General features: G+C 33.5%; 1 protein-coding gene across 6 annotated transcripts; it reads left to right on the top strand.

Annotated features, from left to right (window-relative positions):
• Positions 1–55,542: 55,542 nt before the first annotated feature.
• Positions 55,543–143,942, top strand: LOC143257072 (cAMP-dependent protein kinase catalytic subunit 1-like). 6 transcript variants are annotated; one of them, XM_076515228.1, is made up of 12 exons: positions 55,543–56,364; positions 59,904–60,024; positions 97,640–98,035; positions 114,331–114,392; positions 117,428–117,556; positions 123,586–123,684; positions 126,821–126,903; positions 133,380–133,506; positions 134,651–134,746; positions 137,780–137,902; positions 138,535–138,699; positions 141,220–141,483. In XM_076515228.1, the coding sequence occupies exons 2-12, from the start codon at positions 59,967–59,969 to the stop codon at positions 141,295–141,297; spliced, it is 1,416 nt and encodes a 471-aa protein (XP_076371343.1). In that variant the 5' UTR covers positions 55,543–56,364; positions 59,904–59,966; the 3' UTR covers positions 141,298–141,483. The 6 variants fall into 6 exon arrangements, with proteins under 6 accessions (XP_076371343.1, XP_076371342.1, XP_076371344.1 ...); XM_076515227.1 differs by lacking the exon at positions 141,220–141,483 and adding an exon at positions 141,809–143,942 and having other exon boundaries at positions 55,566–56,364; XM_076515229.1 differs by lacking the exons at positions 123,586–123,684; positions 141,220–141,483 and adding an exon at positions 141,809–143,942 and having other exon boundaries at positions 55,567–56,364.
• The last annotated feature ends 237 nt before the right edge of the window (positions 143,943–144,179 follow it).

Here is a 144,179-nt window from a genome sequence, read left to right as displayed (position 1 = left end):
TTTATTGCTTATCAGAAAATGATACCCTTAATATTAACCCGTATTCTCCTTTTCAGGTGTTACCATGGTAACTTGGTCAAGTAGCCATATTTTGTCGCTTCGGATGAACGAATTAATTTGTCTTCTGAGAACTAGTTTTCTAAAACTCACACTAGAGTTAGCTTTTAATTCTGTTTGTTATCGGTCTTCATACTTTCTAAATGGCAAGTTCTTACTCTGTTTGCCATTTATTAAAATCCAACGTTCACGTTTATCTTCCATTGTCTTGGGGTTTTTATACTTAAATCACGTTGCTATTGAAGTATTCACCATCTGTTTAATGCTTGCTGCCCCAGTAATTTAGATAAATCATTAATTGTCTTTGACTTAGATGGAAAAAGTGAGAGTCACTTTGCATCCAGATGGCGCCACATGAACAGCCCTTAAGAGATCCTTACGGGATCTGCGTATAAAATGGAGCTGGCTTCTAAATCAACTATCCGTTATGCAAACGAATTATCACTAATGTGGGGCAATAAATTTCCAAATATAGTGAATTATGAATCAGATTGGCTTGATTTATATCCCAATGTGTCTAAGAAAGATCATACGAAAACGAAAACCATTAGATAAATCATTTTTAGGGATTTAGAAAACTCATTTGTTGAACATGAGGCAGTTTTAAAAAAATAAACTTCTTTTACTGTAATAAAATAATTTTTAAGTTAAATAGAATTTTCGAACCGTTTAACGTTTTATAAATCACATTTCTTTGGGTACACGACCTAGTCAAGCGTAAGATATTCTAAAGAAATTAATTCAAATATAAGTATAACCATTGAGCCAATCATTAGATTTTACGTTAAAGTTAGAAAAAAAATTAAATTAGAATCTCCTGTCTTTTTGATCTACCACTTTCCTAGCTTGCAGTTTTGAAATAGGACTGTAAACTATTAGATAATTTTAGTATTAGTGAATCTTTTGATGACGTAATTCATACTTCGCATGATGCACCGATTTCATCACTGTTAACCTGAATTTCTATGATGGTGATGTCAAACATATCAACCAATCATATTAAAAGAATCGGAAAGAAGTTTAGTTATACAAAACATATTTGTCAGTAACACATATGAAGTTTAATTTTTCTACAAAGCTTTAAAAGTTACATTTTCTGAAGGTGACCTAGGAAGGTCGAAACGTTGTTCTCTGCTTATCAATAAAAGTGTTAATACCCATACCAGCCGTTCTGTTTGTTTGTTTTGGAATTTCGCACAAAGCTACTCGAGGGCTATCTGTGTTAGCCGTCCCTAATTTAGCAGTGTAAGACTAGAGGGAAGGCAGCTAGTCATCACCACCCACCGCCAACGCTTGGGATACTCTTTTACCAACGAATAGTGGGATTGACCGTCACATTATACGCCTCCACGGCGGGGAGGGCGAGCATGTTTAGCGCGACGCGGGCGCGAACCCGCGACCCTCGTATTACGAGTCGCACGCCTTACGCGCTCGGCCATGACATGCAGCCGTTCTCAGCTACATTTTTATTTCAAGTGGGTTTCTTGTCATCAAGAATTACATTTTTTGTTCTCTTTGTCTTTTAAAAATTGTCATGGTTCAGAGCCACCAGGTGTTGTCTGTATAGCTTAAAATATTGTCGTTGCTACAGTAGCTTTGTACGATCACAAGTCATTCTAGGAATGATTCTCTTAGTTGTTACGTTTGTGTAGCTTGTTCACTGTATTCAAACTATTTATGTATGAAGCTTGTACTATCAAAAGTTACAACTATTCGTTTTAAACAAAGAACTGTCAAAGCTGACACTGTTAAATGAAGTTTAACTCGATACGTATTTACAGCTTTAATTTACCATTCACGTTAGAAATCTTTTCTCGGCTGCTAGAATCATAAGTTTAAGTAAAGCGAGTTCCTTGTTCAGAGACGTTAATACACAGTTCACGTCTGGCCGGATACCATCTTCTTTTCACAAAGCGAATATAAAACTTACACAATGATCCATGTCGGGCTATCTCCTTCTTTAGCTTGTACAGCACGCCAAGGATTTGTTCTACTTCAAAGTATTCTACGTGGAAAAACGACCCAATCTTCTAAGTGAAGTTGTTCGAGGTAAAGAAGATACACCAAATGACAAAAAAAAGATTGTATTAAGTCAGTAAAATATGATGTTCAGTAACTTTCCTTACTTGCTTTACTCCCGTTCTAAAGAACTTTGGTCAAAGTTAAACTAAATGGAATTGTTTTATAAACAACTGGAGATGTATGAACAGTTTTGTAGAAGTCCTTCAATATCTCATATAAGATACAATAGAATTATCATAGTGCTTAATATAAGGTACTATAGAATTATCATAGTGCTTAACATAACGTGCTATAGAATTATCATAGTGCTTAACATAAGGTGCTATAGAATTATCATAGTACCTAATATAAGGTGTTATAGAATTATCATAGCGTTATGATATAAGGCACTATAGAATTATCATAGTACTTAAAATAAGGTACTATAGAATTATCATAGTACTTAATATAAGGTACTATAGAAATATCATAATGCTTAACATAAAGTGCTATAGAATTATCATAGTGCCTAATACAAGGTACTATAGAATTATCATAGTGCTTAATATAAGGTACTATAGATTTATCATAGTGCTTAACATAAGGTACTATAGAATTATCATAGTGCTTAACATAACGTGCTATAGAATTATCATAGTACCTAATATAAGGTACTATAGAATTATCATGTGTGTTTGTGTGTTTTTCTTATATCAAAGCCACATCGGGCTATCTGCTCAGCCCACCGAGGAGAATCGAACCCCTGATTTTAGCGTTGTAAATCCGGAAACATACGACCGTACTAGCGGGGAGCAGAATTATCATAGTGCTTAACATAAGGTGCTATAGAATTATCATAGTGCTTAATATAAGGTGCTATAGAATTATCATATTACTTAATATAAGGTACTATAGAACTATCATAATGCTTAACATAAAGTGCTATAGAATTATCATAGTGCCTAATACAAGGTACTATAGAATTATCATAGTGCTTAATATAAGGTGTTATAGAATTATCATAGCGTTATGATATAAGGCACTATAGAATTATCATAGTACTTAAAATAAGGTACTATAGAATTATCATAGTACTTAATATAAGGTACTATAGAACTATCATAATGCTTAACATAAAGTGCTATAGAATTATCATAGTGCCTAATACAAGGTACTATAGAATTATCATAGTGCTTAATATAAGTTACTATAGATTTATCATAGTGCTTAACATAAGGTACTATAGAATTATCATAGTGCTTAACATAACGTGCTATAGAATTATCATAGTACCTAATATAAGGTACTATAGAATTATCATGTGTGTTTGTGTGTTTGTGTGTTTGTGTGGTTTTCTTATAGCAAAGCCACATCGGGCTATCTGCTCAGCCCACCGAGGAGAATCGAACCCCTGATTTTAGCGTTGTAAATCCGGAAACATACCACTGTACTAGCGGGGAGCAGAATTATCATAGTGCTTAACATAAGGTGCTATAGAATTATCATAGTGCTTAATATAAGGTGCTATAGAATTATCATATTACTTAATATAAGGTACTATAGAACTATCATAATGCTTAACATAAAGTGCTATAGAATTATCATAGTGCCTAATACAAGGTACTATAGAATTATCATAGTGCTTAATATAAGGTGTTATAGAATTATCATAGCGTTTGATATAAGGTACTATAGAATTATCATAGTGCTTAAAATAGGGTACCATAGAATTATCATAGTGCTTAAAATAGGGTACTATAGAATTATCATAGTACTTAATATAAGGTACTATAGAACTATCATAATGCTTAACATAAAGTGCTATAGAATTATCATAGTGCGTAATACAAGGTACTATAGAATTATCATGTGTGTTTGTGTGTTTTTCTTATAGCAAAGCCACATCGGGCTATCTGCTCAGCCCACCGAGGAGAATCGAACCCCTGATTTTAGCGTTGTAAATCCGGAAACATACCGCTGTATTAGCGGGGAGCAGAATTATCATAGTGCTTAACATAAGGTGCTATAGAATTATCATAGTGCTTAATATAAGGTGCTATAGAATTATCATAGTTCTTGATATAAAGGTACTATAAACTTACAATAATGCTTGATAAGAGGTGACATAAAAGTGATTTAATATGTGACAGAACGTACTATAACAGAACAATAAAGCTTGATATAAGGTACTATAGAAGTACTCTATAGTGTTTAATATACGGTACTATAGAAATACCACAGTACTTGATATAAAGACACTATACTAGTACCATAAATCTTGACATAAGGTACTGTACAATTACTTTACTACTTGACATAAGGTAGTACAGAAGTACCATAGTGCTTGATATAAGCTACTATAGCATTCATTACCATTGTGCTTGGTAGAAGGTATTGTAAAAGTATCATGAAGCTTGATATAAGGTACTGTAAAATCATTTTAATATTTGATATCAGGTGCCACAGAAGTACTATGGTGCTTGATATAAAGTCACTATAGAAGTACTTTAATACTTGATATAAGGTTTTGTAGAAGTACCATAGATCTTGATATGAGGTACTATAAAATTATTTTAATTATTGATAAAATGTACTGTGTACCATAGTGCTTGATATAAGGTATTACAAAAGTACCATTGTGCTGGATATAAAGGTATTACAAAAGTACCATTGTGCTGGATATAAAGGTATTACAAAAGTACCATTGTGCTGGATATAAAGGTATTACAGAAGTACTTTAACACTTAGTATAAGGTTGGTTGGTATTTGTGTAAAGAAACTCGATTGTCTACGCCAAACTTCTGCATCTTCTTTATTTGTTTTCTTACTTTAACCCCCTCCCAGTGGCACAGTGAAATGTCTGTATACTTACACTGAAGGTGGGCAGAGCAGAGATAGCCCTTCTTTTTACAAAAACGTTGCTCTGTATTTATTCCTTTCTGAGATAATATTAGCGAGTGTTTTTTTTTTCTTTTGGAGATCCTTATATATCGCTGATTCATGTATATTTATTTCTGTTTAAAAGAACGGTTATTTTAACCTTCTCTTCAATTTTACATCACAGATAACTATATATAACTATAACCATATATAATCTTCTAGAAACACCTGCCGATTTTTTGTATCCTCAAAGTAAAAGTATGTAACAACCAAATTTCATTAAACTCGATCCAAACCTTCTAAATAATGTCTATTTGCTATATTAAAATAATTCATAGAATGTGGTTTAGTATTGATATCAATGTTTGTTGGGGAACAGATTAAAATGATTTCTTTCACCCTAGACACTCTGTTTAAGTCTTCGGAATTGCAACGCTAAATTCAGAGGTTCGATTCACCTCGGTGGACACAGTAGATAGCTCGATGTGGCTTTGCAATAAGAAAAACACTCATACACTGTTTTACTCGTTGGCCAGAAAATTAATTTTATATATCATACGAACATGGTACAACTGATAGAGATTTAACGGGAAATAGTTATCGTGTTTCCTTCACGGTGGCTACCCTTGTCAAATGTCGTTATGTTTGATTTCAATGTATTCAACAGCATGGTCAATAAAGAAAATAAAATGTAATCCAGTAACTGGCCTTACATCCTAAGTTAAACACCCTTACCTCAGGCTTTGTCATAGAAAAGGATAGTTTCTCCGGATGTATCAACGGATAGTTAGTAGACTCATGACACTAAATACCCGCACGCTATTTGTACTTTTGCAGTTGAAAAAAACACACACACACAAACGAATATCTCTCGATCTTTCAAATTGTCATAAAGTAACATAGAAACACAATCAGAAATGAAACGAAGTGTAAACTAATCGTTGAATTACTAATGTAATTCTCTCCCGTTTCACCTGATCCAAGAGCACAAAGATTAACTGATTCTCTAGTTATAAATAATAATATTCATTGATATAAAAATGGATAAATAGATAAATAATTGGTGTTGATATTAAGATAAATAATCTTGTGTTTGTAATTCTTTCTGTGAAAATCTAACTGGTAAATGATTTTACATGAAATTCGTAATTACAATTTAATTTATTAATCTGGCTTATACCATAAAATAGTGATGATGTATCTAGCGCCACGACCACCAATATTTCTGGAGTTTCCAGGCGACTTGATAAGCAATGGTATTTAGTGAAAGGCCTTTTCAACAGTGAATATGGCAGATATAATGTGGTTTACGAATTTTAAATATAACAAAACTTTTGACAAAGGAAATAAATGTAATGAAGGCTGATATAAATCCTTCAAAAACAATGTAAAGAAACAAAATAGTAAGGCTGGTATATGCATCATTACTTGATTTTTTTTAATGTAATGTTTCAGTAGCCTTAGAAAGGTTGTATTTATAACTAAATATTAAATACAGTGATGTCCCAACTGTAATATTTATTGTTTATCTATCACTGGCTGGTAATTTATGTTTCACCCTCAGCTTACAGGAACACCAGAGTCATGTACAAAAGCTGTCTACACGGGGTAATGATAACATGTTTTAAACTAGAATTATGATTTTCAAAATTACTACTAGTTATTACTAATACTTATAACATGGATACTCCATTTTAAACTCAGTTAACTTTGGTAACACTATTGTTTTGGTTTTTCAGTTACCATGTAATAAAAGAGAAGCAGAAGAAAGAAGAACAAGAAATTCATAGTTTTTGTTATAATATTTACAGACATTACTATAACTTGTGACTCAGTTATATAATAGATATTATTATAAAAGGAAACACTGTATAGTATTGTACAAAGTTCTGATGACCTATTGGGGAGATACTTAAAATACCATTTGATGGACAATCCAAGCCATACCTACACAGTCAATGCTGCCACCTAACTAATAACATATTCTCCTTTTAATAAAAATTAATAATAAGGCGATTTGTGTTCATTTTTTCTGTGAAAAGTTCGAAAATATGTTTTTCGAGTTGCTGGGACTTTAAATTAATAATTATTGAAACAGTAATTTTGGATGGTAGTGTTAGGATTATGATTTTGGATGGTAGTGTTACAGGATTATAATTTTGGATGGCATGGTTGCCATGATTATGATTTTGGATGGTAGGGTTACAGCATTATGATTTTGGTTGGTAGGGTTACAGGATTATAATTTTGGTTGGTAGGGTTACAAGATTATGATTTTGGATGGTACGGTTACAGGATTATGATTTTGGATGGTAGGGTTACAGGATTATGATTTTGGATGGCATGGTTACATGATTATGATTTTGGATGGTAGAATTACAGGATTATGATTTTGGATGGCAGGGTTACAGGATTATAATTTTGGATGGCATGGTTACAGGATTATGATTTTGGATGGTAGGGTTACAGGATTATGATTTTGGATGGCATGGTTACAGGATTATAATTTTAGATGGTAGGGTTACAGGATTATGATTTTGGATGGTAGGGTTACAGGATTATGATTTTGGATGACATGGTTACACGATTATGATTTTGGATGGTAGGATTACAGGATTATGATTTTGGATAGCATGGTTACAAGATTATGATTTTGGATGGCAGGGTTACAGGTTTATGATTTTGGATGGCAGGGTTACAGGTTTATGATTTTGGATGGTAGGGTTACAGGTTTATGATTTTGGATGGTAGGGTCACAAAATTATGATTTTGGATGGCATGGTCGCCAGGATTTGAAAATGGAGTATCCGGACACTCTCGTGTGCTCCTGCAGGAAGATGACAATCTAGGTGACCTTGCCATAACTCAAAGTATATTTGTATGTAACTCTAAAACTCGTATGTATTGGAAAATAGTCTTTTTTTTTAAACAGTTGCCTTATACGGAAAGAAGGATTCTAAATAAATCTCAGTTGGACTTGAGGGTAAATGCCTTTTAATTTAATCTTTAAGTAGGAATTCTTGTCTACTATGATAAAGGGTAAATGGGAAGTAATCGCAATATCAGTTTAAGCAAGTTTAAAATATTACCACTGGTAATTCAGGTGTCATATTTTTGACCAAAGAAAGTGCCTTGATCGATAAAAATCAATCCACTCTTCAGTTACTGGAACTTCCTACATTACAATTGTTGCTACCTACAAGTTTTGCACACTTACTATTTTGAGTTAAACAAAACAATTTTTCCCTCTTCTTATAAGATTTATGTTTTAACTTGTATTTTCTCAATTTGGTATTACGTTATAAAACTTATTGTACACATATGTATTTATTCTCATGTTACACGCATATTAATTCTGTAGCAAAATCGCTGGACAATTTAAACGTTTAAATAAACGTTTGGGCGAATACACGATATTTTCGCATTTTTTCATCTTCTTCTTTTCAACAGAATACTCTGACATCTTTTTGTACATAGAAAAACAACTTTCTGTATTTTATTGAGGTTACCAGGTGTAATATTTTCCTTTATGCGTGTATTTAGTTTATCAGTTGGTATTGATAGCATGTGTTATTCATTTTTCTTGCTGAGGCTAACACAAAAAACATTATATACCAATGTTTATATTCAGGTATAAAACCCTAAGAGACGATTGATGACTACGAATCATATAGACTAAATACATGAGATGGACTTACAACAGCAACGAAGCTTACGTGTCGGTAACGGAAATTAAACGCGGGAAATACGTGACTGCTGGATGAAACCGGTAAAGGAAATACCCAGTTTCGTTCACAAAAGTTGTGTCATTTAAACACACGACGTAATTCATGGAAGTATACCGTGTGATTCCCACATTTTGGTGCAAATTGTTGCGCATTTACACAGTTAATCTAGAAACACAATCTTCCCCATTTTCCCAGTTTGTAGATTAACGCATTGGCTTCGCTTGTTTACGAGTAGAGCTTCGTCATTGTTGAACGCATCGTTTTTTGAGAGCTTAGGTGATCAAGTGGGTTTACAGCCTTTAGATAAATGAAGCAGCCCGAATAACCAAAGAGTTAAACATTAGTACTAAATTAAGTCATTTCTCTGACGTTTATCGTGTGCTACACAACCGTGATTTCGGATCCATTATCAACTTCTTTTACTCTACGTCATTTAATTTCATCAAGGAATTCTGTTTAGTGTAACCTGGGCTGAAAAGTAGGAAGTGTTTATTAAATATTTCCGGAATCAAAATCTTCCTTAAACTAGTTTTTAATCGGAAACTGTAACAATATTGTTTATGAGAAAGTTTAAGAAGGGAATTGAGCTTCATTTAAAACTCAGTCCAATCTATCTAGATAAACCATTCTGGACGTTTTCAACCCATTCTGACGCTTGCAGATGGAGGCCCTGAACTCAAAGAAGGTGATTAAAGTCTGTTCAAACATTCCAAGTGAATTATTATTACGTAAGAAGTCGTAACACCCTCATATTCAGAAACTTACCATGGTAAAGTTAAATCAGTAGATGATTTTAAAGGTTTGTAGTAATGCTAATTATATTTATTGATAAATTGGTATATTCCGTGAGGTCATTATATGAAGTTGCAGTAAGAAAATTTTCAATATAGAATGCAAACCACTTTTATACTGAGATGTGTTTTCGTGTCAAGAAATTACGAGAAAAATATCCATGAGAAACAATAGAAGACGCCAATATTTTATATTTGATAATCAATATTCCTGCAGTCAACAACTTAAAACTCTGTTTCGCCTATCTTGAGAATAAAAACATAAGTTTACTAAACATGTCTTTAGGATACTTTCCACGGAAATAGAAATGTTTCGTTGTTCTGTAACCGTAATAACACCAATAAACGGTGTTTGATGTTAATTTTTGTTTGCTTTTCTAAGCACAGATATACACAAAGGACTACCTATACTGTTTCTACCACGAGGATCGAATCTCGAATCTTTGCGTTATATGCCGTTAAGCTTGAGTTTACTACAGGGATCGAACCCTGGGTGTGTTTACTGTTGATACCAAACTGCTCATGATTGTTATCCTACCCATTCTTCTATCACTACATTTAGCTCTCACTATTACTATGTTTAACTCTCACTATACCCATTTACCTACATACTGTTCATTACCGATGGATATCAACAGACTGCATCATACTGAATAGTTTTCTGTTCTTGCCTTACAACAGTTCGTCATAACAACAACACAAATAGGTGGAATAATTTGTTTTCTATTTAACATACATATGCAGTGATAGCTGATGGGTTTACTGACGATATTTACTTGGTTACACATTTTTACTGATGTAAACGCTATTATGAACTTTGCATCCAACCAACTCAAGTTGTGGATTCACATAAGAGTTTGGTGAATAAATAGTTCAACAATTGCTTCTTCAAAATTAAAATTTAATATTTAAACGGAGCTTATAAAGTGACCACTGAGCAGGAATCATGTACTGTGCCTTCGGATCTAATTACATTCATATGTGTAAGTACTGACTATTAAGTAACCTATGACGTCTAGAAGATCTGGGGTCTAAACGTAAGTACTGAATACTAAGTAATCTATGACGTCTAGAAGATCTGGGGTCTAAACGTAAGTACTGAATACTAAGTAATCTGTGACGTTTAGAAGATCTGAGGGCCATGCGTATGAACTGGCCATTAAGTAATCAACGACGTTTGAAAACTTGAGAGCCAAATATAAGAACTGACCACTATGACGTTTAGAAGATTTGAGGGCCAAGCGATATTGACAGAGAGACAAGTTTCTCCGAGAACCGAAAGTCAGAAAGACGAGCTCGAAAATCGGCCGAAAATCGAAAGTTACAGAAAGATGATATTTAAACGATAGTGTTATGTAGATCTAATCACATCACTTCGTTATACGTGAAATGATTACAACACAAGTACATTAAAACAAAAAAATAACTTCTTTGTACTTACCACTTAGAGAGAAAAGCAACTGTGTCAAAAGTATAACGTTAACAGACTGAATAGTTTTCGCATATTTAAAAAACTTTTCGTGAATTTTTTGATTGGTCATTCTGCTCGCGGAACTTTTGTGGTCCGGAATATGTTTTAAATTAATAATATTTTCAGTTGATGTAGGTCGTTCCTTCAAACTTGAGCTTGAAGTCACATGAAAATAATCAATATGAAGTTTAAACGACGTAATAAACTGACGTTATTTTGCTTCTGTCTTCTCCCAGGGAAAATGTAGAATTCGCAATTTATTCTGTCACAGTTAAGTTTGTTTTTAAGCTATATTAACGCATCATACATTCTCGCTCAAATACACACGCTTTGCAATAACGAATCAGCAGACCAGCTGTTTATTTAAGTTTTGGCTTCGAACAGCGCGACATCTAGCGACCTAGAAAGAAACTCTAGTCTCTCGAGTAGTCGAGTGTCCTCCAGCGTCACTCATGTAAACTATAAATTTCTAATTTTCATTTGATGTCAATATTTGTTACTAATCGAGTATTGAATAACTCAAGATTTTTAATAAACAAAATAATAGGTACTTATGTCTTGGCCTATAAATTATTCTATTTTCACCTAATGAACTTACTTTTCTCGAAGCAGTTTACTTCAATCCAAAGATATTGAGTATGTATATACATAAATACACAGATAAAATCCAGAGGTATACAGTCAAGCTATGTAGATATATGAAACAGATAGTCTTTAAACACATACATTTTAGGTATGTACATATATAAACATATAGACTCTTATAAATATACATTTGAGGTAAGTACTTGTGTATATTTATTATCTTAAAATGTTTAAATTAACTAATTTTTTGCTATGTAAAGCTCATTTATATTTCTAATAATATTGTTTATTTAATTACTAGCTCTATTATAATGTGTTTACTGGAATGTTTAATTCTCACCTCCAGTGGCACAGCAATACATCTGCGAACTTAGAACTCCAGAAACCGGGTTTCGATACCTCTGATGTGCAAAGCACAGAGAGACCTTTGTGTAGCTTTGAGCTTAACTTCAAATAAACAAATATTGTTTCATTCTCGCTATTCTCTCTCGCGTTAAGTTCTCTTTTTGCGTATTCTTTCGTTTCGAAACGTTCCTGTGATTGTTATTAACCGACAGGATTGTTTCGGTTTCTTTATGCTGAAAATGTCGCCAATTAAATAAATTATTACCATAGTTTTTAAAGGTGAATGTTCTCTGAAATCAAAATTCTTTATTTTATGACCATCACATTTTTCTACTTATGTACATATATATATATTTTATATGGGCCCCAGAGACATGTGTGCACTTATATACAATTCGATTGGTTGCACGGATAGATGTGGGTTTATATAAACTTGCATTCAGAAAAAAATAGTAAGTTCTTCTACCGAAGCCTTATAAAATAATTACAGTATTCGGTTCTGGTGAAACGTTCATAGACACTGCTTCGGAGTAGCAGTTACTGCACTGATACTGTGGTATAATATTCTTAATGGTAGCGCTTGACAACTGTAACAATAAGTACACTTTCGTAGCACACTAGGCAACATATTGTTACTTCACTCTTGAGTTAGTAGTATTAGTGTCAAAAATTGTTGTATTGAATCAAACTTGTCAGGTGAGTTAACATATTGTGCTATCGAGACAAATAGTTTCTAACAATATGGTTACTTAGGATGTTCCACTCTCAATATTCGACACTCATAGTAGAGGGAGTCCAGCTAGTCGCCAATTCTTCACCAAAGAATACTGAGATTGACTGTCACACTGTAACGCCTCTACAAATAAAATAGCAAGCATGATCGGTGATGGGGCTCAAATGGCTCACAGCTTGCGAGTCGAGCACTCTAACCAATTAGTCAAAGGAAGCGCGTAAACAGTTTATTTCTTTTAATGAAACGTCAGAGAAAAATATATGAATATTCAGATTTAAAAATATAAAAATATATAAATACTCAGATTTAAAGATATAAAATATATGAATACTCAGACTTAAAGATATAAAAATATATGCATACTCAGATTTAAAGATATAAAAATAAATACTGTAACAATAAGCTAGAAAGTTTACAAAGAAATAAAAAATTCAAAAGCTAACTTTTGCTTCACAATGATTATTACCAGCATCATTCCCGCTGATTCAGTTGTAAATATTGGGTTTTGACACCCACTGTTGGCAGAGTAAAGGTGGTGTATTGTGTAGCTTCTAAGGATGACACATTGACACACGTCGAAACATGTAGAGTGCATAAGACTGTTTTCCAGCATCATTCGGTTTTTTACTGACTTTAATCTTTTATTGTTTTTTTTAAATTTTGAACAAAGCTACTCTAGGGCTATCTGTGCTAGCCGTCCCTACTTTAGCAGTGTAAGACTAGAGGGAAGGCAGCTAGTCATCACCACTCACCGCCAACTCTTGGACTACTCTTTTACCAACGAATAGTGGGATTGACCGTCACATTATAACGCCCCCACGGCTGAAAGGGCGAGCATGTTTGGCGCGACGGGGATGCGAACTCGTGACCCTCAGATTAACACGCCTTAACACGCTTGGCCACGTTGTTTTTAAAATAATCCTCAGATTTTTAACAGCGTATTGTGGAGTTTTGTGCGTAAACAACAAACAGCAGACATACATTACTTGTAAGTTTCTACAGAACGTTTATTAAACACTCTGACAGTATAAATTTAGACGCCAGTGTTTCGGACAGTGTCCAGATTGGCGCATATCTGCTTTTGAATTTTTATCAAGAATTTTAAAATAACGTGCTATGTCTGCTTGTGAATCCTCTTGAAATTTTTCGTAGCAAAAACAAAAAAAAATTTATTTTTATTTGAAATAACCCCAGCACTGTTAGATCTATCGCAAATTTGACGGGAGAGTCACTTTTGATTACAAGTCGGTAACCATATTTTTAAGTTAATTTATATATGTTGAAATCCAGTTATCTAGATTACCAAGTTTCCTTTTTTTCAGAAAGTTTTCAAAATAGAGAAACAAAATTTGACAGTCGTTTTCCTGCCATAGATATATAGAGATTGAGTATGTGTGTGTGTGTTTCTTTTAACAAAGCTAAATTGGGCTATCTGCTGAGTTCACCGAGGGAAATCGAACCCCTGATTTTAGCGTTGTAACTCCGAAGACTTACCAATTTGGTACCTTATAATTGTCTGCGTTGTGCCCACAACAAGGATCAAATTTTAGCTCTAAAGATCACCGCTGTGAAATGTGGGTATATAAGCATAAGAAAATACAAAATTGGACTGGAGAATTTATAGACTATTATCTTTCTTGAAGATATTGTAACAAACACTATTAACGACTTCTTGATTATTAGTCTAGATGAAGAATTAAAATGTTGCAACTGGTAAACTGAAGCAGTTTTAAATCACCAGAGTTCAGTGATGTCACTTCCCCTACACTGTGAGCTCAGTGTGTGCATTATAAAATATTCCTTACTAATTCCATGTTATACCACTTTTGTCGAAACGTTCGCTATAATAATAAAGAAAATACTGATAAATGCTTGCCATTAACAGAGTATTGTACTATTACCTCGAGGCCAGGTGGTTAGGGCGCATGACTCGTAATCTGAGGGTCGCTGGTTCGAATCTCTATCGCATCAAATATGTTCGCCCTCTCAGCAGTGGAAGAGTTATAATGTGATGGTCAATCCTACTATTCGTTCGTAAAAGAGTAGCCCAGGAATTGGCGGTGGATGGTGATGACTTGTCTTACACTGCTAAATTAGGGACGTCAGCGCAGATAACCCTCGTGAAGCTTTGCCCGAAATTCAACAAACATTCTATTACCCCGACAACAAACTGTACTGTATTTTACGTTCTATCGCAATAAGAAAATGCTCAGACTACAGAGGCAATAATAGGTATACATCAAAGTCTTTACATAGGCATGTTGCAAGTAAGCACCGTGCGCCTGTAGTACTGTAAGAAAGTCTTTTATAAAGCCTTCTTAAAAATTAAGCTGCATCTCTGAAAAGCAAACACTAAAAATCACAAACTTGAAAACAGTTATGAACCCTATACTGATGTCTAGTTGAAACCGACCAGACTTCTGATGAAGGTGCATAATTTATTTCTTTAAGTTGAATCGGGGAGTATTTTATCATTATAAGAAACGAGCTTGTCATACAAATCTTATTTTCTCATTTTTCTACTAGCTCAGGATTGTAGTATTAACTTGTGCCAGCAAGATCGACACTGAAAAATATGTCAAAACTTATTTTATTTGATTATCACGTTTAGGGGAAAACTGATGTGGTCTTTATGTTTAGGGTTATAGGATGTGGACTTGACATTTAAGTGATAACTGATGTGGACTTTACATTTAGGTGTTAACTGACGTAGACTTTACGTTTAGGTAATAACTGATGTGGAATTTGTGTTTAGGATATAATTGATTTGAACATTATTTATCCACATTTAACCGTACTACTTTCTGGCGAAAAGTAACTGAATATGTCTATTTCTTTTCTCCATACTTCTAGAGATTCGATTTATAACTTTTTTTAAAATATGTTTGCATTTTTTTTCACAAAATGTGGAAAATAACTGATTTTGCTAATTATCTGGCTGGTGTTTTGACATTTCTAACGTGTAATCAGGTTTTGTACATGAAATTATATTTTGTGGGAGTAACGATAGATAATGGAAAATTTGACTCTTTGTTAGTTTAATTTGAGTTTGCTCTGATCTCTCTAAAATCAGAAACTTATGCGTATTTAGGAAATTATCAAGTAATATTTTCTGACAAACCACAAAATGAGAAATTTATATCGGTTGTGTAAAAGTTGAAAACTCGACTGTATACAAGGGCTTCCAAAGTGGTATTTGTTCATAAAATAGAACTCTTATAATGTTATGTTTCTTTTATATATAGTAGTTATTTAAAAGAAACTCCTATAACTTAGTTTACTTACTTTATTGGAAAATAATGTAAATATTTCTTTTGTTTCAATAGAATATAACCAGTGATGTTTCCTTGGTTAAACAAATGATAAGAACTGATGTTGTTTCTGTTTATTAATATATAGCTGTCAGTGTATTTCTTGTTTAAGTAGAAGATAACAGCTGATGTTGTAATATGATTATATTAAAATAAGTTCGTGTTATGATTTTGTCGTATAGTGTAAGCCACAATTGAAACTTTTCACGAAACACAATATCCACAGTCCTCACACGTTTTCTATTTACATTTATTTATTATATGGGTAACGTCAGTAATCAGACGATAAGACGTGAGGGATATTATATGTATTCATGTTTAACGTTTCGTATAAGAAACTGTGATGTGTGGCCAGATGTTTGCATAGTGAAATGTACGATTTCTTAGATAGGAGAGTATTTAATGTTTTAAAGCAGAAAGAGTAACAAATATCACGTTTTTAAGTCATATAATTTTGTATCCCTTTCATATCACTTGATATCACACTGAAACTCTTTCTTTGATGTTTATTTTATTACAAGGCTCGGGAGATTTTACTCTCCACTGTTTTTTTACTATGTACAAACCACGGCAAGCAGAGTTAAGATACGAAATAATCATTAGTTTTGTATTCCGTTCTGTGTTACAAAAATATTAAGAATTCTTAGCTTCTTTTAACAGAATACTTCAAATGTTGATAAAATTTACTATAGATGTAAATACACTTTACTGTGGATGTTAGCACAATTTACTGCAGATGCTAATACAATGTACTGTGAATGTCATATAATTTATTATGGACATTAATACAGTTTATTACATATGCTAATGCAGTTTATTACAGATGTTAATACAGTTTTTTTTTACTTTAATACTATTTACTGTGGATGTTACTACAGCTAAGAGATGGTGTTATTAAGATATACTGCGAATTAGACTGCTATGTACGTTTTGGTTGTGTGGCATTTGTTTCTTGTGCTGTTTTAGATATGCAGAAGAAAGAAATATGAACGTAACATACAGGGTGTCCCAAAAACATGTATAAACACTTTGAATGATTATAACTCACTCAAACTTTCTTTCTTTACAGATACAACTGATTTGAAGTAACAGCAGAAGCGAGACTAAGCTTTGAGAAAAGGAAATTTATCTTAAAGTGTTACTGGAAGTGTGAGAACATAGCTGAAGTGTGAAGACGGTTTAGAAGGTAGTTTCAAACAGATCCATCAACGCGATTCACCATCACTCGTATCAGAAATAAGTTTAAAACAAATAGAACTGTTCAAGACGCCCATAAAGGGCGTTCTGGAAGATTGCGGTCGTCCAGTGGTCCCACACGAGAAGCAGAGCTGTTGGAAAGTCTCTACCAATCTCTAAGAAAAACTTTTCGGCAAACAGCCCGTGAGACAGGAATCCCAAAATCGAGCGTCCCTCGTGTGTTGAAGCGCGTTCATTGGAAAAAGTTTTATCCTGGTATAAGTCCACGTCCTTAAGGAAGATGATATTGACCGGAGATTTGAACTTTGTGAGTGGTACCTGGTAAAATCTGCAGAGGATGCACAGTTTCCAAACAAGAATGTCTGTAGTGATGAGGCCACAATTAAGTTAAATGCCTCAGTTAATCGCCACAATTGCACCTTGTGGGCACCTCAGAACCCGCATGTTACGGTTGAACACCACGTAAACTTACCAGGATTTACAGTTTGAGGTGTAGATTATCAGCGTTTGGCGTAACTGGACCATTCTTTTTCGAAAACACAGTCACTGGTCTCGTTTATCTGAACCTGCTGCAAGAATCTGTCGTGCCACGCATTGAGAATAATTTAGAGATGAGGAGTTTTATTTTCAGCAAGATAGAGTATCTCCCCTCTACCATCGTAATGTGAGTGTTTATCTTGACGAGAATTTGCTGAACAGACGGATTGGACGAAGAGGTAGCTCTGAATTTCCCCCACGTTCACCAGACCTCGCACCTCTGGACTTTTTTTTATGGGGATACGTTAAAGATAACGTTTATAGCACTAAACCTGCAACAATCAATGAGCTGAGATTTCAGCAATTGAAAGAGAATACACCCAAATACCGAATGAAATGATTCGTGAAGTCTGAAATTCCATCTATCCGCGTTATCAGCAGTGCCTGGATCAGAACGGTCATCAGTTCGAACACCTGCGATAACTCAAAAGATTCTACACTTGTCTTCTTAAACTTATATTATAAAACCTAGATATATCTTAATAAACATTATATTTATAATCATTCAAAATGTGTATACATTTTTTGGGACACCCTGCATAAGGTAACCAGCTCTCTTTGTTGGGAAATGATAATTGCAAAGATAATTAGATAATCTTTTAGTGTTATAGTAAATGGGGATTCTTTGACAACAATAAATCAAAGGCCAACTTCAGGCACAATTTTTCAATTATTGGATTCAAATATTGATGAATGTTTCTAAGAATAGTTAAACCTTTTAATTTACTTTTTTGTTTCCTTTTGTTTTTATGTTTTTGTTTCCTTTTGTTTTTATGTTTTTGTTTTCTTTCAGACGTTCTACATTGTTCTTCATAACAGATAGTGCTGCCATCTTCAAGTTTAATTACCTTCTAATCTTCACTGCAAATATATTGTCTAGTTCTGTTGGTTCTAATCTATACGAGTGTGTATTTTTCTTACAAGGATATCAAGTGTCCTAAATTTCTTAGTGCGTACTATGATTATTTAAATGGCCGATTTTTTATTTAATTTTCTAGATTAACCTGTTCAGTGCCGTAGACGAGAAAATTCGTCCAAGCCGATCGGTAACACAGTGCCACGGACGAGTTAATTCGTTCTCAATAATACCTAACTTCAGCGCTAGATATCAGCACCATACATGCATTTGATCTACTTACAAATTGTTTCACTTTCAATCCAAAATGGCGTCACGAAAAAGTTACAAAATGAAGAAGCATTAGAGTTGTATTGTAGCAACTGAAATACTTGGCAGTCAACAGGTTAAAGAAAAATACAATATTTGGGAAAATAAACAATCGAGTAAATATATACGTGTATATATTTTATTTAAATATCTTGTCTTTAATAAACTCCGTGAGAGCGACATTGAAAATCAACCTTACCACCAGTATAGTTAATTAAATTATTTTTCTTACTTATCTGCTTATACGGAGTGAAATACCTCGTATCGTCAGCTTGGTACCCTCACTGTTAACGACATTTTCGACAGTAATCCTAATAACATCATAGGAGCTTTTGTCAGATTTAGACTAATACTAAATGTACATGTCGTAGTAATAAACAATATTACAAACAATATGATGAATGCTGTGAATGAAAGTAACTATAAACAAATAACTAATATAGCTTTACTTTAGGTAGAAATATATCATTCTGTATCTTAAAACGTTTGACGTTTTTTTCAGTTTGGTTGAACCTCTTTACTGGCTGCGCCCCAGAACTCCTACATTAATCAACTATTGTTTTTCATGGTATACTGAGTGAAGCTTGAATGTGAAAAACGTTAGAAACGAGGCTACTTTTAAACCAACTATCTCCTCTGATCGAATGGTGATAATGGCTTGAATGTATATCACTTCAGCGACAAAGCTACTACGTAACTTTAGAAACGAGAATACTTTCTGGCCAGCTGTTTTGTCTGAGAAACTATACCAAACGCAGTCGAGTAAACATTACTGCTTCAGCGCTTGTGACGTCAGGTTTTCTGTTCCATTTTACGTACTGGAGACAAAACACTTTAAAAAAAAAAGCCAATCTGACTCTAACGAAACATAACATTCCGTACGAGGTTGATCAGACGCTTAAGGAAACAAAGCATTCTGTAATTTCAAAGGTGAAACACTAAACAATGTAGTAACCCATTTTATTCAGCGTGCTCACGAATTCCCCATCTCATGTAGCAGACATAGATTTGACTGTTGGTATTTTATCAATAGTCAGCAAGATGGAAGACGAGTAGCTAGAAAAACAAAACAATGACTATACGAACAGCTTGATAATTAACTGTATTTATCTGCGTGGCAAGAAAAGAAAGATCGAGTGCTATATATCAAAGATTATATTTTTATCTACTAATTCACCTACCCATACGTAGTTCCACTTATATCCATCTAAATAAACGGAACAGAAACACGTGTGCATATGTTCAGATGGATGCGTAAATTTCTTATTATTTATCAGACAATGCACAAGTCGGCATTATGTGTGTGTTCTACTATTATTTTCTTCATGACGTGTGTATTTTACTACCATTTTCTTCATTATCTGTATGTTCTACTACTATCTTCTTCATGAGGTGTGTGTTCTTGATGACGTCAAACTCTCTCTTTGTTAACCTGAAGATGACCTAGAAAGATCGAAACGTTGTTCTCTGCTTATCAATAAAAGTGTTAATACCCATACCAGCCATTCTGAGATGCATGTGTGTGTTCTACTACCAACGATAATAGTTTAGGACTCAGACATAAAGAAGACAGGTTACTTGGCTTAACTCTAGTGGCAACTTTTCTTTCAGTGTTTCAATCCTCAGGAGTTACTCCCTGACTTGCATCTGAAATTAAGTATTTTTCTCTCGTGTGAATTTATAGATGTTTTATTTATTTGGACTTCTGAAATGCTTATGCTCGAATGGTGACTGATGGACTTTCCTTGCAGGATTTTATTTTCATGCAAATGATGCGTCTGTTTTTCGTCCATTTTCCTGTCCTGATTTTATATGACTTCAATATGGATTTTATATAGGTGATCCTAAGTTGCAAAGAAACATTCACAGAGTCTCTCTTGTTGACAGGTTAGATTCCGACTCCATTTTGTATTTTTTTTTAGCTTACCCAAAATAAAAATAATAATTTATTTTCTGCTAGAGTATTCATGATAGGTAAAAGAAATGGGGTATAAGGGTATATATTTGAGGTGATTTTTTACTAAAGAGAGACGCTTTAAGGGATTTATTTTCTCGGGAACAGCAGTCGTCATCACGGAAATCTAAGGCGTCGGTCACAACAAGTTAATGGGTTTTTGAACAGTAAAAGCAGTATTCTGAGACTAACAAATGTTTTATCTCATCATTCGGTTGCTAACGGTGACAGGTTTTTGAATCCATGATCCTGTTTCAGGGATAACAAACCTTTGGTAACATCCAGTTGGTAAGGTAGTAAGTAGATGTATGAGTCAATAATTCAGTTTTAAGGGTAACACGCCTGTGGAACTGAAGTTGTGTTTCAAAAATATGTAGATAGACAATGGAAGAAAAAATAGAAACTCCAGCGGATTTATCAGCCCATATAACATAATTCTATACGAACACTTTGTCTTTCAACGAATGATAATTTGCATGTAAACTCTGCAGTTTCAGTCAAATAAAAGATCAAAAATCTGCAGAACAAAAACCTATACATCACTGAAGTTTAAAAACACGGCTGTTGTTGTAGATTAAACCAGATCATAGTTTTTCACTTTAAAAGACTTCGAAGGAAATTGCAATAAATACTGTTGTTTACTTGACTTGTGCTTTAAGCGAACGTAGGTTAGAAGTTGTAATGAGTTTTTGTATTTATGGATAATTAATTTGATCCGTGTCTTCTATTGACGTTATATGTAAGCTATACTTAGGAGGCACAACGACTAAAAAATTCCACAATCATGAATACCCGTAACAAGCTTATGGTATCTAGATGTACCGTCATGGGAAACTTTAACTAACTTGTAATATCCGGAGACAGAGTCATGACAACCTGTAACAATCTTCTGGCATCTAGAAGTACCGTCATGGAAACATCTAGTTAGTAATATCTAGAGACACAGTCATGGCAACCCGTAACAGACTTATGGTACCTACAATCGTTTTCAGGGAAATTTTACCACCCTTGTGGTATCCATGACTTTTGACACTTATTGTGTGTATTCTACTACCATCACATTCATTATATGTTTGTTCTATTACCATCTTCCTCATTACTGAGTCACGTGCTACTGAAACGTGCAACGTATCTGTAGTTTCTTTAACTACTGTTACAATATTCGTAAAGATCTCTGAAATAGTTCTAATTTTTAGAACGTGCAACATATCCGCAGTTTCTTTGACCAGTGTTACAGTATTCGTAAATATCGCGGAGACACGTGCTACTGCAACGTGCAATATATCTGTAGCTTCCTTAATTTATGTTTTCATTAACTTTTTTGTATTTGAAAACATAATAAGAAGCAGTATTTACCTCCTGTTAAAAAATAAATAAGACAGAATACTCCAAGAGAAATGTAATTGATATCTCAGGTGAACTACTTCTATAATTTATATATATCCGTTCTTTTGTTTTGGATTTTCATTTATCTCATTTGCACAATTTATATTGGTTATACTTTGTGAGGTAACCTCCAGAAAGCAGGTTGAAGTTGTAGGTTTTAATTAACGCAGTGTATCTTAAAGGAAACAATTGAACTTGGACTATATACAACGGATAAAGATTCTAAATGTTAGATTTCATTAAAACTTGCCGCGAGTTAGGAACATAAATCTGACAGGAATCTACAGTAATAATTGAAGGAGAAAATACATTAAGGATCCGGACAATTTAACTGCCAATAACTGTGATGAGTTTCTCGTGGAGTCACAGATGTTAGATAATTCGGTAGTCACCTGTGCCATTTTATTAAATTGGAAAACAGCGGTAGAAAAACAAAAAAAGACTTATTCGTAATGAGAACATAACATGGCATATTGAGTAAGGGAACACACTCTATGGGGATATCACGTACATCTGCATGTTTTAAAATGCCTGTTTTTTTTTTGTTTTTTTTAATAACTCTAATAAACGAGTGGTTTAGTATTGCATGCAACAAAAATATACATTCTTTCTTATCGTTACCCATAACATCTAAACCTAATTGATTTTAGTTTATTTTTATCTTCTGGATTATTGCCGCTTTGCTTTTCTACTGAGCACTTGGAGATGATAGCTATCTCTCTGTTTATTTGTGTGTATTTGTCAAGCTTTCAGCTTGCCTAGCTATATAGCTGCCTTATCTCCCTATTTGTCTGTCTGTCTGTCTGTATAGCAATATATATTTTTGCTTGCCTGATGTTATATCTGTCCATCTTCCTGCTCAGCTGTTTGTAAAATGTTTTCACTGTCTATCTTTCTGTTTATCTGTCTGTCTAACTTTTTACCTAAGCACTTTCCTGTCTATCTATCTCTCTTTTAACTGTCTGCGATATTTCTCTATGTCTATAGGCCTAGATGTAAGCATATCGACGTGCTTGTCCACTGTATTTAAAGAAACGATTACTTATTGTATTTATCATTTGAATAAAATGTGTAATAGTTACCATTTCTCTCATTACATTAGTTTTAAGTATAAGAAACCCAAAGAGAGTAATTCTGAAATAATTGGAAAGGGTTTTATAGATTAACAGAACAGCTCTACAGTAAAATGTTTGTGGATATTACTTTATGTACTGTTACTCCTGAATGACTAAACCTTCCACGTACTTCAAAACTCTCAGAGTCGTTTGTTTACATTAAAGATTGTAACCACAGAAGTACATTAAATCAAATGCATAGCATATGTTGCTGCAGATTTTATGTTGTTTAAAGAGAGCTCTCTCGAAACATTTTGTACTGATGAAAAACAAGTTCAATTTTCCTGAAACAGTTTGAGAGAGTTGAAATTATATTAACTGGATATGAAAGCTTTCTCACTTTTCCAAAAATTTATTATTATTATTTTGTTAGTGAAATAGAAGTGGTGATAGATCCAGTCAACGGCCTGGTGGTTAGGGCACCCGATTCGAAACCTACGGGTTGCGGGATCGAATCCCGTCACCGAAAATATTATCACCTTTTCAGTTGTGAAGCTGTTATAATGTTACAGTCAATCCTTGTTGGTAAATAGTATCCCAAGAGTTGGCTGCAGGTGGTGTTTAGTAACTATCTTCTCTGCACCAAATTCTACAAACAAAGACGAACTGGTCCATTCTTGAATACCGTACTGTGTTACGTTAAGTTTGAAAGTTCCTATTTTAGTAACTGAATACTAAGATACCATTTATTAATAACTAGAATCTTAAGATATCCTGCATTGGAGAAGTTCTCGAAAATTATGCATATTTAAGTGGCTGCATTGGATTTATGGACTTGTTGAAAACTCAATGGATAATTCACATATTGTTATAGGTATAAAAGGCTTCTGATGAGAAAATATAAATGACTCTGTGAAAATAGTGCTGCAAGGATATTGGTGTTCCCAGTCTTACTGTGTGTATGGATGTCTACTACTTTAAGATAAATCCGTTCTGGTAACATAGGTGATGTCACCACCTGAGGACACAAGAGAGTGGAACATTACATTTAAGTAACAATAACAGTAATTATATTATAATTGTAAATTAAAGAAATAACAGATAATGACAAGACGTTATGCCAATTACTGAGAGTAACTGGAGCTAATTATAGTTTTAGATGATAGTTATTAACAATAATTATAAACTAGTCTTGCATGAATCAGTTATGCCTAATTATAGCAGGTAATGACAAATTCTCATGACTTGATGCCAATTATTTAAAATAATTGAAGATAATTATGGTTTTAAAATAACGTGGTCATAAAGTATGATTATAGTTTAAAGATACAATAGTTATGCATGTGATAACAATAATGGAAAATAACTATAGAGTGAAAATAGAACATGACATTGTCAACTTTCTTTTTGAGATGCATCGTATAGAAGCTGATAAACATTCTGTTTACAATTAGAATGAGACAATAATGGATGAAAATACAGACGTTGTTCTTTGAGCCCACCATATCTAATTACAGAATAAAGAAACACCAGATGTGTTAAGATTTTCTAAACAACCTCCACTGTATGGAAGTACAAATCTAAATAAAATGCTGTGTGTTTTACAATATACGTTTTTAGGCATTTGAACACAATATAAAACAGCTTGAAAATTAACCTACGTTCATTCTGTACTAAGGGAGACTAATCACACACTATTAAAAACAGCCAATTATGTCCATAATTTACGTAACAATTTATAATTGTCTGTTGTTTTTTATCTTTAATTATACTATAATTGGTTGTTATTGTTAATTAACTATTCAAATGAGCTTATGCCCTCGGCGGTGACGTCATTTCCGTTACTAGAGTGTCGTAATAACTACTAATAAATTTCTATTCAATCAAGTAAATACATTGGTTGTTTCACTAGTGGTTTTCAACTAAACCAAGATAAATACATTGATTGGAGTAGCATGAATACCCTAACTCTGAAGTAAGGTTTGGTACTCTTTTTATGATGTGTACAATGTTAATATGACTGAAAAAAAGCATGATATAAGTGATATAATCTGTTCCTGTATTAGAGATGATATTGGATATTTATCTTATATACAGAGAAACAACTTGTGTTGTATGAATAAATACAGACTCGAACTTTCCACAGCCATACTTGAAAATTTTTGATGAAGTAAACGAAGCATTATCTTAAAAATACGACATATGTTTAAATGTGGTCTAACTGTTTCAGTCAGTGATGTTTGTTAAGTAAAATATTAGTTTGAACATACCTTCTCATATGGAATCGATGAAGACATTAAAAAAAAAGAAGTCGCTTGTATCTAGTTTTAAAAAAATGATTAATCCTTTAGGCAATAATAAATTTATTAGCAGTGATAGAAGGGTGAGCGTCTATGTCTTACACTCTTCTTTGAAACCAAATTGTATTGTATGTTATGGTCCTAGTTATGTTCTTGATCTATCATACAATAGATATAGTTATCATACAATAACTACTTTTAGGCCTTTTCTTCCCTTTCAGTAGATGCTCTAACGGCTAAGAGTAAAGGGACGCTCATTATCTATGGTAATGATATAAGGATAAGTCCGAGGCCTGACATTCTTTTCTTCCATTGCAGATGGTGTTCAATGTGATAACTTTGGTTTAAAGGTGTTTTGGATCTATGGTAATAATATAAGGATAAATTCTAGGCCTGACATTCTTTTCTTCCATTGCAGATGGTGTTCAATGTGATAACTCTGGTTTAAAGGTGTTTTTGATCTATGGTAATAATATAAGGATAATTTCTAGGCCTGATATCCTTTTCTAGGCCTGATATCCTTTCCTTCACCCAAGGTGGGATTCTATGTCACGGTTCTTGTTGTTGAAATACAGCACAAATTCTATTGCAGAATGAATTTATGAAAAGCGTGGAGGTTAATGCTTTTCTCCCTTTCTTTGAGTACTCTGAAGACACAGTCACTCGATAAATATTGCTCATGGTAGGTGTCAGTGAATAGTTAAACATGAAATTCGTTTTTAACTTTCATCTTGCGCACCATCAGAAATGTTAACATGGACATGGAGCTGGGTTCTTTTTCTTGATGGATTCCTGTTTTATTAGCATCTAATTCGTAGAAATTTGGTATTTGATCACGATATCTTGGTTTCAGTATGAGAATGATAATATTCAAAGTTTACTTTTTTCGGCAACCTGAATTGTTACCATTAAAACTGTCATCTGCAATCCCCATAAATCCATAGTAAAAAAAAATCTTTCAGAAAGTGTACTCCACAAGTTTTGAAATGTTTTATTACAGATATACCAAAAATAACTTGAAACAACTTTTGCAAACAGTTAAATAAGCATATGCTTTATCCAGTGTGATAACCTGTTTTGAGTTGTCGCATATGACTATTGTTTAGAACAGTGTTTATAGGATCTTCAATATATTGCTCATTTTATTAATAACACTGAAGTAATAATTACTGTATCAAATACAGTGATAACAATACTTCATCAACATCAACAAGTTTCCTCCACAAACCGTAGAAAACATTATACGCACACACCTAGACAAAAAACAAAATCAAGCAACAAAAGCAATTATATCCCACGAATTAAAAAAATCGTGAAACCATATACTGCTGCATACCATATATTCCCGACATCAGCAGAAAAATAACCAACATTTGGCAAAAACTAGTAACAAAATATGACATTCCAGTTCATACCAAATTTATTCAAAAACCAGACACTAAACTAAGGTCTATAATATGTAAAAACTACACTGACAAACACCACACCAACATTATTTGTAAAATACAATGTAATATGCCACGACTTCTATATTGGAGAAACAAGTAGAAAAAAGGAAACCAGATTCAAAGAACATAAAAAGTCACCTTCACACGTTTTCTAACACTGCAAATCAAAAAACACAACATAACCAAAAACAACACCCAAATACTAAATAAAAAACAAACATAAAGAAGCGCAAAATTAAAGAAGCCTTATTTATACAACAACTCAAACCCAAAACAAACCAATACAAAGGAATACTTTTACACCTATATTAATAAATATAATCAAACATCTAAGCACGCCCTCTACATTCCTACACTCAATTACACAACCCCTTTCAAACATGTGGCTAGCTATCGGTCAGTTACCTCTTTCTTTCTTTAACTTGACGATGACCGAAGAAGGTCAAAACGTTGTTCGCTCCTCTACATAAAAATTTTCTCAACCCAAACCAGCCATTTTTACATATATATTTCAAATACTATTACGTTTATTTTATTTTAAACTATCTCTAGTTATTAAATTTGTGTTACAAAAATCAGTTTACATTGTTAGCTTTTAAACTGTATTTAGGACTAACCTTCATTTCCTAAGCTAGACAAACCTCGTGAAATATTAAAAGGCTTAAGGCAGAAAATCTCGTTAACAGCTAGAGTACCTGTTTGATGGAACAATGAATTCTAATATTTATAAGTATAAACGTAAGATAAATATACTTAATCAGCTATATTGGCAACAAAGTACTGCCTCAAGTACAGAATTTTCCGTCACCACAAAAGCATATCTCTGATGGATCTATACATTATCTTACACTAAGTCTGAATCATTGCTAGAGATATTAACTTGAGCACATTTACAATCGTGTAATGAGAGAACTTACGTCGGAAGGTTCTATATGTAAACCACCCATAATGGATCAATTTCTAGTTCCACACTACAATTGAGCTGTTAAACGATTATCAGTATTTTTACGCTCCATAACAACATGTAACACATGGGTGTCCAAGTTAAAGTGATTAAAACTGCTCACCATTGTCGTGAAGAGCCCTCTGAATCTACACAATTCAGAAATATAAGTATATACTTAATATTATTTTTCTAGACACTTAAGATCTTGCATCTTTACTAATTTTATTCTTTCAAACGAAGAATCATACTGAGGCTCGTCCAAATATCTAGATGATATCTGTTTTGAAATTAATATAATTTTTTTATTTATGTTGTCAATTTTAATTTAGAATCCATTTTGTCGTTCTTTATTTCGTATTTTATAGAGATGTTCAGGTTTTCTATTACCGACGACGCGTTTCCTTCAATCCAGAGCTCTTCACACTGGTCCCATCCTCATCACGCCAAAAATGCTCGCCCTTTCAACCGTGGGGGCGTTATAATGTGACGGTCAATCCCACTATTCGTTGGTAAAAGAGTAGCCTGACGGTCAATCCCACTATTCGTTGGTAAAAGAGTAGCCCAAGAGTTGGCGGTGGGTGGTGATGACTAGCTGCCTTCCCTCTAGTCTTACACTGCTAAATTAGGGACGGCTAGCCCTCCAGTAGCTTTGTGTGAAATTCAAAACAAACAAACAAACAAACACACTGATCCAGGTAACAACAAACACAAAAGTGGTCGATGTACTATTTATATAACAAAACTGTTACAACAACAATGGGTATGATGTGAAAACCTTTTACAAGCCGGCGAAGATGATTATAATTAATCGTACATGTTATAATATTATCATTATTACTATTATATTTTTAAACACTACATTCTTTGTCTATTTCCTTAGGGATTTTCAAGATTTAAAAGATTGTATAATAATATTATCCCAGTTAGCTTGAAGAGCGCTGGATTGAGCGAAACGCGCCGGCCTCAGTCGATTTGGCAAGTATAGTGTCATTGTAACACTGTTGTTATATATCTTCTAATTCTTGAAAGTCTCTAGAAAACTACATAAAAATATAGTGTTTAAAAATATAATAGTCAAAATACAACTGTCTTATGACAAGTATGATTTTTATCACGCTTCACCAGCTTGTAAATGACGTTCACACCACAATATTTCTTTGTTTCACAGGAATACTCCATGTAGAGATTAGCTTCAACTTTTAGAAAGAAATACTCCACAAATAGACTAGTTTCAACGTTTGAATAGAATACTCCACGTAGAGATTACAGTGATTGATTGTATAGTAACATTCAAACTCACAGCAGTTTTAAACCTATCTATGAGATTCTCTTGCACAAAATGATTGTTGTAGAACTTTCAGGATAATTTGAAAATCAAGAAGGAATATGAAAATTAAACAAAACGCATCCCTAGAAAGCAAAATTTAAAAATCAAATCTCGAATATCAATAACATCAAAGAAAATAGTTTTATTAAGATCCTGGTTTGGAACTTGAAAAACATTTATAGATATATTAAGTTGAAAAATATCTCACTGAAGGGCAAATGATTAGATAAATAGTTTCGAACGCTTTGTTGAAAAAAATATTGGAAAACATCCATTAGTTAATGAAGTAAAGGCTATTGGGTGAATTATGTGTTACTAGATGTTTTGTTAAATTGTTTAGCACTCGCTGCTTATTCAGTAGTTAAGTTATGGCTCGTAATGATCGTTCGATGGTGTTGTCCAATTTTCTGTTTGTTGAATGATTCAGTAAAATTTCGGTATTTATGCGAATAATGAATAGAAACTACAACTTTTTAGTGGTTTCGTATACGAAATGACACGCCCAAAAATAATATCTTTTTTTCATGCAGTAGGTGTAAGACATTAGTAACGCACTTTTAGTTGTGTCTTATGCTGCCTTTAGCTTTAATTGTCGTAAGACCTTCTGTCTTAGAAGTACAAAATAAATGGCCTCTCACAGAGTAAAATATCCACTGATTTTATGTATATAAGTTTCAGATTCTGTAAACGAGACGTCGATATTACATCTGTTAACTTTTCAAGGCCGGTTATATTAATCAATGAGCTCTAAGCATTACATTGTGTTAGACCAACAGAAAATACTTTTAACACAACACGAAACCCTTAGATACCGACGTTTTTATGCTATCTTTTTATTTGATTATTCTAAAATGTATTGTTATTAGATTATCTGTATCGTCGGCTTTACAAAATTAAGTCTAAGTGAGAATAATAAATATTCTAAACAATCTAAGCCATATAATTCTTCACTAGATTATTATTAGTTTCTAATAAATAGAATATATAGTAGCATTAAACAGTACTTTCCTTTACGTATTAGCTGGTGGTGATGAAGCCTTTCACACAATTATAAAATTCAATATGGTTTGTAGCGTTAAAATTTAATCTAACCAGAAACACCTTAGGTGTGCAAAAAAACGTACGACTAAAAACAAACAAGAATTAAACTAGAGAATTAAAGAAGTCACAATTAGTGTCTAACCTGGTGCTACACTTACAACATCGATATTTATTTTATATTGAATATTCATACATTAGCTAATCAGTCGCGTTTAATGTTTAACGCGACGCTTGATAATGGGTAAAACAAAGTATGCAGAATAGCTAACTAATGAAAGATTACTTGGTTAACATTCTTATCAATGCTATAAGTTATGACTACCAGTTTGATCACCTATTTTTATTTTATTTCTTTAAATTGCTCAATTCTTTTTTTGGCAGGACTTTTTTTACACTTAGGGCGTTTTTGATTAAATATCACAATTCTTTCTTAACACAAGCCAACAAACCACAGCAAGTAAGAAAGTAACATCGATAATAATCAACATTAACTTTAGGATTTCAACCCTATTATTTAGAACAGACCTTTACTTTACAGAACTAGTTTGATTCTTTAAAATGTATGGTGGTGGCTTTTCCTATCTAAAACGGTGTTAATAACTTTTTTTATAGTAACGCCATTTGGATTAACAGTTTTTTGTATCTCAGAACGGCTGGTATTGGTATTAACATTTTTATTGATAAGTTTTGGTTTCTTTGTGTTGAACTTCGCGCAAAGCTACATGAGGGCTATCTGCGCTAGCCTTCCTTCATTTAGCAGTGTAAGACTAGAGGGAAGACAGATAGTCATTACCACACACCGCCAACTCTTGGGCTACTCTTTAACAAACGAATAAAGGAATTGACTGTCACATTATAATGATCCCACGGTTGAAAGGGCGAGCATGTTTGGATGTTACTAGGATTCGAATCTGCTACCTCAGATGACGAGACGAACGCCTTAACCCACCTGGATGACCTAGGAAGGTCGAAACGTTGTTCTCTCCTTATCAGTAAGGCCCGGCATGGCCAGGTGGTTAAGGCACTCGACTCGTGATCCGAGGGTAGCGGGTTCGAATCCTAGTAGCATCCAAACATGCTCGCCCATTTAGCCGTGGGGGCGTTATAATGTTACGATCAATCCTACTATTCGTTGGTAAAAGAGTAGCCCAAGAGTTGACGGTGGGTGGTGATGACTAGCTGCCTTCCCTCTAGTCTTACACTGCTAAATTAGGGACAGCTAGCGTAGATAGCCCTCGTGACGCTTTACTCGAAATTCAAAAACAAATTCTAGGTCATCTCCAGGTTAAGAAAGAGAGTTTGCAAATGACTGTTGCCGAACGCATGTCTCTGGGACGAGAGTATAAATGAGTAAGGGATTGTAGGGTGCGTTGCAGTTGGATATTAGGTCATTAATTAGTATAGGTATAAAAGTGTTCCTTTATATTGGTTTACTTTTAGTTATAGTTGCTGTATAAGAAGTACTTCTTTGATTATGCGTTTGTTTAGATTTATTTTCCTACTTAGTATATGGGTGTTTTCTATGGTTATGCTGTGTTTACTTGATTTGCAATGTTCAAAAACGTGTGAAGGTGTTTTTTTTTGTGTGTTCTTTGAAAATAGTTTCCATTTTTCTGCTTGATTCTCCAATGTAGAAGTCGTGGCAGTTGTTGCATTTATTTCATAAATAATGTTGATGTTGTGTTTGTCAGTGTAGTTTTTACATAGTATGGACTTTAGTTTTGTACCTGGTTTTTGAATAAATTTGGTGTTTACTGAAATGTTATGTTTTGTTATAAGTTTTTTCCAAATGTTGGTTCTGTTTTCGCTGATGCCAGGAAGATATGGTATGCAGCAGTATGAGATTTTATAGTTTGTTGTATTTTGGGATTTATTATTGTTTGTTGTTGGTCTAGGTGTGCGTATAATTTTTTTCAACGTTTTATCGAGGAAATTTGTTTATGTTGATGAAGTGTTATTTCATTTTGTTGAGTTCATCGTTAATTTTATCTGGTGAGCATAGTTTTGTGGCTGTGTTTATTTGATTTCTTAATATGTTGAGTTTTTGTTTTGTTTCATGTGCTGAGTCCCAGGGAATGTATAATGTAGTATGTGTGATTTTTCTGTGGATTTCTGTTTTGAATTGTGTATCAGTACTTGTGAAATTGGGTTAAAAAATGTTATTTGGTTAGTTTTTTTCCTGTTCACAGGTGAACTTAATGTTGAGGTGTATCGAGTTAACATGATTGATAAACACGAAGTGTGTGTTCTGTAGATGTGAATCCTACAATTGTATCATCAACATACCTGTACCAGTATAGTGGTGGGTGTAAGGCTAAATTGATCGCTTGAGATTCAATCTGTGTCATAAAAATGTTGGCTAGAACTGGTTACACGGGATTCCCCATACTTAGGCCATTTATTTGTAGGCAGTTGCGATTATTAAACATAAAGTTAGTTTGGGTGGTAGTGAATTCTATAAGTGTTGCTAATTGGTTGCTGGGGAAGGGTATTAACATTAAATTCACCTGTAAATAGGAAAAACTAACCAAGTAGTATTTTTTAACCTCAAGATCACTAGAACTGATACATAATTTAAAACAGAAATCCACAGAAAAAATTACCCATAGTGGATTATACATTCCCTGGGACTCAGAACATGAAATAAAACAAAAACTCAACATATTAAGAGACCAAATAAACACAGCCACCAAACTATGTTCATCTGATAAAATTAACAATGAAATCAACAAAATAAAACAACATTTTACCAGTATCAACAAATTTCCTCAAAAAACCGTGGAAAAATTATACGCACACACCTAGACCAACAAGAAACAAACAACAGTAAATCCCAAGATAAAACAAACTACAAAACATTATACTGCTGCATACCATATACTCCCGACATCAGCGAAAAAATAACTAACATTTGGAAAAAACATATCAAAACACAAAGTTTATTCAAAAACCAGGTACAAAACTAAAGTTCATACTGTGTAAAAACTAAACTGACAAACACAACACCAACATAATTTATAAAATACAATGCAACAACTGCCACGACATCTATATTGGAGAAAAAAACAAAAAATGGAAACTAGATTCAAAGAACACAAAAAACATCTTCATACGATTTTGCATACTGCAAATCAAATAAACACAACATAACTATGGAGAACACCCAGACAGTAAGTAAGGAAGCAAATATAAACAAACGCAAAATTAGAGAAGCCCTACTTATACAACAACTCAAACTAAAATTAAACCAATATAAAAAACACCTTTATACCTATACCAATTAATAGCCAAACATCCAACTGCAATGCCCCCACAATCCTTTTCCCGTTTATACTTTCGTCCCTAAAACATGTGTCCGATAACTGTCAGTTGCAAAATCTCTTTTTCAACCTGAAGGTGACCTTGGAAGGTCGAAACGTTGTTCTCTGCTTATCAATAAAAGTGTTAATACCCATACCAGCCGTTCTGAGACACATTTTTATTTCAAGTGAGTTTCTCGTCATTAAGAATTAACAGGTTTTATTATCACCCAATGCAATCGATACACCTGTATCAAGGCTCATTATTTACAGTAATTGCTTAAGATAAAATCACTTACCATTAAACATTCTTTCATTAAGAAAATTTCAGAAAATGTTTCAAATTCGTGCTGAAAAGCTGGCAATTACCAAAGAACAATAACCATTCATTCTTATGATTCTTTTGAAAACTTAGCTAGAAATTGCTAATCTAGTTTGCTTGACCTAACCAATACTTATGCATCTGCAAGTGCTTTCATCCTGTAGTTTTGCTGCTCTAAATCAACCGTCTTTAATCCGAACAATGCAAACTAAAAACGGTTCACTTTTACTCCTAGGTGAAGTTGTAGTAATAATTTTAGACTGATAGCTTACATCACTTTTTGGCAAAGATTTTGGTCAAAATTGAGCAATGTTTTTGTTGAATAACTTTCTTCACGTAGCTTATATTTAGTCCAAATTTGACATCTAATTCTAGGTTATAGAGATATATCATTACACAAAATGTGGAAAAGATCCATAAAAAATAAATATATTTTCTATCAGATAAAGTCTCTATACTTTTGGTGCCAAGGAAAAAAAAAGAAACTAAATAAAACGTACAGATGTTATATCTAAGATATGTCTTAATGGATTGCCTTGAAATTTCACATGTGAAGTAAGAATCTAGTAGAGTCTGTTAACTGTAAAAATATGATGGTTTTGATAAACACAGTCTGAGATATAGAGAGTGGAAAATCGCTAAACTATCACTCCTGTCAATGAAAGATAGTGTGCCCGGTGTGATGTTTTCGTGGCACGACACTCTACTGTGTGTCTTGATGTGGCAGAAACTCACGTGAAGGTTCTGATGTTGTGAGCACTCGGTCTACTGCTGTGTGCGTGCATTTTGTACTTCAAGATATGTAGAGAGAATTTCAAACTGATTTGTTAAACCCTAGCATTTTCGTATGGATTGTACGAAATACAAACACCAAACTTTGTAATATTGTAAATTTACTTGAAATGATGACTAAACTATTTTTGTCTGGTTTTATAAAATAAATATGTGTTTATTCGATTGTGGCAGTGAATGGTACGTTTTACACGACAAGGAAAATGATATAATAATATTAATTACTCCACGAGGTTTGTTGGTTTTTGTTGAATTACGCGCAAAGCCGCACGTGGGCCATTTGCTCCTGCCGTTTTTGATTTTGAAGTGACAAATTAAAGAAAAGGCAGTTAGCCATCATCGACAACTTCAACTCTTTACAACAAATAGTGGGATTTTACGTAACATTACAACGCCACCCCTACTGAAAGAGCGAGCATGTTTGGCGACGAGTTTTGTTCCTGCCACGTGCAGAATTCAGTCGCCTCGACCGACATACTTTGCTCAGCCTTAACATGATAAGGAGAAAGAGGTGTAGTTTCAACAGAGTAACGGTAATAAAACATTATTATGTAACAGAGTATTTTCAAAATACATGTTGTGACAAACCGGTATCCAAATGAACCATAAGCCTGTTGATGTTATTTTTTTAATTTCGTTCAAAGCTACACGAGGACTATATGCTCTAGCCGTCCCCACTTTAGCAGTGTAAGACTAGAGGGAAGACTATTAGTCATCACCACCCACCGCCAACTCTTTTACCAACGAATAATGGTATTGAGCGTCACATTAACACGCCCCCACGGCTAAGAGAACGCTACCCTCAGATGACGAGTCGAACGTCTTAACCCACCTGGATGACCTAGGAAGGTCGAAATGTTGCTCTTTCCTTATCAATAAGACCTGGCATGGCCAGATGGTTAAGGCACTCGGATTCTAACCCACGACCCTCAGATAACGAGTCGAGCGCCTTAACCATCTCGCCATGCTGGGCCGAACCATAAGTCAACAATACATCAAAAACAGTAGGTATTTTAATTCGTAACTATTATACCCATTTAATGCTAATTAATCTTAAATAAGGTACGGAAACCGTAGGAAGATCGCTTAAGAAGGCTGTTTTACGAATCTCAGAAAAGTCAGTTTATTAAAGTTGTTTAAAGTTCTTTAAAAGAAAAAAAAAGACTTTTTGAAATGGATACAATTAATAAGTTCGATGTTATCCATCTTTGACCTCTTATGATCCAAAATCATTATGGCGTCAACCAAAGAAATATATTAACAAACACAATAATTAACCTATCTCTGCGTACAGTTTACTTGGTTAAAACATTCGCAAATCGGAAAGGTTTAATACATCTACCGATCTTAGCGACGTCGAATGTTAATAAAACTGTTTGTTTGTTTAAAGTGAAGCACAAAGCAACACAATGGGCGATGTGTGCTCTGCCCACCATGAATATCGAAACCCGAATTCTAACGCAGATATATCAAAAATTTGTTCTAAGAGTTAGAAGCAATTAAGTTATGTTTTAACAGTAAAAATTTCCAACAGTGATTTTGTTTCCTGTTGAAATAGAAATTGTTTAACGTCAATTTCACACCTACTTTTATTTATATTATCAAAGATTATCTCTATTAAAATGTCCCCGCTAGTACAGCGGTATGTCTCCGGATTTACAACGCTAAAATCAGTGGTTCGATTCCCCTCGGTGGGCTGAGCAGATAGCCCTTTGTGGCTTTGCTATATGAAAAAAAACATACTCTATTAAAATTTTATTTTACTTAAGCATGCTCGAATAGTCAATTAGTTCATATTTACGTCCCTAGGGGCGTACCCTGTATTAAAATCACAAATATTTACTTTTCACGAAAGGATAAGGAAATATCATGCTTATATTAATATCATCTTAAGCTCCTGTGTTAAAAATGCTAAAAATTAAGCAAACAAATCTAACATTGAAACACGTTATCGCTATAGTTGTTAAATTTTAGGGCTAGAAATGCCTTTCGAGAAGACATTAAATGACTAGAGAATATTCGAACTTTTAGAATTTGAAGCTGCTTTTTCATCTTGATCTTTTTTTTTTTTTTAGAGAGAGTTAAATGTTCTTCTCTCGTATAACGACTTTCGTAAACATAATATAGTTATTCCCTTTTCAGTCTTGAGAGAATAAAATACATCTCACGTTTTCCTACTTTACAAATTCGTCACATACGTGTTCAACTTCGCTTCACTTAATTCACAGTAGTTTATTTACTTCTGTTCGTGTCCAACAAACTCTACTGAAAGGTCACGTTTCCGGAGGTCGTTTCAAGTTATCGATTTTTGTTCACACGTTATGAACCACAAAGCCACACAATGGGTTATCTGTGTTGTGCCAAACGCTGGTATCGAAACCTTATTTTTACTGTTCTAAGCTTTCATATTTACCACTATGCCAACTCAAAATTAAGTTAAATTATATTTATATGCTATAGAATGGCCTACCAATATATATATATATATATAAACATAAACATCTTTATACAAGATAATAGCGTCTCTTTTTAAGTATTACCGTCACATTCGTACACGATAACCAGGAACGAGAACGTATAGAAAGACAGTTAGTGTACAAAAATGTTTCGGTATGACTTTTATTCGTCTACTAGTTTTATAACTATGAGGTGAATATATATATATATATATATCGAGTTTCTTTGTTTTTAATAATTAATTTTAATATCACTTTGTCAATAAAATCATATATATATATTGTAAATTGCCTATATACTCACAGAACAATTGAAAGTTTTAGTTATTCGCAACAATTTTACCGTGAAAGTTAGTACCTAAAATATTTTATTACTTCTTCAAAATAAATAATTTTTATTTTGTAGTTATAAAATTATACATTAAATATTGCTTTCAAAGTAAAATTATACGTGATTTTTTTTTCCTCCACGAAAAATAATTCATTATTTTCAATGATCTTTCAGACTTAATATGAGCAGTTTGTGTTTTAAATACTGAATATGTTCACACCAATAGCTGTATTGTTAGATGAGAAAGATTTTAAGTTTGAAACTTTCTTGACCCATATATAAGCCTCTGATCTGTTTAGTCTGTTAATACTTCCAGATAATTTTAGATCTGCTGGGAAATAACAGTCAATACCATTAGACCTATAAAATCCAGGCATTAGGCTTAGCTAAGATTTTATGGATATAAACTGTTTATACATTGCTTATACTTGTATCACATTTGCAACTTCAGTTTCACTGATACCTGTGTTTTGAAGATTCAATACTTTGTATTGCAATTAATTGGTAAATCTTGTTTTCATCAAACGCATTTAAAATTGCATTGAGTCAGTCGCGCGTTCTGACAAGTTTTTTAACGAAAATATTAATGAAAAGTGTAGCACACGATTCGTTCTAAATGGGCCGTTTTCTTATTAACGAAAATTGCAGAAGCACGTTATATAAATTCATTACTTTAATTAGTAAGCCTGTCATAGCTTTTTAACCAGAAAAAAATTGACGTAGAGTGTTACGAAGTACTTGGTTTATAAATGAATTTTAATTATTTCTTTAAGAAAAAGAAAGAGAGAAAAAATTTAGACTGATTTAAAATTATAATCCCTTTAATTTAAATTGTATTAATAGTTCCAAATGGCTGATAATAATTATACGAATTACTCTTTTTTTTTCCTTTCGACATTTGAAGTTGTGACTTTATATATATCTGTTTCGTAATAAGAGACGGATTATAAATATTCACAAAACCTTTCTTCATAAAATAAACAGCAAAATGATAAAAGTCTACAATAGAGTAACAATCTCCTATCAAAGGCCAAGCGGTTAAGGCACTCGACTCGTAATCTGAGGATTGCGAATTCAAATCCCCGTCACTCAATACATATTTGCCCTTTCAGGCGTGGGGGTATTATAATGTGATGGTCAATCCACTATTCAAAACAAAACCAACTCTCTTAAAAGTTCCGTCTGCCCGTCATAGTTAAGCCAGGTCTTCGCAAGTTTTTTTAGTTAGTTGTACTGTAGTAGACATGTAGCAGTTGAGGAATGTGTGTGGTTGTGTATAACCAAACAAGTAGTCGAAATTATTTCAATATCGATTGTTTGTTTTTGAATTTCACGCAAAGCTACATGAGGGTTATCTGCGCTAGCAGTCCCTAATTTAGCAGTGTAAGACTAGAAAGAAGGCAGCTAGTCATCACCACCCAACGCCAACTCTTGGGCTACTCTTTTACCAACGAATAGTAGGATTGACCGTCACAATTTTAATGTTTTACAATCAATCTTGGTCACTAGCTTAACAAAGGGTTCGACCCTCTATATTCAGCTTTATAAGCACTAAAATTTATCACTCAGCCATTAAAGTATTCTTATTTTTTTATAAGATATCATTTTCTTAAGGGTAAGTATGAGTGCTAGTTTTTTAATAAAAAAACTATTATAACTGAAGCGACATTCTTGAAGCAGATAAAAACTCCTTACAAAAATACAACTACTAATAAAGTCTGTCTCAGAAGGTTAGAATCACCTACTTAAATACAACTATTAATAAAGTCTGTCTCAGCATTTAATCACATGCGTCAAGATGATACCGTCTTCATGACTACTACCTGTACTCTGTTTCCTGGTCTGTGGTGCCAATACGTATTTTTTTTCTTTGTATCAGTTGATTTCTAAATTAATCCTTTTTCCCCTACCTTATCCATTGAAGTGTTTTTACTGTCTGTCAAGGTTCTGTGGAGTGTTTTTTATCTTGTACTATAATGCGTTTAGCCTAACGAAGTTTCAATATTATAACTGTAATAATTTTCTATGGACCTTGTTGTAATGTGGTTCTGATAAACTCACGTAGACCTACATTTTTTTATAGCAAATGTGATAACTTGTTATATTGATTTCTCTGTCAGGTAATTTAATTTGTACAATATCAGCTCAAAGGAGTCATTTGTTGGTTTTCTATATAGTTTATATTTGGAACTAATCAGTTTTTTTTAATTTACTAACGATCTAGTTTTTGTGTATGTTTGGAATTAAAGCGAATATACATGATAAACTGTCTATTTCTCTATGATTATCATGTCAATACTGATTCCCTGGTCACACCACGAGTAATATCGGTGAGAACACGATAAGATATGTAACATGAAACATTAAGCTTCTAGCTGTATCATGAGTAATGTTGGTATGAATATCATATGATCTGTAACAAGAAACATTGAAATTCTAGCTACACCTCGACTAATGTTGACATGAACAACACGTGCAACAGGGAACTTTTAGCCTTTAATCACACCTTAAGGCACTAGTAGCAGACAGTCGTCGGTTCAGACCTGGTGATGATTAAATGTAAATATTTTGGTAGCCCACAACACCCAGTTTGAAAAGTGATGTACAACAGTTAATTTCGCTTTATTCATGGTTTACTTTCTAGTCGCACTTATCTGAGACTAATATGGATGAAACCATGTTTAGGAATTTTATGTTACAGAGTCAGGAAGTTTAATTAGAGCAGTGGTGTCTTATGTTCCATTCACTGAAAGGTATGAGAAGTCAAACCTACAGGTGCATTATAGAGGTGGCAACGTGTTTACCAGTGTATTTCTTTTGGTAATTCTCTCCCTGTTGTATTTAAGTAATAATAATAGTCACATGCCTGATCTCTGACTTGTTGCCACATGTTGTAATTGAACTATTTCGCAAATTATTCAAAACGAATCAAATATAATGGATATGTGAATATAAGATGTTAGGACAATGATGATATAACTCATTTCAGGCTTATCGTATGATAGTACTTACAAATTAAAATAAATAGATTAAAAAGTCTAGTCGTTCCTTACACGTGCCCGTTTTAATCATTAAATTAATTACACTACACGTTATTATCAGTTCTATCACATGAACGTCGTACACATTAAAATAAGTACACCATACTCTATGGTCAACCTACCAATATGTATGCTTCATATGTTAAAATACTCGCATTACACGCTATCGCCTGTCCTATCATCAGTTCTAGCATACGTACATTAAAACATGTATATGATATATTATCCTCAGTTCTAGCGAGAACATGTATATTTTACACATTAAAATAAGTACACTACATGTTATCCTAAGTTGTAATAATCGTTGTTTGTGAATATTTTTCTGTTGATGGTAAATCTTTAGAGCAAATGGTAGAGAGATCGAAGTTAGTCATAGACAGATTGACTTACTGTAAGCAGTAATTCGAAGTCATCAAACTTATATTTGAACATACTAGTGTTTCTGCTTTACACGTTCGATCTACCCCACCTCCCCCCAAAAAAAATCATTTGACATACGTATTCATATACTACCCAACGTTGAGCTTAAAAATCAAACTTCGGATGATGAGAAAAAAATTACGGTGGGAAAAATAACCATGAGTATGTTTGTTTTCTTCTCACAACCAAACATGTGGATCTCCACATTGACAGAAAAATAACTGCGAGGCCAACCTTATTCTGGTATTCACCAGTGAATTAAAATAAATGTTGTCTCTTTAACTAGAAAGTTGTTACTGGGATAATAAAATAAATGTTGCTTATCTTATAAACATTAGGCGTCACACTAGTACAGCGGGATGTCTTCGGATTTACAATGCTAAAGTTAGCGGTTCGATTCTCCTCGGTGGGCTCAGCACATTACCCGCTGTGGCTTTACTATAAAAAAACCTATACAAATATTAGAGTTTGAATATAAATAGGTGCTGGAGAGTCATGGACAATTTACGATGCATAATTCTTGTCAGAAAAATATTAAGTAACGTTATATATAAAATAAATTGATGTCAATGAACAGTTCAGTGACATTATATCTAAAACTACTAAACAAATTTGTGTGATTGAACAGTTTAACTTATGACACATCCAAGATAAGGAACCACAACTTATGTAACTGAACACCCTTATTAACCAATAAAATAATACTACATTTAAGTTTGACAAACGCAGAACTTTTAACATATACTCTATCCGATATTATGTTCTGATTGACACTAAACTCTGTGCCTGGCATGGCCAGGTGGTTAAAGCAGGTGACTCGTGATCCAAGAATAGTGGGTTTGAAACCTCGTCACACCAGACGTGATCACCTTTTCAGACGTGGGGGCGTTATAAGTTGACGGTCAATCTTACTAGTCGCTGGTAAAATAGTAGCCCAAGAGCTGGCGGGGGAGTGATGATGACTAATTGCCTTCCTTCTAGTCTTACACTGCTAATTTAGAGACGACTAGCGCAGGTAGCCCTTGAGTAACTTTGCGAGAAATTAAAAAACAAACTAAATTCTAAGATATATTGGACGCCCACGTTACATTGAGAGTGAGCCTAAATAACCTTATTAAAACATAATTGATATTTTGCAGTTATTTTACACTCTCACTGCTACAGTATGGCAGACACTGAAACTTCTATAATACACTTACAGATAATTAATTGCTATATTACAATCTAGTACGCATTGAAATTCCTATATTATATTCCGACCGATCGTAATGTCCACTTTGACCAATACTGAACATTCATATTTCATTTTTTCCAGTTCTAAACTTCTATATTAAACTATGACTGGTACTGCACACCCCAGTAGATTCTGAACGGTATTCAACTTGTATAATTGATTCCGAACGACACTGTAACCCTATATTATAATGTGACTGTTAAAAGTGAGCTCCCATGTTGCTTTCTGGCCGATACTGTAAAACGTGTGACCAAAAATGTTCAAATGAGTTACCTTATGCAAATGGTTTATAATATTTCCAAACAAAGGTTTCAGTAAGTGCATTGTAGTCATGTGGAATATGTCAATAAGTGGATACAGTTATGGGTAAAAAATGTAACTGAGTTATTGTTTTAGTTTCATTCGACGAACAGGGTGAGAAGACACAGTCTTTCTACTGATCGTTCCGGTGTGTGATTTTGGAAGAACAGTATATGTCGTTCTACGGATAGATAGATAGTGACGGTCAAAACTCAGCATTTACTAGAACATATTTATTAGTAATTACAAACTTATCTTGATGAAAGAATGTAAAACCAATTAATTAAGTTTTATTATTTCGACTCCGTCTCTGTGTGAATAGGTTTCGGTCATTTATAAAAATCAAATTTCACGTGCGATAAGAATGGTTGATTACGTTAGAATATTAAAAAGGAAATTTCTGAATAGTAAAACAAACAAACAAACAAACACGAATACCATTAATATATATACAAATATGTATATACGGCGTATATTGAAACAACTTACATTACTTAATTAGGGATTGTAACCATGAAAAAGATAAGCCTGGAACAGAAATAAAATTTAAATTATACGGACCACATAGCTCTAATCAGTTCTTATTACCAGTAATAATACAACATTTACGTACATGTAAGAATACATAGTCGTAAGTATTATACATTTTCGTGTATTTTTACAGTTTAACAAACCGTATAACCACAGTTTTCATTCAAGGTGTAACAGACAAAATGGACGAGTCTTGAAGTTCTAACAACAAGAGCCACACACCTCTAAACTAATAGTTCATCATTTCCTTTAATGAAAATAGACAGAAGTCGAGTAAACGTGAAGCGTGCTTGTGTGTTTATTACTTGCTCCATGGAGAGTCACGTAACCCCCATCACAGCACAATATTAATTAAGTAAAGAAAATATAAATAAAGAAAGTTTGTTTATCTGTGTCATCAAAAACAAAATGTGATATTAAAACTTACTTAACTCGGCGGAAGCCTGGAAAAAAATAACAAAAACGTCTTTATAAATGGGGGAGCATTGAAGCTCGTGCAGTAACTCATAGACGAAATTAAGTGGATAAACTGGAAGCAAAATTAAGATTATTAGCGAGGCCACCTATCGGGACGATGACCAAAGATTTTTCAAATTAATTGTTACCACAAAGTCAATTACTCTATGAATAATCCAACTTTCCTTGTTTTCATTTTAACATAAAAAACACCTTTTTTTAAAGTTATTAGAATGTACACATTTTCAAACACATTTCTGAAAAACAAATTAAATATATTTGGTAAACTGGTTATTTTCGCAAGACAAATACATAAATAAGGTAAAAATATCCAATTATTTTTTTATTTAATCACAACAAATACGGAAACGGAATATTGGAGCAAGAGCTTGGCGTGATATTAATTGCTAACCCTAAACCTTTTTAATTTCCAAGAGTTTTGAAAAAAATGTTTTATATGTTTCTAAATACCTAAGACTTAATTAAGTTCTGAATATTTTACAAATAAATTGAAACAAAAAATTAAAGCATGCGATTTTCTAAAAACAGTATGAGTTATTAAATGGTTAAAATGTTTAAGAATTCATAAATATTACGTACGAGGAACAAATTTCCGAACTTTATATCTACGAATTACTAACTATGTAAGGTTTAGTTATTTGAAAATTCCATAGAAGGAACGACTTAAGTAAAATGGCTCGGCTTAGAAAGACTTTACGCCACAAAATATTATTTGTGATTCTTTAAAAGAAATAATTTTTGAAAACATAATCATAAAAGTGAAATACTATAAAGATTAATTATCTAGAGTTAACCCTTTGGTAAGAACATTAATAAAAATGTAGAAATTTTGAAAGTGTATGTTTAAAACAAACTTTATAAACTATAAGTAATCACAAAATAAGTAGATCACTTCCAACCACTTAATAGGTGAAATATCACAACCGAGAGACTCGACATGGTCAGATGGTTAGATTGCTCAACTCGTAATCTGAGGGTCTCGGGTTCAAGTACCCGTTATATGAAGCAAGAAACTCGACATGGTCAGATGGTTAGATTGCTCAACTCGTAATCTGAGGGTCTCGGGTTCAAGTACCCGTTATATGAAGCAAGAGACTCGGCATGGTCAGATGGTTTAATCGAACATTTTTTACTCTTTAGACTTTTATGCACATACAACTGGAAATCGACTGATGTTATAAATCTATTCAACTTCTTCTCAACAACTTGTTTTTTGTTTTGTTTACGCTTCGTCACCTATTCAGTCGTGATCTACAAGTGTTCTATACAAGTAAACAAAAAGTATTTTTCACTCTTATCACGCCGAATTGAAAATCTGTGGTAAATGATGTAAGGTACTCTCTTTCTGTTGTATTGGTAAACAGTTTTCCATTAGTATCCATCAAAATGAATGCACTTATGCGCGCGCACACACACGCGTATTTTATCGTAAATGTTTTTCGGTGTAGAAACTGAAGCTAAGTGTAACGTTCTGTAACCCTAATAGGACATGATTTATTATTTCACTTTGCAGTGACACTAACTGCAACCCTTTTCTTTTTACTTACTTACACGTCAGGTTAACAGAAATACTTTGAACCTGATTCCTGTTCGACGAGAGAAGAGGGAGAAAATAAAACTGATCTCCAGTACCTCGCCCTCTTTCAGCGTTTATCGTAACTAAATTAACAGAGCTGACAGACATTCGTCATATAGCTAAATGGTGTCGTAACTGCCATTACACAACTAATTGTCACTCCAACTGCTATGACATTGTTATTTGGTATCACATAACTAACTGTAATGAAGAACATCTCCTAACACTCATCAGTGCCAAATTTCTCTGCGATTAATCATAATTACTAATATATAATTAACTAGTGTAAATACTTAGATACAAATTGACCAACATAGCCAACCTTTAAAGTAATTATATTAATAATTTTACTGTTATAAAGTGCATTTTGGAGAATTACACCGAATATTAATAACTTTACTTACACAAAGGCAAATCGAACGAACAAGACTGGGTAAACCTCGCAGGGCCAGATAGTTAAGCGCTCTAATCATAATCTAATGGCCGCGGGTTCGAATCCCCGTCACACCAAACACGCTCATCCTTGTAGCCGTGGGGGCGTTATAATGTTTCGGTCCATCCCACTATTCGTTGGTAAAAGAGTAGCCCAAGAGTTAGTGATGGGTAGTAATGACTAGCTGTCTTCCCTCTAGTTTTACAGTGTTAAATTAGGGATAGCAAGAGCAGATAGCCTTCGAGTAGCTTTGCGCGAAATTCAAAATACGCAAACAAGATAATTTAAAGTGATAATAGAATATAGTCGTTAACAGTCACAAAAAGTAAAATTCAACTTTTGTTTTGGCTTGAATAATTATGTAAATGTTTTGTAAGTTCGTGTAGCCAATCTTGTAAGCCCTCCTAACTTCCTTTTGAACACAATTTTCCTATGGTTTCTTTTATCTTAATATCGATTCTGGAGAAAAACGATTCAATCAAAACCAAGAATTCTCTTTATCTCTCCCCGAATCTGAACTCTCGTGTGGTGTTTTGTTTTGTTTATAAGTGAGTCACTCGTATTCTTAGGTGATGTGACATGGTTAGAGTTCTTGCTATCACTAAATATGGTTGCACTTTCGGGTGTAGAGAACGTTTTAATATAACGGTCAATCTCCCTTATCATTGGTAAAAGAGTTGACGGGGGTTGATGTTGGTTATCTGCCTTCTCTCTAGTCTATCATTTTTAAGAGACAGCTAGCGCAGATAGCCCTTAAATGACTTTGCGCGCGCAGTTCATAAAATTCTACCATTCAGTGAATAGCTTATCAACCTATGTCTAAGTTATAATACCATTCAATGAATATATTATACATGTATATCTATGTATACGTTACTGCACCTGAGTAGTTTATCTACCTACATATACGTTATTCTACCATTCAGTAAGTAGTCTATCTACCTATGTTTACGTTATTCTACCATTCAGTAAGTAGTCTATCTACCTGTGTTTACGTTATTCTACCATTTAGTAAGTAGTCTATCTACCTGTGTTTACGTTATTCTACCATTCCGTGAGAACAGTTTATCTACAAATGTGTTTTCAGAATTTCTTCCAAGGAAACTAATATACGGCGTTCTAATATAAATGATTTATCTTTATTCAACCAAGGTAGTCTATATCTGTGTAAGGTTTTAAAGAATATATATATATATCACTTTCACGGTTCTGTTTGTCTATTTCTCTCTTGTTAAGCACAAAGCTACACTATTTAATATCTGTGCTATGCCAATTTTCGGTATCGAAACCCTATTTTAATGTTACAAGCACGAGGACTCTCTGTTCGGCTATTGTAATGGTATGAACGTTTTTTTTTTTTCTTCTAAGCTGACGGAGCATAGTTATAATTAATTTTTCTTGCTATAAGACATTAGTGTTATAAGACCTATTACATTTTTAACACTGCATGCTTTGTCTAATCATTTGGAAATTTTCAAGAATGTATATATGTGCAAGTTAGTGCCACGCGAGGAGCTGGCTCGCGAGAGGGGGGTTGTGTCTCCTCTTTGGCTAATCGATGTGATAAGATAGAAACAACGTGAATAATAATGGAGGTGAAAATTGAGACGCCAACTGAGAGCAACATAGAAAATGCTGTATTGTTATCGTCATGATTATTATATTTATTTATTGTTGTTTTTTTACTGTAAATATCGAAGACAGAAAGGTATTTAATAAATATTAAAAATATCCAAGGAATAGCCTCAGGGTAGAAATGGCTTAGTAGGAGTGTTTTCACTAACGGAACCATTTGATCGAAAGGACATGACATAGAAGGTGTTTTTAAAAAATGTTCTGCAGGTAGTAAGAGTATTTTATGGCGACAAACAAGAAGAGAGAAAATGTCTTCAAAAATAACTTTACTGGAGTGAAAAATACGTTGAATATATCTAATTTGTAAATTTCCGAGATGGGCCAGGACCAGTTGAAAAGAGATCTGGTCATAGAGTTTCTGAGTTGGCTAGATAGTTGTATGGCGAGACCTACATGCAGAACTTGATGCACAAAAAGTAACAATCTATGGTAAAAGAAGGTTTGTTTGTTTGTTTGTTATGAATTTCGCGCAAAGCTACGTAAAGGCTATCTGCGCCTAATTTATCAGTGAAAAACTGGAGGGAAGTCAACCAGTCATCAACAGCCACTGTCATCTCTTGGAATACTTTTACCGATGAATTGTGGGATTGACCGTCTAAGTATAACATCCCCACAACTGAACTGACCAGCATTTTTGGTGGGACCGGGATTCAAACCAGCGACCCTCAAATTTCGAGTCAACTCGCTATAACCACCTGGTCATGGCGGGCCGTCAAAGAAGACAGAGATTCAGGCAGTGTGCCATGAGTCAAACAATTTTGCATGAAGCTTTTACGAATACGTAAGAAGTGGTGAATTTAAGGTCTGTGGTATCTTCATAGTCCACAAATTACTTTTTCTGCTGAAGAATGAGGTGCAGCGCCATCTATGGAAAGAAAGAAATATGACAATGATTTTTTTTGTTTTGTCCCTTACTGGAAATAATTAGAGGAGTTACGTTGTATTACAGAAAGTATACCACGTTTAACACTTCACCGTTTGAAATTAGTTACAATTTTCTGTTACAGACATTAATGCTCTTTCCTGTAAGATTTAATATCCCTTCCTGTAAGATTTAATGCTTGTAAAATTTAGTGTCCCTTCCTGTAAGATTTAATTCTCTCCCTGTAAAGTTTAGTATATGGAAAGAATAATGGGGTTTCTAAAATATTTTAACTCCCGTAAATTTTAAATCCTTTGGGGGGTTATAACATGACGTTCAATACCGCTTTTTGTTGGTAAAAGAGTATCCCAAGAGTTGGCGGTGGGTGGTGATGACTAGCTGCCTTCCTTCTAGTCTTACACTGCTAAATTAGGGATGGCTAGCGCAGATAGGCTTCGAGTAACTTTGGGCGAAATTCAAAAACAAACAATACTTCTAGAAGTCTGGTAGTAACTAAAATAGATATTTGTTGGACCAGCTACGCTGTAATAAAGATAACACCAAATATTTATCTTGTAATTAAATTAAGTGAATAATTTATTACATAAGAATTAAAGCTTTGTTTAAAATAAGATAATTAACTTTTATTTTTTCCAAAAGTTATTTTAGATGATATATATGTTCAAACAAGGAGCAGTAATTGACCTTAGTGTTCACCTAGAGACAAGTTGAATCAATATATGTGTGTGTGTGTGTCTATATATATGTACATACCCTGCTGTTTCAGGTTGTACCCAGACTGTTAGTGTAGAAAACGTGGTTATAATACACGATATATTTGTGGAATGTACAAATGTCTTGTTTTTACTCGATTCTGTAATTATGAAGTTTCGCCAGGTACCAATGGTTCCAATTATACATCATATAAGATAATACTAACTATTGGTTCTGCAAGCTTCGTTGCATAAAACATAACCTTAATGCTTGTTTTGATGGTCGTTGTATAATAAAAATAATCCTAGATAATAGTTCTGATATCTGTGTTATAATAAGGTGAATCTCCTACCCGAATATGCTCGTCCCTTCGGTCATGGGGCGTTATAATATTATGGTCAATTCCACTATTCATTGGTATAGTTGACATTATTCGCAGACAGTCCTCGAGTAGCTTCATACGAAATTTTAAAAAACAACAACAACACAACACAACAAAGAAACATTACTCTGAATAATGATACTGATAGGTAAGGAATGTTCAAATGGATACATATTACTGTCTTATTACTTATTTACCCTAATACTGATTCGTATGAAACTGGTAAAAATTACACATTATTAATTTAATATAGTTCACACCTATCTAATGAGATTGGTAGTATTCTTATCCACTATTGTGTATGTCGTATCCTAACTAATCTCATAACATCTAGTACTAATAAAAGGCCTCGTCGCCACTGGATTAGCTGATGTAGTACGGTTGACATATTTGTAATAAATTATTATTTATTTTCATATAAAAAATACGATTAGTATCCAGAACTATGTTACTCTCTGAAAATATACTTGAAATTCAGTTTTGTATAAATTGTGGATGCGTTTCTTAAGAATCTCCATTGATTACCACTTTATCGATATATTTGTCTGATGTTTGCTTTAATTTATATAAAGGTCAATAGATAGCGCTATAAGATATGTTAGTTTTTAAAATCACCTAATGGCTTCAATAAAGGAAACTGACTTATTATTATTAACATTAGAACTATTATTGTACAAGTTGAAATGACATAAACTAATTTAGTTTTGCTTATTGGTTATTTCCAAAGTTTTAACTGAATAATCCTACTTTAAAGTACGTGCGCTCTGAAAGATAGGGCACGCAATCACCCCCATTCAGTTTGTTTGTTTGTTTTAAAGTTAAATACAAAGTTACACAACGTACTATCTGTGTTCTACCCACTACGGGCCTCGAACCCCTGATTTTAGCGTTGCAAGCCGCAGACTTTTTTTTCTCTTTATTCATCCCACCTCAAAGAGGGGGTATAAACAAAAATACATGAAATAAAACACTAGTTAAATAATTAGCATATGGAGGGAAAACATTGCAAGATACCACCTTGTTAAAAATTACAACAAAAGTTATAAAACGAATTAGAAAATATAAAAGAAGTAATGGTTAGCGGTAAATATCTAAATCAAATTACACGAAAAACATTAATAAAACAAAGAAAACAATGGAACACTTGTGATAAAAAAGAAAACTTGTAGAAAAGAATACACTTCATCTTAACAAAGCACATAACAGGTATCATTGTTACCACCAACCTACCATTATAGTGATACAGTAAATGAAAAACTAGTTAAGTAATTAGCATATGGAAAAACAACAACATTGCAAGACACTTTGCTAAAAAATTACAACAGGTGTAAAATGTGTTGTATATGTTTGCGTAAACGCACTTTATAGAACGAAATTAAATGAAACTTGCGATTGCGTGCTGACTGAACAGACCTCGCAGATTGGATAACAAGCCGTGCAAAACTAGTTAATAAGCGAAAAATATTTAAACACCGACCAGGTGAGAGAGAATGAGATCCCACTAACTGGTATCTCCTCCAGACCCAGTTGGGGATAGGACATCCATAATAAAATTCCAGTAAAGCATACACATAGGACCACAAGGGCTGGACAGAAGGACACATGAAGCAGACTTGCCGCTGTGCTACGGGAGGGCGCCCCATTCAGAGGCATGAAATCTTATTGTAACGAACACACACGACAAAATTTCGTCTTTCTTTCTGTTGATGGTATTCGCTTGTTGCAAATAATTTCGTGCTTTAAGCTAGATTGCTTGGATAGATGGAGAAAACATAATAATAAACAGTTACAAATTTTCAAAGCAGAATCTTAAAGAATTTCTCTGTCCACGTTTCGGAATACCAGGGACGCTTTCTATTTTTGTTAAGTGTCATTACGGTATGATTTGTTTTGAATTTCGCACAAAGCTACACGAGGGTTATCTGTGCTTGCCGTCCTAATTTAGTAGCGTAAAACTATCAGGAAGGCAGCTAGTCATCACTACCCACTCTTGGATTACTATTTTACAAACGAATAGTGGGATTGGCCATAACTTCTTAACACCCCACCACTGAAAAAGCGAGCATGTTTAGTGTGACAGAGAGTCAAACCCTCAACCTTCAGACTATGAGTCCAGCGCCCTAATCACCTGGCCATATTGGACATGTCATGGTGTGAAAAAAATATTTGGAATAACATATAACGTAAATGTGTCGGCTGGTTTCGTACATATATATTCTATATAACTCTTTCTCTATATGTACATATAAGATCATCCCTTAAGTAATGTCCGATTTTAGGTCCAGAGAAAGAGAAAGGATTTCAAACGCTTTTAATGTTATTTAGTCAATAATGTATGTTTCATTATTATCAATTACTTCCTGCCAACAATTCACAAACTTCTGAATGCCACTTCTATAAAATTCTTGGGATTTGGAGGAAAAGAAAGATCAAATGGTAGTTTTGACATCTTCATGTGTTCCAAGCTCTTTTCCATCAAGATAGTTCTGCAAACTTTAAAATAGATAATAATCAGATGGGGCAAGGTCTGGAGAATAAGAAGGATGTGAAAGTTTTCCCACTCTAGCTCTTCAATCTTTGCAGATGTGATCCTTGCTCTTTGGGGCCGTGCATTATGCTGGTGTAACACAACACCTTTACGATTGATCAACGTAGGCCTCTTGTCTTTCAGTGCAACATTCAAGAGCCCTAACTGTTGACAATAGAAGTTTGATGTAATCATTACAACAATGTCCCACCAAACGCTTAACAAGACTTTTCTAGGGTGGAGGTCCATTTTGGGCTGTGCTTTAGCCAGTTTACCTGCACTGAGCCATTGTTGTGGCACTTAACATTTTTATAAGATATCCATTTTTCATCTCCAGTCACTAACCTGTCCATAAAAGGTGAGTTACGTTCACAAGAGTGCAGAGAAGTGCAAATGTCCACTCTTGCTCTAAGGTTGGCTCCTGTCAAATCATTGGAGACCCATTTCCCAAGTTTTGGCACCTTTCCAAGCTGTTACAGATGACGGAGAACTGTTAAATAGGTTGAATTAAGCTTCTGTGCTAGTTCTTCAACTGTTACAGCACAAACTTCATCAATTGTAATCAGTAACAAGTCGTCATTAAACTCAACAGTACGATCTGAACGTAGCACATCACTTAAGCTGTAGTCACCTGATCTGAACTTCTGAAGCCACTTTTGACTTTTTTTTTCACTAAGAGACTCCGACCCATAAACACCTTAAATGTTTTGAGTAGTTACTGCTGCACTATTGCTTTTTCTAAACTCATAAAGCATTGCATGTCTAATGTGCTCCTCAGACGCATCCATCTTCATAAAGGTTTATTTTATTAATGATCTGAAAAAGTGGAGTTAGGTAAGTTTCTTTTATTTGTCTGAACATTTTTATACACGTCCTACTACATATTTTAGTCATTAAAGCCTTCTACAAAGGCAGAAATGATGATGCATTTTCTGTATAAAATTTTCGGACATTATTTATGGAATGACTATATATATATATTAAATTTGCTATTTTATTTTTTTATTTGAATTGTTTGAAAAGAATATTTGTGGATGAAAAATATGAGCGAGCATTCTGTTTTTATATTCTTTGTACCATTCTTTTGCCTCTCATTAGCACAGCGTTATGCCGGGGGACTAACACCGCTAGAAACCGGGTTTCTGTACCCGTGATGGGAAGAGTACAAGTAGTCCATTGTTTGGCTTTGTGCTTAATTATAAACAAAGAAAACCATTCTTTTATTGTACCCGTTAAAAATGTGGCGAAGTCATTTTTCTTTGAATTTTTTTACTTAAATAGGTTCATACTACATAAAAAACATTTTTGTGAACTCTATTTTGTTAGACAATAAATAGTTTCGTTATCTAGAAATAACATTGTTTAACTGGAGAACCCAAATAAACAATTTCAGGGTTTGTTGACTGTTGTTTGAAGGTAACAATATTCAACTACAAATTAAAGCGCTTGTAGGTGTATTAAAGAAAAAACATAGATCTCTTAACTTTCTGTTATAACATGCAGTTGAGAGTTAATCAAACCCTTACCACGTATCACATTAGAGTTGAAGAGAGAGAGACATTCAACGTTTTGTAAAATACTTTATACGAGTAGTCAATCCCCCGCTGGTACAGCGGTAAGTCTATGGATTTACAACGCTAAAATCTGGGATTCGATTCCCCTCGGAAGGCACAGATGCAAAGTTGTTATAAGAAGACATGCATCCAGTTCCAGAGGAAGCAAGACATGAGAGGTCAGAGAGCAGATGTAGTTGGTAGTGTCTCTACCTGTAAGAGTTAATGTTTTGTGAACTATTTATTAGGACCATGTTTCAGATGATAATTTATTTTGTGGCTCAGTCAATCTTACAAGTCATTTTATTAAACAAAAACCCCTTCAACAGAGTTATTGAATAGATGCAGTAATTATATCTCCAACCTGACCAGTAATTTGTTACAAACGTAATTTAATTCTGATGAGAGGGAGGAAAAAACCAGTCAATATACTCGCCGTTTACATAGAACGGAACAGAGGGATTGGCTGTCTCTCTTATAACGTTCCCACAATTAAAAGTACAGATCGCAATGTAGGGGAATATTGCAGGCTCGAATCTTGGACTTAAAAGCAACAATTTAACTACGAAAATGATATAATATTATTTATAATATAAACTAAGCTGCATTAAAGAAAACATCATATTCATAATTTAATATCTTTAAATCCATATAAAAATTATGAAACTTAAAAAAATCTTGTTTTTTTAATGAAACTTACGTGTGGTTTGTGAGTTTGTTGAAACTTTTTAACATCTGCTGTTTCAAAACTACAGAAGATTTCTACCAGATCGAAATGTCGCTCTTAAACAGAACGTTCGAGATGACATATCTCAGAAATATCATACTTGAACGGTTTGTTCACCAGTACACTAGGTACTGAACACAAAAGGCTACATAAGTGGTTGACAAACAGACATCCTAGTATGCTGACGGAAAAGGAAACATCATGGGTGGATATGTAAAGTGGAAAGCTTACATTCCAGCCATTGTGTTATTCGGTCTTGTTTAAACAATCCTATCATATTTCGAAATTCTTAACTTGCACACGGACCTAAAGCTCCTCGAGTGCATTGGGTCACTAGGGCAATGCTTACGTAAAAGCTGAGTATTTGTTCGTTCGTTTGTTTGTTTTCGAATTTCACACAAAGCTACTCGAGGGCTATCTGTGCTAGCCGTCCCTAATTTAGCAGTGTAAGACTAGAGGAAAGGCAGCTAGTCATCACCACCCACCGCCAACTCTTGGGCTACTCTTTTACCAACGAATAGTGGGATTGACCGTCACATTATAACGCCCCCACGGCTGGAAGGGCGAGCATGTTTAGCGCGACGGGGATGCGAACCTGCGACCCTCAGAGTCGCACACCTTAACACGCTTGGCCATGCCGGGCCAAAGCTGAGTGAAAATACATTTCTTGTGTTACTTACAACACATATCATCCATTCTCCTTTAGAGCATTACTCAGTCGTCTATAGTTATAACCTTCTGGATGACCGGAAAAGAGCCACCGACCTGTAAAACGCTTCATCTGCATAGGGGGCTCTAAAAGTTTTCAAACACTTATTTATGATACATAGTGCTCATTGGACTTGTGATGGGAGCGCTCGATTCGCAATCTGCGGATCTCGGATTCGAGTCCTGTCACTGAACATCTTCGTCCTTTTAGCTGGGGGTTATAATGTATTACCTTTGGTTGGCGTGAATGATGTTTACCGCCTGCTTTCCCTCTAGTCTGGGCCCGGCATGGCCAAGTGGTTAAACCACTTGACTCGCAATTCGAGGGTCGCGAGTTCAAATCCCCATCAAACCAAACATTGTCGCTCTTTCAGCAGTGGAAGCGTTATAATGTGACAGTCAATCTTACTATTCGTTAGTAAAAGAGTAGCCCATGAGTTGGCAGTGGGTGGTGATGACTAGTTGCCTTCCCTCTAGTCTTACTCTACTAAATTAGGGATGACTAGTGCAGATAGCCCTCGCGTAGCTTTGCGCCAAATTCAAAACAAATCAAACTGACCAAATAGTAATATTTAAACGTGTTTTTATTTGTATAGCGCATCTGGGGCCTTAAAGTGCGGAGCATGTTTTTGTGGTAGTAGGGCGCGAATCACTAATCCTCGGATTCACAGTCCGAGTATAATAACTTCTACATCACGTAAACTGAAGTTGAAATATTTATAAGACGTGAAATACAAAACGCAAGTATACGAGTCGTTTGAAACTCGATAAACAGTATGATTAAAAATATTTTTTCATGTTGTTTTACTTTTTAACTAACACGTATCATGTTTGTGTATACCGTTTTTCTCCAAGTGTTGAATCTCAAGTGTAATTGGAACCGTTTTTTTTTTTTTTTTAAGAGAGAGAATTGTTGCAATTTCCGATGTAGCCAACGCCTAGCTGAAGCTGGAGCACCGGTAACCTTGCACGTGCTTATGTCGAATTGGAATTGGAGTTTTACTGAAGAATGACAAATATAAAATCAGCTCTGTTTCAAGTGATATTTGTACGCTGGCTCGCTTCTAAATGTATTTGGTCTCGAATATGTCTTTGAACGAGCGTAGCTAAACATCAACAATATAAGAATTTCAAAAACGTTTGCACGCGCAAAAGGCCTTTGGAAGTTTTGTTGTTGTTTTTTTCCACACTTTACAAAGTGCAGAGACGTTATTCTAACAAAGAAGCTATCTGTGACAATCCTTAAACAGCGAGACATAGTTATTGGTATTCGTAACACGAGAAGACCAAAATAGGACAAGTCATTGCGGCCCACCTTACGTAACACGTACGAGTACACTGAGAATGTAAAAGTATCCAAGTAATTATCTGGCTTCGAGAGTTGTCATAGTGACGTGGTATCGACGAAGAAGTTAGTTTTTTAACAGTCATCTTATTTCCCGGTGTCCACGTGCATACACAGTCGCTGTCCGACGAGGATAGTTAGGTTTTCGTACACTAGAGGTGATGTGCATAAAGCGAAGAATTATGGCTGAAAATTCTCAAAATATAGACTCGGTAAAAAGTGTTTAAAAAAAGTGATTTGTTACCGGTTGAATTGAACAAGTAACACTGGATTAACGATTTGCTCATCTTGTGAGACTGGCAGAAGGTGCTGTGAACAATAAGTGATTGTGAATGGACACCAGAAGTGTATATTGAGAATTCAATTAGCTGGACAGTTAGTTTCTTGCTTTATAGTTATAAACTAGCTCGACAGGAGATACTCCGTAAATCATCTGGTCAAGTAACGTTTGCATTTTACTTACTATTGGATATTAAAAAAAGTAAAAATAATAAAGAACTGTAATGTAAAGATGTTTTTGTTTTCGTCGTACCATATTTATTTTCCTAATAAGATTACAACTTAACCAAGTCACGCATTTGACAAATATATGTTATAGGCTTAATATACATAAACGTGTGTTAAGCTTGTGTTTTAGTTTTTAATAGTAATTTCCTTTACATATGATTGTCTATAAATGTTATAGAACTATTATATATCACTTAAAAACACACATAGTTGACGTCTTCAAAGCACATTTGTGAATTGTCACACAAAATTATATGATTAAACAGATAGAAATAAGGCTTGTTGGAACGTACAAAATATTTTTGGGGGGTAGTGATAAATTAAATTGTTTGCTAAGTACTACTGTATTATAAATTACACAAATAATAAGAATTTCATGTAATAATTATCATATACGAATTTCATATATACACATTTTGCGTACCCACAACAAGTTACTGACAGCGTAAATGTTCAGAATTTCTCAGAAAATTAAAATTTTAATTCATTTTAGTTGACAATGTCAGCCGACTGAATAGAGAAAATTAAATACAAGATATGTGTTCATGAATGATTAACTATTGGGGACACATTCCCTCCCAGATTACAACGTCTACGGAAATTAAACAATCCAAGTGAAACGTTGAACAAAATACTTTATTAACAATGTTAGTGTGTATTTTCAAAAGACAGTGTTGACGTCACTATTACCGTAAACATAGAAAATGTTTCACCGAGTCCTACAATTATTTTTTAGCATGTAAAATAATTACACCAGTAAAGAAGCATGAGAGAAAAAAAGTTTGTCTTAAAAGTTGTATTTCAAAACTAAAAGTGTCAAGAAGCGACATTGGTCGATTTGAACAAAGAATTATAACTTTATCAATATAACACTATTCCCCTACTTAATTAATGTCTCATTAATTGATTGTTTTGGTTTTCTTATAATCTAGTTTTAGAAATGAAAAGATTAAAAATAACCATGACAATAGATTTATCGTTTATCTATTTTAAGTTCCTGCGTTTTCATGTAACGTATATGACAATTATATGTTATAGGCTTAATATACATAAACGTGTGTTTAGCTTGTGTTTTTATCTATGAAAGTTGTTACCGAGTCTGGTCCATGTGCAGCGTTTTAATTGAAGTTGAACAAAAGTGTTTAGTTGTTGTTGTTTTTTTAACCGTATCTTAACAGTGAGATGTTAGTGAAAACTGGATGACGAAGAGAAATAAATTCCAACAGACGGAGCTTAACAGGTCATCGGAAGGATGTATATTAATGTGAACTTTGACATATAAACTTAGCAGTTAGAAACAACAAATCCAAACATCTGACTAATGATAATTTGTTATAAACAAAAACAAGCCTAAACAAAAATAAAAAAAAACTGTACTAATCGAAAGGATTCCCAGGGCATAGGCTATAATGTAAAATATAAAATGTATCCAAGGTTTTGAAGGTGACTGGAGAAATAGGAGCCACATGAGGGTTGGGATACACCGTCTATCAGTCTTAACCAAGGCCCGGCGTGACCAAGTGGTAAGACGCTCGACACGTAATCTGAGTGTAGCGGTTTCAAATTCTAGTAACACCAAACATGCTCGTCCTTTTAGCCGTGGGGGTGTTATAATGTTCCCGACAATTACACTATTAGTTGGTAAAAGAATAGCCCAAGAGTTGGTAGTGGATAGTGATGACTAGCTGCCTTCTCTCTAGCCTTACAGTATTAAATTAGAGATGGCTAGCGCAGATAACCCTTGTGTAGCTTTCTGCGAAATTCAGAAACAAACAAACAAACCTTTCGATTAATGCAGCGTTTGTGACTTTTTTATGGCTTGTTTTTGTTTATAACAAATTACATATGTATGTGTCTGTTTGAACACATTATCAAACATATTCCCTCTTTCTAAAATCTACTATAACTTCTCGTAACAACAAAACCGCATGAAAAACAACCGCCAGACCTTTCAAGAACTTTTTAATTTGTCTTATTATTGATCGATACCAGTTTAGTGGTTTAGTACCACTTTTCCATCATATAAAGAGAATGCCTGTGACCTACTTAAAAGCTTTAATATTCTCTATATAAACACTGAAGACAGTTTAAAATTCTTTACAAAAAAGAAAACGTTTCACAGAGTAACTAAAAATATGACATACAAATCATGGTAAACATGAACGAAGACACTTTACCGACACACAAAAAACGAAGGCCACTCATTGGCTTTAGAAGAAAAAAAGATGACCTCTGTGTTTGAAAAGCCGGGTTCAAAGTTGCAATGCAGTTTAGAAATAAAGGCATTTTTTTATTTGAAGTTGAACAAAAGTGCTTTGTTGTTATTGTATTTTTTTGCAACCGTATCTTAACAGTGAGATGTTTGTAAAAACTGGATGACGAAGTAAAATAAATTCCAACAGACGGCGCTTAACAAGTACTTGGGTAAGTGCCAGTCATCGGAAGGATGTATATTAATGTGAACTTTGACATATAAACTTAGTAGTTAAACTGACCCGTTTGTTGCGTACATTTAGACAAAATGACTATGTATGTTAAGTAGGAGTTCAAGAAATTTTGTCTTTCAAACAAAAGTTGAAATAATTTTTTTCTGTTGGTTACTGTGTCTTTTATTTGTTTATTATCATTTGTGGCCCGGCATGGCCAAGCGTGTTAAGGCGTGCGACTCGTAATCTGAGGGTCGCGGGTTCGCATCCCGGTCGCACCAAACATGCTCGCCCTTTCAGCCGTGGGGGCGTTATAATGTGCGGTCAATCCCACTATTCGTTGGTAAAAGAGTAGCCCAAGAGTTGGCGGTGGGTGGTGATGACTAGCTGCTTTCCCTCTTGTATTACACTGCTAAATTAGGGACGGCTAGCACAGATAGCCCTCGAGTAGCTTTGTGCGAAATTCGAAAACAAACAAACATTATTAGTTACAAACTGCAAAGATTCACAATGGGCATTCCTTACTGTACTAGTACAAGAATCGAACCAGAATTATAACTTTATAAATCCTCACTATCGAGCCACCAGTGACTTTTCTATACAAGGACATCTATCTAGAGTTCAGTTTTGGCCAACGTTTCGGTCCATGCTAATGCAGTGACCGAAACGCTGTCCAGCTCTGAATTGTAACCAAAGAAAGCCTAAGATAGTATAATTGCGTTTGTGTATTTTATCTACGAAACAAGTCATTCTTTAAGGGCCTGAGCACGTCTTGGTGGTTAACTTTTCTGGCTAGGGATCCAAAGATTTTTTGTGTGAATCGCGTTATATTCTTAGCTGTGGGTGCATTATAAGACCGACAGTCAATCTCATTATTTAGTTAAGAGTGACACTTCGCGCGGCATTATATAGGTAATCTGATGATAAGGGACACAAACAAACATAAAAAAATGTATTATTATTTAGAAAGATATAAAACAGATTACTATATTTTATTACATGCCCCTGATAGTTTTAACCTCTAATTTTTGTGTCTATTTTTTTAAGTATAACAACCGAGTTGGATGGTCATCTCTAGACCTGAAGAACAGTTCGTGAAATAAAACCAAGATGAGGGATACCGGATGTTTTGGATTTTTTCAGAGAGTCTTAAAACAAAAAGATAATGGTAAATATTTTCCTCTAGTTTGTTTTTATCGAACTTTTATGTTTTGTGTATTAAACGCTTTGTTGATTTTACCATATCTAAAAGCAAACAAATTCTTATAGTTAGATGTAAAAAGGAAGATATTCCTTTAATGCAACAATGTTGATGTTAATATAAATATACTCTTATGATGTAACGGATATAGTTGTAAAAACAGATTTTGCTTTGAAAACAAACAAATTATCGTGGTTAAACAAATTTAGGTGTAAAACTAATATATTCTTATAGTTTAACAGAATTATTCTTGTTGTATAAAAGATTTAGCAACATTGGCCCAAAACAACAGTTAGAGTCTAAAATGTGCCCCCTTTCTTAGCAGCACAGCAGCATGCCTGCGGACACAGGGTTTTGATACCCATGGTGGGTATGGCACAGACATCCCACTGTGCAGCTTTGTGCTTAACATTAAATAAATAAACAAACCAACATGTGAACCACTTGGTGGGTGTTTTGAGCTAACCTGTCGTTTCTGATAGTATAAACTGGTAGTAAATGCCCTCAATAATTTGAGACATTTAATGACTCAATTTTAACCTTATTTTGACCTATTTGTGACACAGTGTGCCTATAGTAAGTCATGCAATGACTTCAGATTTTATATTCTATGACAGAAACAGCCACTGGAGTTTTATATGAGAATTAGTTATCATTTTAAAGATTTATTCTACGTTATTACTTGTTTCCATGAAAAAAGCATTACATTACTTAACTGAAACTTTTGACAGATTTAACGTATATAACCCGTTTAATCAAAAAATATAAATTCATAAGACTTAAAACCTCAAGTTTTTATGTAATTATTTGTTGTTCTTTCTTTGTTTTTTAATTTCGCGCAAAGCTACTCGAGGGCTACCTGCACTAGCCGTCTCTACTTTAGCAGTGTAAGACTAGAGGGAAAGCAGATAATCATCACCACCAACCGCCAACTCTTGGGCTACTCTTTCATCAACGAATAGTGGGATTGATTATAACATTATAATGTCCCCACAACTGAAAGAGCAAGCATGTTTGGTGTGACGGAGATTCGAATTGGCGACCCTCAGATTACGAGTCGCACGTTCTAACCACCTGGCCATGCCAGGCTCTTTTAAGAAATTAAGACATGCCTCAACTCGAAATTCAAAGCTATTTAAAACTAATAAATTAAAAATAAATAAATGTTCGGTTTATATACATTAATGTAGGGCTATAAGAAATTAATTAGTAACAAAAAATATAATATTTTTCAACAACCAACATTGGCTAGGGTATTTTCTGTTTTACTTTCTCTTGTTTCACTTCACAGAATCTCTACTTTTGTGAACAAAATAAGAAAACTCCCAATTAAAGGGCTTTATTTGTGATACAATTTTCATCAAATTTCTTGTCTTTTTCAACACTTTTTCTGCATCATGATGCAATTATCGCAGTGAAATGCTGCAGTATTACTTTAGTACTGTATTTGATGTTCTTTTTACTTCATTAAAGTTTACTGTTTAATATTTTAAAATATCAATAGGTGACGCTAAAAGCGTAATTGGCAGATACAACATTAAAAAAAGTCTATAAATAGAACAAGATTCTGACAAATATCGAGCACACCTGAAATGCTGGAAAACAATTTTTTATGGAAATATTTTTTATTTTTTTATTAGGAATAGTCAATATTATTTGAAAAGTCTAAATTACTATAACGAAAAAAGAATTACACAGATTATTATACAAGGGTACACTCTAAACTGGTAAAATTGTTTTAAGGTATACACATTAACTGTAAAATCACTGTATAAGAGGTCCCCCAGTGGCTCAGCGGTATGTCTGCGGACTTACAACGCTAAAGTCCGGGCTTCGATACCCGTGGTAGGCAGAGCACAGATAGCCCATTGTGTAGCTTTGTGCTTAATTCAAAACAACAACAACTATAAAAGAGTACAGTATATACTGATAAAAGCGTGGACACTCGCCTTTTATTCTATGCAATTTTAATTTTTGCGATCAATATCAGTTTTTGTGTACTTTTCTTTATGTTTAAAATACCTTAATAACAGGTCGTATGCAAAACATATTATCACCAGCTGAAAGAACGTAGTAGTGAATTTTTTAATACTACTAATAATTTTAATTTTATAATAAAAATAACTTCACCAATGAAAATTGAATTGCCAGGAGCCATGATAGTGATTCATAATAAGAATCATCCAGAAATTGTACAAGAATTATAATAGAACGTAAGTCTTTCCCCGCTGGTACAGTGGTACATCTGTGGATTTACAACGCTAAAATCATGGGTTCGATTTCTCTCGGTGGACTCAACAGATAGCTCAATGTGGCTTTGCTATCAAAAACACACACATACTTAAAAGCAGAGCATAAGTCAAAAATGATCTTGAAAAGCAGATTCGCTTATGTAACAACACACGAGACCTTATATCTCAGTGACTAAGGCTGATGAAATATTGATAAAGCAAAGATTATTTTTCAACTGATAGACAAAATAATTCATTTATTCTTCACATTATTATTATTATTATTCATATTATTTTTGTTTTACAAGCCTACAGAAAAAACAACGGCTGTGGATGATTCATTAAAACCTGGACAAACCTACTTAAACACTCCTGCGCAAGCCACAGAAGTAATTTTATGTTCATTCTTGAAAGATAAGGAGAGACTTTATTCGTTTTGTTGTTTTTTATCGCTACTAGCGAAGTTGCTCTGCGAAATCATTCAAGTATTGAAACCTTTAGCAAAATCAGTTGTCGTCTTGCGCCAAAATCTATGCACATCTACTAAACAAACTTCTACAAAGGTTACAGAACTATTTTTAGCATGATTCTTAAAAGTCGAAATTTACACGATGTAAAATCTTTTAAATTTCTCTTTGCTACCAGCATAAGCTCTTTGAGACCATTCATACATCGCAGAAATGTAGAAGGCACTTTAGGACCATTATATTAGTCTGAAATTCTCTGTTTTATACTAGTTGGAAACTGAAAACACTTCAATTTTATTAGTGTAAACAATGTTTGTATTTATAACAACGGTTTCAGCCTTATTATTATCGATTTATAGTTTTAAAATCCACTACAGAGAACACGGATATGAATACTTTACTTAAACTTGAAAAGTAGTAATGAATTTATTATTCAGTATATCATAGGGTAGTTTTAAAATTAATTCAATTTCGTGTTTTCGCTCTGAACAATTTCTCTACGTCCTTCACTTTCCTCCATTGCAAAAAATCTGGTGGTTCAATAATGCGTATTAACTGGAAAGTAATTCATTTAATATAGACCACACTTATTGGAAATTTGAGTTTGTTGTTCTTCACTTTGTCTTAAGTTCAGTGTTTTACTTTGTTTCTACGTGGTTTTCTGCGATTATTTCAGTGGTTTGTTTGTTTTTTTTTAATTCGTGCAAAGCTACACGAAGGCTATCTATGCCAGCCGTCCCTAATTTAGCTGTATAAGACTAGAGGGAAGGCAGCTAGTCATCATCACCCATCGCCAACTCTTGGGCTACTTTTTACCAACCAATAGTGGGATTGACTGTTACATAATAATGCCCACTCGACTGAAAGAGCGAGCATGTTTGGTGTGACGGGATTTGAACCTGTGACCCTCGGATTACGAGTCTAGTGCTTTAACCACCTGGCCATGCCGGGCTGTATTTCAGTGAATACGTACCTGAGTAAGATTTTATTATTATTTGTATTCATATCTGTGTTTCACAAACCTGTAGCAAAATCAGCTGGGTATTTTGCACCACAACCTAGACAGACATACTATATCAAACGCTGAGAATGTCCATGACCTATTTAAAATGTTGATTATTTTGCATTGAAAGTTGATTTATATAGCTATAAATACAAAATGTATGCTTTGTTATTGTGACAGCTTCATTTGTAATCGACGCTTATAAAACGCGTGCTTTCACGAAACTTCAGGCACAAATCCACCTAGCTCAGTAAATAATGGTTGAGTGAAAAATAAAGCCAATTCAGCAGTAAATTACTGAGAAACGTGTAGCATTTAACTAAATGTATATATATATATATATATGTGGCTTAAAATATATTTTCCATAAATATGTATAAAAACGTAAGAAACAAGATGTATAGTGTACTTCGTTATGACGAGAAAACCAACTTGTAGAGAAAATTATATATTTGAAAACGGCTGTTATGGGTAGAGAAGGCGCTAGTTACTAGTAGTAGAAAGCACGCCCTCTACATATCTACACTGAATTACACAACCGCCTTCAAATACGTAGTCAGCTACCGTTCAGTAACCCTTTCTTTCTTTGTGAACCTGACGACAACCGAAGAAAGTTGAAACGTTGTTCGCTCCTGTACGAGTGCCTTCTCTATCCATACCAGCCGTTTTTAAATATATAGTGTACTTATTAATTTTACTGCAGTCAGAATAGGGATTTGTAGTTGAGAAAATAATGTAGACTCTATTTCCAGCCTATTTTGGTTACATTTTAGTTCCTAGTTGTAGGCTTGAAATATTATATATTTTCATTCAACTCGTTTCTGTACTTTTTGACGATTCCTATTCTCCTTTTTAAATTAACAGATTTTTTAAAATTATCTTGTATCAAATATTGTCAAAAGCCGACAAGAAAATTTTAGGATAGAAACTTGATACGAAAAACCATCAAAATTATATTCCACACGGAACATATTCAAGCTTTAAAATAAGTACATTATTCGTATTTAGTTATTAACTTACTTTTAGAAAATACTGATATTTCAATGTCATAATTAAAATTTGTGTTACAAATGTTTGTGACACCTGAAATCTCTCATTTAATTTCTATTCTATTGTAATAAAAGTAAATATTTGAAAAATTACAATGATTACACTGCACAACAGATTTTGTGAAAAGTTTTGCTTCCTGAAAAGTTTATGCTGATTGTGACAGATACCTGGTGGGTATGCACACATATAGTTTTATTTTTGCTTCATCACGTAGGAACTCTGAGAAATAGACAGTTAACTGTTTACTGGCAATAACGTATTTAATTGCGTTTATATTTTTAATACGCTATTAGGTTCAACATAATTAAAAGTGTTTTGCTCCTGATTTTCGTTTGTATTCAATGTCCGGTGCATTACGTTGCAGTGTCCAACAGTTGTCAGCAAGCATTGACGGATTCCAGTTGCCCTGATATCGTTTTTCCATTATAGCAATGTCCTGGTGAAACTGAAGATTTTGATGAATCCGTACATGATGAGCAAATTTTGATATGATTTTCGTGATCAGCAGCCAAAAATCTATAAGGAACACCCAACAGTGTTCAAGAAGCAAAAACTTTGTTGTGCAGTGTTATATAACTACTACTTCTAGTAACATAAAAACTTAAAAGATGGCACGACAAAAGCAACATGTAATTTTCAGTGAATCCAAGTGAAAATGACGGTTTTGGCTCCCGAGTGCGAAATTCAAAAGAAGCCAAAGTTTCAAGCTCTTCCTCTAGTGACCATATTATACTCCATTTTCAACTTACCTTGATTCATCTGGACTTATTCACTAATGTGTAAATGTATTAGAACATATTATGCACTTTACATACAAAATATTCATTTATCTGGTCTAAAAATTCGAAGACTTTGCAATAATTACGTGTTAATAAGAAAATATTACAAAATTAATACCTAAGTAATGTCTTTAACACTAACTGGTGTTCAGTTTGGTCATTTTTACTATCAATAAAATTTTTACATTCGTATATATTCTCAAGTCTCTTGTGTAATCACATTTCTTTAATCTGAGCCCAGATGCTTTCTTTAGTAGAGTTTAGTAAATCATAATTTGTTGCATGAGGTTAAAACTGAATTTTGTAGTGGCCATTTAATTTGTTACTTTTTGGAAGTTTTTTGAGCTCTAGAAATATGGAATTCTGACTAATCGTCTTTTTTATAGGCTGTATAATTTGGTCGACCATTATACCATGGTATTTATACCTGTACCATGACTCTATCAGTTTTGTGAAGATGGCTCGCACAACTGCAGATATTTTACCTTAAACCAACAGAAAGTTTCCAGCATGGCAGACTATAAGCAACTTTTTATTTACTCTTCTGCATACAATTACAGCTGGTTGAGACAAAATAGTTTAAATGTAGACTCTTCTGTACAAAGTAGACTTGGTGGTTAGAGCGTTTGCTTCGTAATCCGTGGTTTAGAAAAATACTTAGGACTAATATAAACCTGGTGATTAGGGAGTTTGATTTGCATTATGCGAATTCGAATCCTGTCATCGACCATACTCGCCATTTCTGCCTGTGAGACGTCATAATGTGATGGCCAATCTCACTGTTTGTTGGTAAAAGTGTAGTCCAAGAGTTGGTGATGGATATTATTGACTAGTTGTCTTTTCACTAGTCTATCAATGCTAAGTTAGGGACGTAGATAAATTTAAAATAAACCAGACTGTCGAAACAAATGTTAATTGCACAGTAAAGATTTCTCTGTGCATGACTGGTTATTACCACCAGCACGGTTTGTAATGGTTTCCAATCACGTAAAAGTCTGTCTACGACTCTTATCTATGGGTGTTAATTCTCTGTTTTCGTGTTTGTTCTGAATTTCGCGCATAGCTACACGAGGTTTATATGCTATAGCAGATTCTAATTTAACAGTGTAAGACTAAAGCGAAGGCAGCTAGTCCTCGCTAACAACCGCCAACTCTTGAGCTACTCTTTTACCAACTATATAACGCTCAAACGAATGAAATATAATGCAATAACGCGTTAATGTACTAGACGTAGTGTTTTCAAAACAATCTTTATATGTACCTGCTTAAAATAAGGCCCGGCATGGACAGGTGGGTTAAGGCGTGCGATTCGTAATCTTAGGGTCGTGGGATCGCATCCCCGTCGCGCCAAACATGCTCGCCATTTTAACCGTGGGGGCTTCATAATGCGATTTTCGAACAAATATATTCTTTAATAAGCAGTTGTTTAAGATGATTCATTTGTCTTTTTTTTTTCAGAAAACAAACAAAAAATCAAAAAATTATGCTATTTCTAAGAAGAATGCGGAAACTTGTATTCTTATTGTTGTTTGAAAGCCGATCTGAACTTTATTTTCATGTTTCTAAGAACTTGTCTTACTTTAAAATAAGTTTAGTCCTACAATATAGAGCCAAGAACACACAGGAAAAGGCGCGAAAACCGTTCTAACTGTTCAATCGTAACTGCTTCAGTGAATGTCACCTTTGTTTAGCTTTACAGTACAAATATTTATCTGTTTATATATATATATATGCGCGTGTGTGTGTGTGTCTGTAACGTATTACTTTATTATGGCGATTTTAGAAGTTAGAGTGTCGACCTGGATATCAAAGGGTCGTAAGTTCTAAATGTGATGCGACTGAGCGTGCTTCCTATTCTCAACTTTTTGATGTGTTATACAAATGACAGTCAGTTTTGTTATTTGGTTCAATGAGTCGAGCATAGCTGTCGTAGTAATGAAGTTGCCAGGCGCCTACCCTGTTGTTCAGTAGTGGTTTGGCATATCCTGGTGGTTAAGGCGTTCGATTCCCAATCTGATAGTCGGAGGTTCGAATCTCCATCACACCAAACTTACCCTTTCAGGTTTATGGACGTTATAACGTGAAGGTCAATTCCACTATTCGTTGGTAAAGCGTAGCATAAGGGTTGGTGATTGGCGGTGTTGATTTGTTACCTTCCTTCTTGTCTATCACTACTAAATTGGTTACGGCTATCGCAGATAGCCATTGTGTAGCTTTGCATGAAATTTAAACCAACAAGAAAATAGAGAGAATTAACACCCGTAGTGACTAGTAATCAGTGAGAAACTGGTAGATAACTTTACGTCAAAAAGCTCCACAGAAGGAAACTGTACTGTAGTTCTCAGTTTGTTAGTTTTACGAAACTCATAGAGCTTATTCTGTGGAAAGGAAACAGAAACAGATCGAACCCAGTTGTCCTCAGATTATTTTTTTGTTTCAATCTGTTTCGAAAAGTTTCACACTTGGAGAAGCTGCATGCTAGTAGTATTACTGGATAAGAAGCCATCTGTTGTCGAAAATCTCAAACACGGGTTAAACTATATCAAATTTAAGTCGGCAGCGAAAGTGAAATAACAAATAAAGGCTTATACCATTGTTTGTGCATGTTACGAACTTCAACTGTTAGGATACTTTTCATATCAAGCAATAGAAAAAGTCATCGGTAAGTGTAACATCGAAGGAACAATCTGTAATTCCACATATTTCAAATTAGGGATAACATTGCGCAATACATTTTATTATTTTACCATTATACCGATGGTCAGGATTATTGGTGGAATATATGGAATAAATATATAGATTGTATGTATCTCATAAGCAATACTATAAACACATAGATCCACAAGATAAACAAGACACTTTCAGAAGATAATCAAACATCCTCAGGTTCTTAGTAGAATTTCTCACGTGAAACTTATTTTACCACAGTTGCTGTATTTACTTTGCAAATATAAATGGTGTCCGTAAAGTCCTCGTGTAGTTCGAATCTTGAATAATTTCACTTCTATATAAGATATAAACGATCTGTAAATAAAAAAACAGAGGGGATTTATTCAAGATTTAGCATATATAACTATAAGAATGTTAACTTCCAACATATTCACTATCGTTTTGGAATAAAGCCGAACGCGATTTTGACGTTCCTCATTAATGGAACCAGTCTCTTTAAATTATTCATCCAGTTTTTAATTGAATTTCTGTGGGGCGCTACCTTGTGGTAATAAGATCTAAATTTTCTTTGATGGCTGATACAGACTCCAGCTCAGTTAGCCAGAGAATACGATTAACCTTGTCTTGAATTGAAACCATTCAGTATAGTAAAGGGTTTATTATCTGGAAAAAAAAAAAAAAAATAAAGAACAAGCGAGCCATTAACAATTTTGAATAAATTCCCCTTTTTATTTTATTTCAGAGATTGTTTATATCATACACGTTATTAAAGATTCAAACTGCACAAGGACTTTACGGACAACTTGTATTTACATAGAAAACAAGGTAACGTGCACTACACATCAAATTTCGTATTACACATTTCTGTGCTTCACGTGGTTTTTCGGTGGAACAGCGGTAAGTCTTCGTGTTTCTCTTTTAAGCTGATTGTATAATATATTAAACGTTTGGCTTGTTTTGAATTTCGCGCAAAGCTACATGAGGATTATCTGCTCTCGCCGTCCCTAATCTAGTAGTATACGACTAGATCTCTTTCTGTCTATCGGCGTTTGGGTATGATAAGTACATACCTTAGAGGGTCAGGTTTTCTTTGACCTCTTCCTCCTTCCTGTACTTGTGTGGTCGTGCAGTGTTTGATGGTGGTAGTTACTGGTTTTTTGGGTCAGAGTGAGCTAAGTTTACTCCGACCCTTTTCAGGGCATACTGGTATACATGTATAGATATTGTTTTGACCTATCAGTAAGATGTCTAATTTGTTGGTGGCACTTTTTTTTTTTTACATTATATATATATATTATAATTTGATTTTATGTTTTTAATTTATTTTTATGTTTAAAATATATATTGATCGGAGAGAGGTGTTTAGGACTATCTTCATGTATGAGGCACCTGTCTAGTTCGCATAATAATTCATTTTTCATCTAATTTTTATCAAATTACGTTATTGTGCTATATAGGAGTCTATCTGGTATGGTTGGTATGTTTCAATATTTATGTATAAATTTAGATTATGTTGCTCTGGGAACTCTATATGCTGTTGTGAGGAGTGTGTTTTGTATTGTTTGTAGCTTGGTTTAATTGTTTTGTCACTTACAGTTATCCATGCTAGAACTGCATAGTTCATTACTGGTCTAATGTATGTTTTGTAAATTTTTAGTATATTGTCTGTCGATACTCCACTATTCTTGCCAGTTAGACTCCTAGCATAGATGGTTCTTCGCCAGACTTTACTTTTAATTTCGTTTACATGGTTGATCCATGTTAATTTTGAATCATAGGTTAGACATAAAAATTTTGCCTATGTGGCAGTCTGAAGTAGTAGTGTTCCATTCATATGTATATCAGGTTGTAGATTTTTGTATTTTGTCAACTTTTAAAGACGACAAGTTGTGTTTTTGCTGTACTTATTCTTATTCTGTATTTCTGACAGTATTCGCTTATTCTATTTAATTGTGGTTGTATGTTGTGGCTGCTATAGTTGGTGTTGTGGCAGTTTTCCAGACTGCCACATCATCATCGAACTGTGAAGAGAATCCATGATTTGGATCCTTCAGTGACATATTGTTTACATACATGATGAAGAGTATAGAGCTAACCACCCCTCCATGAGGGACACCGGCTTCTGGAGTAAAGTACTCAGAAAAGGTACCCTCAACATTCACTCTGCACTTTCTATTTTCCAAAAAGTTAGATAGCCAGCGAATAATTCCTCGCGGTAGTTCCATTTCGTTCATTCGGAACCTTAGACCATCGTGCCATACAGTGTCGAATGCTTTCTCGATATCAAGGAAGCAAGCGACAGTACATTCTTTTGATTGAAGCTATCTATTATAGTTTCGGTTAATCTGATTAGGTTGTCTGTCGTTTGTCTAAATGTTTTGAATCCATTTTGTTCTTTTGTTAATTTTGATGTTATCTCCAAGAATGTGGAGAGTCTATTACTGATTATTCTTTCAAGAATTTTGCCTACACAGCTGGTCAGGCTGATTCGTCGGTAGCTATTAGGTTTATTTGCTGGCTTTCCTTCCTTATGGAACATCAATATATTAGCATGGTTCCAAGAAACTGGTATGTGTCCTGAGGACAGTGATAAGTTAAAAAGTGCTTTTAGGTAGCCAAATAATTTCGGAGAGCCCTTTCTTAGAAGGATGGCTTGTATTTCATCTTTACCCGGAGATTTGTGTTTTTTATTACTTCAATAAGTTCATGTAGGGGTATTTCTTTCATTAGGATCGTCTCTTGTGATATGTCTTGTATTTGTCTCGGATGTACTCGTTTTGAAAATTGGTTCAAATTGATTTTTATTGCTTAGTATATAGTTGGTGACTTTATTGTAGAAATATGTATTCATATCTGGATCAGAATGAGTCTTAAATGTATTTCATAGTTGGGCTTGGAAAGCTTCGGCTTCTTCTTTATTTGTGTGTGCTATTGTATTATTGTGTTCAAGTGCAGGATATTTCTTTCCGGCTGAATTGGCAGTTTTATCGTTTAGTGTGGAGCAGAACTTATCCCATTTATCTTGTTTTTGTTGTTTTATTTGTGCGGTGATGTGATTTCTTATATTGTTTATTTGCGTTTTAGTTTCTCTGTCTCTTGTTGTCATGAACTGTCTTCGTTTTGATTAGGGTAATCAATGGGGTATTTGGTTTCCATATGTTGTTTGTTGGTGTTGTTTTGTTTTAAAGGCACTCCGTTATTATTTGACAGTAGTTATCCAATTCGGTAATGGTTTTTACTTCTTTTATAATAAGAGTAGATGGAAGGCTTGTTTTGTTTGTTTTGAATTTCGCGCACAGCTACTCAAGGGCTATCTGCGCTAGCCCTCCATAATTTAGCAGTGTAAAAGTTACCTAGTCATCACCACCCACCGCCAACTCTTGGGCTACCCTTTTTATCAACGAATAGTGGGATTGATCATCACATTATAACGCCCCCACGGCTGAAAGGGCGAACATGTTTGGTGTGACGGGGATTCGAACCCGCCACCCTCAGATTACGAGTCGAGTGCCTTCTCCACCTGGCTATGCGGGGCCTTATAGAAAATGTTATCAAGCTTTATGATAATTTGTCACCACGCATATTGTTTGTTTGACTAACAACTGCGAATTTATTTATTTTTGCCACATTTCATACACTTTATTTTTTCAGTTTTCATGTATTTATTTTATGATGTTATAATGTGTTTTCTGTATTCGTTTTCATTCGTATCATACTTTGTAATTATGTATATACCTCCACTATGAGGTGAGATGAATAAAAAAAAATCGGATTTAATATGCTAAACTCAAGGGTTTGATTTCCCACGTTGGACAAAACCGATAGTCTGATGTGTTTTTTTTGTAAAAAGAAGCGCACGTGCACTATAATATATGTGACGTAAAGGTGGCTACAAACTGTGTGTGTTTTTCTTATAGCAAAGCCACGTCGGGCTATCTGCTCAGCCCAACCCCTGATTTTAGCATTGTAAATCTGAAGACATACCGCTGTTCTAGCGGGAGGCAAGCTACAAACTGGTCCCGAATATTTCTATACTTCATATGATGTAATAGAGTCTTACACTTTGTAATATATAGCACAAACAAAACGTAATCAAGAATGCAAAACATGTGCAACCTTTAAAGCTTATCATAACATACTTTTTTCTGGTTATAAAACCTATTTGTGTACAATTTACAGTACTCCAAAGCTTTAATTTAAGAATTAAAATCCTGGCATCAGGATCATGGGTATTAATTATTTAAAGTAGCAGAAACGACGCCCTACGGGTGGCTGTTTGTGCTACCAATTGCTAATTGTAGTATTCGAAACTATTTGAAAAAGTAAACATTTTTTTTAAAAGGGTGTGTTTGTGTGTTTTTCTTATTGCAAAACCACATCAGGCTATCTGTTGAGCCCACCGAGGGGGGTAAAATCCCTTATTTTAGCGTTCTAAATCAGTAGACTTACCTCTATACTAGCAGAGGGCTCTTAGAAAATGATTTTATTTTCTAGAACCTTCTATACGGGAAGGATGTTCCGATTTTGTTGTTTAATCGTGCACAACTCATTGAATGGAAATGATTATCCATATACAAAGCTAAAAATTTTACTGATATAAATTATAATGTTTTTATATATTAAAAGGGGTGTCACTACTTAAAAAAATAAGTTTCTATAACCCTACTTTCTCAGTATTGCATTTACAAATGACATCAATAACGATAAAAACAAACCCTCATGTTCAGTCCTAGTGTAAGTCATGTTCTTGTGAAGATGGTACTTTTATTTAAAATTGTGTTCTGTAATAAAGAAATGATTGTTACACCTACCACAGTTATTTTTGTTACTGCCTGAATCTTGGATACTCAAAGTGATTTTTTTAAATTTTACCTGTGATGCCATTGAATAGATAGCGCAGAAGTTTTGGTAATATACATAGATACTGACATATACGCTACATTCATTACAATAATCTAAAATCTGCATTACGTGCTCTCTGTTATAGTTTGTACCATTAAGTGCATGCATTTCAAGATACCTTTTACTGTCGAATTTCGTTTTTGCACAATCCTGTTGCCTTCTGGACAGATTATACTGTTAAAAGAAATGCCTAAACACTTTTATTTGTTTCAGTTGATTCTTGATTGTGTGAACTACATTTTATGATGAATTAAAGTTATGAATGCAACGAAATCACGTGGATCCATAGGCAGTGATTTTATGTTTCTGTTTTCTAACTGTATAAATACTTTGTCATGAAATAAAGGAAAACGGTTCCTTTCATATGGTTCTTTTTTGTTTTAAGAAGCTGTCGTTGGCCGGACTCAAGTTAATGGTTAGCGTACCCGTACTGTGAATCTTACTAAGGGTTAACGGTTTGCGTTCTCTTTCTATATATATCTAAATGAACGCTTCGAATCTTTAAGAAGAAAATTACCCAATATTTATAAAACATGACACTAGAAATCATACTCCATTTTCATTTGTTATGTACAACCATAACATCGATATTCCACTTTTATTTATGTAAGTTTCTGGCTTATTTACTGTTGTTTTAAATTAGTATTGAGATAGTGTTTTATACATTTTAATACATAAACGTTTCAATCATGTACAGAGTGACAGTCGAGCCCCACTGCTATGGCAGACAAGATTAGCCAGTAATGGCTGCCTTTTTGAAGTCTGTCAGTTCAAAATTAAGGACTCGTTAGAAACCATGGTATGAAAAATGTTGATCCGGAATCTTTGCGCAAAGCTAGAGAACGGTTTACTGCGCACATCTTCCATAATTTGAACTGGTAGGTGCTTAGGAAACTTTATGTCGTTAATTATGCAAATGTTGAAATAACTTTGTTTCCTGCAGTTCGTTATTTACACAGGCCCCTCCCCAACGGCATGTTTTCAGATTTACACCGCTAGAAACCAGATTTCAATACCCGTGGTGAGCAGAGCACAGATGTCCATCGTGTAGTTTTGCGCTTTATTGCAAATAGTAACAACTTATTTACACAGACATGTTGGTTTTCTGCAGTTCGTTCTTGAAATTGTTCAGTGCATGTCGTAGCAACTTACTTTGCAAATTCGCGCACAAGGATATCTGTTGATTTTGGGTTTCTACAGTTCATGTCTTTCTTCCAGATCAAACGCTGTCTTGTCAGTAGTACCTTACAGGTGGCATCATAAATCTTCACGAACGAGCACACCTGTTTTTAGGTTTGGTTACGTTTTTCACATGAGAAGTAAAAATTTCAAATATCAAAAACGCACTTTAATCTTTGTGTTGTATGTTTCATAAAAAGAAAGGTAATTATACATTATAATAACAAACCACACACGTCAAAATGAAATAATAACAACAATAATAATTCGTGACGAAGAAACACCTTAGTGGCAGTTATTTTTATACACATAATGGAAGAAGTGGAGATACAGTATATATTTATGTATAACCTGTTTGTTTGTTGTATATGGTATAAAAAATGTAAGTGGTGCGTCGGGAAGTCTAATCGATTATTAACAATTGACTGTGTGTACAGTTTGTCTTCACATGCCTCTCAGCAAGAACGTATGAATAATGTAGCTTTTGTCTAAATAGTTAGGGGTTTGTAACAGCTACATCTAGACTTGAACCAGTGATTACGTGGCATTTCTGTGGTAGTGTGTAGAGTTTGACATAATGACCTTAGTAAACCGTTGCGCTTCATTAATAATCCATGGTCTGAATACATGTCATTGATTGGAAGAAAGATTTATGCATATGCACGAAGTAAGAAAGAAACACATGAGAGTTGTCAGGCTTCAACTGGCGCGTAGACGCACGCGCATAACGGGTAAGTATAGATTACTGAGTTAGCGCAATAGAAGCCGATTGTGGAAGACAGACATAATGCACCAGAAATCACGTAAAATAGGATAATGTGACAGTTGATAGCATTTACTCCTATAACAGAGTCTGGTTTCATATGGTGCGTGGGTCGGTTGGAAACTATCGTCTCAGTCGAAGTCATAAATAAGATGAAACACGTGCGCACACTGAAGCTGTTGCCTATTTACCACTAACTCTACACGTAGCGGTTATTGATTTGTTTCAACTTGTGATATTTTAACCTTTCCTGTTTGTTCTGCAACGAGTCAGTGAAAATCTCTTGGTGTATTCGTATACACGGGTAAATTGACAGTTCTGTAGTTGACGTCACACTTGAAATTCAGTTTTGGTAAGTAAAATATATGTTGAAACGTTGTAATCGGTCACTGTTAAAAATAATATCTTCCCTTTTGCCAGTTCGTTCTGTCTAATGTTTTTAACCTTAAACATCGAAAAGTTACGTCATGTCATGGAACAACTGTTCAAATCTTTCCTAGTGATCTCACAGGGTAGAACAAAAATGACTGATGCATGTAAAACAAGGCTTAAACACTCTTTGTATTAATATTAAAGAATCTTGTAGGAAATTTTCATAGATGTTAAAACAGCATTTTACAGATGTTTTATGCAAATTTATTAAGCATTTGTTTTACTCAGCTAATCAAGTGAATATTTTTCCATTCCTCCCTGTCAACTTACCTATCTTGCAAGACTATATACAAAAAATATTAACCTTTTTTTCCATCTATTGAGAAACTTCAAGCCATTAGATGGCGATGTTTTTAAACTTACAACAGAACATTTTCAACAGAAAGTTGCACAATGGGGTCTTTGTGCTTTGCCCACCATGGACATCAAAACCCAGATTCTTGTGTTATAAATTTCCAGGCATGCCACTTTGCCATTAGGGAGCTACTATAGAATAAATAATTTAACTGGTGAAATATCTCTTTTAACAGACTAGTGAAGCTGATTTGTGTGTTTCAGTTTATTTTATGTATTGTAGATAAACTGAGTGTGAATAAGAAATGTTTTCTCGACAGTACAGTTACTCTCACAGCTTCAGTCAATCAAACAGACGCATTAAATGATCAAGAGTTGTGGATCTTAATCTTCAGAGTCAGTGGTTTCCTGTTATATATTAAACCACGGTTGGCACGTTGAGTAGGTTTAGCAATAAGAGACTTTTTCATTGCATATCTTTATGTACGGTTTCGTTAAGATGAGCTTGTTTTCAGTATAGGTAAACTTAATTTACCATTCCTGCATATCATACATAGCATTAAAACTGGGAGAAGGCCTAAAGAACATTTTATTGTTCATTTAGGGCTAACGAAAAGGCACATTCGACGAAAATAATTTCGTTGTAGTCGATGAAAAAAACAAAAGACAAGCAAATAAAAGGGTCAGCTGTACAACTTTTATCGTGCTGTAGGAAACTAAAGAAATCCAAAATTTTCGATAATCTGTGAAAAATTATGGAATTATTGATGAATAGTTAGTTTTCATTTCAACCTGTCCTTTAAAATACTGGGAACGATAACTGTGTTTTATTATGATTTCAAAAGAAATTATATTTTATTTGTTTGCTTCACCTAGTCATTTTTACATTTAAAATCAGTTTTTGTGATTGAATAGCTTCATTTATTAATACTTTATTATCAATAAAGTTAGGTGTATAAAAGTTTTGAGTTCAATGGTGACTTTTTCGAATTGATTCGTTTCGCCATATATCCTACAAAAACAATACTACATGCTATATATTCATCGGTATTCCCCCAATATATGTAAATAAAAATAAAAAATAAAACGCTTGAAAAATTAATTGTCTACGCTCGTTCGAACGAAGTGTTTCAAATGTATCAACTCTTTGTGGGAAAGCTGACAGCTTTTGTAACATTTCTAGCACGTGGCACGGGGTTTCGTCACCATATGCGAGAAAGATTAATTCAACAAAAACATCAGTTATTATTCCTCTACTTTATTTGTATATTCATTGTCCGAGAGACGTTTATCAGCTGTTATTTCTTGGTTTTCTCACTTAATCAGTTAAATTTTAGTACAAAAACATCAAATATTTCTTTTCGCTCATTATATTTTTTTTATATTTAAGGAGTTTGTTACTGAAACCATTATGATATATTTTTTTTTATTTTTTTATGAGTTGTTATAAAGAAATAATAAAAAAAGACAGTCTCGCGGGAAAGCTTCTGCTGCGTGTTACGATTCTGAAAGATTTCTACTTCCTTCTGTTTTAAGCGCTACACTAGCTCTCCATTTATATTGATCGATCTTGCAAACATTTCTTTCTCAATTGAATTCCTCTGCGAACGACGTAACAGGTTTGCAAGCAGGTCGATAATACTTTCGTTTGTGTCGTTAGTGCATCTTTCAGGGGCACAAAGAGTTTGCTGTGATGTTCAACACATGATGAAGGTAAAGGAAACACCGATAATTTGTCTTACGTACGGACAGAATATAACGCTGCAAAAAAACAACAACACGTAATTCTAAAGATTTTGCCTACAGGCTCGAAATTATAGATTATGTACAAAAGAAACTAGACTTGATATCTTGTGACGTAGAAACACATTAATACGGTATATGATGCACCAAGCTTCTTAATAGAACAGCTGATAAGCTGAAATAATTACAGAACATTTTCACTTGGGAAACAATTCAGTTACACGTTTTGTCTTTGTTTTAGTATGTTTTTAAGCAAAGTTCATGTTATGTGTTCTTTAATAGTTAATGGAACTTATCTCCCAAGTAATTACATTTTTGTTCTTCTTATGACACAAAGAGGTTTCTAAATAAATTTTGAACAAAAACGAAATGTTTAGAAAACAACCATTTGTACATATATGTTACAATAAAGCTCGGCATAGTCAGGTGGTTAGGGCGCTCGACTCATAATCTAAGCGTCGTGCATTCAAATCCCCATCACACCAAACATATTCGCCCTTTGATCCGTGAGGGCGTTATTATGTTACGGTGAATCCTACAATTCGTCAGTAAAAGAGTAGCCCACGAGTAGCAGTGGAGATGACTAGCTGCCTTCCCTTTTGTCTTACAGATAGCCCTTGTATAGCTTTGTGCGAAATTAAACAAATTGTTGCAGTGGTATTTCGCCCTAGCTGAGTGTTGTGGCGATATATAGTTTGTTTGTAGACAATTCTCTACCACTAGACAGTGCAAATGTCGTTATAGGTAAAACTTTTGCTGAAGAATTGGATAAAATCCATTTCGGGGAAAGAATACTCGTATAGCGAAATTGTTTTATACAATATAGAAACAAAGGCTACACTTTTTTCGAAAGAGGGTGGTATTCAATGTTCTCCATGAAAATGGGAAAATTCGCGCAGCAGAAGATTCATAAAACAAACAGTTGACGTTTATTGCACGTGCTCTTTAATATATTGTTCCAAGAGGTGAGTTTCAGAACCAATGTAATCTCGACCACAGCAAGAGAAACAATACCAAGACGTAAACGAGAAACAATGCATGAGCGTTGAAATCTGCCAATAATTTCCTTGCATTTAACGAAAACAACTTTCTAAGCTTCTAAAAAAATTGTTAGAATTTTCATCCAAGAAGTAACATTTCATTCTTAACAATTCTATTTATAATCAAATAGATGGAAATACCATGATATCCAAACTGGCACCTAATCTTGCTAATTTGTCTAAGCTCATTATGAAAAACAATGGTTAAACGGTTGTCTTGAGAGTTTTAAACTCGTTAAATATTGCAGATCTGTTCATCGAAATTTTGTTATATTTCGGAAAAGGGAACCTGTTATATTGTTCTTGAAATATCTGAATAAATAATGTTCTACTATAACGTTTACTGTTAGTTAAATAATTCTAAGTCATAATTTCTTGAGACTGAAATTTATAACTTTGGCAGACATTTGGAAGTAGTTGTCTACAATAAACCTACGTCCGCAGGATTGGATGGTCATATAAGTAGCTTTACACTTATTTGCTACAAAAGAAACTTAAATAACATCATAGTTTACAGACCAAATACCATTATTTTCAAAAAGAAACACGATGAAATTGTGGTGAAGTAAAAATGTCTTTTTTTATCCTTGAATATTAATGAGACAAAAAGTTTCTGTGGGAATTTAACATCCTTACGAAATTCTGTTATGATGTAACAAAACGTTCGTTTAACGTACATGGGTGAGAACAATTATGTTCTTATAGTCAGCTGTGGTAGTAAATTCTTCTAATGTTGACTTATCTGTCCTATCTTTACATTGGAAAATCCATTATTAAAGCCAAAACGTTATTCAAGTTTAAATTCGAAAGCCTTATATTATTATTATATAAGTTTAGTTTACTCACACTATGCAACACAAATTTTGTTCCTCGATAGTATGTGTTGTTTTTTAATAGCTTGTGTTGTAAAGGTACAGAAAATGGCCATTAGTTTCTTCAAACTTTGCTTTTGTGACCTGGATAATGAAATTTCGAAGTTAACTAATTTTCATTGTATAAACGGGCAACTTGCCCATTTTCATTTATCATGAATCAAGATGTACATGTATTTATACTGAAGTTACACAAAAATGAATAAAAATGTTTAGAAGTGAGCAGTTTTCGAGATTTGCGACTGTAATGTAAATCACTTTCACGTATCAGTCCCCAAATATAGTTTCGGCATTCGACTTGCTTAGACCATGATCTCTGATCAAGTCACTGAGGTCTCTTTGGTTGGGGTAGTATGGGTTTCTCTCATCAGCTGCACCTCTAAAATTGCAATCTGGATCTTCAACGCCTACCTCCTCTTCTGATTTACTGCTCTCTTCTGAGGATGGCTGCTTTCTCTCTGGCGGAGTGGGTACAGGGAGCTCAGGGCAGTGTGGCACTGGGATGATGGATGATGGAAGGTCCTGATACATGATAGCAGATGCATTCTTGCCAGCCCAACGATTGGAAGGGTCACCATGCAGAAGTAACAATTGCTTCAGTGGTCAGTGGGTTCACGCCAAATTCTTGGAATACTGAACTTCGTGGCTCTCTTTTCCCCTCTGTACCATCCTGCAAAAGAACAAAATAAAATTGTTATTATGAAGAATAAATTTATTTCATCCACAACTAATGTGTAAGAGGTTCGTGCAAAATATTTTATATGTGCTATTTTTTGTACTATTGGAAATTAAAAAATAAATGAATTAAAATATATTTAAATTTTTAAAAGCCTAAAATTTGTATAATACAAAATCTTACTATTCAAGCAAGCAAACATTGTCCGTCTTACCTTCTAGTTTTTCTGCAGTGCTCACAGGTAAAATGAGGTGCTATGGTTTGTCTTGATACCCGACAGGCATGCCGAAATATGCCTTGTAAGCTTCACACATTTTAGCAGATGCTGTAATAGAGTACTTTTTCACTCATGTTTTGATAAATTGGCCACATACATAGCAAAATGCGTCTGGAGAATGCTTGCAGCTTCTTGATGCCATCTCTGATAAAATCAGATAGGTCTACGTGTTCACTTACGCAGCTAGAACTAAACTGAAGTGATGAATTGTGAGCCCTAGTATATATATATATTACTATGGAAGGTTCTAGAAAATTCTAAAAGTTTTTTTGAAAATTCTCGTAAGTTCTACAACATTCTTGAAAATTCTTGTAAGTTCGAGAAAATTTTCTATTAGCTACTCAGCACTGAATCTATCTGGAATGTTCTGCAAAATGTGTAAATTTGAAAATTTCATTACCCATGTCACAAAAGCAGAGTTTGAAGACAAAAATTGATCTTTTCCATTTACTTTAGGCATAAGCAATTGGTAAATAACACTTTCTGCTCAGGAACAAGAAAAACTAAAAATTTTGTTACATAATTACCGAATAATACATTAATCCACATATTAAACCTCGACGATTAAAATTGTACTTTGGTGATAAAAGTTGATAGTGACCTTCTAAACGTTTGGGTAGTTATTACATCTCTTTCGTTTTCAATGAAAGGTGTAAAAATAAACTAATTAAGTGTGCTTACAAAACCTTCATTAAAACTAAAAAAGGACTCGTTTCTTGGGCAACTCGACAGATTAAATCTTCGTTTTTTACAAGATTCTACTTCCCTACCATTTTGTTGTCTAGATATCATGGGAATCTCCAAAACAGAACATTTAGCTGTTGAACTTAGTAGATTACGAGCAATGTGTTCAATTAATTTGTGAATCGCCAAATAGATTGTTTACCTGCTGGAACATAATATTACACAATGGACTGTCTATGCTAAGCTTACTACAGCGATCAAAAAACCTGAAAGATGGCGGTTTATGCCCTATGGTTTGTCACTGAGTCACTAAGGGGGAAAAGTCAGAATAATGAAATAGGTATATTATTTACGCTTTATTTTTTTTAATGACGAAACAAATGTTATTTATTATTTAAAGCCATTATTGTGTAATTTCTGATATACACTTAAAACTTATAGCACAAAAGTGATTGCATTTGACGTAACAACTTATTCAAGTATAAAACTATTATGTAAATTATTTTATTATATGTCTAAACTAAAACATGAAATGTACCCCAATGTCTCAGTGGAGAGTCCGTAGGCTTATAACGGAAAAACTGGGTTTCGATACCCAGTTGTCAACAGTACAAATAGCCCATTGTGTAACTTTGAGTTTAACAACAAACAAACGTAGAAATAATTCATTTAAAATCTGGTGACTTGTTATTTTTAGTATAATTGTACTTGTGTATAAAACAAAGGTTGCTGAGTTACACATATTAGTAATCAGTTAAATTTGAGTTAGTTCAGTGTTAGAAATGATACTCGGTATCTAGAAGTAAGAGTTATCGCGTCCATTCTGCTATTCTGTTAGTTAGCATGTTTGTTTATCGAAATAAGTTAGGTTATACATACTACTATTAGTATTGGAATTCTTGATGTCGATATTTTTGGAGTTATGCCTAGATTAGTTTTGTTGTTTATGTTGAAACGTTGTGTGTAAAATTAGGCCTACAAGTGAAAGTAGCCATAGTAAACAATTGAAATACGTTAATTGGTTATTGTTACATGGACTACTTAGCATTATTTTTACCAAATAATCCCAAAGAGATATAAAACGTTATAGAAATAAAGATTGAATGATCTCCTTAATTTTATAAGAAGCACGAAAAATTACATTTTACTCCAAATTTGATATATGTATATTACTGGAAGATTAACAACTGAAGAAAATATTTCTCTTTTTCTGCTGAAGTTTCAAAGAAAAAAAAAAGTGCTATAATAGATTTAGTTACTTATATTGTCCATATTATAACACACACATATCTCCAGATGGCTTTAACTTGAAGAGTTGTAGGTTTGTCTGTGAGAATGACAAAAGATGTTAAGCCATCTCTTTCTACCAAATCCAGTCATAGTAGTAAGTTTTAGTTTCGTTTTATGACTAGAACAACGTACTTGAGATTACTGATACCTTTAATGTTTTACCATTACAAGGAAGAATCCTTAATTTGCAGGTATATACATATAATGTAATACCAGTTTAAATACAGGTTTTATCACGATGACAATAATTAATACATATAAAACATTAACATTTAAGCAAACAGAAGGTTACAAACACCCCAATTTGGTAATACAAATGATATCCTTATTATATACTGCGTATGTTTGGAGACCTAAAATACTATCGTTCCTAATAGATTCTGTTAACGATCTCTATTGAGCAATGAAAGCTGTTATTTTGTTAATCCATATATTTCAACACCTTATAAATATTAATTGTAAATTACATTTTCCTGATAATTTACACTTTGTGATTCAATCCCTGAACTTTATAGATTTGTTTTTCAAAGTCTTCATTTCACAGTAGATTTATTCTGGGTATTTCACTGCATGAGTTTTGTAAGTTGAGTGTTCCCAATAAGTTTGATAAGTTTGCCAGCTTTGCCATTAATTACATAGAGAAAATCTAATCAAGCTTGAAATTATAAAAAAATAAAAATTAAGCTCACTATTGAACACGTGCTTTAATTTTAAACTTTAATGAAAATAGATTAAATACCTTTTATAGCAATGTATGGATACTTCATTTCCAGCACTTTCTCATTTCACAACGTGCAAATTAGCGCATAAGCAGATAAATTAATAGATCTATCGTTCTGTTGCACTCAGTTCTTTTGTCCATAAATTTTCAAATCATGTGAGAAATAAACAGTAGACAAAAAGAAAATTAGTTGTAATATTTTGAAATATTTAAAATTTCCAACTTCATTAAGACGAGTTATAAATTGCATTTATATTTCCTTTCAAATGTAACCCGAGGGTCGCGGCTTCACATCCCCGTCACACCAAACATGCTCGCCCTTTCAGCCGTGGGAGCGTTAAAATGTGACGATCAATCCCACAATTCTTTGGTAAAAGAGTAGCTCAACAGTTGGCGGTGGGTGGTGATGACTAGTCATTACACAACTAAATTAGGAACGGCTAGTGCAGTTAGAACTCGTGTAGCTTTGTACGAAATTCAAAACAAACCGAACCAAACCTTTCAAATGAGGCAGCATCAGTAGTTCTATAATTAAAATATTTTCTTCGTAATTACTACTTTTAAAGCGATAAAAGTGCGAAAGGTATACTTTCAAAGGTTTCAGTTGAAATTTATATAAGTTTATGTAGATTTACACATAATTAATAATCAATATAATGCATTGCTTCTCTGTCATTAGTGGACTACTGTTTTTGTCTTACTGAAGCATATCTACGTTATTTTGTAAAAATTGAACATTAGTGACAGAAAACACTAAAATAAACTTCTAATCACCAATAAGAAATTCGCTTCTAATGTTTACAGCATCCACTAGTCGTTATAATATTTATTGTTTAAATAGCGAATTTCCAATTAAGTTATTCCTTTGAGCAAGTGCTATTAACATTTACAAAAAACAACACTGAAGTATATTTTGTAGTTTAAGTTAATTGTGTTATTTATAATTCTAATGGCATTAAAAGTTGTTTGGACAAAATGAAGTTACACGTTTAGTGGATGGTGTGAGTTTTTCTATACTGACTTTATATAAACTAAAACTGATCAGATAAAACTAATTGAACATTTGTACATGCATTTCGTTGGAATGCATTGGTATTAAATATAATGAACATCTGACATTGTTGATAAATATCAGTTGAGTTGATGTTAACGATAACTCAGGTGTGTGTTTCCTTATAGCAAAGTCACATCGGACTATCTGCTGCGCCCACCGAGGGAAATCGAACCCCTGATGTGATTGTTGTAAATCCGTAGACTTACCGCTGGACTAGCGGGGGCCAAAGATAACTCCAAAAAATGTTAACATTATATTTATAAATTTGTATCTCTGAAGAAATGATTTGCATTAAAATTGAAGTTCCCACTTATATTTGCACATGCGCATTCTGTAAGTTCTTTGGAAATATATTTTTATATTAATTAATTATCTAAATATATTAATCAGGAACATTGTTGCTAAATGGAATTTTTTTTTCTAATACACAAGCAACACAAACCACGTAGATAAACCGTCTTGTGAATCTAATAAGTCGGAGAAAATGTGTAATTCTTATTGTGCAGTGTTGAACAATAAGATGTTTAGAATTCTGGTTATTAACGAAAACTCCTATTTTGAGATGATAATTTATTAGTTGGCAAAAGTGGTCATTGGATTTTTTTACATACTGTTGAAGTATTGTTAACGAATACGAATCATTATATTTTAGTTACACTTTCACAGTTTACGATACTTTTCTGCTTGCATTGAGATGTCCTGGCAACAACAACAAAATCCATTCTTCAATCAATGATTTTTCCTCGTTACGGACAAGCCCAGCATGGCTAGGTGGTTGGTTAGGGCGCTCGACTCGCAACCTCAAAGTCCGAGCTCCCGTAACACAAAAAATTTTTTCTCGCACTTTCAGTCATGGGGGCGTTATATTGTGACGCTCAATCCCACTTTCGTTGGTAAAAGAGTAGCTAAAGAATTGGCGATGTGTGGTGATGACTAGCTTGTTTTCCCTCTAGTTTTATACTGCTAAATTAGGGACGGCTAACACAGATAGCCCTCGTGTAGTTTTGCACGTAATTCTAAACAAACAAACAGTCCTTATGGACACCTTTCTCTTTGCCTTGAGAGTATCTGGTATAAAAACAAAACCTTCAAGCAGGACTCCTTTCAATTTCCACCACTTTTCTGTTTGTTTTAGAAGACTAACAACAACAACCAAATCATTCATTCGAGTGTGTGTATGTCTTCGTATAGCAAAACCACATTGAGCTATCTGCTGTGTTTACTATGAGGAACCTAATCCCTGATTTTAGCGTTGTAAATCCCAAGGTTTACCGCTGTCCCAGCAGGGGATTAATCATTCAGAAACGATTCCTTTCCTTATAATGTCAAAGAACAACTGCATAATGTTGGCGAAATTGCTACATTTATTTTGTTCTTATAGTAATGATTTAGAAAAAATTATTAAATTCAAGTTACATTTGAGATCATAATTGTTTTATCACTTTTCTTTTCTAAAATGATCTATCGCATACTTTTTTACTTACCTTTGATATGAAAACTGTAACGGATTGCAATAAAAAATTACCTGCAGTTAAATGAAAGTATTTACAATTTATAAACCTTACTAAACTTATTTACTGAACAAGAGGCCCGGCATGGCCTAGCGCGTAAGGCGTGCGACTCGTAATCCGAGGGTCGCGGGTTCGCGCCCGCGTCGCGCTAAACATGCTCGCCCTCCCAGCCGTGGGGTGTATAATGTGACGGTCAATCCCACTAATCGTTGGTAAAAGAGTAGCCCAAGAGTTGGCGGTGGGTGGTGATGACTAGCTGCCTTCCCTCTAGTCTTACACTGCTAAATTAGGGACGGCTAGCACAGATAGCCCTCGAGTAGCTTTGTGCGAAATTTCCAAACAAACAAACAAAATACTGAACAAGAGCTCTCAGAAAAAATTTAAATCCTTTTCAGATAGTTTTTCTGGCTTTCGACATCCTTAGGTACAGGTCAGATATCCATTCTGTAGATTTGTACTAAATAAGAAACAAATATAAATAATACAAATGCTCTTTTCTTGCTGAAAGTTGTAACTGTCTAATTTTAAACGACATTTGAAAATTACTAGCAGCTTTATTGTGATGTTTAATCATATTTGCTAGCTAAAAAGGTTTTACGTACGTAATCTCAAACTTTTATAAAGACTAGCCGATTACCCGTGGAACCAGTGCATTAGATCCGCGTGTGACGTGTCATGACGTCATATGTGCACCCTGAGAATGGAAAAAAAAAAAAAAATGAAGTTCTCCGTGACAGGAAGCGGGAGAAAAACGATAAAATTGTGATCCTTATTGCAAACCTTCATGCACACCGGATAAAAATTTCGCGAAGTTGGGAGTTGCACATTGCGTAACTAAAACGTTTTTCCAGTGTCATACATATAAGGAAGAGTTTCATTATTGTATGATGATGTTTAGAACCTTTCATTATGATATTACCTACAGCAAGATTTTTATACTTGTTCTCATTTTTGGATATTGACCACATTCGTTTTACAGTCATTGTTTCTTCGTTTCCCAAACGTAGATTTTTAATAACACTGTTCTACAAAAATAAATAAATAAAATAAAAACTGCATGCTCTATGCCATTGTGGGCTACGTCGCAACGAATTTTACTTTTTACTTGAAAAGTTTTTTTACATGCACAAATAAAAACGCGTTTTTATGTGTGTGTACTCTTAAGGAGCTGCGACATCAACTAAACGTTAGACGAAAATAAATTCTGTTTTATCAGAAATGCATGATTTTTTCTTTTGACTGTTTCTTGAATAATTCTGTGTTCTTGGTTTCACTCCTATTTTTTCAAGGTATTTATCACACAAAAGTTTACTGTGTTACATTTCCTCAAGAAAATTAAATATTGACTCTTAGAAGTGAAACGTATTACAACCATATTACAAACCTTAAACAATACCAGATTTTACATTTCAAACTTCTGTTCAATCACATATCATTTGTGTTAATATAATAACATTTTTATTTCTCGCTCGTGATGTAGGCCTAAACTGACATTTTTAAACTCAAACTTGACATTCAGAACGTCTAACCAAGATAACTTTAATATTTTCGATTTTTGAAATAGTTGTTTGATTTTCAGAAGGTTTTATAAATTTTACTTGTCTGTGGTAAGCAAAAAAAAAGTTTCAATTTACTTGTCAATTCCTAGAAATTTGATTATTTTATTGTTACAGTTTAAATGTACAGGAAAGTTAGGACTTATTTCAAACAGAAATATTATGATTTTTATCAAAATATTGACTTTGTAAATTGAGAATTCTGTTGTTAAATAACTTTTTTCGTAACTCTAATATAAAGCTTAAGCTAACTCATTAAAAGTTAGTTTATTTATAGGCTCAAACTTGTACTGTTATAATTTATAGGTCTATTTCATATTGATTATTAGTTCTAGCGTTGAGATTAGTTTAACTTTAGGGATTAGACCTAACGTTAGATTGCAGTTTTAATCTTAGGGCCTCCCTTACTTTAAAGGAATTAAACACTGAAATTGGTAGAACTATGTGCATTTATGAAAGTTACTGAATTCACGTCTGATTCAGTAATAATACTAATAAATGTTTATTTAAGCTTATGCTAATTTCAGTTATTCAACATCTTCAGAATAAAACTGTTTTCAAAGTTCAACTGCATAAACTTGGTTAGTTATTTTTACTCATTTATTCTCCAACGTTAGGCCTATATATTTGTAAAACTAGAACTCGAGATTTATCGAAGAAAAAAGAAACAGGAAATATTCTAAACATATTTTATTGTCCATATTACTACTGCCATTACCCGTAATCTTAAACCAAATTCACAGCGAAGTTTTTCTGTTAGGCGGAGCGTTATTTTTCAAAACGTTTTGAACATTAATAACATTCGTATATCATTTACCATTTGTTTATTATTGTAAGCCTTAGCCTAATACTAATAGCTTAGAAGTAATGAGCTTAACCAAGGTAATTTTACATTTGACACTCTTTTAAAAATTTATTCCTTTGTAATCGTATAATATCGTGGTCTTCCATGTTTATCTTGGAAAATGAATATAGTAGTTAATATATGTTCTATCTCAGTCCTTAAAAGATAAGAGAGCATTGAACTACTTACTACCTTAAAAATTACTACGTTTTGTTGGTGTTAAAAAGACAAAATAAATAAAATTACTTACATATGTGATCATTAATGTCTTGTAAAAATTTGCGACAGTAATTATCAATTCATAACTTGTGATATCAAAGTTATAATGTTATTTCTCGAAGTATAATTATTATTACGATAATTTATGGTAAATTTCACCTTATTAGGTTTTCTTCAATTTAAAAAAACGCATAAAATGGTTAGACCTATCTTCTGTAACAAGTGGTGTTAAGCAGGGGCGTAGATCCTGGAGGGGGGTTGAGGGTATACATCTCCCCCTTCATTTTAGGTGGGGGTATGGTGCATACAATCATCCCCCCTACAGTTTGGTCTGTTGAATTGTTTTATTGCATCACAGGCTTACAATTGTGTGTTTGTTCTTGTGATTCTCGTGTTCTTACGAATCGAATTACGTAATTAGGCCTAGATATAGGCTTTTTCAGTACCCGAAATGTACATCTTTAATATAGGCGTGCTTCTAAGCTTTTCGATCTGAGAGATAGTTCGTAAGTATCAGTCAGTAGGCTTAAGTATACATGCAAGTATCGTGGCAACAAGATTACTCTGTGACTGCATGTTTACAGCTTTCAGGTTCATGTAATCAGTGTGTGTGTTTGTGTGTGTGTTTTTTCATATAGCAAAGCCACAAAGGGCTATCTGCTCAGCCCACCGAGGGGAACCGAACCTCATGTAATCAGAGATTACCAATTTGCAAATTAAACAGTCCACATAAATGGTTGCAAAAATCATCTCCAGCATCGGGTGTAAAAAAATTTACGCCCCTGGTGTTAATAATTTAGGTTCAATTGATATTGTATACTTAAAGACATCAAGATTTTACGTTAAAAGTATATTTCTTGAAATCGGAACTAATTTATTTTTAGTTCTGGTTCTGAAATTATTGGTTCAATGTGTTTTGTTTTGGAATTTCGCACAAAGCTACTCGAGGGGTATTTGTGCTAGCCGTCCCTAATTTAGCAGTGTAAGACTAGAGGGAAGGCAGCTAGTCATCACCACTCACCGCCAACTCTTGGGCTACTCTTTTACCAACGAATAGTGGGATTGACCGTAACATTATAACGCACCTACGGCTGGGAGGGCGAGCATGTTTGGCGCGACTCCGCGACCCTCAGATTACTAAGCACACGCCTTAACGCGCTAGGCCATGCCGTGCAGGTTCAATGTGAAAGTATTTTCTTAACAACCTAGTGGCTCAGTGGTACGTATGCAGACTTATTAGGTTAGAAACAGCACGGACATACTTGTGTGTAGCTTTGTGCTTAACAACAAAAAATTTATTTGAGGGATTAAGTTGATTAGATTTAAGCTCTGTGTGAAACACTTTCAAAATCGTTTGATTACTTTATCTGTTTATTCACTGGTTGGAGTTACTCTGGTTTCATTGGCTTTTTATGTATTTGCATTAAGATATAATGCGTTAGCTGGTTAAAAAATAAGTTTATTTAAAAAGGAAAACACACATAAACTTATATCTATATATTCTTACTTGGCTTCAGAAAAAAAATATGGAAAATTTATACTCCCAAATCTTGTAAGTGTCCTTCCACTTATATTCGCCCCCAAGTGGCGCAGCGGTATGTCTCTGGACTCACACCGCTAAAACTCGGATTTCGATACCCGTGGTGGGCAGAACACAGATAGCCCATTGTGTAGCTTTGTGCTTAATTTCAAACAAGCAAATCATTTATATCCACATGTATTTAAGAAAAGGGAAAGAAAGTTATTTGTTTGTTGTCGATTCTAGCTTTCTGTTCTTCTAAGTCCTCTCAAAGGTTAATAGGCCATAAAAGAATGTGACATGATGAGGAACAAGCCAATGAAAGCTAAATCTAGGGTGGCAGAAGGTGATACAATTAGTTATAATCTGAAAAGGAAACGACAAAGCGTGTCATAAGTTCGTAACCCATTGTGTCACCTTTTGCTACCCTTTATTTACCTTTTTTCAGTTTGTGTCACGCCATTTTATTTTCTTTACAGTTTCTAACTAGTTGTTCCAGAACAATAGGAAGCTAGAACAGTCAGCCCTCTATGGGCGCCAATTGTAAATTTGATATTTAAACTACAACTGTAATGTATATATATTGCATACTTTCTAGTCCTGTTGTTATTGTTTCCAGAAAAAAATATATAAATTGACTTGTTAGTTTATAAGTCCTACTACTATTTGTAAATTGACAAGTTGGCTAGGAAATATACTTATTAACAGTATTGTCCATACAGAGTAAAGAGGAAGGCTGCAAGAAGGATCAGACACCTATTCCTACTTGATGCACGTTCACTCGTATAAAATATATCAGTATGCTGTATGACCACCCTTGTCATACCTGTGTTCACACTTGAGCACCACCTAGGTTCTGATATTTGTTGAGAATATAATGTTTTATTGAAACACTTCATGGTGCATAAGAAATAGTGCATGTTGATTAAAATCTCCACAAAATTTGTTAAAACGTTTTATTACATTTGATGTGGCTCATGACATTACTTTAGTTTTGTTCCATCTTAGAAATGCAAGATAATATTTTGATGAAGTTCAGCTGGTGTTGCACTAATGAACTATGCAGTTATAAAATTACTACACGTGTTTATCATTTTAAGTAAGAAATAGCCTGTTTATTGGAGAACAACCAATCATCTAATCACTCTAACAAGGCCATTATACCCTTTTAACTTCATTTGTATGATGTGTTGCAGTGCGAATTCGTATGTCAATATACTTCATTAGTAATGTAGGTAATTGTATGTAAATTGTAAAACTTTTACTTTGCCTTGGTAACCATAATGCAAGTCATCCTGGTGTATATAAAATAGTGTCATAATGTACTGGTATTTAATACATATATTGTAGTAACGTAACTTTTTTGTTTTATCCAGTGTAACGATAATAAATCACTTTATCTCCTCCTTTCTAGTTTCTGCAAACTGGACCACTTGTATACCGTTGTAAATTACTCTAAGCCTACGTTGCAAATGACATTAACTGACGTAAAGCAAGTGAACTTGCTTGTACGAAGTAGCTACAGCAGCTAATATATTGATTGGTTCACTCCCTATCATGAAATCTCTCTCAACATTTCACAATTATCTCGTATTTATAATCTAGTTTCAAATGTACTAAACATATAGGTCATGTTCTTATAACTTTCTAGGTGTTCTATGCCCTCTAACTAACAAATTACATCATTAAAATTGTAGCTTACCGTAGTATATTGCTATTTTTGAACGGAACTTTTGTGATTAATACCCAGGAATATATCACTACCACGAAAACATAGTCACCTGTTTCTCTTTTTTTTAGGATGTAAATTTTATGAGACTCCTTGATTTTACAGATAAAAAGGGTAGAGTTGTGGATTTTCAAATAAACTTATTTCCCGTAAAAGTAAGTTAGATTGGCCTGCCATATAACGGGAGGCTGAGTAAGATAAATTTAAAAAGTAATACTGATATCTGCTAAAACCAACTAAGTCTGTGCTAAAAAATAAATCACTGGACGTAAAGTTTTATATATATAGTGAAACAATCATTATTCAAACATAACCACAGTGTGTGTTTGTATTGCATTAAATGATATTTTCAGCTTAAATAACTTGTTTCTGGGCAATTATCAGATACAGTGCCTTGCAAAAGTATTCATATCTTATCAATAATGCCACATTTTAATGAAATACAAATGATGTAAATATTTTTAACTAATTTATTTTTATTTAAAACTCTAATGATCCAACTTAACACTTATGTTTAAAGTAGGTTGAATGTCAGCAAAACCTGCAAAAAATTATATATATATATGAACTAAAGTTTGCTTATCGCATAAGTATTCATCCCTTAAATCAGCACTTGGTGGAAGCACGTTTAGCAGCAGTTACTGCTGTGAGTCTTTCTGGATAGGTTTCTACCAGCGTTGTACAATAGAATGATGTAATTTTTCCCCTTTTTCCTGGAATATTTTTCCAATTCTGACAAATTTATTGGGGATTGTTCATGAAATGCAAACTTCAAGTTCTGTCATAAATTTTCTATTGGATTCGAGTCAGGACTTTGACTTGGCTGCTCCAGATCACAGACTTTTTTCTTTTAAAACCATCACAGTGTGGTTTTGGCCTCGTACTTCGGGTCATTGTTCATCTGAAATGATAATTTTCGACCCAGTTTTAGATTCTTAGCTGGCTTAAGCAGATTTTCTGCTAAGATTCCGCTGTGCTTTGTGACCCATTTGTCCTTTCAATCCTTACAAGCTTCCCAGCCCCTACTGGTAAGAAACATCTCTATAACATGATGCTACCATCCTCATGCTTAACAGTTAGAATAATGTTCACTGGTCGATGTGCTGTGTTGGGCTTGCATCAGACATGACTCTCTGAATTTTGAGCAAAACGCTCAATTTTTGTCTCGTCTGACTACAAAACCTTCTGCCAGGTGTCTGTAATATCATTTACATGCTTTGTTGCAAATTCTACACGAGATTTGAATGATTATTTTTCTTGCCACTAACCTATACAGTCCAACTTTGTGTAGGGACTGGCACACACAGAAATTTGCAGACCTTTCAAAGTCACTGTTGGCTTCACAGTGGCACCTCTAGCCAGTTTCCTGCTTGCCCGGCTGCTTAGTTTGGAAGAGTGGCCTGATCTGGGTTGGAACCGGATGGTACGAAGCATATTCCACTTCTTAATGATTGACTTCACTGTATTCAAACAGACAGTCAGCGACTTTGAAACTTTATTATAACCTTCTGATCTATGCTTCTCTATCACTTTATCTCTGACTTGTTTGGAAAGTTCCTTCGTTTTCATGGTTAGTTTGTCATATTAGCTACACAAGGGTTATCTGCGCTAGCTCTTCCTATCTCAGCAGTGTAAAACTAGAGGGAAGGCAGCTAGTTATCACCACCCACCGCCAACTCTCGTGCTACTCTTTTACCAACGAATAGTTGAATTGACCGTCACATTATAACGCCCCCACGGCTGAAAGGGTGTGACGGATATTCGAACCCATGACCCTCGGACTACGAGTCGAGTGCTTTAACCACCTGGCCGTGCCGGGCCTTATATTAAATGTTATCAAGTTTTATTATATATATTTTACTACGCATTTTGTTTGTTTAACTAACTGCTGTGAATTTCTTTACTTTTGTCACATTTCATGGAGGGGGTGAATACTTTTGCAAGGCACTATGGGTCTGCTTTACAACAGGGATTTCAGGAAGAATAAGTGCATAGTAAATTTGAATATAACTAAATGACTGAGATTTAAGCTTCGAGAATAAACAGACTGGCCACATGATGAAAAGTGAAGAACAATCTTTATCGAAAACAAAGCAGAAACATGTGCACAGTTAACTTCCTGTTGGTACAGTGGAATGTTTGTGGACTTACGATGCTATAAAGTGGGTTCGATACTCGTGGTGAGCACAGCACAGATAGCCCATTGTGTGGCTTTTTGCTTCAAACAAGCAAGCATGCTTTCTATCCTTAAGAAGTATTTCCATTGAAGTATTGCATTTATAACCTTCCAAGACTGACTTGAACTAGTGGTATTCGGAAAAATAGGTAACCGTGGTAACTAAAATACGTAACTGGTTCGGGTTAACATGTGATTGGTCATTCTGGAAAGAACATTTTCTGTCATTGGCCTGTTTCTCAACAATATGTGAATGTTGCAGCAGTATTTCTATGGGCAAACTGTATATTATCTGTGAGAGTGGTTGTTTTTGAATTTCGCGCAAAGCGACATTAAGGTTATCTGCCTTACATGCCCCTAATTAAGCAATGTAAGACTAGAGGAACGGCAGCTAGTCACTACTACCCACTGCCAAATCTTGGGCTACTATTTTACAAACGGTCTGGTTGATTGGAGTGCAGATAAAGAGAAACGGATTTTTAATTGGTTTGTGAAACTGTACATTTTATATTATACTGGTAATCAAGGTAACATCTAGAAAAGTCATACTTTTATTGTAACTCAAAAGATTGAAGGTGAATTGGATATTGTAAGGTACATTGGAATTACCAAAGTCTAGAAATTAGATTAAAATAATCAAGACCATGGATCCATAGTCCAAATACATCAGCTAAAGTCAGAGGTCGGGACCAATGTTAATGTCTTGGGACCACTTGTGAAGCGCTGTCTTTTGAAAAACGTGTATAAATATTATGATATAAATAAGTTACTCTATTACCCATCGAGACACAACTTGGAGTTATATAGTAGTTTGTTGTCAAGACGAAAATATTCATTATAAAGGATAAAACATAAGATTTCTCTGCCAGTGTTTTCTGCCGCTTCGTAAATCACCTAATTGTTTTTGTGGTTATATTTTAATTCACACGCCACGTCGATGTTACCTCATTTCATTTAATATAAGAAGTACTGTTGTATTCGTTCTTATGTGAAATCCATTCTTTATTCGAGATAGCTAGCTTTTTGTATCTTTCAAGTACGCTGCTACATACTTTATAAACGGCGCCAAAACTGTGTTCATAAGCCAAGACAGATGTGCGATGGTATTGTCTTATACCGAAAGTATAGGTATTAATGGATATCCTTTTCGATTTCTGTTCTTTGGGTAAACCGTATTATTCTGAAATGGTTACTGGAGGATTGAAGTTCACCTGGATGTTTCTTAGAAAGGGTATGTATTTTCGTAATTCCTTGTGATTTCGTCTCAATTTTTTTCCTTTTTGAGATCACTTTTAAGAAATGAAAAGTCTTCTCGTCTTTCAGTATTTTTTGTTTGTAATTCAACACAAACTTACACAAAGGGGTTTTAGGTTGTCAGATATTTTTGATTCGTAACTTTCTTTGCACGTAATCACAAAACGTGTGTTTATCATTTTTGTGATTTTATTGTTATCGTCTTTAAGTTTATTTAAACGCTAAATTAGGACTGAACTAAATTTTTATATTTTTGTAAAATGTTTCTGGTCTTATTTCTTCCTATTTTTACTTTTTATTTTAATATATTTTTCTTTCCTTTTTTGTTGGAGGTTGTCGTTTGTTTTTTATTGAAATATTTGGAAGCTGCATCATTTAATGCATCTGAGATTGTAGAAAATGTTGTAATGGAATTAGTATATTATCGGTTTCAGTGTGGACTAGTGGAGTTAGGGTCAGTTATATTCCGCTGTATACAACTGTTGTATTCACTGTTTTTCCTAATAAAGGAATATGTATTTTTTGCTCTGTTTTCATATAAATGATTCCATCGAATAGCAGGTGATTAAGGCACTCGACTTATAATCCGAGGATCGCGGGTTAGAATCCCCGTCACACCAAACGTGCTCGCCCTTTCAGCCGTGGGGGCGTTATACTATGATGGTCAATCTCACTATTCGTTGGTTAAAGAGTAGCCCAAGAGTTGGAGATGGGTAGTAATGATTAGCTGGCTTCCCTCTAGTCTAACACTGCTAAATTAGGGACGGCTGTCGCAGATAGCCCTTGTGTAGCTTTGCACGAATTTCAAACCAAACCCTTACGGTTTGGCAAGTATAACAGTGTTTCAACCATACTTTTATCTGTAAAATGGGAATGGCGTGCTCAGTGACTTCGCGTTTTTGACTCGTAGAGGGACAGTTGCTATTTTGAGGTTTGTTCACCACATGCTGTTCTATGCTCGAGCAAAATAATTTACTCTAATTGTTTTTTGAGTCCATCTACCCAGCAGCATGTTGTGTCCCAGTTAGGTAATTAACCTGTGATAGACAGGGGGAATGTCTAAAAATTTCGCATCCACTTGTGCCTGTATAAAAGCCGAAATTCGGTACCTTTTTTAAGTGCTGTCACGCTGTAGAATACATTTGACCTTGATGTCTGCCATAGCCGTTCCCAACAACGCGTTTCATTCAGTACATAGCACTTGGGCAATGGGTATGGTGAACACTGTGTGATTGAAATGCTGTTAAGGACCGTAAAGATAGCTTTCATCTATATTAATAAGAAATTATGAAATATGAACATGAAACTCGCTTCCTCGTATTCTGCAGACTACTGTTTACAGCCTTTATTAGCTTTAGACACATTGAGAATGTTTTCTTTTCTGTAATCTCAGTCCGCTTATACATATTTGAAAGTATAAAACAACTGCAAAATATATACAGTAAGGCAAAAGTGTAACAGTTCTAGCATCGTGTGTCGTTACGTGCCAAATGAAATGAAAAGCAAAAAGATATCCTTGATCCGAGTACACGTAGTCCGGTTGATAAACATCTTTCCTTAAGTGTTAACACGTCAGCCCACATACATTATGTAAATTGGCTTTGTAGTGTAAAGTAAACATAAGGAGTAAAAGGTAAAATTTATCTAGTCATTTAGAATGTTTAAATAGAGTATTAATAAATGTGAGAGTCGCTCTATAAGTTATCATTCACAAAAGACGAAGTTTGTATGACGTAAATTCGCTATCTCACCTCATCTAGGTATTTGAATGTGTGATACGGTTATAAGTGTTTTCATTTGATCTTTGTGACTAAAATAGATATACGAGCCACGAGTTAATATACATTGTGTCAGTGTCACCAAAACAAAGAGGTCTCCAGAGAGTTTCCATATGTTACACATAATGCGACAACCTTTCAGAAATTTCGGGCTTTAGGGGGATCACCATTCTCAAACCCTTTATTTCTTATCACTTACTTTTCTTTAAAAAACGTATTATTTGTTTTTGTTTATTTTACAGTAATATTGAAATTATGTATGCGTGTATTATGTATGAATAGAGATTTTTTATTATTCTTTTTTGTCACCTATAGGTTGTCAGTACATTTTGTTTATACAGATACTTTGAGTCTTATAATATTAAGAAACAGAAATGTGAGATTTTTAAGTTTCAAAATTTATTTCTTATACATATAATAAAACTACAAAGTTCCGATTAATATAAGTATATATTTACTTTAGTGGTTTTCTTTTTAATTTCATGGTGTTTCATTTTGCAATTGGTAATTCTTATTTTTTGTTTCCAAGATAACGTGTCTTTGAAGTAAATTCAATCTGTTTTCATGTTTTATAGGCTTAATATAAAGACTAGTTTTTATAGCCACAAAATGGTAACCAGTAACTTAAAGCAAGCTTTACGGAGAATGTTTGAAAGGGGAATTCTGATTTGTGAGAACCAAAATCCTACACATATTGTACGAAGCGAATTCAGCGTGCTAATATTATGGGGGTTGGGGGGCATCCGACTATTTCAATCCAACGTTAATGCTTCATCAGAACTACATCGCTAAATTAGGGGAGATCAACTGAATCCCATGTGTTAAATTTCTGCTACGTAATTTACTACATCAGTATTTATTTTTTTTAGGAGAAGTCCAAACGTTAAGGTACGAGTCCAAAACTGAGATATTACATACCACAGACAACAGCATCGTTCCGTCACCGTCATATCATACTTCACCTACCACTGACTTTATACCTTCTTCGTCTTCAACTAAAGCACATCTTCTGCAGGAAGATCGTAAAGTAGCTGAAAGATCTGATGAAGATTATACAGATCTGGTGACCAGCAAATATAATGAAGAAGTGAACATCGAAAGACATTCTACAAACGAACAAAACCAGATAGACATTAGGAATTTAAATTATTTGTCGTCAGACATTGAAGAAGATTTAAATTTGTCAAAAGTACTTTCATCATCAATTATGCCCTTGAAAAAATCCAAAAAGAAAGAGTCAGTTGACAAAGGACAGGCTTTCAATTGTAAGTAGACTAATATTAGGTATAGTATTTTATATTGTTAATACACGTTTTTTTTGTGTTTTTTCACAGACAGTATGCAAGTGTCTTCGAAAGTATTTCCGTTTTTATATTCGCTTGTGATGATTAAAATAATTGAATCTAACGTTAGAGAGTTAATTTAGATCGCCAATTTAGGGGTTTCGTTTCTGCTTAAGACACAAAAAAAATAGATGCAGATACAATAAACAGGCTTTTATGTACCACTGATTAGCCAGTAGGAATAGGGACAATGCTGTATTTTTACCCATGATAGCTTCATTGCTTTAGCGTTGTAAGCCTGTAGGCTTACTAATGATCCAATGGGGGACAGATGTTTCATATTGCAACGTTGTTTTTTTTAACCTTTTTTTTCGAAAATTTTAATCTGAGTGTGCGTGTGTGTGTTTTCTTATAGTAAAGCCACATTGGACTATCTGCTGAGTCCACCAAGGGGAATCGAACCGTCTGGTTTTAGCGTTGTAAATCCGTAGACATACCGCTGTACTATAGAAGGGCACTTTAATCTGAAAGCATCATTTTATAAGTATTTAATAGGAGTGTAATTTGATTGAGAAAAGTTTGTGGTCATTGAGATATAGTAGGTTTTAAAACTACATGTCCTGTATGATCAGTAATTAGTTGTTAATATACTGTTAGTGTAATTATCTGTATATATATATGTATACACACATACATAAATATCTTTATATTGTGTTCTGATTGCTTTTAGGTTTAATTAACTTTAGGTCTGTTTCTCTTTGACATCTTTGGAAACACAGTGATTACACTGTTACTGTTTTCCACCACATCCATATGAACTCTAGATGGTAAAGTGTATAAAGCAGTACACAATGCCTAAGGAAATAGTCTTCAACGTTTAATTGCTTAAAATTAATGGTTCAAATCAGTATTGTTGAGCGAGAAAGAGTGCTTATTTGGTAAAAGAAGGATAAAAACCCGTTTTATTTCGTCAGTTTAAAATTCTACATTTACACAGTACCACGAGCTAACAAAAGGCCTAACTTCACAAATAACACCAAATAGTCAGTTATTTTCTCATATCTACAATACTTTTTGTACCTGTATATTAGACAAACCGATTGACAAACTTTCTAAGTTAGAAATCACTCAACCATAGTACCAGATTCATAGTAAGAAATTAACAGTAAAAAATGGCCTCCCTATAAATTCGAGAATTCATTGATGCGTTATAAGAGTGAGAGTTATATCCCACTGTTCTGTCAGACGAGAGTGGCCAAAGATTCGGTGGCGAGTTCTCTTAAGTAGCTGTGTTCCCTCTAGTATATCAGTAAAATAAGACAGCAGGCTTAAGTAGCTTATACGAATATCTGGAAAACAAGAAACATTTTTCTAATTTTGCCTGAATAGTATTTTATATCGTTTAAAATGCTACCTAAACTTTCAATAAATCTCTTGTCAGTCAGCCACGCACTCTGCTCATGACGCAAAGAAATTCCATATAAAGAAAAACAACAACGTTTAATTTCCAACAAATTATGGCCTACAACTAAATTTAGTCTGCCATTATATACAGTTAAAATGTTGATTAAAAATGTATGTAAGAATTTAATATCTCAAATATATATCTTATTTATATAAATGCATATATAAATATTGGTAACCATATACGTCAGAAAAATACATTACCCAAACAAAACACAGGTGGAATATCTTTCAAATGTTATATATTTTTAGAATAGTTTTTTTTTAAATCGGTAATGATATATAATACTTATTCGTATCCAAAATTTACAACATAGGGACTCGTACAATAATGAAAGCTGATTAAAATAAGGGAAATCAATGGAAGCTCATGTAACGGATTTAACATTATACGTTTATTTTAATACCTACGTTTGTTGTAGTTTAGTTTTTTTATGTGTGTAACGTATATTGTTGGATGTGTATTGCACAAGTCCTACCTGTTCTCTAAATTTGTTGAAGATTCTTGAGAATATGAATCAACAATATTTGTTTTACAAAAATGCTAGCGCGTTTGAACATTGTTGAATGTTTTAAAATCTCGCGTGATTTGTTGAAAAGCGTCTTTTCGAAAGACAGAACATTATTACTGGACAGCCACAGTCAGTGTGTTATAGGCCTAGCCTAGGAAACTATTATTTGTAAATTGAAAAACTACAGAATTTGGTTAGGAACGTTTATAAATTTCGAACATTAGAAACTGTTCAACTTCAGTGAGTTACTTCGGACGTTATTATTTCTACGAGAACATTAAATATCTTCGTCGGGAAAAGTCAGCTTTTAAGGCTTGAGATCAAACAAGAATAGAACTAGCTCGCATTTCCGCAAGTAAACTACACCTATGTATCAACATAAGTAATTTACGCCTCGTGGACCTGGATTGTTGATTAAAAATTAAATTCCAGACCAGATATCAGACTCATTATTGTGTGTAAGTTTGTAAAACTCTTGTATATAAACCTTCATTTATAGTAACTGTTGGTAATAACCGTTATTATAATTTGTATTATTATTGTTTATATATTAATATATATTTATGTTAAGAAAGAAAAATGTTTGTATTAATATTGTTGGCAAAAACATAAATTTGATACATATTAACATTTAATTAACTTCTAAATTAAAATTAACATTTCCGGTTATTCGAAATCGTAATACGTGACGTATATAACATAATAAATTGGAAGCTTGTCCGAGATAAATTATGATAGGTAACAGTTATAATTCAGTGAGCTTAAATCGAGAATGAAGCTAAGCTGGAAATTCAAACTACGTAGGCTCCAAGCTGAAACATTTTTTTCATCACTTATTTAGCCCCCCCAAAAAAAAAAGAATGTATAGTGTCACTTCTAATATTATAATGAAATTTCAGGAAAATATTATTTTATTTTCATATTTAATACCAAATGATAGTCTTAAAAGTTAAACACGTATGTGAAAGATTTAGCTATAATGAGGTATTGCTTTATCAAAACTCTTTAGATAAGCACTGGGTAAAAACCACTGGGAATAATCCCTTACTTCAATCGTAAAGGTGCTAGGTAACTTACAAAAATCACAAACAACAAGGTTTGATGAAATAGAATGTGTTAGGGATTGAGTTTCTTTGTGTTAATGCGAATAGTAATGCATGTTAGACAATGTGTACAAACAGTTATCAAATATATAGATTCAATCTAAGTTTAATGGTATTTGTTTTTAATCTCTCTTGGCTTTATCTATAAGTAAACAAACAGAGAACATGTTTTTATAATTAATTTTTGGAGTTCTATCTGATTTCCTACCATGTGCATATTTGTTCATTCATAGGACAAGTTAGGAATCTTTCAAAGTAGCATTTAAAAATTTCTTTCAGGAAACCTTATAAATTTTACGAATTTTTCTGTTTAATTGATGAACATGTTTTGTTCGTTGTTGAGCGCAGCTTTACGTTGGGGTATTTGTGCTATGCCTACTGTAGATATGTTTGCTTTTTAATTTCGCGCAAAGCAGTGTAAGACGAGAGAGAAGACAGCTAGTTATCACAACCCGCTGCCAACTCTTGGGCTACTCTTTTACCAACGAATAGTGGGATTGACCGTCACATTATAACGCCCCCACGGCTGGGAGGGCAAGCATGTTTGGTGCGACCGGGATTCGAACCCGCGACCCTCGGATTAGGAGTCGAACGCCTTAACACGCTTGGTCATGCCGGGCCCTGTAGATATGAAAACCTCTTTTTTATTTCTGTTCTTCGTTGGGAACAGTTAGCCTACGGACTTATAATGCTGAAATCCGGAGCTCGATTATCCGTGGTAAACACAGTAGATAGTCCAATGTGGCTTTGCTCTAAAATAACAAAACCAAAATTTTTTTTTCGCATTATAAGCTATGAAAGTCACGAATGAGCCATCAGGGGGCATTTATGTTGATACGTTAGTACAACTAAAAAGTTACGACCGTAAACAAGCATTATATCACTAAGAAAATCACTATTAAAATAATAATAACAGTAACGATAGGGGGGCATGTGATATCTTACACGATACATTAGGCTCCAACTACATGTTCCAACATTTGCCGAAAATATATCGTCCATTTTTTTCACGTTCGTGAAATTATCAAACACTTCGTAACTACAATGAACAATACCTGTTACGAACAAAGACAATTTTTGCTCGCTTATATATAAAAAATCCAATTATTTTGTTTTTAGTGCATTTTAATAACCAAATGTCTCAGTTACTTACAGGCGTAAAACATAACGTAAAATACAAAGTGTCTACAAATCCACAAGTAAGTGCATTTATTTTGTTTTAAAATATTATAAAGAATATACACTTGAGTGTATGTGTATATATAGAGGTGTGTTTGCGGACTCATACTGAGAGAAACCGGGTTTTGATACCCGTGGTGGCACAGATGGCCCATTATGTAGCTTTGTACTTAATTCCAAACAATCAGTCAACAAATTTATCGCTGATGAATTATTTTGGACGACTTAGTGAAAATAATACCAAGTCAACAAGCAATGGATTAATGATGGGAAAAACGACGTCTAATAATAAGCAGTATTAGTACCTTGAAAATATAGTTTATGATATAGTAAATTAGTTTTTGCTACAAAAGAAATTTTTATGTCAGTAATTACGTGTATCAACTTAAATATTTTCTAGATTTAAAAATGGTGTAATAATTGATTACACCGAACAGCCTTTGTCTGAAAAGTCTGGCTTACATATTAGCTCTTCCATTTAGAATTACCTCACCCTGTCTTTTGCTTACCCTTTCAAAATTTTTCATTGCACAAAGTATAGTGTATAATAGCACAACGACGTTGTCATCATGTGACGATCAGCTTGGATTTTAAGTTTAGTTTTTGTTTGCAAAGTATTTAACTCACATGTAATTTTTAAAAGGACATTACACTATATACAATTTACATAGGCTTTCTCGAATTTTTAAGTCTAAAATACGCATGCGCAGTTCATTCAAAAGTAGATGATTATCATTTTGTGGACATGCATTCAGATGTTTCTGCATAATCAGCTAAGTTTGCCATTATTACAACCTTCCATTTACCTTACTTTGTAGTAGTTTAGCTCCGATTGGTTTTATAGACGGCTATAAACTTTCAGCTACTTTTTCTTTACTACGGTTTTCTATCTCTTAAAACTGCGCCATACACTGAACACTCATAACTGTTCTATACTTTGTACACTATTATAGTACTACTGCTAAACTTTACTGTTTACTATACGTGTAGTTTTATTAAATAAAGTTATGTCTACATGTGTTTGTCTGACCGCTTAAACTTTTTTGTAAATACACCAGAACTTATCGATCCAACCCGTACTTGCTGCAAGGTAGCGTAACGTATAAGCCATGCGTGAAAACGATAGAAAAAGGAAACTTTAGTGTAGGGCATGAACACTACAACAAGTGTTTTGCGAGTCGTGGTTAGTAAAATTGGAATTTTTAATTTTATTGCTATTTTCATTGTTTTACTTGTATGGTTCCATAATAAAGAAAGACAAACGTAATTCTTAAGTATCATGATAAAATGAATACACACATACTTAACATAAACGTATTTATTTCATATGTACAACCATCACTGCAATAAGAAAAACACCTTAGGGTGACACCATGTAAATACTTATTCTCGAGAAAACTCTTGGTGTCAATATTAGAATACTTACAAGTGACTTAGGGTGACGATAAAATGTTGTTTATGAGTCAGATTTTTTATTATAATAGAACTCGGTGCTTCGTTGTTATTGTTTTTTAGGGTTGTGATAACACTTGTACACCGCGGCTAATTTTCACCTAAGGAGGTTATTTTTCGAACATAGTCTGTTGTACAGCTTTGCACGATCAAGAAAAAAGAAAGAGTATTGTGTAATAATCACTATTGAAATAATTGTTCGAGTTAGTAACGTAAAACCAATAAAAACAAAAGACAGCTCACTTATATTCTATTCACAACAGACCGAAATTAGTTGTTGCTCGGCGCAGTATGGCTAAATATCGAGGATTAGAGTGGTGGCAGACATGCTAACTGAAAGCGTGCGGTGTTGAATACAAAACATGCCGCATGTAATTGAATATTGTATACAATAAGAGTAGACTTGAACGTATTAAAAATGATTTTTAAATTATATTATAGCTCAAAAAATTCTTGTTTGTTTTTAAGCACAAAGCTACACTATGGGCTTTTTGCGCTCTGTCCAGCTTGGGTATGGAAACCTAACAAAAAGTTTATTTGTTATAGCGCAAAGCGCAATGCTACATTACAGGCTAGCTACGTTAGGTTCACCACGAGGAATCGACTCCTGGATTTTAATTTTATAGTTTTGCAAACTTACCGCTGACCCTTTTGATTTATTTAAATACTTGATTGCATAACTATAGCTATGAAAGTAATGGCTTACTTTAAAATTGTCTGAAAAAAATTAAATATAAATATAAATTTTTGTCAGTGTTTTATTGCTACTGGCCCTGGAGTATGACTCGCAATCTTAAGATCGCGGGTTTAAATCCTCGTCCCATCAAATATGCTCGTCCTTTCAGCCGTGGAGGCGTTATAAAGTTACGGTCAATCCTACTAAAAGAGAAGCCCAAGAGTAATCAGTGGGTGGCGATAACTACATCCCTTCTCTCTGGTCTTTTACCGCTTAAACAGCTTTGCGCGAAGCTCGAACCAGTTGTTATTTTAATGATGGGTGACCTCTATAGGCACAATTATTTTCTGTCACTTTTTTTTTAATAGCACTATGAATCTTCAAAAACGTAACTATCAGATAAAGCAGATCAAGGAAATGATGACAAACAGCTGATACCAACTCACAAGAGGGTGATGATAAATTCTAAACTAATGTCAGAAGGAGTTTTACGAAACTACCTAATTATTTTATTAATGCAATATTTTTTACTGATCTACTGCATACATCTGTTATAGTTACTTTACAATTATGAACAACCGGTCAATTAAGTATGGTAGAACTTAAAGTCCTCTTATGAATTCAAATAGAATATTTTTTAAACGTGACCCATATTTTATGTAAGCATTATGTGCATCTATTTTTTTGTGGGGGAACCGCAAATTTTAACTTCACACTGCCTCTCTTTCACATTGTTTCCATTGGACAAAAACAAGAAGCATATAAAATATACATCTGGATCTGTTTACCAAGCTTACGTAAATGTACTATGTTACTGTGACATAAAAATGTGTTATAACTTAAGAACTGCTATGAATCGGTGTTCCTAAGGTGTAATAGCTTGCTGAATTTAAGTTACTAATTTAAACTTAATTCTAACAGCCTTAAAATTAAACTAAATTTAACGAAAGATGTTTACACAGATAAAAACTTCAGAACTAAAACAAAGTTTAAAAAGAACGTTTCCTCAGTGGCCATTTGACATCGTACAAGGGCAGACACAAACGATCAATGTCCTTACGTTTGCCCAGGTCATATGTTTTGAAACTTGGCGTTATTTTAACAGTTTCAGTCTCATTTCGGATATTTTTTTCAAGTAATGTCTAATTCTTCGTGTACGTAGATTTTTCAAAAGTCTATGATAAGTTAACACACAAAAGATTAGCTAAGACAATTACCTCGTGGGGTTGGGTAAAGTAACGAACTAAAATTTCCTGATTTAATTATAGTTTTCGGTACTTCTGGCAATATTGAGAATATCGACTTACTACAAAATGTCTTGAACCATTTCCTAAGTTAGACAAATATCTGGCGAATGACCTTTCATTATAGTAAATACAAGCTAGATTAAAGTAATTGGATTATCGTATGAGTTTTTCAACGTTGTTCTTCCGTTTGGCTAACTTTTTCAAATTGTTTGGTGAAAATAATTCGAAGGCCAGTTCTATTAATTATGAAAAAAAGTTTATTTCTTCCTTAACATTCTACAAGTTTGTACGCAATAAATAACACTTATAAGTATTTACATTAAATACGTCACTGGTGTAAAGTGACTGACTGCTTCCTGACTTTCGTATTTATAACACAACCTTGTTTCTTGGCCCTTCTCAAAACCTCGTGATCACGATACACTCGAACGTTCTAGAATTTTTATTATTAATTTAACTTCATGCGCCCTTTATTTAACATTTAGATTAAAACTCTGGAAATACAGCAGCTTACTGGGTGGGAACCTACTTAACAGTGTAGTTAAATAAAAGTATCTTGACTGGAACTGAGCCTATGTTAAAAGTTGGGAGAAAGTGTTGAGTGTGGAATAATGCTGCAAGTGGAACTTCAGTTATTTAAAAGTAATTAACATGTTAACAGAGTGAATATTCAGTTAGATTTATACCTATGTGTATGTGAAATGAAACGTCACCGAACACTTATATCGATATGTATATTAACTGTGACATCACTAGACATTTATATGAAAGTGTATGAATTCAGACACCACCAGACATTTGTACATATTAACGCACTCTTGATTTTGTTGCGGGTTTGAGGGTTTGTTCAAAATATTGGTACCCTATATCACATAAGTACGTTGTGTTTAATATAAACTGTTTTTATTGGTAATATACGGAATAAACCAGAATAAATAATATGTAGGTGTAACTATGTGGAAAGCATATCCAAAGATTGTTCAATTATGAGTTAACAAAAGTTTTGGGGTTATGAAAAATAACAATACACCAGGGTTGTAGTTAGTAAAATAAACCTTTTTGGGTTTAGGGTATGAGAAGCTATGATGAACTGAGACGTGATAATTTACACCTGCTTTTACGAACTAAAACGTGACCAAATATTTATATCTCTGTAGATTGACGTTTATGCTGGTATGTATATTAAGTGAGGCATCGCTTTTTGTGATTTGTGAAAGAAGCTATTGTATATGTTGTTTGGTATAGTGCATCCAACAGAAGTCCTATTTAGGAAACCAACGTCGCTCGCGAGTTACCACAAAATTACGGTGCTGATTTCGCCAGTCTTGCAAGTGCGTAATGAAGACCGGCGGTACGCCTCCATTCTGCCAACACCACTATCAGATAGGGACTAGTTTTTATTTGTGCGTGCAGGCCTAATAATAACGCCTCAGTCCATTCTCTTCGCTTCTTCTTTATGGGTATTTGGGTATGTTGAAAATTTTATACTCAGGGAGTTCAGGTGCAAAATGACCTCTTCCTCCATCCCTAACTTCAATTCTCAGCTACTACTATGATGAAGTTGTTGTGCTTGAGGGCTAGGATGATCCACACTTACTTCGGCCCTTTTCAGGGCAATGTCCATATATTGTCTACAATTTTTTTAAAATCTATTTACATAAAAATATTTATAAACTATGCATATAATACTAAATCTAAAAGTCTAGTGTTTGGTGGCCAGCTTGATTTCTATTTCTTAAATATATATTCATAGGAGAGAGAGGTACTTAGGACTATGTTCATCATGTACATGGTATCTATCAAGGTCACACAATAAATCATTTTTGTGCCAATTTTTATTAAAATAATTTAGTGCGTTATGCAAGAGTATATTGGATAATGTCTTTATAAGTTGGCATACTTGTGTATGAATGTGGATGAAATACTGCGGGGTACTTTATATGCTGTTGTGATGATTGAATTTTGTATTTTCTGCAGTTTGTGTTATGTTTAACCAGGCTGGACATACGTATTTTACAGTGGGTCTAATGTATGTTTTGTAGATTTTTATTTTATCATCAGGAGAAGTGCCTTGATTTTTAACCGATAGGCTTCTTGCATAATTTACTTTTTCCCACATTTTAGTCAGTTAGTTGTTGTATCTACATTAACTTGGTATCGTAGGTTAATCCTAAAAAAATTGCCGAGGTAGCAGTCTGTAAAAGTGATCCGTTCATGTATAACTTCGATGGATCTTTTTTAGTTTATTTAATCTGGTGAATAGCTCAGTCCACGCCCTTCTCTACACTTTCTAATTCAATTCGCCGACCTTGTAGGGCTACTTGCTATTCATGCATTGTTTTAACACACACAAAGACTGAGTCAAAGCTCAAATTATCCATTTGTTTTTTCATACTACTGGTTAGGCCTAGATATTATACTGAATAATGTTACGTTTTGTCCTACACAATTCAAAGTGAAAAAATTGACCGAAAATATGAATATTGTAAAAATCATTTATTTTTTTATTAAAAACACGTAAGGAACTCAGCAGTCATAAGTAGGATTAATTGCAATTTTTATGGCGTTTGAGTTAAGGTTACTAATATGTTGTTAGGGTTTAATACATAAATAGCTCAAAAACATTCGTCAAAAAATTGTGTGTGTGTGTGCGTTTTTGTATGCGTGTATGTTGATCATCCCTATCAATAATTTTTGAGTGAATTCGTTTGTTACTGGTTTCTTAAATACTTTATATGTATATTATTAGACTGTCCAGAAATAAATGTCGGAATTATAACGATGACATTTTGAAGCTGAATACTGAGTAACTTATAATTGGTTGGTTGGTTTAATCCAACGCTTGTCGCTTACAAGGTGTATTAATTGTCTGCTGTTTCAACTCTACTCAGAGTAAGTTTTGCAATCCCCAAGGCAGCATGGACAAGAAGGACTTTCGTCTGATTTTGCCTCTATGACTTCAAACTTGGATGAAAAGCTACAGAAACTACACAGAACATTAATCTCGACCATGGATCTGTTACTGAACGTACAGTTCAGCATTGGTTCCAAAGGTTTCGACATGGAGATGAAAGTCTTGAAGACCAGGAAGGTTGTGGAAGGAAGCCATCCTTAGATGAAAATACATTAAGGGAAGCAGGTTGAGACAGACCTTAGTACAACAGTACGTAAGCTTACAGAAAAGCTAGGCACAAGCAAATCAAGCATTACCAACCACCTGAGTGCGATTGGAAAAGCAAAAAGGTTGGATAAGTGGGTTTTGCATGAGCCGACTGAAGTTCTCAAAATCGGCGTTATGAGATGTGTCAAGGATGACGGTCCAAAAATCGAGGTTCTGACTCATCCACCTTACTCCCCTACAGATTTTCATTTTTCAAGCACTTTGACAACTTGTTGAATAATAAATGCTTTCAAAACCAGGTAGCTACAGAAGAAGCTTTCAGGGAGTTCATTGACCATAGAAGCTAATTTCTACAGCAGGTGCATAAACAGTATCATTACACGTTGACAAAAGTTTGTTGAAGCATGGTTTACTTGTGTTTGTGTTTCTTTTATAGCAAAGCCACATCGGGCTATCTGCTGAGCCCACTGAGGGGAATCGAACCCCTGATTTTAGCGTTGTAAATCCAGAGACATACCGCTGTACTAGCAGGGGGCTGCATGGTTTACAACACTGGTTTATACTTTTCCAAACTTTGAAGTTCCAAAACGACATTTATTTCTGGACAAACTAATATCATTTAGTTGGCTTTTTCGCAAATCGTTCTTTGGATGAGTGTAGGCGACCTCAGTTATTGTTAGCACTTCACGCTTCACAAATTAGTCTTAAATATACTCGTATATTTCAAGATTAATTTTTTTAAAGAGCTGAAATGACACTACCATATGTGTATGTTTTAGATAAAGATAACTTCCGTTAATTTATTTTATGGATCTGTTTCAACTTAAACACGAAGCTACGCAATAACCTACCAGCGCTCTGCCCACCACGGGTATCGACACCAAGGTTCTTGCGTTGTAAGTGCACAGACATTCCGCTATGCTACTGGGGGACATTTTATACAACGGAACGAAAAGTGTCTGGTGTCACAGGGCATATTATGATTTTAATTCAAATAATTCGCTTAACTGGTGATCCTATTAATACAATCACAAACTGATTTCAAAACATTTTATACAAAATCATAACAGTGTTAACTTTAATATATTATTCTGTTTTCCTGTGACGTAGTATACACGTAATCAAACTGTCGTCCCACCATCGGTGATAATACGACATGCGGCTGAAACATAACAATGCTGAATACTTCGCTGATGTATGCGTTTTCATATTACCTACTGTAATATATTTCAAATGATTCAGTTACCTTTTTGCCGGTTTTGTTATATATAAGTAGTATACTGACGTAGATAGAAACCGTTTTATCGGGTTTCGATTTTTTGAACACTAATTTTATCCATCTTCCTCGTCATCTCGTTGTTAACCAACTTACATCCAGTACTGAAATCGTTCTTCTAACTTAGTTTGATCGAGTAAATACCAACCGATAGATGGTTTCACTAGAGCTTGTATCATGTTGGGTTCTTGGTTCTAAAACAGTAAGGAATGTGTGAGACGAAAATTAGATTCATAGGGCAATGGGAAATGCAGTTTCTTCTACCAAACAAGAACAGGTCACTGAAAGTGGTAAGGTTAATCAACTAACTGATGATATTTAAGTTTTAACCCAATCAATATCAGAATTACAACTGGAGTAATAGTCATAATATAAGAATGATAATGTTAATAATATTGGTAACGAAGAACGTTGAAGCCAGTTAGAAACAATTACTGAGTAACATGCATGTATGACTATAAGCATGAGAATAAACATTAAAGTGTAACTATCTCTTTTGTACTAGTAGTACACAGTATCATGGTACTACTAGTAGTACACAAAGTTAAATTTTAATCCAGTACTAGTAATACTTTAATAGTACTTCTGTAGCATGTAGGCCTAACATTTATATTAATTTACAGTACTTAACTATGATTATGAGTGAGTAAATTTAGTAAAATGTAATTTTATAAATTCAAAATATAATCAGCATAGGTGTGTCTAACAACAGCTCTGCTAGCACTGTGGTGATTTGTGTTCAACATCTTGTTAAAATATATAATGTTTTGAGTATACTATACCTTGAAACCATATATATTAGGTTGGGGAAATTCACTTTTCATCAGATCTCTAATTCTCTGTACTGTGATGAGTAAAAGCCATTACAAGACCACAAAAATAATTGCAAATTATCACAATAAAAGATCTAATCTCTTTCTGTGGTTTTCAAAGAGGTTGAGCTTAATATTTTTAGTTTTCCAAGAAGTAAGAGAGAGGAATTGTATCTTCTTGAGTTTGTTTAATATCTATGAATTAAGTTCCCAGAAGTGGATTTATCCACCAACCAGAATTTAAGAAGGCTGTAATCACTGTCATATTTGAGAATAACCACAAGTAATTATTATAGCAATGAAGTTGTCATTTTGGATCATATACAGGTTTCTTAGAAAAACAAAACTGTTTTAATAAAACCAGTGTTACCCTTTGTTATAAGTTGATGTATGTCTTTATTCTGTTTATTGTTAGGATTTTTTATGCAGTTTCTGATGTTTCACATCCTTTTGGTAGATGATTGTTTTTTAAATGTTGAGATTGTTCCATAGTTGTGACTGACAAAACATGATTTAGTAGTAGAACATTAGTGGTACAAGGACAACAAGAGACTATCAATCCCAAAATTTTGGATTATTGATTCCTTTCTAAACCTTGTAATGTTCTGGTTTTACTATTGTTGACACCATGAGCTAATCTCCTTATCAGAAAAAAGATTATCTTAATCTCCTACTTCTAATCTCAAGTCATCACAACAGTGTGTTGTTGCTAGTGGTATGGCAGGTAGGGTTTTAGATTGTGTTTTCAGATACTTGTAGTATAGTTCTAAAGAGGTCATTATTTCATTGTATAGGTCACACATTAGGTCTCATTTGGAGTATTGTGTTCAGTCTTGAGCTCTTTATCTTAAAAAGGACACTGAATTATTGAAAGAAGGCTACTAGGATGATACTTGGGATGGAAAGGTTGTCATATGAAGACCAATTAAGATCTGTGAGATTGTCTCCTCATGAGAAAAGGAACAATTGAAGAAGATCTGATTGAAGTTTAAGATAGCATTAGCGTATAATCTGTTTTTCATGTTTGGCAATAAGAATGTTAAGATAAGTGGATGACCATAACTTTTGGCTGGATAGAAGTCCCCTTGAGCTTAGAGTTTTACTTTTCTAAGCGAGTTGTTGACCCTTGTAATGCAATCTATTTAGGTGTTGAGAATGTGTAAAGGAAGGCCCAATAAATATTGAAATATTCAGGGCTGGATACCATTGATTTCTGTTTTGTAATGTACATTTTTAAGTGGATGAGGTAGTCTTGATGGGCCAACAATCACCTTGTTGTCTTTAAATGTTACTTTATAAAGTAGTTTTTTGTCTGAACCATTATCAATTAGTTAACATTTTCTCTTAAATAAGGAGACCAAAGTTAAATACAGTGTTTCTAAGTAAGAATAGGACCTAACTGACTTTTAATGAGCATGTTTATAATATAAATACATTCTAAGATTCTGTTAAATACTGACAACACAGAATTACCTTGATAGCTTGTGTGACTGACACTCATCTTAATTTGACAGTTATTCTGAACATTGGGCAATGTTAAAATAAAAACTGAGGCTTTTTCATCCACTAAACTTAAAAAAACCACAAAAAACACCCTGAAAACCAGAAGTATTAATTTAACATACACAATTCCTTTGAATGGCTTTGGTACTTTTATTTTTTAAACATTTTATGGTGTTTATTTATATATGGGACCAGATGTAAATATTTGCATTTTTTAAACATAAAATTAAATTAATTGTAAACTTTTTATTCTTATTAACCCATTACTAGTAAGTTAACTTGCATATGGTTTCCCTATTTTTTATTATTTATCTATTTTAAATTGGTGAATGTTAAGCAAACAGAGCTATTAGTTATAAGTCTGGCACAAACTTTGTTCAATTTGCTTTATTTATAAATTTATATTTTCACAGTTGAAAGAAAATCTTCCATGCATGTGTTATAAAGTAACAAATGTGATTTGTAGAAAGAACCCTTTCATAATTTGTACATATAGTTAAGTAATATTGGTATGTTACACTCAAGTTTGCTGTAATTGTACACACGTGTTGTATCTTCGGTTACACTCAAGCTTGCACATGTGCTTGTACTTGAATACCCACAGTAGATTTCAATCGATATGAATAGAAATTTTGGATCTTTTTTTTTTGTCCAGATGAATACATTTTTTAAGACAATGAATACTTTGTATTATATTGTAAGTACTAGTGGTGAAAGTCTATATCAAGTGTTACTGCTGATTTAAGTGAATAGAAGTATTGTTAAAATTAAAATAGTATAATTTTTTCTCTTTGTTTGCTTACATGTATTTTGAAATTTATATAGTTGAGATGAGGAATTGCTGACAACATAAGCAACATTTCAGAATTTCATAGATGTTATTTTTTCAGTTTATGCTAAGCTTACCAATTCTGTTAGGCTCACGTAAGAGTTTTTAACTATTTAAGAAGACATGTTTCATTAACACTTAATAAAAATTAAAGTACAGTTTGAGTTGCATATAAAACTTGCCAGTTTATAGATGTGTTCTTATTTAAATGTAGATTATTATCATGTGCTTACACCTTTGTGTCTAAAACAAAATTTTTAAATAGCATTTAAATTATATTGGTCGCTTAATAGTCTGTAATATTCTTACATGCAGCAAAGAATGGATGAAATTAGTTGTGGATTTGAAAAATTTAACAATGTTATTAATGTTATTGGTGTGCCAGTAGTGGTGTTTTTAAGATTTAAAATATTTAATTATTTTATAGCATTGAAGCAGGTTTAATTGTTTCTAAGTGCTAAATAATAATATCTGTGTACTTTTATCAAAACCATAAATCAATCCACCATCAGTGTTGTTAAAACTTTTCTTACATACCAAGTTTCTTGTTTCATCAGGTGGTTACCTGTGATGTTAATAAAGTTTTTTACTGTAAACCCAGCAATGTCTTGCAAGGTTTGGCCATTTTGGAGTTTTATGTCAGACTTCTCTATATCGATTCTAATACAAGAATTCAAATCATTCTATATTAAAAAGCATGATAAGGAATAACAAATTAAAATAAATATAATTATATTCAATAAATAAAGCAATATAACCAGTATTATTAATAAAAGGAACAGTAAATAAAAATAAATAGCATACTTTACTTATGAAACCCACAAACACTAGTTCTCTTCTTGAACCTAAGTTGCTAATTTGCATCTCTTTTAATAGAAACTCAGTCTGTTATTAATGACACAGTTTACCAAAGAGTTTCACCTGTACTCTATAATAGTCTAACTGTTCAGTGTTTCCTTGTACTTATCAGAACATAGATACTTCCACATACAGAAACTTGTCAATACTTAATGCATGTTGTGGTGTATTATAGCATCGTTAATTGATTAGTGAAATAAATAATTAATACTTTATTGTATTATTTATGCACTTTTTGTTTTCAGTTGAAAAATTCCTAGCAGATGCCAAAGAACTGTTTGAAACCAAATGGAATAATCCAACCAAGGTATGGGAGTACATGTATGTGTGTGTAGCAGATGTGAATATTTTGCACATGTATTGAGAGGAATATAGATTCAAAATAACAAAATGTTGTATGTTATTCATTATCAAGAACAATTGAAGCAACAGTTCAATACACAAAGTACATATTCAAATGGCCATGTATATATGAAAGTCAGTGAGTTTGAAAATATTTCTTCAAGTTTAAAAAAAAACCAAGTAGATTGTACTGTAGAGTAGTTAAATAGAAGAAGAAAGGTTATTAAATATGTCTTGTTAGTAGTAAAACTAAATAGAATATTAGTGTATTTATAGACATCCACTGAAAGTTAAATGAGTTACCTATGTTTATACAAATCACTAGTCAGGCTTCACTTGATAAACTGTGCACAGTTTTGATGGTAGGGCTGCTAGGATTATTCCAAAGATAAGTGTTATTTGACAAAGATAGGATAATATCTTTTTGCTCATTTCTTTTAGTAAAAAAGGGGTAAGAAATGATTTTATTGAAATTTATGAAATTGTCAGTAAATGGTCACACATTTAAAATTTCAAAGACACAGTTTTATTTTCCATCAGAACTCATGGAGACAAATACTTTCCAGGATATTAAGAGGGAAATCATTGATTTCCTGAAAGGTAGAGGATGGGTGTAAGTTTTTACTTTTTCTGAGGATGTATGTGAAAGGACAGTCTTAAAAAGACAAGTGGTCCTTTGCATTAAAACAGCAAATCTAAACCTCTGACTAATGGTAAGTTGTTATAAACAAAAATAGATGGTGTATCCCCAATGCAATATGGATCATACTTCAGCAGTCACCTCCAAAACCTAGGGTATGTTTTATGTTTCACATTATTGCCTGTACTAAATCAGTTCACTTTAGTATTACACTGGTCTGTGACTTTATCTTACCTAGTGATAATTATATTTGATAATATGGTTAGATTGAATATTCTTTACAAGTAACAATCCAATGGTGTATTGTCTATCATCAGTTTACAAGTCCTTTGTGAAGATTATTTTTATAGTATTCCAGTCCAAGCTAAGTACATCTTGAAGTGTTTATTCTCCTATGTATTTGTAACCACTGAAAAATCTTGAATTTTGCCCAGAAGGTCGAGGAAAAACGTTTTTTTAGGCTGTGCCACTGTAATTTTTCTTTTGTTCCTTTTAATTTATGTCAGTAGTTTAGTACAAATGAAACATAGGATGTTTAGTCTGTAGATTTATAAGTTTTTTTGTTTTTTTTTCTATTTGATCCACTTAACACAATTTTTCATCACTTACTGAGGAAGCAAAAAAAAATTTCCATACTAAGTCTCTTATGACAAAATTAGACCTCAATGAATCTTTGTTTCTTGGAAATAAAACAGCTTAAATATCTGTAACTTGTGCCCCACTTAGCTATGAATATCTCTTACTGGTCACTTGCCAAGGAAAATCAAGTCACATGCAGCTATATGGATGCAACATGAATGTCACTTCCAAGTTACAAGACAGTTAAGCCTTCTATTAAAGGATTAATTGAATGAGATAATTGCACATGTGTACATGCATACTTATTTTTGAATTGAAACAGAAACATAAGGTTAACAAAATTTGTAATGTGATCAGCTGAAAATGGTACTTTGGAGCAAAGCCAGCTCTCTACAGGTCAGATGACAGAGATTGTGAGATAGTAAATTTTTATATAACTCTTAAAAAAAATAAAAACAATGGATAATTAACTGTTGAAGTACTTAGGTACACACCCATCATTATGCTTTTTAACTTTTATGATAAATAAGTGCAAAGGTGATTAGTATCAAACATTGCACTGCACATAAAGAATTTAAAGGTGTATGTATGTTAAAAAGGTTTCTAAGCGTACATTTTGATTATGAACTTCTAAAATGATGTTGCAATGTATTAGGTTGTCTAGAAATGTCATTTTTAAACTGTACATTTTGGAAAAGTATATACCAGGGTTATAAAACATGCTTCAATCAAAGTAAATACTATTTGCTTCAACAAACCTTTGCCAAGGTGTAATGATGCCGTTTATGTCCCTGCTGTATAAATCAGTTTCTATGGTCAATGAACTCCCTTAAAGCTTCTTCTGCAGTTGCCTGGTTTAAAAGCATTTATTATCCAACAAGTTGTCAAAATGCTCGAAAGAAATGAAAATCTGTAGAGGAAAGGTTTGTGGAATAAGGTGGATGAGGCAGAACCTCGATTCCCAATTTATTCAAATTTTGAAGCTTCATTCTTGACACGTGAGGATGAGCATCGTCATGAAGAAGAATAGGGTCCCTTCGATTGACCAGAGCTGGTTCTTTATCATGCAACTTTCGATGCATTTCAGCAATTCTCGATAGCATTTATTCACTGTGACTGTTTCCACTGGATTCAAAAAGTTGTAATGAATGATGTCGGCTGCAGTCCACTATACAGTTATCATGATCTTTCTTTGGTGAAACTTGGGCTTTTGGAAATACTTTAAGGCTGTTTTGTGATCAAGCCATTGTGCAGATCTTTTCTTATGGTCATCGGTTCAAGAAATGGATCATTTTGGTTCTTCATTAGCAGCATAGAGCAGGTTTCATAATGCTGAATTTGTTGATCTTTAGTCAGCTCATGTGGAACCCACTTATCCAACATTTTCATCTTTCCAATCACACTCAGGTGGCTGGCAATGCTTGATTTGCTTCTGCATAGCTTTACTGTAAGCTCAAATACTAATATATGACATTAGCTTAATTGTGTGCCTGTGGATGTAAATTATCTTACTGTGTAAGGAAGAAAACAAAACATGCTTTAAACTGTTATTCCTGTAAAACTAATATGATATAAGGGACTAATTTACATTGTAGCATGTAAATGTAAATTTAAAAAAAAGTTACACATGTATAGCAGAATATAAAAATAAATTAAGAAGCTTCAGTAGAGAAATTGAAATTTTAGCCTTTAGTATCAGTTATGACATTGGTATCCATAGTGATTGTGTTTTTACTTCCATTTAAGAAAATGTGATAACATCTATCTTTTTCTTTCATCAGGATACAGTATGTTTGGATGACTTTGAAAGAATCAAAACATTAGGAACAGGTTCTTTTGGAAGAGTGATGCTTGTCCAGCATAAAGTGGAACAAGAATATTATGCAATGAAAATCCTGGACAAACAAAAGGTAGGTTTTTGGGAAAAAGCAAGTCATAGCTCACTTTATATCAACTTTTCATTCTCACTTTGTGTAACTTCCACAAACACAAATGATCCACTTATCTCTCTTCAAATGGTAGCTATATTGTGTGACTCCTACTGAGATTTTGTGCACACCACTAACCTGGAACTCTTTTTCACCTACATAATGTTTTGTCATGAACTGTGCTAGTAAACAATGTAATCATGTGACAATGGCCCTCCATTTCATTTGCAGCAGATCTTCATAAATGCTTGCACTTGAAAGTAACTTTATTGAACTTAGCACTGCCATTACCAAACGTGTTAATTTTTACCTTCATTCAGTTCTGGAAGATTTTGTGTGACCTGTATAATTAACTTGATTCAGTATTACTTATTATCATAGTTACTATCTTTCTTCTTTCAGTGCATGCCTATTTTTCATTTTCAACTTCTGAGATATTTATAATTTAATTTCTTGCATTTGGTTATTTCTGAATAGTGGCATGTTATAAGCTGTGTTAGGGTTATTTTCAAGTTTCTTGCGAAGTTATAGGTTTTTTTACAAAGTGAAAATTTTATCTGAATAAGACTAGTTAACATCCCTTACTTCAGTTGTTTTCAGAACTTGAGACATGGTGCAGTGTTATGTCTTGAAACTCCTCGCAGCTTCTTATTTATCTATGGCTGCTAATGGTTCTTTGTTTGCAGATGATGCTACTACTTTCTTTCCCAGTTCTCCACTACTAAGCCTATCCCTGAGAACATCTGTTGCCTGGTTTTGTTCTTGCCTTGTTTGTTGTTGTTTGATATATATTATTTTTCTCTTTTTTGCTGATTGTGTTAGGTTTATACTACAGTTTCAGGTTTTTCTTTGTCCTGTGTTTCTTCAGAATACATATTTTATACTTTCCTGCTGTTTCATTTTTCATCCATTACCTGACTGTTGTATCTGTGCTGAGATCTTGTCTCAGTATCACTTCCACTCCTTCCTACCTCATCTATCTGCTTTCTTTAATTCCTTTAATGTGGCTTATGGTTGCTTTCCACGTCTTCTTATATCCTCATTCCGTGGAATCCCTCCTACCTAGGCCTAGCATGGCCAAGTCGTAATATGAGGGTCGTGGGTTCAAATCCTCGTAACACCAAACATGCTTGCCCTTTCAGCCACGGGGTTTTATAATGTTACAGTCAATCCCAGGCCCAGCATGGCCAGGTGGGTTAAGACATTTGACTCGTAATCTGGGGGTTGCGGGTTCGAATCCCAGTCACACCAAACGTGCTTGCCATTTCAGCTGTGGGGGCATTATAATGTGATGGTCAAACCCACTGTTCGTTGGTAAAAGAGTAGCCCAAGAGTTGGCGGTGGGTGGTGATGACTAGCTGCCTTCCCTCTACTCTTACACTGCTAAATTAGGGACAGCTAATGCAGATAGCCCTTGTATAGCTTTGTGCAAAATTCAAAAAACAACCCTTCTACCTGTTTGTAGGTTTAATTCACTGTCTCCAGTATCCCTTATCAGGGCTTACTTCTTCTTACTCTATTTATTCAGTTTGTTTTTTCTTTTCTTCTATCTGAGGCCCTAAACCCAGATCTAAATACTTTTTCTGTGGTATCTCCAATTTGCCATTTTTATACATGAGCTAGGATCTCATAATTTGCTCTGTCTCTTCTCATATGGTTTCTGTGTAGCTGACATCTATTTTAACATGAAAACCTTTTATCTGTCTTCCATCTTCCTCAGTCTTCTCCCTGTGGATAATGGCTTGTTCCATTCTTTTGCTGCAAGATCTTTCCTCTCAGTTTGGAGTCTTTAGCAGAATCTGCTTTCCATCACCTTTCACTCACATATTGACACTTTAGTTTTACACGTCTCTGCATTCTTGTCTCATGCACCCTCATTATCCTTCACATTTTCTCTTCCTGCTTCTTTACTTCTTAGAATGTCAGGTTTAGTATGTTCTGTTAGTCATCTCTCTTTACACCTGGTTGGCTGAGGTCCTATGGGAGGAGGAACTTCTTTTCTAATCTGTGAATACACTTTGTAGCCAACTATTGGGCCACTCAGTCTCTTACTCTACTGTCTCTTTCTTCTTACCCTTTTTCCATTGTTTTTCCTTTACCTCCTGATTGTAAGTGCCTCCACCATTTACAGAATACAATGGTGGAACTGTTGGTTTTGAATGTCGTATAAGGAATTACTTGCCCCTTTCTGAGTTACTATTTTCATCTCTTATTTATCCCCGTAAACATTGGGGTCTAACATTGTACTTTTTTTGTTAAATTGCTTTTAATCAATTTCCACTTTCATATATAGGGTTTCTTCCTCCTAGTTGGTTGTTTTCAGCAGCCTTTGGATAAAGATGGTTCATGTCTTCGATGCATTTTTTCACATTCTAGAAATCCTGACATCATAACATTTCCTTTGGTTTGTCCACCATGATAAGGTATACCAATTTCTCTCTCTCTCCTTTAACATTATTTTTGCTCCCTTTGTTTTCAGCCAGATTTTGGGGGCTTTTGCTGTCCACATTCTATTGTTTCAGTCTTCTTTTCCATTATTTTCTGGATGTTATATTAATTTTTGCTTCTGCTTGATAGATCTCTTCAATTAAATCCCTTCTACTCTGACAGGTTAGTAGCCTGCTATACCTGGTCTTTTATTTTCCTGGTTGTTTCTGCTTCTGACTACAATTGATCCATCTTAGGGTCGTTTCCTCTTCACACCTCATTAAGGCTCATCCTCCATTTTAGCAGTGCGTCATGGAGTGTTTGGTCATCTCAGCTCTTTTGACTTATAATCCTACAGCTGTTTGCATGGACTGTGGATTATTTTAGCCTGTATTAATTTTGCTTTTCTCTGTATGTATGTGTTCCTGTCCACATTCATCCTTGTATTTTGACAATGTTCCTTGACATTCCTTGTTCAGTCCTGTTGGTATCAACTTATTGGCCTGCTCTGTTTGGTCTCCTCTATCAATTGGCATCTTCTTTTTTTTTTACACACCTCTTCTTATTCCGAAATTCATTCAACCTTGTGAATTACTCTTTCATCCAGAAGGGTTTCCTTTTTCTTCACATGTAGGAGTGTCTGTTCCTTACTTGACAGCAGTTTTTTATATTGTTTTACTTTTTTTTTCTTTTACCCCTCACCTCACCCTTTCACTCACTTTTTCTTGATTCATATAGCATTTTTATCATAACTTGTTAATCAGGCATGTTCTACCTTAGTGATATTTCTTAACCATCATTTGGAGTTCTCTACAAGGATTGTTGACAAAATGTTTACATCAAGACAGGATGTCAAGTGGCTTTTACATTCTCCATCTTTTATTTTCCTGTCCTACCTTGTTTCAGTACTTCTTTTTCATCTTTTGCTTCATTTATCTGAATGGGACCTTCTTAACATTGTTACTGTTGGGATGTTTATGTCTTATATGCCTCTTTAACTCTATTCCACAAATTTTTACTTTTTTCTCTAACCACTCTTTTTCTTCCCTACATATGAGAAATTTGAAATGGAGATGGGTCCTTTTCTCCTATTTCTTTACTGTTATTTTCTAGTCACATTTGTTCTGATCCTGTGGATCTGGCATTGCTTGACATGCTCAGCTCCCTTTCAAGATTCTCACAACTCTGTTCTTGTTGTTTGACCCCTTCCTCATCTAATAATATTTAGTCTGTTATTCACTCTGATCTTTCTCTTTCAGTAAGCATTGGGCAGGCTCTTACAGCCAGGAAATGGACAGTGCCCAACTCATTTTCCCATATTCTGACTGTTTAATCTTCATCTATACTTCTTCTCCCAGTAGTTACCATTTTTCAGTCTACTTGCCAATTTTACTATTTTCAGATGCTCCTCCATTATAGTGGAGAAGTTTGGCTCACTTTGTTTGGGTGAAGTTTTTGCTGATTTTGAAAGAGCATTATTAGTTTGCTGACAGTAGTATTGCAAAACACTTATTTGCAGCAAGCTATATTGGAAAGGAGTTGGTAAGCCATGAATTGGATATCCACATGATACTCAGAAATTGTAAACCATAAATAGACATCTAGTGATCAGTGAAACTATTCTTGACTGTAGGACATATAATGAAAGAATTGCAAGATCAGGAGGTGTGTGAAAATATGGAATTTTGCATGATTGCACATGACTGATGTGAGAAGGAGATTGCTAGTGCACCCATCTTATGTGCAATCATTGTGGAGTATACTTCTGTCTCAAGAAAAAGTATATAATCTCTTTTGAACTTCTTACACATAGACAGTATTGTGAATATTCATTGCTGTATTTGTGATAAGTATCTCAGTATTGATATATTGTTATCTTACTAAGTTTGGAGTCACTGTTTGTTCTCCAAACAGTGTTCCACTGGATTATAATAAAAATCTCGTAAATATTCAGTCTTGAATGAGTTAATTAATTATATAAATACCTCATTTATTTTTTACCCATTTTTTGCTATAGTTTCATCCCTACCTTGTAACCCATTCAGTGTAATATATTTTCTCACAAGGATATACTTATTTCATGAAATCCACATCTAGTCACACGTAAGGTACCTGGTTCCTGAGTCCATTGTTGATATGGGGATTTTCTGGTGGTATATACTGGTCAGACCATATTTTCTGTTGACCATTGTGGAAAAAGCCAGCACAGCGTGAGTGCCTGATAACTTCCCTATCATGTGCATTTCAGCTTTTCAGAATACGTTTTGTTGAAATTCATTGCACTTTCTCCAGTAAAAGACTTTTGCAGTGGTTAAGTACAATTGGGTTCAGGAATCTTTTCAAAGCTTTTCAGGTGTGGATCAATTTTGTCTTTGAGAGGCCTTTGCCATTTCTGGTTTCTAATTGCTAGGGACATGGTATCAACTTGTAGAGTTCCTCACCAGTTGTTTAGTCCCTCCAGAGAGCATGAGTAGGTGTCATGCAGTTGGAACTAGGGCAGAGGTGTCCATGACAGTGTTTTGCTGGTAAACTCCTATTTTATTGTATGTCAATCTTCCAGTGGTTTTGCCTAGCCAGATGTTGTAAACTGTTCTCCTTGGGCAGGAAAGGACTTCAGTATCACTTCCCATATATATGGTGAATAATTAAGAGTCGGCTATTCTTCCTTTGACATATAATGTAGTTATGGAACATATGTGCAAAATCCTGTTTGGGCATATATTCTTCCTGCCCATCTCTGTCACAGTGGCTGATTTTGGTCTTCCTCCTTTCATACTTTAAGAAGAGTATACCTATCCTGAGAAGAAAGTAGTCTGCTGCAAGTTTTGTCTTTCTATTAAATCTCCGTTATTGGGTGTCAAGTTCCATGAGCTTTCTTTTATTGATGTCTTCTCAAAAGGGAGGTCACATAGGTTTTCTTGGTTACAGCAAGGAGAAGCAAGGAGATTGTTTTGGAAGCTAATGTTTTCCTTACCTGAAAGTGTATTTCAAATAAGTACCTCTGCACATCTTCTAAACCTTCCTTCCTATTACCAGTGCACATTATTCTTGCCTCATCAAAGAATGAAAATAATTTTGAGTGCAAGTACTTGTGGGGATCTACTGTGCATGAAGGATGTGTCACCCTCCTTTTGGTGGAGGGCTGTTGTTCCATAATGATTACATAATGTGGTGGTGAAATTAACATCAAAACACAATTTTATATGGGAGATAGTTAAGACTAGTTGCATACACAAAATCTCAGTGGCAGGTGGGAAAGAAACAGCTACTGTAAGCAGAGAGGTAAACAGATATGATAAATATATCTTCAAGTTAGGAAAGTGTTAGTGCTTGCAATATTTCCATCTGTTTCCTATGTCATTTAAAGTATAGTGGGTTATTGTAACTGTTAAAAAGTGTTTTTTTGCTATATTTTTGTACTTAATAGTCTCGTAGATTAGAATATGTTGCAAAGAAGAATTCTACAAATAGGACTTGCAAGCAAATGGTACCTTTTTCTTAAACAAATTATATTTAGGAATTGGAATGAAAGTGTTTAATCTCAAGACTTTCAACATTAGTTTTTGAATCTTTGTTGGAAACAGGTCGTAAAGCTAAAACAAGTTGAACACACTCTAAATGAGAAGAAAATTTTGCAAGCTATTGACTTCCCATTCCTTGTAAAGCTTGAATTTCATTTTAAGGTAAGAAATTGGTGTTAGTTGTATGTTTGAGAGTAGCATAATTTCAATATAAATCTCAAATTACTTCCAGTAGTTTATATAAAGTTGTCACTTGGATATAGATAGATTTAAATTTAATATTAGCTACACTTAATTATTTATTTTTTTCATGATAGTGAAATGTATTTCCTACTTACACCATGCATGTTAGCACATTTCTAAACTACTGTTGCACTGTTTTCTATTGGTAAGCAAGTTTCTTCTGTAATGTTTGGTAAAATTATGCAGAGTCAACTTTGGGTGATGATGAAATAAGGTGTTTGTTCTAAATTTTTATGAATAAATTGACTGAATTTATTTGATTTGACCTCTTTATTATGAGGTGACCTTTCTTTTTCTGTGATATGGTCTTTGTCTGTTGCTAATGAAGAGTTGATGTTTTAATACGACTGTATCTTCCAGATGATGTCTTTAGTTGTCTGTCTGTCTATGACTTTAATATATTCAAGTTCCATTGCCAAGGAGAGAGTTATTCCTGTAAAATATATTGTTTTAGTAGAATGTTAGAATGGACGTAGTAGATTTTAGAACATTAATGGACTGCAAACATCCATCAAAAGGAAAAGAGACAAACTTTCAGCTTTTATATTGAGACCTTGTTTACTATAGCAACTGAAACATCATCTTTCCTTTCAACAAGTAGTTGCAGTCATTAAAATCTTCAAACCTTCCATTAAAGATTTATACCTACCTTTCTTCAGCCTGATTCTCAACTCACGTGATATCTGTTAATTATTCATGTGGCAACAAATTCACCATTTCACGTGGAACTTCTGGATAAGATAATTGGACAACAAATCTTCTGCTAGTTCAGCTGAAATTTTTTTCTCTCTCTCTCTTTTTTTTTTTCCCCTCAATACCATTTTCCAAAACTTTACTTTGGAAACCTGTTGGATAATGTAGCTACAATAACTAATTAATACTGGCTCCTTTATAAACAGGCAGAAGTTGAGTAGCTAGTTCTTCACTTTTCTACCTGTTCAATCTGGAAATGATTTCAATCCAAGCCTGATATATATCTTCCATGGTAACATTCCATCATAGTCCATTAGCTTCTAGATTGGGTGTTATTGATGAACTTGCCAGCTAATTTACCCTTAATTTGGTTGTGTCAGGTTGTTAAAAAAAAAAAGTTGGTGTAAGTGAATAATTAGACTTGTGTATTATGAAGATTTATGGTAATATAAACATTGGTAATCTCCACTCCCAGCAACTTTCAGTTGCTCAGGAGTCTGCAGTGAATATTGATTACATTTTTTTATACAATGTAGATACACCAGTACCTTTTTCAGTTTAGTCTATATTTAATTTGTTTTCATTTCATTTTAACAACTTGGATTACCTTCTTAAGAACCAGAAAATTATATTTAAAGATAATCAGTATTTATTTAATGTGATAGACAATTCTCCTTATTCAGTGGAGCTCCCTCTATAAGATACAGTAGGTTTCAATGAACGACTTTTACATGTGTTCTTTCAAACAAGTCTTGATGAAGGTGATCAGACAACTTATTGTTATAACTTAATGTACCTAGAAAGTACTTGTTAAGTCCTGATAAACTTGTTTTTATTCTGCAGAAAAGGAAAACTTCACAAGTGTAATAACCTACTACTTGTAGCCTAGCAATTTCAAATTATAACTTTCAAAATGTAGTAAAATTAATTTTAGGAAATCATCTTTTATTAGCAATCTCAGTTATGTGCAGTAACAAGCCTTTTGAAGTGATTGTACAGTTAGTTATTAATAGCATTATAACTTAAGTTATCTGTGTTATGGTTAATTACCCCAAACAAAATAATTGAAACTGCATTGTTTGTATTGCTTCTAGTAAAGTATCTTCAGACTTTTACACCTCAATTAAAACAAAACTTTTTGATGCAGAATATTCAACACCTTTCTTAATTAATTTATATAGTACCTGTATTTGTTAAAATGAAGTGGCTATTTTTCTGATTAACCAGAAAAATTGTTTTTGCACCATTTACTATAGCTAGAGTGTAGCTTACATAAGATACTTACCATAGCAATGGCATCCTGCTAAGTTTCTGGTAATTTAGAGCTCCTAATTGGTATGAAAATGGATATTGTCTTGAGGTTAAGAATATAAGTAGTGAGTACAGTCATAAAAGTGTTTTTTTTCTATGAAGTGAGAAGTCAGAAGAATTAGATACCACACAAAAAGCAGTGTGTTTTTATGTTTTTTTAAAAATAACAAACTCAATATTTAATAAATTGTACAAAGGTATTCTAAAGGTGGCTAGTATGGATGTTAAAACTAATTAAAATGAAGTACAGAACAATGTTTTGACCTTCTTAAGTCATTTTAATTAAAGTTTTAATACCCATACTAGCCATCTTTAGAAAACATTTTTACTTCAAGTGGGTTTCTTGTCATCATAAAAACTGTACAAAGAATCTAAAAAAATTATAAGATATTTGTAAATATGATAATTTACTAAAAATAGCTTATAATTATAATTCAAGTGGAGTCATTATTGCAATGCACATGAATCAACTGTGGTAGCACTTGTGTTGTGAGGTCATACACTGCTGTGACAGTTTAAATTTGTCTAGGATGCTTTAGTTGCAGTAGCTCAGATAGTAAAGTAACCATTTGTACATGAGAGGTCCAGGTTTTAATCCTGCTCACAGAAGTTACATAATTCAGATTACAGCAGTGCCATTTTGTTATGTAAAAACTTGTGAAGTTATCAAAAGAAAAATATTTTTTAAGCTATAGTTTTAGAATATAATATGTCTTGGTAAATACTTTTTACTTATTTTGTGAGGTCAGATTTCAACTTTGAAAGGTATTGTTTGATAAATCATACATTTTTTGACAAATAAAAAAACTTGTACAACTATTATGTATCTATGGAAACAAAGTATTTTGAGTAAAGTGATTACTTGTAGCATTCTAATTTACCTCATATTAGATTTCTCTTGGCATCTATGGTGAGAAAGGGTCAGTTCCAGAACAGAAGGAATCTGCATATTGCAGAATAATTGTTTTGTTGATCTGAAACAAACTGAAATTTTTGTCTGCTCTTATTGATTGTTAGTTTTATAAATATATACTATAATTCATACCTACAGGATAACTCCAGTCTCTACATGGTACTGCCTTATGTGCAAGGAGGAGAGATGTTTTCACATTTGAGAAAAGTAGGAAGGTTCAGGTAAAAACAAATATGTTTTATATGAAAGTGTTTTTCTCATTTTTTTGTTTAATTTTTTTATCAGAACAATACTGGTTTGTATGTTGCGTTGCTATTGAATGTATCTGTAGGGAAAACATTCTTTCAGTTAGGTTTGCAAAGAGATGTCCTGATTTTATATTTCTTCTCTTTTCAACTTACTGCCATTCCTTCACTTTGTAACAGATTACCTTGAAACTTGGTAGGATGGTACTTTTCTTCAGTTTTCTCAGAAAATGTTTTCAGTTTTTTATTTAGACTTTTTTAAAGGTATTTTTTGGATCAAAGGTCAATCAATCAGAAATGTACATTTTGGTTCCTGTATATTTGTATTTACAGCAATCAAGACAAAACTTGGCACTAATATAAATTTTCATACATTCAACACATTTACATAGAAAATAATTTGGATTTACCAATTTTCATAATTTTTTCTGAGGGGGCAGGTCAGTTCTCACAAAAGAGCATAATTTTTGGGTTTTTGATTAATTATCCTTCCATATTTTAACCAACGTGCATGGTATTTGGTTCAAAGATACTTTTTTTATAGACAGCACACTAACAGACAAATATGCTACAGATATTTTTTTAGTTTCTTGTTTTTTTTATAATTCCTCTGCCATAATGCAACCAATTTATATGAAATTTAGTACAAAGATACTTTTCTTTTGTACAGGTTACAAACAGAGATATAGAGAATTTTGGAAGTTTTGTCTTTTGTTCATTCTTTCAGTGAGAAAAGCACAGTTTGGGGTTTCATGAACTATTCATGTGTATTTCACCTGACTTACCTGAGATTTGGTTTAAAGATACCTCCTTTCACTTCCACCCAAGAAGTGATATCGAGAGTTTTCAATTTTTCTGATGTCAAAATTGGCCATGTTGAAAATGCATGGCAGAGACACAGTGCATTTGTCAGCCTCTTTATTTAACTCTGTGTATATAGACTTGAACATTTGGACCAACCTTGTGACCTCCATATAACCATGAACAATACGAGGTCTGTTCAAAAAATATGCGGACTGACGTCATAAAACAAAATGTACTTTATTTAGAAGTTACAGGTCTGGGACCCATTCAAAGTACTTTCCTCCCCAATGCACACACTTATCCCAATGGTGTTTCCACTTGTTTCTGCTTCTTTTGTAATGTCCTCCAGCTCCTTCGTCGCATTTGCCTTAATCTCGGGAATCGACTCAAATCTTCTTCCTTTCAAGGGTCTTTTGAGTTTGGGGAACAAGAAAAAATCTCAAGGAGCAAGGTCAGGTGAGTAGGGGGGTGGGGAAGGACAGTGATCGAGTGTTTGGCCAAAAACTCACAAGTTCTGAGGCACAAATTTCGCAGCAACGCAGTGCATCTTCAATTTTTCGGTCAAAATCTCATAACAAGATCCAACTGATATCCCACACTCTTCAGCAAACTCCCTGACAGTCAGACGTCGATTTGCCTCCACCAGGGTGTTGATTTTGTTGATGTGTGGGTCGCCAGTTGACGTGGAAGGACGTCGAGAACACTCATCATCTTCAATGGACTGTCGACCCTCCTTAAAACGTTCATGCCACTTGAAACATGCCGTACGCTTCATAGCAACATCACCGTAAGCTGTGTTAAGCATAGCAAAAGTTTCAGTCGCAGATTTTCCAAGTTTAACACGAAATTTCACAGTGAGTCGTTGCTCCTTCAGGTCATTCATTCTGAAATCCGCCAAACGAAAAAATCGCACTTCACTTAAAACCGCATAGCTAATACACAAATGAAGATATCTGCAATCGGGAAATGGCGTCGTAATCAGCTGATCTGTGCGAACCTAGCGACACCAAGCAGATTCCCCTGGAACCAACTGGAGCCTCGCAATTCAAACAGTCTGCGTATTTTTTGAACAGCCCTCGTATGTACTCTAATTCTGATTGTACTAAGTTTATTTTTATTAAATTTGTCCAGCTTTTAGTAACAGTTATATGTTGCATACAAAAAGAAATTTAATTTTTTAATAAAGTATTATGGCTAAAGGTTTTCTGTGAATTTAAAAACTTTTCCTGGGTCAGTATGAGTAAAAGGTAATTCACTTGTTGAGAATAAACTTACTTTTCTTCACCTTATAAGTTTTATTTGCATAACCTTTTAACACCTAAATGTATATCAAAGCTTTTTTCTGGTAAAACCATACTTTATATGATATTTTCTCTACCCTAACACTAATTTTACTGAAACCATCAATGTATAAAAAGTTGAAATGTGAAATAAAAAATGCCATTTTTTTTCTTCATTGCTTCCTCTTGTAAGAAACAGTTATGTGATTTATCCTAATGGGTTCAGTTTTGTAAACTTTTTTACATCTGCCATTTTTGAGTTTAAATTGCTTTATAGTATACTATTAAATATCTTTTATTATATGAAACAATACCAGAGACGGTTCAATGTAAATAAGTGGATTGCATTGCATAGCTTAACCTCATATTGCTTCACTTGCACTACCAAGTTAAGCAAGTGACCATGATAAATGTTTTAGTTTCTTTTCATTGAAGTTTTCTTATCTAATCTGATGAAACAATTTTTGATCTATAGTTAGTTCTGTTAACAAATGTGTAACAGTAAGTAAAAATATGTATAAAAAGAAAGTAAATTTGCTGCACCATAGCTTAGGCCTATTTGCATGCCATAGCTTAGGCCTATTTGTATTCAAGAAAGTATTTTGGTAGACTTTTTTCTTTTCCACACTATTTTTTGGTTGTCAACAAAGTAATTCATGCTACTTTTAAATATACATCATAGAACACAAAATAATATATAAGGCATTGGTAAAGAACATCACAAAACAACTATGGTTTAACAAGCTTTCTAAATGATAAATAGGATAATATGTTTTGTAGCTGCTCAGAACATTAACTGCAGTCAGTGAGTAACAATACTTTCTCAGTCTTGTTACAATGTAAGTAAATAAATGTAAAAGGGCATGACATTATCTTAATAGCAATGTTACAGGTTATTAAAGACATGTCTTGGAAGAGAGAGGCAGGGGGACATGTCATGTAGGTGCTACAATTTTATTTATGAGAGAGACAGGAGAGTGGGTCAGGAAGGTGTCTGTCTCAAATTTTATGGTATCTTAGTAAAGCAAGTGGAATGGATGTTCAAATTGTATATTGTGACTTGTCAGTATTGTTAATATGATTGTAATTAGTTGTATGCTAAAATCCATGTAAAAGTAGAAGGAAAAATAAAAATGGGGAATTCAGAGCACACATGCATCACCTGATGTAGACAGTAAAAGATTGAGAAGTTACTTATTTCCTTTTGAAGTTTTTAAGAAAAGAAAACATGGATAACATCAAAATTTGAATTACAGGTTATGTTTTAATGCTTATCAACATATATTGATAATAAAGTAGTTGTATTAGGTTTTAGATGTAACATAAAACAAAAGGTACCATACACACACTGACTCTCTCATATGCATAGGGTTAAGTAAGTGTGATTTACATATGGGTGCATATACCCTTTTCTTCTTGACATCTTCTGACCAACCTTGTGTTCTATCACAATGGACTCTTAATAGATTTCTCTTTTACTGCTGCTGTTTATTGGGTTAGTTATTGTTGCTGTAATGGGTGTCATTGTGTTCAAAACTACCTTCCCTCTTAACATTTATTTACAAATATAATTGTAATATACTTACTTATTGGTTGGTGAACTATAGTGTGTGAATCAACTGTTTAGTAATTCATGTTTGTGTTATGTTTTGGTTAATGTTACATGCCTGTGGGTTTGTGCTTTAGGTGTATTATTAGTTATGGAATGTTACATATAGATTGGTGGTGGCTTGTTAATTTTGAGGCTGGTGATATTTTAACACCAACTCCAAAAATTTAGAGCTGATAAAGACATTACTGGTTTCAGACTTCTTCACTGAGTTGTCAATGTTTCATAGCTATAAACTCATTGTTGTCTACCAGCCAAAAAAGTTCTAGCTTTTATTCAGATTGTAAGACTCCAAAATTACCTCAAAATCAAGATAAATTGTCATACATTTTAACAAATCACTATGCATAATTTAGTGAAATTCAAGTTTAAATGTTTATATACTTGAAAACACTGAATAATCATGGAATTTATACTAGTCCTCAGTCACTTTGACTTTGTGAAGCTTGTGTTGTTCTCTTCTTGTTGAAAACTTTTTTTTAAAATGATTTTCATTGGTTGTTTCTAAACTTAAATTCTGGTTAGCTCCATTGGCTGTGCCTCCCACTAGTACTGCGATATAGCTTCAGATTTACAATGCTAATATCAGGGGTTTGCTTCCCCTGGGTTGGCTCAGCAGATAGCCAATGTGGCTTTGCTATAAGAAAACACACACACACATCCATTGGCTGTGCTACCAGCACCAAAGAACTTGTTTAACCTGGTCAGAAGAATTTGCAGTTTCTGTCTCAAGTACAAAGAAACTGCAAAGATAAAAAATGAGCTGAGAGGTACAACTATTTTTTGCCTCACACTATGAGATGTCATCTGGGTGATTGGTATAGACTAGAACAAGAAGGTTTTAGAAAGTATTTTCATCGAAAATCTACAGTTATCTAGAATTTTATGTCTACAATAAATAGAGTATGGGTATTAATATAAGAAAAGTAAGAAATATTTTATTTGTTCAAAATCTTTGAGAAGGCATAACATTTTTTCGGATTTATTGATTCCTGTCAGACTCTGATATGGCCTCTTTGTTAATGTGTTTTATTTGAGTTGAATTGTCATTGTCTTTACTACTCAATTTACCTCAATACTGCTCTGGCCTTCACTTTTGCCTGCCTGTTTGCCATCTTCATATTTGTTTTTTTTGCCAACAAGTTGGTTACTTAATTCTGTAACAGCCCTGTAATCATAAAGTAGCCTAACCTGTGCTAATTTCATATTCACAAGCTCATACATTCCTGGTGATTAATTATTGTTTTAGGGATAATTGATTTTGATCAGAATAACTACAAGTTAGTTAGTTAGTTAGACATAATTTTCCTCCTATGATCAATTACCTTTATCTGGATTTATGGAAAGTGGGACTTGCTTTGATGTCATTTTTAACATTTTTTGGAACTAATATAATCACATGTATTGTTACAACTTTCTTTGTGTATCAAATAATCTTATAATGGTTCAAAATAAATGTACTTCTGTTACCAAACAAAAATTTGAATACAGTACTCAAGTCTTATCCATGTAATTCTAATGAAAAAAAGTTGGTATTGTACTGTATGACAACAGATGATGTTGTAATGAGGTAAGTTTAGTTGATCTTTACAAATACTCAATAGTTGAGTTTATGTAAAGATAATAGAGCAAAATGTGTTTTAATGCTGTGGTTCTTTCTGAAAGTCTGTAATAATAATAATAATAAGTTTCTGTCAATCTTAAAGATCCATACGTATCTTGCTATCTAAATACATATGCATGCACACTTTATTTCAACAGATGTAAACAAAAGGTGGATGTGAGTATACTTTAATAGAAATTTTGTATAATATCACATTGAACGTTTATCAGGGCTTTTAAAAAGGCCTAACGTTAGTTCATGGAATAACATTGAAAATTTATTTATTGAAAGTATCATGCACAGTAAAGTTTAGTCCTAACTAAACTAATGCAAAAACATACACAAGTTGCAGTGTCTATTTCTCTCTTTATCAAATATAGGTGGTGTTTAATATCTAATATTAGGCCTAAGTCAAATGGACTTGTAGAGTTCAGTGTCTGTGGTTAGAATTCTTTTGTATTATTCTAGAAATTATGTATTTAAAGAGGTACTGTTGCAATAAAGATACTAATTTGATTGTATATTTTTGCCGATCTCTGATAGTATTGATATATTTATGGGTTTGCAATATTCTGTATAAGTATTATTTAAAACTGAATATTCTTTAAACAAGGTGTGAAATGATGAAGGAGAAGTTATTAAATAAACAGAAGTTTATATACATGTTTGACATTAATTAATAAGTTACATATACTTTACATCAGTGGTTTCCAATTAGGGGTGCGAGATAGCATTCCAGGGGGTGTGAGATAACATTTGTTTTGGCCACCTTCACCTTTATTCTTAAATAAATAATTACTGTGAGGGGTGCGAGAACGTATTTAAAATATTTTGGGGTGCTGGGCATAAAAAAGGTTGGGAATCACTGCTTTACATCTACCTGTAGGTGTAAGCAGTAATGTTCTGTAAACATGAAAGAAAGTTATTAAATGTTTTCTCTCAACTGGTCTCATGTTTAGAAATACACATATTTTTTTTTTACATAATGTAACCTATCAGTTTTTAAACTTTGTAAACAATTTTGTAATTTTTGTATCTGTTCTTTTTGGTTATTACTTTGTATCTGTGTGTGATGTTGTTACCCTTGAGAAGTGCATTACCCAAAACCTTGTGTTTCAATACAGTTTTTTTTTAGTGTAGTGGTTTAATGTTCTAGTGAGCCACAGTCAAGATTCTATGCAGCACAGATAGTGTTAGGTTTCCAGTATCTTCACTCGTTAGATCTTGTGTATCGTGATTTGAAGCCTGAAAATATTTTAATAGGTCAGGATGGTTATGTCAAGGTATGGTGTTTAAGTCTACCACCTTTCAAGGATAATAACTGGTTTATTTTAACATAATCTCTGGAAATACTTCTGTAAAGTGCTTGTTTTATTTAGAAATTTAAGTAGAAATATTTTAACCTTTTGTTTTTTTAAAAAAATATGTTAACATAATGTTTTGGGACAACCTGACCTATTGGTCTACCTCAACTGTTCCACTCCCTAAACTAATCTAAAACTATTAATAAATAAATTTAAAAAAACTATTAAAACCATCCATTATAATGATAATATTATGAATTGTTAAAGTAGAATTCTAATCAGGAATGTATTTTAATCAAAGTCATTTCTCAACATAATGGTAAAAACATTGGTATACAACGGTATTTAATTTCATTCTTGAGTCCTGAAAAATAATACAGAGAACTGAAATAAAGAAATGACAGTGTAGCATGTTGTCATTGTTCTCGTGAACTGGGCTTATGGTAACATAACTAGTAACATGATTCTGCATTTTTTTTTGCAGGGTTTGAAAAGTCTTGGAATTTAGATTTTAAAATTTCAGTTCCTAAAAGTCCTGAAAAATTTATTTTAAAATTGTGGTTTTTATAGAATTTTAGTTTATATTTCTGTATTTGATTTAGTATGAAAAGGTCATGTGAAATATTTAGTTATTATATGCTAACAAGTATAATAAAAAATATTAAACTCAGTATTAGAAAAATTCATGTAAAAATGTTAGTTATAGAACTTGTTGGTAACATTAGCTTAAGAGTGTAATATTTTGTCTTGCTCTACCTTAATTTAGATTTATGTGGAGATAACATGTAATTTAGTATTTGTCATTTGTTTTGAAGACCAGTAACAGCAACATTATTCCCAGTTGTGATTTTGCAACTTGTCATTGCATAAGTTTCTGTATTATTTAATAATGTGTTGAAAATAGCAATGTAACTCATCTGTTCTGCTTAACTGGAGGTAGATTTCTCAGATATTAAATTTTATCAAAAAATATCACTGTGTGTTTGTATTAAATGAAAAAAAATAGAAAGTGGAACATTTTTGTAAATGTAAATTCTTTATCATTAAATGTGCTAATGCTCCCAGTTTCCAACTTAAAAATCTGGTATATTTATTTTTTTAATGTCTATGATTCTTTCTTAAGGTAACAGACTTTGGTTTTGCAAAAAGAGTTAAGGGAAGAACATGGACATTATGTGGCACTCCAGAATATCTCTCACCAGAAATTATCCTTAGTAAAGTAAGAACTGGTAACTTGGTTTTGCTCTGGAAGTCAGTTAAACATTAATAGGTGCTTTAAATATGAACTGGATTTAGTGAATTGATTCATGTTTGCATGGAAGTATGAATGTTGTCAGGATTTGTTTCTTTTTTTATCCTTTTAGTTTTTGTTTTCTGTATTTCACCAATTACATCTTCTTTTTAAATGTTCAGAAAAACTAGTTTTAAATAAGATGCAAACAAGTAGCACTGCAGAATGGTTCTTATGTTCACATTTAGTTGAATGACTATCACAAGGGAAATTTCTATAGGAATGTTTAATTATGAATAGTAAAATATGTTTTGTATTAAGTAAAGTTTTAATGTAGAAGTGTTGATGTGTGATTCTTTCAGTGAACAAATTATTTTCTGGGGAAACAAAATTCCAATGATTATTGTTTCAGTTTTGAATAATTCCCATTTTTTTATTTGTTAAGGTGGCATTACATAAACTACACAAAACAAAGGGATATATATAGGTATAATTAACATAAATAATTCATTTTTTAATAACTTGTTCAGTTCAGTACTACATGAATGTTTGGCATTTAATGATCGCGTGTTTGGTGAAAAATAAAAAGTAGGCCATTTCATTGGTGGTGTATACACCCTCATCAGTATATGCATGTGTGTGTGGTTTAATAACGACAAAGTTGTATGTGGTAATTTAAATTTTGGATTTTTACTGGTTTCTTCTCTCTGAGCAGTGGTCTCTGACAGACTTGTGTGATTTGTCAGTTTAAAATGAACCACAAAGTCTAAACTGCTGCTAATTATATATGAATAATGTTTATTTAGGTCTCAAAGCCAGTACTTAGGCTCATCAGCTTATCACAGCAGGCTGTCACAAACTAGTAGGTTTGAATCACTATGATACTGAATATGCTTGCCATCTTCAGTCTTGGGGGTATTATAAAGTTACAGTCAATCCCACTGTTTGTTGGTAGAAGAGGAGCCTAGGAGTTGGCAGTAGATGGTGATTAGCTGGTTTCATTCTAGTCTTACACTGCTAAATTAGGGATGACTAGTGCAGATAGCCCTTATGTAGCTTTGTGTGAAATTTGGAACAAACAAACAACAATTGGCTACAAGTGCTCCAAAGTGATATTAGATGGATGTGGCACTTGTTAGTTTTCCAGACATACAAACAGTGCAGACCATCATCCAACCCATGAACAAATGATGGTTATCTGTTAATTATGGCTTATTGAAGTTGTAATTTCTAGTTCTAAGAGCGAGTCAAAGACTTCTAGTTGCAAATGTATGCCATATCAGTATATAAATGTAAGCTTTATAAACCAATTCCATTTCGATACCAGATATTCGGTGAGATGCTTTTTGCTCATACCATGGTGCAAAATAGTTTGCTTACAATGGTATTATTAGCACTGCAAATAGATAAGTTATATATGGTTTAGCATTCTTTTTAATACTGTACACCCAGACAGAAGATTTATACTTATATGGAAATAATTTGGAGTGAAATCTTACATCGTAATTTTGTACAGGAACATGAGGGTAGGTTATAAGCATAAATAAAAACTTGTACTAAACACACAAACCTGTATATGTGTTGAATGGGAAACAGTAATAGAAATTGTGAATGAAATGCAAGTATTATAAAATTTTCCACATACTATAATAAGAAACTTTACTGCACCATAATGTATTCACATGTTAATAGTTTCCATTGTCACACCATCATCCAACAAAGTGGCCACAGTCATACTATGTGATGAATGCATTCATGTTTCTGTAATAAGAAGCACTACAGTTTAAATATATGTAAGTCAGTATTGGCTTGTTAGGACTACAACATGTGACAGATCAAGTTGAAATTTTCATCTTTCAATGGGATTTAAATGGAAGTTCTGAAGAGTGAACTTGAAACTAGTACTGTTGATGATAGAAATGGTCATGGTAGAAAATCCAAACTCTGTGATGTTAAAGTAACCCATGCTTTTTATGTGATTCATGACAACCCAATAGAGATCTTGTGAATATCCAAGCTGTAAGTACCATTGTGTACTTCCCTCCAAATATGTATAACTTCTCAAAAACCATTGCTGAGGAGAGATAGCTAACTGAAAGGTTGGAATGGACGTCAGATTTCAAACAATGAGATGAAAAGCTAGAGGAAGTCCCTGTTTACACATGAATTAAAATTCTGTAGTATTAGTCAGTGTCACCTTGACAACTGTTTGATGTAGCAGATGCTTATTCATCACATCCTCACATAAGAAACAAGATTGTTATAGATCCATCTTCCAACAAGACATTGTTCACATGCATTAAGTAGATGTGGAGATAGTGCCTGGTAGTAAAACTAGATCTGTAACACATTCATAAATATGGTTTGGCCTGTACAGTATCATAACATGATATGGGCTTGTAAGAAAACTAGAACATTCATGTTACAACCACAGATCATAGCTGAATTGTGAGGAATAAAATGGAATATTTTGTGTTGCTAAACTTGTGGTAGTATAAAAACAAGGTGTATACCACTATGTTTGAAACAAATACAAACTTACTACTTACTTGCTTTTTTTATCAGTAATATTTTTTATGCCACTTTCCAAATTAATCATGTAGTTGCATTTTATTTTCTCTTGTATGTGTGTCACTACTGTGTCTATGTAATTATTTCTGATACAGTATATCCTAGGAAATGATACCAGTAAGGCCAACACTGAAAACACCTGTAAACAGCTTTGGGGGAGTGGATATTTGAGGAAACATTAGGACATCACAAACACTGATTTTTAGTGTGCTAGTTTGCTCTTCCTTTTCGTAGTGACCATACTACATATTGAAATGAAATATCTGGATTTTGTACAAATGTAAATCCACCTGTCATATATAGTTTTTTTTATAATTTTGGATCACTGAAAGGTTCACTGTTTGCTCAAGTTACATAATAATTTCAAATCTGTCTATAAGAAGTTTCATGAATCATTTACTCTAGGAACCCTTGTAGCTTTAGTAATTAATTTGTTTCCATTTATTGCAGGGTTACAATAAAGCTGTTGATTGGTGGGCCCTAGGAGTCTTGGTGTATGAAATGGCAGCTGGATACCCTCCATTTTTTGCTGATCAGCCAATTCAAATCTATGAAAAGATTGTGTCTGGAAAAGTATGAAATATTTAATATTAATTTAACACATTTTAAATAATTCTTATTTTTACATTCTCTTTCAATCTTGTTTAAATTTTTTATTGACTCCTTACTTTTATTAAAATGTTACTGTTACTTGTGTTTTGCATTAAGCTGATAAACTTAAATGCAGTTTTAATTTAGAGATTTCAAATTTGCATTTTTTGAAATAAAGAAGAATGGATTTAGATGTCTTAATAGAATTATTGCTGAATGTAAAGATAAACTTGGAAATATGTATGATGTAATTCTGATACTTTTTACCAAATAATATTAGTGTGCTAGTGTACAAAGTATATTTGTGGTATATAGCTTTTAGCTGTGCTTTTCTGTACAAGCAATGTTTTGTGTTCTAATGTACATGACCTACATTAGCTAATGACATTTTGTATAACTGTATGCATGAATGTTTCACTTTATCCAGGAGTCCTTTTTTCTCATTTGCTGTCTTTTTAATAAAAATTATTTATTTTATTTCTTCATTAACAGAAATATTATTCTATCCTTTTTTGACTGATTATTTATTTACTGCATATGCTTTTTAAATTTCTAATTATGCACTGCTTTTAATGTCTTTTAAACCTTTAAAATTAGTTTTTAAATGTCCACAGGTTCGATTTCCGTCGCATTTTACATCAGACTTAAAAGATTTGCTTCGAAATCTTTTGCAAGTTGACTTAACCAAACGATATGGAAACCTCAAGAATGGTGTGAATGATATAAAGAATCACAAATGGTTTGTAACACTAGACTGGATTGCTATATTCCAGAAAAAGGTATGTTTACATTTTACTTGACAAGTTTTAGAACATGCTATGATTGGTAAGGTGGATATTTACATATTGATTATTTAAAAATGTGATTCACAGATGGTGATTGATAGGTTTGTCATGAACTGTTATTGTCTTATTTAGTGTATGAATACTGTACACACTGATTAAGCCTAGTCTCCCAAAAATATTCAGTTAAGATAATTTAATTTCTTCCCCAAAAGTAGTTTGAACTGGTAATCTGAGTACAAAGAGTTACTGTAGTTGTGTTTCAGACAGATAGTTTTCTGAAGATTCATTATCCATTCATAAAATGATGTTCTATATAGTGTTTGACCATAATAAGTTTGTCATATTTATTGTGATACTTTTGAAATTTTATATCTAAAAGAATTGCTAGTTGTCATGTTAAGAACCATAACTACATAAAATGATTTATAATACACTCACAAGTTCTAATAAAACAGTAAGTTTTATAATTGTGCAAGTCATTCAGTCATCTTAACCCAGGAAGATACTAAGAAAGCCTCAGTTAATACTGTTGACTGAATGTAATGTGTCACTCTCGTAAGAGTGATTGTATTGTATTATGAAATATGTCACCTGTTGTTTATTGTTAGATGTTGTATGACTCAGAAGATTGTATGTAATGGAGGAATTGTTTCATCATCTTATCAACTATAGACTTGGCTGTCAGTGTAACATCACAGTACAGTTTTACATAGTAGCTAGATATATTTTGATGCTTTATGGTCCAAATATTTATGTACTGGTTGTGAACACTTGTGTAGGAGTCCAGCGTGTACTGTGAAATAAAACGTTAAATGTTTGGAGCTGTGATGGACACATTTGAAATTTTGGAATGAATATATGGATGCTAAGGTTGATAGATTGCAATACCTAAGTAATATTGGGTTTCCAGGGGTGGGAGCTCCAAGTGAGGGGTAAAATGGGAAAACATGATATAATCTGTGTAACAACATTTTTGTAGTTTTATATTTTTAAACAGATGTCTTATTTTTCTGTATTAAAAGATCCTTATGGTTGGTGCATTAGAGTTATAGATGTGTTCTTCCACTAGTCCAGGGGATACACGAAGAAGATTTGCTGCTGGGTTGAACTACCTTTTTTTTTTTCCATTAAAAAAAACATATGTAGGAATTCTGTACTACTTAACTGTGATACTGACTGTTCAGAAGGTATGTACAAGTCATAGAGAGTTTGTTATTTATGACTTCCTGTAGGTCCTGCTCAGAATTTCTTTAAGATTTCTCTGTGGTCATTCCACAGAGGTCCTACTTGTACTAGGCAGCATGGTAATCTGTCCATAGAACACAAGATTTCTGCATATTATACTTTAAGATTTATATTCAGTGCCCCAATTGGCAATATTGTCAATATAGTCTTGCATGCAATCATTGTCCACAATATTATAGCTACTGTTCACAGGATAAGTTGTACATGAACAGTGCAGTGTTGTATTCCATTAAAAAAAAAAAAGCACTATAGTAGAAGTCCTGCATGTAGTGTTCAGTGCTACAAATATTACGAGTGAAACACTTGGGAGTCTCTTACATTTTGTGTAGTCACTGACTACAAAAGATGAATTTAGAGTCCTACATGAACTCTAAAAATATTTATAAAATGTACACTAAAATAAATAGCAATTACCAACCCTAACTCTAAATACAGGAATATAAAACATATGTGTTTCTTTTCAGTTATTTTCTCAATGCTTGTGTATTTTTGTTATGTGACATATTTTTAAATTTCTTTACAGAAGATATATTTCAGTTATTTATTGGAACTGATATATACATTATGAGTGGCTTTGTTTTACCATCGTTTTGTGCTTGTATAAAGGGGTATTAGTTTATAATATTCCCATAGCTTGTATATATTTATTATGAATAGCATTGTTTTCACTTTATCATTTGTTTATTAACAAAGTGTTTTTTATTGTTCTGCTTTGATCATTTGTAGGCCAGGGATTGAAATATTACAGTCCCAAGAAATTTAACTTTACTTGAGGAATTTCATTTTTTGTTCTGTACTTGGCATTCATGATCAGGAATGCATGGTACATTTGTATTTTTCTTGCTTGGACTAAGACAATTTATAATGAAATTAAACTTTATAGAAGGGAATGTAATCTTTCTTTTAGCTTTTACTAAAGTGAACATAATTTTATTTCATTATTTCTCTCCCTGATTTATGGTTTTTATTTTTAGTTTTGTTGTTTTTAAATTCTTCATTCACTTATTCAAGACATACTTTTTATTATTTTAGTAGTGTTTATTTAGCTTTTTCCTTTACTTGCTCATAATATGCTTTTTATTCTCAGTTGTATTGTTTTAATTTATTTATTAACTGAATATTAAAAACCTACTTTTTCTTCTGAGTGTTATAGTTAAATATTTTTCTGGTTCATTTCACTGTTGTATGTGTTTTCTTGTGGGAAATGGTTCTGTGAAGGCCAGGGTTTGAAATATTACAGTCCCAAGAAATTTAACTTTACTTCAACAGCACACTGTGTTGAAAGATGGTCAACATTTTCTTTCTTTGGAATGTGTAGGAGATACCTATTGGAATGATCAACAGTAAGGAGACTAGGTCATCTGACTCGATGATATAAGCATATATATATTTCCATGTTATTTTAGTCTTGACCAAGTTCAGGGCTTTCATACAGATAGAGGAACTCTTGACAATATGTTTGTTAAATGCAATGACTTACATAGTCGTCACCTTGTTTTAAATGTTGAATAAATCTGTTTTTATTTTTGTTCACACTGTGTTTGGTCTCTTTTAAATGTTCCGTCAGAGTTCTAGATTTAAACGTTGAAGGATATTTTCTGTTCAAATCTTAAAATATGGGTTCTGTCGAATGTGTTGATGAAAATATTTTCCCCACAGTATTAAATTTAATGTTTATATTGTTATTATTTTGTTGTTACATGTACTGAATCATATATTAAAACTATACTATCATTTGCATGGAAATACTTGTATTGAATAAACTTTTTTCTTACGGAGTTTTCTTTTGTCTTTCTGATGAATACAAAAGCTCTTAGTGTGTTAGTAAAACACCTGAGTATGTTCTTTTTGTTTGCAGGTTGAGGCTCCCTTTCATCCAAAGTGTAAAGGACCCCTTGACACAAGCAACTTTGATGAATACGAAGAGGAAAAACTGCGCCTATCAGCAACAGAAAAATGTGTTAAAGAATTTGCTGATTTTTAGGATTGCTTGTTAGAACTTCTTGCAAAACAGGAACTACACTGATATTCTAGCAAGAAAACATGAATAAAGATCTTAATAGTGGTTGAAGTTATAGAAGAGAACAAGGTTCATATTACCTTCATGGGCAGTATAATACCTTAACATCCATCATCTGCAACTGACTCAGTTAAAGCATAAACAGAAAAAGACAGAATAAAGAAAGACAATGAGACAATGACTTTTTTTTTCTCTGAACATCAATTATGTTGTCTTGTTTTTACATTTTTGAGTGTAGCATTATAGTCAGGTCGGTATGAAATTGGAAAAAAATAAGAAGTTTAAATCTTTTTGAATGGTGCACATATGTACAAGTGTTTATCTTGTGCAACATTAGGACATTCCTTTAATTCTGCCATTAACATAACCTTTGTTGTGTCTTCATTGCTTACATAGGTATTTATATTGTAATTCTTTCACACTTAAAATGAAGGTTCCTCACAATGAGAAACATGTATTAATTTCTTTTGCTTCCTGAAATTCAGTATGAAAAATTCATGATAATTTAATGAATAAAGCACATATTAATTATAAAGAAGTTTCTTATATAAGCACTGTTGAACATTTAACTTCCTGAGGACACAGACTGTAGGAACTTATAGCCATGCAGAGAATTTTGTTACAGAAGGGTACAAATAAATTAGCATCATTTCTTAACAGGTACACTTCAACTATTATTGGACAGTTAAAAAAAATATCTTAGCTGTGAACATATAAATAAATAATGTGGAAACTATAACAGTGCAATGGCCCTAACAACAGTGCTGTGTTTTAATAGTGTGTTTTGTTAAGTTAGAAAATGTTATAGGAACCATGCTGAAAACCCTATTGTACATAGTTCTTATTTTATTGTTCACAGTATATATTCAGATTAAAATAATATTACTGGTTATTATTCTGTGTATTTTCTTCTACCTTTATGATCTACTTCTTTTAGGCAAGTAACAGTACTTTCCAATATTTTATTTTTTATTTATAACTTCCTATATATGCCAGAGTAGAAGTGTTGTGGAAATTTTTAAAGAAAAATATTCAGTTTGTTTTATTCTAAGGTATGTGAAACAAATTGTAATATAGTTTAATGAAAAACTGTAATGTTGAGATATCTACCTCTTGTTTTTCATTTTTTATTTATTCACTTATTTGTCTAGTTTCTTTTGTTATTGAAATGTTATTGACTTGTTATAAAGTAGATTTTCATGCAGGGCCAGTATGAACTGATTTATTGCAATTAAAGTGTATTTTTATCACCTTTGGGTATGAAATGAGGAAAGTGTGTCATGTTATGTGTGGACGTATTTTTTAATCATAAGATAATTTTACTCATATAACACTAATAATAAACCAGTTTTGCTGAATGTATATATACATAAATTTATGTGGTTCCCTGTGCATAAAATGAATTGAATTTTTTTTTCATATTTCTCGAGTATGTTGTTGTTTTATTTATTTTTTATTCTAAATATTTAAAGATTTTTAAAGTTTTTCAGGTGGTTATGCTTACCATATCCTTGTTTTAAATATTACCAATAGTTTATAAAAGAAAGATCTGAATATGATATTGAGAGTGTGATAGTAGGTCCATTTGAACTTAAGATGTCATGGTATCCTTTAAAAGGGTGATTGTACAAAATTACTGTTATTACTGGTATGTTACTCTGGTTTGGTTCAACGAAGGATAGCATGTTTACTATAGTCTGAGATGTTTATCAACAGTTTAATTGGTTGGAGACATTTGAACAACTATTACTAGCCTTGTTTCTCGAGTTCTTTGCTGTTTTGAAAGTTTTTGTTGAACGTTTATCAACTTGTTCTACGAATAGTTCTTGTGTTAAAAGTTCGTTAAATGTTATCAGTGTCAACTTTTAAACGAAGTTTGTTTATAATTTTCACATTTTGTGTGCAAGAGATACGGTTATCATCCAGAAAGAAAAAAGTAGTGCCATTAAATACAAACTTGCATTTCTCGGGATGTAGTATGTGGAATTTTCTGTAATCTGTACTTACGAGTGTCTACATTTAGTTGGTTTCCATCTGTCACTTAAATATCTTACAATTTTTCACCTCATATCTTTGTGTAAATGAACATCATTATTAAGTAGTATCAAAAAAATAGTTGGTGCTCAATTATTAATATACGAAGGATTGGAAATGCACAGATACTTTTTGACCAACCAGTGATAATTATGGTAAATATTTTCATGTCTCG

Source organism: Tachypleus tridentatus, chromosome 7 (assembly GCF_004210375.1).
Source record: "Tachypleus tridentatus isolate NWPU-2018 chromosome 7, ASM421037v1, whole genome shotgun sequence".
In the NCBI taxonomy this organism is placed as follows: domain Eukaryota; kingdom Metazoa; phylum Arthropoda; class Merostomata; order Xiphosura; family Limulidae; genus Tachypleus; species Tachypleus tridentatus.
The sequence above is the reverse complement of the archived record's forward strand: the minus strand, read 5'-3'. Positions and strand labels throughout refer to the sequence as shown.

What these genes read in the sequence shown, in the direction of transcription:
- LOC143257072 (XM_076515227.1), top strand. Translation starts at nt 59,967, where the DNA reads ATGAGGGATACCGGATGTTTTGGATTTTTTCAGAGAGTCTTAAAACAA. An exon ending in AATGGAATAATCCAACCAAG is followed by an intron (nt 114,393 to 117,427) that starts GTATGGGAGTAC and finishes TTCTTTCATCAG; the next exon opens with GATACAGTATGTTTGGATGA. An exon ending in CAGAAATTATCCTTAGTAAA is followed by an intron (nt 134,747 to 137,779) that starts GTAAGAACTGGT and finishes CATTTATTGCAG; the next exon opens with GGTTACAATAAAGCTGTTGA.